Source organism: Rana temporaria, chromosome 1, assembly GCF_905171775.1.
Source record: "Rana temporaria chromosome 1, aRanTem1.1, whole genome shotgun sequence".
Taxonomy (NCBI): domain Eukaryota; kingdom Metazoa; phylum Chordata; class Amphibia; order Anura; family Ranidae; genus Rana; species Rana temporaria.
In genome coordinates, this window is record NC_053489.1 from 18,090,288 (window position 1) to 18,234,466 (window position 144,179).

The following is a 144,179-nucleotide window of genomic DNA, read 5'->3' on the forward strand; positions in this document are numbered from 1 at the left end:
CCATTAGGTAGTGAAATTTGGTGACATTTTATCATAGTGATGAATTATCACAAAATAAAGAGAAAAAAGCAAATCTTACAATTATAACATATCAATTTGAGCGTATAAGCTTAGATTAGGTGAAGGCTTCTAAGCTAATTAGGTCAGTGACAGAGCACAATAGCCACTGATCATAAGGTATTAACCTGATACAAACCTACAAGGAAAAGCAAAAAGTTCAATTTAATTAAAAAGTTGGGAAAGAGTATGAGGATTACACTGTCCCTGATCGTCAAAACGTCTTACCAGTGGATCGCTAAACGAAGTGACAGCGCCCCGAAAGACCCAGCAAATTAGTGCTGGCTAGGTCTGCTTTTATAGCCCTCCACCAGGCTGGCGTGTGACGTCACCATGCCAGGAGCGGACAAAGGACAGCGCAAATAGGCCGGTCCAATGCCTACAATGCCCATAAAGCCGAGCGCACAAACGACCGCGTCATCACTAAAATAGCGCAACGCGATCGGCGTGGCAAACAATGGCCACTCCCATATGGGAAAATGTCCCAATATGCAGGAGGGTGTTAGAGGAGACAGAGGAGGGGCCACAGGCGGTACAGCGGCGGACGAAAGGTGGGCCAAGTGAGGGAATTCACTTAACCCTTGGGTGTCCATACAGCCACAGGCTATGCCCAGGCTGTCATCAACCAAGAAGTCAAAGCCTCTCTCCCTAAAAACCAGCAGAGAAGGGGCAGGTGAAAGTGGTGAAGTGACAGCGGAGGATGTAAGGCCCAGGAGAAGTCACTCGACCGATATAGATCATGCCAAGCTCCTGAGGCAAGATCGATAAAATATGGGCAAATTCGTCCAAACAAGTACCCATGCCATTATATATAAAAACAAATAGTATATCAATACATGCATCTAACAATATATTATGAAAAAATCTAATATAGAGAAAATTTGAGAATAAAGAAAGTAATAATAATAACAAACAAAGAAGTCAATCAACGTATTAATAAATGTAATAATTAGTACAATGAATTAGTTGCTATGTCTTAATTATCCAATCAATATACAAGTTGAACCAGTTGCCTAGTGAAATTCTGTGTAACTCCAAAGATCTAGTGGATATTATGTGTACAATGAGGTCCTATGTACGAAAGATGGGGGGAAGGGGGGCAGGAGATGGAAACCCAATGGTCAAAAGATCTGATGCATGTGACCACAGTCCAACCAAGCAGAGACATATTCACAGGTCATTATATTAGAGTGGAGGTTCACCCAAAAAAATCTATTTTTAACATTAGATTGAGGCTAATTACGGGAAGCAGAATCGGGTGTTTTTTTTTTAAATCAATGCAGTACTTACCGTTTTAGAGATAGATGTTCTCCGTGGCTTCCCGGGTATGGGCTGCGGGACTGGGCATTCCTATTTGATTGACAGCCTTCCGACCGTCGCATACAGCGCGTCACGAGTTTCCGAAAGTAGCCAAACGTCGGTGCGCAGGTGCCGTATAGAGCCGCACCGACGTTCGGCAACTCGTGACGCGCTGTATGCGACCGTCGGAAGGCTGTCAATCAAATAGGAATGCCCAGTCCCGAAGACCATACCCGGAAGTGGCGGAGAACATCTATCTCTAAAACGGTAAGTACTGCATTGATTTAAAAAAAAAAAACACCCGATTCTGCTTCCCGTAATTAGCCTCAATCTAATGGTAAAAAAAAAAAATTGGGTGAACCGCCACTTTAAGTATCAAAAAGGAGAAAAAGTAATAAATACTTTACATTGGATTAGTTTTATAAAAAAGATTTGAAACTAATATATTCATTAAGACCTGGAAATTTAACAGCATCTAGAATATGTATCCACTTGGTTTCCAACTGTAGCAACATTTTGTTAATTCCACTGCCTTGAACATGTAAGCGTACATGCAGGGTTACTGTTAGAAATCACGGGGCCCCATACAGCCTACCTGACAGGGCCCCCTTAAATATATCAAAACAAAATTTTCACATTAAATATACTAAAATCATTCTTAGCGGAGACACAAAGATAACAGAGAAGCTGTGTGAATTGGCCCTTTTTTAACCACCTAAGCCCCGGACCAAAATGCAGCTAAAAGCCCAGGCCAGGTTTTGTGATTCGGCACTGCGTCGCTTTAACAGACAATTGCGCGGTCGTGCGAAGTGGCTCCCAAACAAAATTGACGTCCTTTTTTCCCCACAAATAGACCTTTCTTTTGGTGGTATTTTATCACCTCTGCGGTTTTTATTTTTTGCGCTATAAACAAAAATAGAGCGACAATTTTGAAAAAAATGCAATATTTTTTACTTTTTGCTATAATAAATATCCCCCAAAAAATATATAAAAAAAATAAAAATTTCCTCAGTTTAGGCCAAAACGTATTCTTCTACATATTTTTGGTAAAAAAAAATCGCAATAAGCGTTTATCGGTTGGTTTGTGCAAAATTTATAGTGTTTACAAAATAGGGGATAGTTTTATTGCATTTTTATTAAACATTTTTTTTTTACTACTAATGGCGGCGATCAGCGATTTTTTTCATGACTGCGACATTATGGCGGACACTTTGCACAATTTTGACACATTTTTGGGACCATTGTCATTTTCACAGCAAAAAATGCATTTAAAATGCATTGTTTATTGTGGAAATGACAGTTGCAGTTTGGGAGTTAACCACAGGGGGCGCTGAAAGGGTTATGTTTCACCTAGTGTGTGTAACTGTACGGGGGTGTGGCTGTAGGTCTGACGTCATCGATTGTGTCTCCCTATAAAAGGGATGACACATTCGATGCAGCCGCCACAGTGAAGCACGGGGAAGCCGTGTTTACATACGGCTCTCCCCGTCCTTCAGCTCCGGGGAGCGATCACGGGGGGGGGGGGGGCGGCTAGAAACGAATAGCCGCCCCCTCATCCCGGATCGTTCCCGGAGCTACCGACCTCCGCATGTAACGGGGGGGGTGTCCCGATCCGACCCCCGACCCGCGGAAAGGCAGGGACGTACGGGTACGCCCATCTGCCTGTACGTGCCATTCTGTGGACGTATATATACATGCGGCGGTCGTTAAGTGGTTAAATATTTTTTTACGTTTTTGAACAAAAACATTTTATAATTTTAAAAAGATGAAATGTTTTTTTAAATGATTTTATTTTACAATTTGTACAAATATTTTTGTTTTACAAGGGGTTAAAACAATACAGGGTTACAGTTTGTTATTTTTTTTTTACCAGGCCAGGGAAGCTCACAGGTGTTTCTGTGTCTCTCCCTGCAGCAGCTGGAAGTTGGCGGTGGGGAAGTGAAACCGTTTTTCAGCTGCTGCAGAGAGCCACACAGGGCATCCTGTAATTGCCTTTTCTTCTCTCTGGTGTTTGGGCCCCCCTGTGTGCCTGGGGCCCCCTACAGGAGGACTGGTGGTCCCCCCTACATGCTCTAAAGCTGAAAAACGTACAGAGTTGCAATCAAAGTCATGTCGGCATCCTATGTGTCTATTTAAAGCTGTAGTCATCAGTCGTTTGTATAAGGGGTTGATGTGATCCCTAATACGTTTAAAAAAAGGGGCGTTTCATTTTACCAACATAGAAACAACCACAAAGGCAACTCGTCAAGTAGACAATTCCCACGGTCTTACAAGTGACTCTATATTTCAATGTATGAGTTTGTCCATTGGGAAGGACAGTATTCTGACAATTGGACACAAATGGACAGATGTCACAACGTCCACATAAAAAAGGTTCCTGTAGATACAGAAAGGTTGACATTTTTACATGCATGATGGCTTGTGACCAAATGGTCCTTCAGAGAGGGGGCGCACCAAAATGTGATTTCGGGATAAGGTTTAATATATTTATTAATAGTGTTATCAGCCAAAAGTAGAGGCCAATATTTACTAATGTATTAAATGTATATTGGTGAAACAAAGACTGCAATATAATAATGAGGATATATAAATGAACAGAATATACAGTACATTTGCAAATATTCATAAAATATTACAGTGGAATTGAAGAATTGTATTTTCTTTTTGTTGTGTTATACAGAGAGAGAAAACATGATAAAAAAAAGAGACTTACTGCATACAATAGTCAGTTGGTTCAACAGAAAAATCAATACTTTCCCTTTGTAAAAATTGCCGATGTACGGTCTTAATGTGAGCAGAAACTAATCCTCCAATAATGACATCTCCTTCCTGATAATATTCATACTCAAATGCTGGCTTTATCATATTAAGTCTACAGCTGGGTGCTGAGCTCCGGGTCATTTCTACCCCATAGTATGTGATGGGAAAGACGAGTATCAGCAGGTAACAGACACAGAACACCGATGAACATTCCATTTTGTACAGCAGGTCCTCTCAGTCACCGGCAGATCTGCTCAGGAGGAGACACAATCACCGGAGCTTTATACACATCGACTGACACCGATTTACACTACAGAACAAAGAACACAATAGTGACTTCAGTCTGAAAATATTAAATCTTTAACAGGCAGTGTAACTGATCTAATAAAGTTGGTTTATTCTTCAATTTCATTTTCAGTAACTTTAAGTTTAAAAAAAAAAAAAAAAATATATAAAATAGGATCACAGGAGTGAAAATGAATGTTCAATAGAGGTGAAGGAGTCATTCAAAATTTACTCTGATTTGTTGGGTTTTTGGACCCCAAAACTCACTTTGCTGGGGAAATCCATAACAAAAAATGGTAAATCAGTAAAATGGGTTAGTGTATTTGTACAGAATTAGTGAATCCCAAAATACCTCAATGTACAGGATTGGTGGATTTCTTCTCCGGTCTTTTTTCTTATACTGTGAAACTTAATTCATTTACAATGCTTATTGGAGTAGGATGTGGTGTGAAATTCTCCGACAGGGAAAAAGCACTAAAACATGCCACCATTTTGGACCCTTTTATAGAATGGGCTGTCATTGCTGTCTGTGTCCCTGTAGGAGTGATTACCTTTTTCATATTTCAGTCAGCCTTATTAACAAGACAAGAACATGAAGGGAATTGTCCTCAACAGGGAATCAGACAGACCTAATGCCGCGTACACACGACCATTTTTAATGGTCTAGAAAAAACAACGATTTTTTCAACCCGATTCTTGTCAAGCCTACCTTGCATACATACGATCATAAAAAAAAAGCTCTAGCAAAGCATGGTGACGTACAACACCTACGACGGCACTATAAAGGGGAAGTTCCATTCGGATGGCGCCACCCTTGGGGCTGCTTTTGCTGATTTTGTGTTAGTAAAAGTTTGGTGAGAGAAGATTCACGCTTTTCAGTCCTCATGCTTTTCAGACTGTTACAGCGTGACGAATGTGCTATCTCCATTACGAATGCTAGTTTTACCAGAACGAGCGCTCCCGTCTCATAACTTGCTTCTGAGCATGCACATTTTTTTACGTCGTTAAAGCCTACACACGACGTGAAAAACGACAACGTGAAAAACAACGCAAAAAAATAGAGCCTGTTCTAAATTTTTAATGCCCATTTATCACGTCATGAAAAATGCCCTGGAGCACACACACAACCGTTTTTAATGACATTAAAAAAAAATGTCATGAAAAACGGTCGTGTGTACACGGCATAAGACCTGACCTGAAGTTCTACCCCTTTTCTGCTCAGCTTGAAACAGTGACATATTAGATTTAATATGTTCCCATATATCCAAAATCAGAGTAAACGTTTTGCTGTAAAATTGATATTTTCAGCTTTGGTGCAGCTTCTGAAAAATGTTGCTGCAAAAAAAAAAAACGTTTCCCATGTTTCTTTGCACTCCCTGTAATGCCGCGTACACACGATCGGGTTTCTCGGCGGTGAAAACACCGCCAAGAAACCCAATGGGAAAACCAAGGACCAGCTTGGTCGCTTTTCCCTGTGAACACATGGCTGGTTTTCCCAACAGGTTTTCTCTTGGTGTGTAGGCTCCCTAGAAGTGTTTCCCTATGGGAAAACTGCAGAGAAAAAAACGCTGCGATTCACGATGAGAAAATTTAGAACGCGTTCTAAATTTTCCCGTTGTGATTCTCAGCGGTTTTCTTGTTGGGAAAACTGCTGGAGAGCCTACACACGGCCATTTTTCTCTTCTAAGAGAAAACATGACAGTTTTCCCAAAAAGAAAACTGATCATGTGTACGTGGAATAAGACCCCCCCCCCCCACATCACCTTTTGTTGAAACCACTAAGTAAAAGTCTATCCCCTTCAATGATAAGCCAGTCTTCCTGTGTTTACTCCCTTTGTGGGTGTAACTTTTACCTGTTCCCAGATCCAATGCATTGTCTCCCCTCCAATACTCTATCACCAGCAGTTTTGGGTTTCCATCCGAGTGCCACAGCCTGTAAGGAGACAGGGGAGGTGAGAGATTGGAAAATCCAGAAACGTATTTTCCACCTTAACCCAGTCTTTGTTACCCGCATGAAGGTTCCAATCCACCAGTCTCGCTAGCTGGCATGCCTTATGCCTAGGGCCACATCCGGCAAGCCGAGCCCCCCCTTCAACTTTGGAAGGATAAGCCTGTCCCAACTCAACCTAGGGGAGCGCCCGGCCCACAGGAAGGTCCTGCAGCACCGCTTGAAATCAGTAAAAAAGGATTGTGGAAGTTTAATCGGGACGGCCTGAAAAAGGTACAAGATCCGGGGAAGGATGTTCATTTTAAGTATGGCCGCCCTACCAAACCAGGAGAAACGACCTCCATTCCATCTAAACAAATCCTCCTTAATGACCTGTAGGACAGGCAGGAAGTTAGCAGCATAGAGATTATTCAGTTTGGCAGGGATATTAATGCCCAGGTATGTAATTCCACCCGTATCCCACCGGAACGGGAAGTTTTGTTTGCATAGGGACACTAGTGTGTCAGGAAGGGTGACATTTAGCGCAGTTGACTTTCCGAAGTTTATCTGGAGATTAGAGATCACTTTGAACGATTGGAATTCCTGAAGGAGATTCGGAATCGTGGTGATGGGGCTCGAAAGGAACAACAGAATATCATCTGCGTATGCGGCTATCTTACATTGTTTACCGGGGATATCAATACCTTGGATGTTCGGGTTTTCCCTAAGCCTACGAAGAAATGGCTCCATCGTGAGATCGAAAACGATGGGGGATAAGGGGCATCCCTGCCTGGTACCATTTTTTATGGAGAAGGCGTTTGACAGCTGACCGTTTACTCTGATCCTGGCTGTGGGGACAAAGTACAAAGCCAAAATCATCTGTAGAAAGCGGGTCGGAAGTCCCAATTTGCCGAGAACCACAGCCATGTAGTCCCACGCCACTCTGTAAAACGCCTTCTCAGGGAGAGAAAGAACCCCCTATTGCGTGAAGACGTTAACCAATGGTGGATGTTAAGAGCCTTAGTGGTGTTGTCCCTGGCTTCCCTTCCAGAGACAAAACCTACCTGATCGGTCAAAACAATTTTGGGGAGGAGTGGCAATAAACGGTTCGCTAGGACCTTGGCGTACAGTTTCACGATGACGTTGAGTAACACGATCGGGCGGTAGTTCGAGACCACCGTGATGTCCTTACCCGTTTTCGGTATCAGGGAAATATGGGCCTCCAGCAGGTCTTTGTTGTGTGGGGAAGAATTCGGTAGGTCGTTGTATGCCGCCAAAAAATTCAAGATCAGCACATCTGCGAACGTTTTGTAGTAACTAGCTGGTAGTCTGTCCGGGCCCAGGCTTTTCCCAGCTTTTAGCTGTTTAAGGGCCGAAAGGGCTTCCTGCGTCGTGATGGGCGATGCCAAGTGGGTTAAATCCCCCAAGGGGTTTTGTGGGGAGCCATAGTCTGTTAAAAAGTCGTGCAAAAGTGTGTTCCTGTCAGGGATGGAAGGTGAGGCTCCTGGCGTGGGCAAATTGTAAAAGTTAGAGAAGTAACGCACAAATTGGTTTGCAATATCGTCGGACATGGTGACATCGGTTCCCGACGGGGAGGTGACAGTATGGATAGTGTGGGATGATTTCTTCTTCTGGAGGGCAGCAGCCAAAAGTTTCCCCGACTTATTCCAGAATTCGTAAAATAGCTTGTTAGTGAGGGAGTATTTGCGTCTCAGCGTCTTCTGAAGTTCCTCCAGAAGCTCTTCCCGCGCTTTCAAAAGATCAGTGTGAGTTTGATTCGCCAGTGTGAGTTTATGTACGCATTCTAGAGTCTTGACCTGGCTAGACAATTCCGCTATACGGGCCTTCCGGAGTTTAGTACGTTTGGCCATCAGGGATATAAATTCCCCCCCGACTACGCACTTATGCGCTGCCCAGACCAGAGTTGGGGAGGACTCGTCCGTAATATTTTCAGCGAAATAGTTCGATATGACTTCGGACACCGATTTAGAATACTCGGAATCCAGTAGGATGGAATCATCCAACCGCCATATCATTGACCTAGCACGGTGCGAGGGGATCGATAGTAACATGGTGATTGGGTGGTGGTCTGAGAAGAGCATAGGTTCGATAGTGGCATCCACTAGTGAAGTGAGGTCATTCTGTGTAAGGAAAAAATGGTCTATCCTGGAGTATTTCTTATGTAAAGGGGAGAAGTACATGAAATCTTTTACGTTCGGGTATAGCGTGTGCCACGTGTCGTGTAGGGTCAGAGTAGCCAGTTGAGATTTTATTGCACGTAGGGCCCTATAGGTTAGAGAGGAGGAGCCATTTGAGGTATCAAGAGAAGGCGTCAAGGGAACATTAAAATCGCCGCCTACCACCAGCGTGCCTGATTGGAAGGCAGTCAAGTGGTAGAATACTCGTCGGAAAAAGGGGACCTGCTGCGAATTCGGGGCGTAGACGTTCTCTATCGTGAACGGCAGGTCGTGTAATGTGCCTTTGATGAAGATGTATCTACCCTGCGGATCCCTCTGGACATCCAAGACCTGAAAGGGGCAATGCCTGGAGATCAAGATAGATACCCCTTTAGACTTAGCAGTTTCGTTTGGGGCATGAAACACAGTCGGGAAATTGCGGTCGTGGAGTTTAGGTACGCTGTCTAAAGTGTGTTTCCTGAATGAGCACAATGTGCGGTTTCTCCTTCCAGAGCAGGTAAAGGAGGCGGGAATGTTTTTCAGGGGAGTTAAGACCACGAACATTCAAGGAGTACAGTTTGGTCAAAGAGTGGGTGCCCCTCGCGTCTGGTGGGGATGTAACTTCAGTAGTTGCCATCTAGCAGGAAGGGTAAGGGGGCCAAGCTACCGGGGGGGAGGTGGATAAGGGCTGAGAGGGAAGGGGATTTGTGAACGTGAATACGGGAGCAAAGAGGAGGATGGCACCTACAGGTGTATGCACAAAGTCACCGATTAAGCGATAGGACAGCGTCCACTCACTTGGAGTATAGGAAAGGTAATCAGAGTAGTACAGCGCGCACCAGACTCCCCGGCTCCCAGGGGAAACCAGAAACCCCAGCACACCACTGTTTGGGGGTTGACCAAGGCCAGGACAGTAGACAAATCAATACTAGTATAACACACCAAAGCAGTATAATGAAAAAATAGTAAATTGTAGTAACAGTGAGCCAGTGAGCCACCCCAGAATGATCACCTTAAAAGTTAACAAGCCTAAGGGGGCAGACCCCTGAAATCAGTCTAACATGTTAACATGAGGGGAGGATGGCTAGCTAAGATAACAGGACTATAGATAAGGAAAGCATCAATCCCGGGGCTCTTAGTGCAGTCTAGGACGAGGCGGTGTGGAAGATGTGAAAGAGGGGAACATCCTACATGTTCCCTGCCCACTCTCTGGTGCCCCTGCGTAGCAGCATTCGAGGGCAACAAGGCGGCAAGCTCTCAGACTGAACTGAACCACGAAAACGAGGGACGTGAACGTCCCCAGCCTAAGCGACGGGTAGTACGGCAGGAGAGGATGGAGAGGGAAGGCCAAGAAGAGAAAGCTAAGCATCTAGGTTAAGTAAGGGGGAGACTGATAAGACCCGCAGGCATCAGATAAACAACAATGAAAAGCATACATCCCACATTATTAACCCCAGCCAGCCAAGCGGGCCTCCGACTAACAAAATAGTTAACAAGGCTAGAACCGGTGCCTAGCTGGCTAGATATACCTGTCATTGTAGCCTCACACACCACCCCAAGTGTTCTCAGCAACTTTCAAAGCCAGAAGGATACGGCCACAGTAGAAACGATGGAGCATGGAGCGATGAGAGAGTCCATTCTCGCGGGGTCCTCCAAAGCCACGCAGGCATGCCATCGGGCACATACACTGTCCTCTCACTCAGTCCGGTATGATGAGGCAGTTTGGGAGAATCAAGTGCTGGGAGTTGTCAAGCTGCAGCGGCCACAGTAAGGAAAGAGAATCCATCCGTGAGGCAGTCCATCCGAGTAGAGGAAGCCGGCGAGGGAGTCACGGTGGATCTTGACGGTGCAGAAGAAAAAAGGGGGTGGATAACAGCCCCACAGCCCGGCAGGGCCATAGGCAAGGAATGTTCGAAATGAGGGTGCAGTCAGGTAACACAGTTCTCCATAGAGGGGCGAAGCGGAGGCAACTTTCCAACCCCCGGCATGTTCAGCGCAACCTGGGCGGAGTGAGTCCATGACTGAAGCCACGCAGCCTATCCAGGCAGAGAGGAGTGTCCCCAGGATTAGTCAATCAGATAGAGGGGTGGAAAAGGGCGCGGTGGATTCCGCAGTGACTGGTGTGCGCAAAGCAACATGGGAGTTGTAGTAGCTTGAGAGAGTCCAGGCAGAGTAACAAAAAGAAGAGCATTGCGCCCAATTAGCCGCCCTCCATGTTGCAAGACGACAATAACAAATAAAACAGTAACTTTATTTTCAATAATTTTTATTAAATTTTTCATTAGAAAGTAGTACATGCATTACAAAACGAAGAAGTAGACATATACATAAGATTTAGATGAGTACAGCATCACAAATCATTGGAACAATAGGTATCAGTACACAATAACACATTCTGCGGTGGATCATGTTCGTATTCTTTGCAGTGTCATGTGGCCCAGAATTGGGTGGAGGCCTCGGGTGACTGTCCTAGGGTAAGTAGCCATAGCTAGCCCCTTGCGATCCCTCTCTATGGTCGCGGTGGCCAGCTCCATATATAGGAAGTATGGTCCGTACCCCCACTCTCACCACCCAAGTCTCCCCCGTTGTGACAGATTTTTGAGTGGTATGACTGTGACAGAAGATATGATTGTATTCATATATTCGAGGAGATCAAAAGAAGAGTAAGCATAGAACAAAAAAAAATAAAGAGAAGAGAAAAGTAAGGAATGAAATATCAGAGTAGTGTATCAAAAACAGGACAGAAAGGCTGTTGTCCATTAACATTGACACTACCAACAGTGTTATACGCCCTAGCTGACCATGACCCACCTTTGTTTCATATTATAGTGCATTCAAACTAACTGTTTGCTGCTGTGTCTAATGTGCCATGGAGCCCATAAGTTATTGATCTTTTCATACTTTCCCAAAGCCGAAGCATGGAGGATTTCGTAGGTGCTGTGAGTGTGCACCATGTTTATGATTTCTGCCATTGTGGGGGGATTTATATTCTTCCAATGTCTAAGAATTACTAGGCGGGTGGCTAATAGGATGTGTGAAACTACCATTGTCTGGGATTTAGGAATTGCATCAATGCCTATGGATAGTATAGCCATGGCAGGATGAAGTGGTGGGAAGGAGTCCGAGACCCCAGCCAGAACGCCCTCTACTTGTGACCATAGTGCCCTGATGTTCGGGCATTCCCACATTATGTGGAAAAGCGTACCCCTCTCTCCACACTGCCTCCAGCAATTTGCATTGGCGTTTGGAAACATCTTGGCCAAGCGATGGGGGGTGAGGTACCAACAAAGTAACAGTTTCTGGTGCATCTCAAGGAGATTGGTACTCCTGGTGGAGGCCGTCAGAATCTTTATGGATTTTGCCCAGGATTGAACTGAGTAACTTACCCCAAAGTCTCGCTGCCAAGCTATAATATTATGTTCTTTGACTAAAGTGTCTTTCTCCTGTAGGCCCTTGTATAAGATAGATATGCCCTTGGGCTTAGTGGACGGATGGAGAAAGAACTTTGTCATCTGGGCCGGAAGGTGGGTAAAAATCTGAGGAGATTTTTTGAGCATTTGGGAAATCTGTACCTGTATCTTTCACTAGCTGGAAGGCCGAACCTCTGTTGCAGAGCTTCAAAGGACAACATGTTAGAGCCCTCTATTTTATCTTCTAGGTGAGCTATACCCTTGTCCTTCCAAGGAGTGAGATTGATGTCCGGGATTAGGTTATGAATGGCCGTTATGGGGAATTTAAACGACTCTGTGGGACCAGTCCATCTGTGAGCTTTACGTAAATGGGCCCAAGCTCTCAGTGATGCTAAAATCGGGGGGGGGCATACCTTTTGTCTAAGGATTTAGTAAGATGAGCTGAAAGTAAAAACTCACTGAGGCTTCCCCTTGGAATCTGTCTCTGTTCTAGGTCTTTCCACTGTACTTCAGAGTCGGGATTGAACCAGTGAGCTAGTTGAGCCAGAATAGACGCAAAATAGTAGTCCTGTAGGTGGACATGACCTACTCCCCCCGCTGATCTACTCTTAATTATCCTACCAAAAGCGCACCTAGCTCTCTTGCCCTGCCACAAATAATTGTTTAAGATAGCTTGTATGGATTTAAAATAGATATTGGGCAGGGGGATAGGGAGGGTTCTAAATATATACAAAATTTGAGGTAAGACAACCATCTTGAAGGCTGCCAACCTTCCCAACCACGACAACTCAGATATAGCTAGTTTTTGAAGCTTTGATTTAAGGGAGTTCAAGTCCTCAGGGTTAGAGGTAAGTTTTATCCCCAGGTATATTATACCCTCATCACGCCACACATAAGGGAATTTACTTTGTAAGGCTTCTTTCAGCTCCTCGCCAACACCCATATTCATCACGTGGGATTTCGCCTCATTCACTTTGTAGTATGATATGGAAGAGAAGGACTGAAGTGTGTCTTGGACTGCTGTCAAGGATTCCTCTACTTTGGATAAAATTAAGATGATGTCGTCAGCAAATAAGCTTATGACATGCTTTTTTGGGCCCACTATTATACCAGAAATTCGAGGGTGCGTCCTTATTTGGGCGGGCAGGGGTTCCATCATTAAATTGAAAATAAGTGGAGATAGGGGACACCCCTGGCGTGTGCCGTTTGATATCTGAAATGGTGTTGAAAGCGTACCAGCTACATAAACCTGAGCCGATGGGCTTGTGTATAGCGCCATAATGGCCGAGAACATCCATCCCCTAAAGCCAAACTTTCGTAGGACCTCTGCCAGAAATCCCCAGTGGATCCTATCGAACGCCTTCTCTGCGTCCAAAGATAGGAGCAGAGAAGGCGTTCCCCTACGTCTAGCGATATGCATCAGGTTGACTAGGCGTCTGGTAGCATCCGCTGTCTGTCTGCCCCTAGTGAACCCTGTCTGTTCAATATCCACGATCCCCGGCAGTATAGTCATCAATCTAAGAGCTTGGCATATATCTTAACATCGTTATTTAAAAGTGAAATCGGCCTAAAGTTCTGTGGGACGTCTGGGGACTTCCCTGGCTTCGGGAGAGCTATAATTGTTGCCTTAAGCATCTCTTGGGGGAATGAGGAAGACACAGCAGCAGAACCGAACACCCCCACCAGGTGCGGACAAAGAATGTCCCTAAATGCCCTGTAATATTCCCCAGTGTACCCGTCCGGGCCTGGCGATTTATTGAGTGGAAGAGAGTTAATGATTCCTTTTACCTCTAATTCAGTGATGGGTGTGTTAAGATGTTCGAGTTGGACTTGTGTTAATTGAGGAAGGTCAATTTTTTCTAGGAAGGCCTTTATTGCGCCCTCCGTGGGTTGCGGGACTGTTTGATCTTCTTTAAGATTGTACAGCGAACTGTAGTACTGGCTGAAAGAATCAGCTATCGCTTGTGGGTGCGTTTGTTTAATTGAGGTATGGGGTTGAAGTATGTGGGATATTTGGGATTTAATTCTATGTCCCTTCAGTTTATAGGCCAAAAGTTTCCCAGCTTTGTTACCACTGGTGTAGTAGGAGAGTTTTAGCCTCCTTGAGGCCCTCTCAAAGTCCTCAAGGAACTTAATTCTGAGCTCAGTGCGTAGGTGGGAAATTTGGTTCGCTAGGGAATGAGATGGGTGTTCCATGTTTTGTCTGTCTAACGCGTCTATTTGGGAGATAAGTTGCTCGGTCTGCTGCCGCCTTTCCCTCTTCAGTCTCGCCCCCTGTTGTATCATAATACCTCTTATAAACGCCTTGTGGGCATTCCATAATACGAACAGATCCTCTACCATCCCCTGATTCAGATCAAAAAATTCCTCTAGCTTTTTTTCAATGCAGGACCTGGACCCCCCAGCTCCCTCAGCAGGCCAGGATTGGCTCTCCACAAATAGGTGGGACTATGAGAAGAAGAATCCTCTACAGTCAAACCTACCGAGGCATGGTCCGACCACGTGATGCTACCGATCTTGGCTTTTTTTACATTTGAAAAGTAGTGACCTGTCTACTAGAAACATATCAATTCTGCTATAAGATCTATGTGCAGTGGAATAAAAGGTAAAATCTCTCTCATTTGCATTCAGACATCGCCATACATCAAACATCTCATGAGTTTGTATAGAAGCCCTCAGAGAAGGCGGGATCCTCTTAGGAGAAGAGGTCATGTCCACCGAGGGGTCGGACGTTATATTGAAGTCCCCGCACACCACCAACAAACCCTTCTGTATCGCTCTCACTTTTTTCATAACTCTATGAAAAAATCTAGTTTGCCGAATATTTGGGGCATACACATTTGCCACTGTATACATGGTGGAGTTGATTTCACATACCAAAATAAGGTAGCGGCCCTGTGGATCAGAAATCATGTCATGGAGATGAAAAGCCACAGAGTCTCTCACCGCCACCATCACCCCTCTCTTTTTAACTGCAGCATTCGCCATGTACAAGTGAGGGAAGTTAGGGTGTGCGCATTTAGGGTGCGAGTGGAGGGCAAAGTGCGTCTCCTGGATACACAAAATATCACACCTGTTCTGCAGAGCGTCCTTCCAGAGAGATCTTCTCTTGGCTGGGTGGTTAAGACCCTTGGTGTTCAGGGTAAGAAAGTTCACCGCCATGGGGGTAGATACAAGGTGTGCTTAAAAGTGTAGATATGTAATAGAGCACTTACGTAGCAAGGAGTCTGAGTCCCCAGGGCGGTGTACCTGGATGAAGGATCTGGTTGTGGTGGAGGCGAAGGCAGATCGGTGCTTGATCTCTGGAATGCGATGGGCATCTTGGTGGATCTGGTCAGCAAGGCATAAAAAAAAAATCTAAACAAGGAAAACATAACAAAACAGTAAAGGCCAAAGGCCAAAGTGAAAAATGCAGAGGGTGTGACTCACGGTCACTCAGAAGGTAAGTAGGGGGTATAAAGTTGTTGGAGTCGGTAGAGACGGAAAAAGAAACAGTAACAAAAAAACACATCTCTCCAGCGGAACTATCTAATGGTCTGGCTTAATCCAGGCTAAGTATGAGAGCGAGCATTCCTGCGGTCTACTGTATGCCATTCTTGATCTTGGTCTCCTTTGCCGGTACGCTGACGTGGAGGCTGTTGCAAATCCGGAACTATGCCCCAGGCCTGGAGCATGGTCAATCCTTTCTCGAGGGAGTCCATCACGTATTCCCTGTCATCTTTGGTTACAATCAGTTTCGTCGGGAAGCCCCACTTATATGTCAGTTTATGATTTCTGAGGGCCTTTGTGACCGTAGCAAGGTTTCTGTGCTTTTGCAGTGTGTGCTGTGATAGGTCTGCATAGAATTAGAGGTTAGCATACTGTGTTGGTATCCCTTCTGCTTGGCGCGAGGCTGCCATAAGCTTCTCCTTGGTGTGGTAGAAGTGAAGACTGAGGATCACATCCCTCGGGATGTTATCCGACAGATAAGAAGGTTTAGGGAGTCTGTGAATCCTGTCTACTGTGAAGTCCAGTTCAGACATGTCAGGCAATGCATCTGTGAACAGTTGAGCTACATAGTGGTGCAGATCTTGTTGTCTCACAGACTCAGGGATCCCCCTTATTTTTAAATTGTTCCTCCTTGATCTGTCCTCCATTTCTGCTATTTTGGCCTTTAGTGACTCTATATTGTCCTCATTATTTTCATTAGCATCTACCAGGGCATTGATGGTGGAGGCATATTCTCCCATCTTGGTCTCCACATGAGTGACCCTGTCAGCCACATGTCTCAGGTCAGAGCTGAATTTATGTACACATGAGACCATATAAGAGTGGAGGGAGCTTCTGAGGGACACTAGCATTTCCTTCAGCACAGTATCTAATACTGGCTTGTTGTTAGTGGGGAATAAGTCTATGGAGTCAGGCAGCTCCCTAGTGTCATCCCCCGATTCCATGTTTGAGCTCACCTCATGGCTGGCATCCGCTGCATCCAGTCTGAATCTTGCCTTTTCTGGGCTTCCCGAGGACGGGGTGGCAGGTGGGTTGTTCAGATGTCTTGGAGGGCTGCTTCGTTTTGCAGATTTCCCCGATCTGGATGAGGCCTGTGAATCCCTGGGCAGCGGTGTGGAGGACGCATCGGCGCCATCTTGTTTAGGCCCCACTGAGAAGAATTCAGTGAGCTTAAGGGGACGGTTCCCCTCCGTCTTTCGTCGCACCATGGCTAGGGTGGCTTCCTCGGCTCCCTGGGAGGTAGAACGCCGCTATAGGGTGTTGAAAACCCCGCTGGATAAGCTGCTTTAGGCCGCTTTAGGTCCGCTGGATCCAGGGCTCTGTTACAGCGCGGCCATTTCGGTCTCCGGCTAGCTCCGCCCCCTTTAAAACAGTAACTTTAAAAAGTCAAAATAATATTAGCAATTTGGGGGTAACGTGAAAGTCAGTATAGCAGGGGAGAACGTCTGTACGAGTACCTGGTCAAACGTGTTCAATAGTCCCTCCTCGCTCGCCTGGCCCCAGGAGAGGACGCTGGGTCATGGTCGCCTCTGGAGTTTCGAGGGCCGGAGGGGTACCGCGCGCCGGAATGGGATCTCCTCCTGTGGAACCTAGTAGGTTGGGTCTCCATGGGTGTCTCCTGCGGTTTGCCCCATCTGTCGACCGAACGTCGGTAGGGCGCATACCAGTTGGGCACCAATACGATCGGCAGGCCTAAGGTCTCGCAAAAGTGGGGCAAGTCCTCCGGGACCCTGAGCACCGCATTGCGGCCTTGGTGAGAGGCGGCTAGACAGAAGGGAAACTTCCACTTGTAGCGAATTTCCCGCGTTCTGAGTGCTTCCAATAAAGGCTTGAGGTCGCGTCGGTGCTGCAGGGTGATACCTGAGAGATCCTGGTAGATTTGGATGGGAGAATCACCATGTGCAAGCCTCCGGCCCCTGGCCTGCTTCAGGATCTCTTCCTTCAGCGTGAAATCCACAAGACAACATACAATGTCCCTAGGGGGTCCGTGTCTCTGCCCTTGGGGCGGATGGCGTGGTGAATCCTGTCCATCGCAATACGAGACTGAGGGGGCTTACCGGGGATGTTATTAAAGATGGTCGTCACCTCCTGCTGAATAAGGTCCCCCTCCACGGACTCGGGTAGCCCCCTCACCCTCAGGTTATGGCGGCGCCCCTATTGTCTAAGTCCTCCAGGTGACGGTTCACGTCCCGTAGCTGGAGGGTATGGTCGTCAATCTTTCTAGTGGATCGTTGGAGGACAAGGCCATGGTCCTCAACCGCTTGTTCGGTGGTGGAAACCCTGTCAGAAAGGGCACGGATGTCGATCCTCAGCTCAGCAATGGCAGCCGACAAAGTGTCTTTGATATCCGTAGCGATGGCTCTGAGATCCAAGATGTTGAGCTGAGGCAGCGAAGAAGAGCTCGTTCCACCCTGGTTTGAGGCAGACGGAGGTGAGATCACAGCTGGCGGTGCCGACAAAACTATGTCGGAGGGTGTCGGGGGAGAGAGCAGGGCTGGGTCCTGAGAGGCTCCTTGGCGAGAGGGCGCCATATTCCCTCTGGACGAGCGGAACATCTCCGGGATATTTTGGCCCTGTGCCCCTGTATTTTCCCGCGGGAAACGGGAGCGAGAAGCCGAGGATTGTCTCGAGGCAGTTCCCATATTGTCTGGCAGAGAAAGGGGTCGAAAACCCGTGCTTATGGATGCAATCCGCTCTGAGGTGGCAGGAGCTCTTAGATCAAGCGTCCATCTTCCTGCACCGTCCGGCCACGCAACCGATCCTGTACCTTCATGGCACCGGTGTTTCCACGCAGCATCAGGTATGCTCCTGTATCTCATGGACTGTCTCTCTCTATCAATATCTCCTAAGATATGGACTCCTGTCCATGACAGTGGGTGAGCCTGATATTGCGAGCAGACAAGTGACTGGTCTAAAAATTGCACATTTAAGGTACTGTATAATGACAGTGCATGCTGCTTTCAAATGAATAGGATTATTAGGGAATCATGGGAATAATACAATGTGGCACTAGGCTTACTTATCTACATCAGGTTTAGGCAATGATAGAGTGAATAACATAGGTCACACTCTCACAGTTCTCATCAGATAAATACTAGAGTTGGAAGACCACCTCCACTGTGGAAGATCACACAGGAAAATCAGGGTAGAACCCTCTATCCTAGCACAATTGAGATCAGGATTCATGCCTCACCTTTGAGTACACATTGTATCACCTCTGATTCATGGATGTGAAACCTCTTTCAGAGAGTAAATGGTTTAAAGCCCCCCTTGGTTCCCAGGATGTGGAAGGTATCAGAGGGAATAGACAGCTAGCACAGAGGGGTTATGACAGGGCAGCAGAACTGGCATATAGGCATGGAATTTTAAGTACCTACTGGGAGTCCCATTATGGAGATGGAGGCAGCAGATGATGAGAATAAAGGTGGAAATGAGATACCATAGCCTTAAGATTTGAATAGCTTTAAAAAACTTAAAGGGGTTGTAAAGACAAAAATATTTTCCTCTTAAATTAAAGTCTGACAGTAGCTGATAAAGCAAAAAGTAATGTTTTGCATTATAACTAGTTTGATACCTGTTGAAATCGAGCTGTTTTATTCACCTCCGTCACTCCTGAATCATTATTCTCACTGACTTCCTGGTTTGCGGTGCGCATTCATTCTTGCTACATCACGGCCTAATGGGAACTACAGTTCCCATTAGGCTTAGCCTCCATGCCTGTCAGGGATAAGAGAGCATCTTCACGCAGGGCTGTAGTCATAGGGAGGGGGTGAGCACATTCTGCTTTCCACCATGCAAAACGGCCCAGATGCTGGTGGAAAGCAAGAAGAGGAGAGACAGGAAATGGCATTTTCAAACCTGGATTACTGTATTTTGGAGGTCAAAAGGAAAAATGAGGTAAAGGAAATGTAAATACTCTAGCTTACAGCAATCAATTGATCTAATAAAAAACGATCCTTTAGTGTTCCTTTAAGTAACTTTAAACAAAAAGAAAAAAAAAAACATTTGGTCTATGAACTAATCATTTGGTGATGTCCAGGCATTCAATATTGTTTTAGGAGAATGGTGTTGTGGCATCCTCATCAACATGGGGACAAGGTTCTTTGGGGTGGGGGCGCAGGGTCCCCATGCCCCAAAGCACCCACCGCCCATGTTTAGGACATGTGGCCTGGTATGGTCCAGAAGGGAGGGGGATGCTCACTCGTCCCCCCCATTTCCTGACCTACTGGGCTGCATGCTTGCTTAAGGGTCTGGTATGGATCTCGAGGGGGACCCCACGCCTTTTTCTATTTTTTTGGTGTGGGGTTTACCCTCAAAATCCATACCAGACTGAAGGGTTCCCTCTCAAGATCCTCAGAGCACAAGTCACATGCCACAAGTCGGATCAGTGAAGATGATGATCCGACTTGAATGCGACTTACATCCAAATCAATGGGCTGAAATTGTGCCCAAGTAGGACCAAAGTAGTGCAGGAACCTTTTTCAAAGTCAGACTAGCTAAGATGGCTCTTATAGGGAACCATTGATTTTGACATGTCATGCAACTTGTGCTCTGGATGTCAGACCAGTGTGAACCGGTCCTAAAGCATAATCCAATAAGTTCCAGCAGGAGAAAAAATTCCCTCACGATTCCCCAAGAGGCAATTGGATATTCCCTGGATCAACTTTACCTATACATATTAGTATCCAGTTATATTATGTGCATTTAGGAAATAATTCAGGCCTTTTTTAACAATCTACTGAGCCGAATTTTAACCTATAGACCAAACTGTGAAAATAGGACAAAATGTAGCACTCATGAGATCAGTACCTAAGTACCAATCACTAAATAACTGTAAACAAATCACTAATGATATTGTGCTTTTTTATAAGGTCATTTTTACCCGCATAGTAATTTATTTTTAATTTTTTTCTAATGAAGATATTTTTTAATACAAGTCAATCTATATGACATAGTCTATAATATGAAACTTATTCACGGAGACGTATGATCATACAAAATAGCTAATTTATTGGTTGACAAAAATATGAATATTTACATTAAATTAAAATACCAATTGCATTACATGAACGACTTGAAAATCAATCAACATACCCCCAAACTGGGCATTTAGTATACTTGACATTTGTGTCATAGTAAGTTCTCAATGTGGTTTCAATAATTTTGTGTAAATGACAATGAAACAAAGTGTCTATTTCACATGTCCAACCGTTACTATGCTGCAGGTAAGTAAGTGGTTAATAATGTGAAATATATTGGACGTTTGTTTTGTCAATAAAATTTGAACTATGTAAAAATAAAAATATAATGAAAAATGTACTCTTTTAGAAAAAAATCTACCAGTTATTGGTTACTGAGAACAAACCATAATTACAAGATATTCAATACTTTGTACTTTAGAGAACAACATCAATATCTTAACATTTTAGGGAACAACAATAGATTCGAGATAAAATCAAAAATGACATAATTACCCATTCCAAAATGCCTATTTCCTACTTGCAAGTGACCAAAGTTAAAATGGCTGCAGTGGCTTTCTATGGATCTTCACGGGATAAGAATATGTCCTCATGCATTGTGCTAGTGTGCCCCTCCCCATCGGAGTCAGTCCTGAGTCATCCCTATACGGGTCCTATTTTCTCCAGTCATCTTTCAGTCATTGATCCATTGCTCCATCCATGCTTGCTCCTTCCCTTGATCTAATTTTCTTTCCCTTTTTATATCCATCAGGACAATAAGATTATAAAGTTATACTCAGTTCTGCCCAGTCGATATGTGGCATTACCTTATAGGTGGGTTGCAGAAATGGGAGTTGCTGTCCCGAAGTGTCTGGTTTCCATTGGCTGACAACTTAAAGTGGGAGTTCACCCGAAAAACAATGTTTAACATTAGATCGAGGCTCATTTTGTTTTTTTAAAAATCGAAGCAGTACTTACCGTTTTAGAGATAGATCTTCTCCGCCGCTTCCGGGTATGGTCTTCGGGACTGGGCGCTCCTATTTGATTGACAGGCTTCCAACAGGCTTCCGACGGTCGCATACATTGCATCACGAGTAGCCGAAAGAAGCCGAACGTCGGTGCGGCTCTATACGGCGCCTGCGCACCGACGTTCAGGCTACTTTCGGAAATTCGTGACGCGATGTATGCGACCGTCGGAGTGTGTCCTCATATAGACAAAGGGGCAGATCCACAGAGTACGCCGGCGTATCTACTGATATGCCGGCGCACTTTCAAATTACCCACGTCGTATCTTTAGTTTGAATCCTCAAACCAAGATACGACGGCATTTGGGTTTGATCCAACAGGCGTACGGCTTCGTACGCCTTCGGATCGTAGATGCAATAGTTCGGCGTCTGCTGGGTGGAGTTTGCGTCGTTTTCCGCGTCGGGTATGCAAATTTGCTATTTCCGACGATCCACAAACGTACGCGCGGTTGTCACATTCTCTTACGTCGTCTCTAGTCGGCTTTTTACGGCGTATAGTTAAAGCTGCTTTTTTGCGGCGTATAGTTAGATTTGCCATGTTAAGTATGGTCGTCGTTCCCGCGTCGAAATTTTAATTTTTTCTTTTTTTTGCGTAAGTCGTCCGTGAATCGGGATGGACATAAGTCACGTCTAAGTTTAAAAAATTACGTCCTTGCAACATCATTTCGCACAATGCACGGCGGGAAACTTAGAAACGGAGCATGCGCAGTTCATTCGGCGCAGGGACGGGCTTCATTTAAATGAAACACGCCGATTTGAATTACGCGCCATTACGCCGCCAGAGATAGACTACGCCGCCGTAACTTTCGGCGCGCAGTCTTTCAGGATTCGAACCTGACCCGGGAAAGTTACGGCGGCGTAACGTATCTCTGATACGCTGCGCGGGTGCAGATCTCTGTGGATCTGCCCCAAAAATAACTAATCTTAAGTTTAAGTTTAAATTTACGGCTTTGGCCCGTAAGTGAGCACTGCGGATCTCTATTAGTGGTTGAGAGTATCGAGGCCATCATCATCCATCATTTGGGGATTCCCATGGGTAAGTTTTCTCTGGCCTTTAGGGGCACTCTTATACCTTATGCTAATTACCCATTGTAACTTATACACATTGCTTTGACAGACTTCATATTGTTGGGCAGTCATTCACAATGTTGGACTTTACCTATTTTGCCACCTTAGTCAGGGATACTTTGGGATGTCCCCATCTTCAATCTGCCTCACTGCCTTTGCATTATAGTGAACCACCAGTTGGTTTGGCAACCACACTACTCTTTAACTACCTGGTGAGCCAATTTTTGGTCACATTTTGTCTAGTTCATTCATTCATGGCCTTGGGCATCCTTTTCTGCTCTCCTCTTCCCCCTCCCTCCCCTTCTTTTCTCCCTCCCCCTGCTCTTCCTCTCCTTTCCCCCCTCCCTTCCTTTCCCCTCCTTCCCATCACTGTCCTTCCCCATACCTTGGGGGCCCTCCTCCTTCCCCCTCCTTTCCCTTTTCTAGCCCTCCCCTTCCCTCCTTCCCTTCCTCAGCCCTCCGTCCCCTTCTTTCCTTCGCCGTTTCCCTCCTTTCCTCTCTTTCCCCTCCCCTTTCCTCCCCTAACGGGTGTGCCACTTTTCCCTTGCGCTGTTCACTATTTGATTTCTTACCCATTTTTGCCTCCATTCAGAGATTTCCGCACTATCCCCCTTGTCCGCTGCAGGGGGGGTAATTTTACCTGGGCGGCAGGATGCCACACATGACCACCCAATTTATTGGGTAAGCTATTTTCTTTTGTTATTACCCTTTCTTATGTTGTCATATGGCTATTGTTGAACCACTATGTTTGCTTAAAGGGTCACTAAAGGAAAAAAAAAATTGCCTAAAATTAATGTCTGCAAGGTAGACAGACAGAATAGTGTAATGATTCTGTTAAAAAAACTACTAAATACCTATTAAACTCCTTCATCTATATCACCTCCGGCATTCTAGTTTCTGTTCTCTCATTCACTTCCTGGTTTGCATTGCTCGTTCATGTAAGAACTACATTTCCCAGTATGAATTGCGGCACGCCCAGTAATTCACACCTCCTTGAAGTCTCTAAGGCCCCATACACACGATAGAATCCATCCGCTGAAAAATCCCAGCGAATGGGTTTCAGCGGATAGATCCTATGGTGTGTACACTCCAGCGGATCTCTTTCCGCGGATATTTATCCCCTGGGATGGATTTCCAGCAGATAAATATTTGATGACATGCTATCAAATCTATCCGCTGGAATCCATCCCAACGGATGGATCCGCTGGTCTGTATAGACTCACCGGATCCATCCGTCCAAAGGAATCCCCCGCATGCGTCGTAATGATTCGACGCATGCGTGGAATTCCTTATATGACAGCGTCGCGCATGTCGCCGCGTCATAATCGCGGCGACGGCGCGACACATCATCGCCAGAGGATTTTGGCGCGGATTTCAATGCGATGGTGAGTACACTCCATCGCATGGAAATCCGCACAAATCCTCGAGAGGATTTATCCGCGGAAACGGTCCGCTGGACCGTATTCGCGGATAAATCCTCTTGTGTGTATGGGGCCTAACACGTAGAGAGCGTCCTGCCACACAGATGTAGTTCCCAGGAGGGGGTGAGCAAGTCACTGACCACCGCAGTTAAGCCCTGTACACACGATAGAACATGTCCGATGAAAACGGTCCGCGGACTGTTTTCATCGGACATGTCCGCTGGGAGATTTTGGTGTGATGGCTGTACACACCATCAAACCGAAATCCCCACGGACAGACAGCGCGGTGACGTGGCGGTGACGTTGACGCTGCCACATCAACAAACCAGGAAGTAAAATACTTCCACGCATGCGTCGAATACATTCGACGCATGTGGGAGATTTCTGTCCGCTGGTTAGGTGTACTAACCAGCGGACATGTCGGATGGACGGGTTTCCAGCAGACAAGTTTTAAAGCATGCTTTAAAACTTTTGTCTGCTAGAAACCTGTCTGCTAGGCTGTACACACGGTCGGATCTGTCAGCTGAAATTGGTCTTGCGGACCAGTTTCAGCAGACATGTTCGGTCGTGTGTAGAAGGCCTAAAGCCTCCCATCACGGTGGTCAGTAAAAATTAAAAATTAGACTAGCAGGAAGTGAACAGAACAGAGAAGAAATAGAGTAACTTCTGAGCAAAAACGAACAATGAGAAAGTGAAAAGAGGAATGTCTGCAGGTAAAGGATGCTTATTATGAAAAAAAATAATTCCTTTACAACCCCTTTAATATTAATTGTACTGTTTGCTTTATAGATTGGTCCTCTTGAGGAAGCGGTTTTACCGCAAAACTATTGGAGGCACAGACCAGTCTATACGTTTGTAACAACAGATATTGCTTGGGGACACCCTAAGTTTCTGTTTTTTTTTTTTTTTTAATCATGTATTTTATGTTTAATAAATTGTATGTAATAAAAATGATTTTTTTACAATAACATATATGTTACCAAGTACAGAGATAGTCCACCAATCCTAGGGGGAGAGAATGCTATAGGGTCAGCATTAACCACTGTCCCTTGTCCCTTTGCCCCCATACTTTGTGTCTCAATGTGGAACTCTTAATATCCAAATGGACAGAAGAGAACCCTAGAATTTTTTTTTGGATGTTTTTGTTTTTTGTTTTTATGAACAAGAAACATGTCGCCTGAGCTGTCTGCAAGAGATCTATAAGCAGATTTTAGTGGTGCTTTTATTTCACCGGACCAACCAGATAAAGATTCAAGAGTAAATGTATTATTTCATAAATGATTACAGCCATTAATGAAAGCTCATAATATGACATTAGGGGGGAGCAACCAATCAGCTTCTATCTTCAACTTGTTTAGTTAAACTTTTAAGATGAAAGATAGAAGCTGATTGGTTGCAATGTGCAACTGACCCAGATTCTGGCTACACCAGTTTTGATAGTTCTTGCTCCTGTAATCCCACCTAGGGGTCTCCTGATCATCAGTTTTCTGGACAGACACTCCCACTGCAAGACTGATTTTGGCTTTAGCTGGAGGTGGACAACCGAGTATAAACACAATTACCAGCTCAGCTCCTGAACCTGTATATATTTTATGGACCAGATACATTTTTACATTTCCACTATGGTTCTATTCATCCATACCCCTAATTTATTGAGATAACAAAGTAATACACTGCATATACTGTGTGTGTGTGTATATATATATATATATATATATATATATATATATATATATATATATATATATACATGCTAGAACTATGCAGTACTTCTACATTTACAGTATATCCATCCCACCAGCATGTGAACAGTAATCTCCCTGACTGCTCTGTGGAACATGAATTAATGCAATAATTTAATAACTAAACAAATTTGTGTTAAAAGTCCTCTTTCAATTCTAAGATCCACCAATAGATAGTCCTTCTCCCCATAACCCTGGCCCGGTGGTTGTGGGGGTCTGCAGGTGGGAGGCTTATTGGAAACTGGCAGCCCTTTTTAAAAACAATGAGGCTTCCAGAAACTGGCCACCCCTATGTGAATGAGTTAGGCCCCTTTCACACTGGGGCAGGAGGTGCGGTGGCGGTAAAGCAGCGGTTTACTGTCGAAATTGCAGCGGTATTCGGATGCTAACGGTGCAGTTTTACCCCCCACTAGTGTCCGAAAAAGGGTTAATACCACCCGCAATGTGCCTCTGCATTGCTTTCAATGGGAAGAAACGGTGAAGGAGCGGTAAACACACCGCTCCTTCAACGCTCCAGGACTTTTGGAGCGGTCCTGCTAGCGCACCGCTCTAGTGTGAAAGCCCTAAGAGGGCTTTCACACTGGAGAAACAGCAGCCACTGTTTCAGGTCAGTTTGCAGGCGTTATTTTTAGTGCAATAGTACCTGCAAACCGCCTTGTGTGAAAGGGGCTTAAGAGGGACAGAGTACTCCTACTCAATCACAAAAAAGTAACCTATAGATAAAGACACCCAAATGTTTGACAAGCCCTTTATTATAAAAAAAAAACAAACAAAAAAAAACAAGAAAAGCACCTCCTTGTTAATTCATAATTATTTATGATGTCTGCCTCCTGCCCACCTGTAAGGAAAGGACGGAGTGTCAGGGAAATGTCCGTAGAAGAAGTACTGGCAATCTTGCCAGTAGAAGAAATGGCCATAGAAGAAGTACTGGCAATCTTGCCAGTAGAAGAAATGGCCATATAAGAAGTACTGGCAATCTTGCCAGTAGAAGAAATGGGAGCCATAGGCTCATCATGTGAAAGGAAGATCCTTCCTGATGCCTATTCAAAGAGAGCTCTGACCATCAGGCGGTGCTGACTGGTCTTCAGCAGTTCCCTGATTTCCTGACGCCTGTATTATCTACCAGATTCCTGTTACCGACCCGGCTTGCTTGACTCTCCCTCTGGACCCTGATTCCTCCTGAATACCTGGCTTCTGATCCCGGCTATCCATTTGACCTTGCTCCTGCTGATCCTTGTGTACCTCGCTGCCTGCCTGTTATCAAACCCGGCTATCCTCTGACCACTGCATTCCGGAAGTTCCCGCTACTTGTTCAACGTGACTCTGAAAGTGGGTTGGAGTTCCTCTTAACAGCTGTTCTCTTCACACCACCTTGCCCGGTGCCTGCTGCTCTACCAGTGTCTTCTGTCTTCACCTCCATCTGACAGCACTCCAAGCAACACTCACAGGCACTCGTGTTCCTCCTAACCTGAACTGCCATCTGTCTCATCCTCAGAGGGGTTTTGGGCTGGAGATACAAGGGAGGCCGACCTCATCACATCAGACTCCTACCAGGTACGTGACACTACCCGTCTACAATATAAACTCAACAGACCCGACGCACATGACAGGGAAGGAACATAATTACACAATTGACCAAATATGGCCATGGCCCGGGATTAACAGTCATGTAAGCCAATTATATTGGTAACTTTAGTGGCTCAAAGCTTCCTGAAATATCACTTCTATAAATGATCATCAGGGGGCTGAATGGGCAAAAGTTCAGCCATTTGTCCAAATGTCATAACTGCCAAAGATTGGGCTGAATATTGGCCCATCCCTACACAGCACTGCCTTATCTTTCTAGAACAATCTTATACTTTACCTGTCATTGTCACAAGGATTATTTGTACCCTTTTGTCCCACCTCACCATAAGACGACTCGTTGTCCTAACGTTACATAATATAGGAAATTCCTATTTTCTTACCTGGGTGTAACCATATAAATTCAGCAGCTGGGCCATTTGGAGAGTGGTGTCAGAATGGAGATCTCCAATGAAACCAGCCAGGGCACCCCGCTCCATACAGGAATAATTGGTCTAGATTCAGAAAGATCTGCCTATCTTTAGGCGGGCGTAGCGTATCTCAGATACACTACGCCGCCGTAACTTAGAGCGGCAGGTCCTGTATTCAGAAAGAACTTGCGCTCTAAGTTACGTTGGTGTAGTGTAAATGGGCCGTCGTAAGCCCGCCTAATTCAAATTGTCCAGGCAGTGGGCGTGTTGTATTAAAATGAGCCTTGACCCCACGTAATTGACGTTCCTAACGAACGGCGCTTTCGCCGTCTGTGAACGCATCCCAGTGCGCATGCTCAAAATCACGTCGCAAATAGTCAATGCTTTCGACGTGAACGTAACTTACGCACAGCCCTATTCGCGTACGACTAACACAAACGACGAAAACTACGGAAAATTCAACGCTGTCCCGACGTCCATACTTAACATTGGCTACGCCTCATATAGCAGGGGTAATTTTACGCCAGAAAAAGCCTTACGTAAACTACGTAAAAAAATCCGCCGGGCGCACGTACGTTTCTGAATCAGCGTATCTAGCTCATTTGCATATTCTACGCGGAAATCAATGGAAGCGCCACCTAACGGCCAGCGTAAATATGCACATTAAGATACGACGGCGTAGGAGACTTACGCCGGTTGTATCTTAGCAACATTTAAGCGTATCTCAATTTAAGCATGTGCTTAAAGATATGACGGCACGGATTCGGACTTACGATGGCATATCTACTGATACGCCCGTCGTAAGTCTTTGTGAATCTAGCCCAATATCTGTAGAATGTCTTTTATAGCTTTATTCACATGTCCACAAGAATCATACACATGGTATCCCCGAGTTATGTTGGGAATAATATCTGGACTGCGGTTTATCTCATCAATAGCAAATATAAAAGCCAGGAGATGTCTGTATTCTCTCCGGTAAACCCTGCAGAAAATGGATAGTTTCTCATCGGTCTACAGGACAAGGATTCAAGCAGAACTTATTTATGGCAAAATGTATAACACATTTCAATTGCATATCTATGGTGGGATTGGTGGCCGTGTGCATTGCTCTGTAAAACATATAATGAAATTCATCCATTCCGGCACCTATATGAGTTATAGCAATGGTTGGCAATTTAGGAGGCGACCATCTAGATGACATAGACAAGAATCACAACACAAATGTAGCCAAACACTGTAACGTTATACATTGCAAGGATACATCTAGCTTGTCTCTCATTACTATGATTGAGACGTCTATGGACCCCGAGCCTCATATTTATCTCTCCTCCTCTAAATAAACTATACATATATCATCCACCCCTTCCTCCTGACCATTATCTCAAGTCCTTTTGTTCTATTCAGATTTTTTTTCCATCAATACAATTTTTATCGGGCCATCTATCTATGTTAGGATCCACACGATCACCAGATGATAGGAGACAGACTCTAAGGCCGTGTACACACGGGCAAACATGTACGATGAAACCGGTCCGCCGGACCGTTTTCACCGTACATGTCTGCCCGGGGATTTCTGTACGATGGCTGTACTAACCATCGTACAGAAATCCGCGCGTAAACAATACGCGGGGCGTGTCCGCGATGATGATGCGGCGACGTGGGCGGGCCTGCCAGTTAAATGCTTCCACGCATGCGTCAAAGTCATTCGATGCATGCGAGGGATGGCGGGTGCTCGGACATGTACGGTAGGTCTGTACAGACGACCGAACATGTCCGAGCGGGCAGGATTCCAGCGGACTGTTTTAAAACAAGTCCAGGAATATTTGTCCGCTGGGAAAAGGCCCGGCGGGCAAATGTTTTCTGGAATTCTGTCTGCTCGAGGACCAGTTTCAGCAGACATGTTTGGTCGTGTGTACGGGGCCTAATTTTGACTTATACTGATGTGTGTTAGTCTCTCTACTGTTAGTCTCTTCATTAGAGGTACCCTTTTTCCGCTTTTGAGTTTTTTTAGATATGTCCAATAACGTATTTACTGTATTTAGCAAGACTAGTATCTAGTTTATCTTACAGGTGACTAGGACATTTATCTATACAGAGGTTCTGTTAAACGGAATCCACCTATTAAGGTTCGTACACACAGTCGGACATCCAACAAAATTTCCCTTGGATTTTTGACTTAAAGCGGTGGTTCCCCTAAAAATAAAATGTTGACATCGCATTTAGCAAATAAATTACAGTTAGAATCGGGTTGTTTTATTTAAAAAATACCTCCGTACGTATCGTTTCCATTATTCGGTCCCACCGCCACTTCCGGGTACGATGCAGGCGGTGGGCGTTCCTAATTGATTGACAGGCATCCGAACGACGCATCCATCGCGTCACGAGATGCCGAAAAAAGCCGAACGTCGGTGCGGCTCTATACGGCGCATGCGCACCGACGTTCGGCTTTTTCCGGCATCTCGTGACGCGATGGATGCGTCGTTCGGATGCCTGTCAATCAATTAGGAACGCCCACCGCCTGCATCGTACCCGGAAGTGGCGGTGGGACCGAATAATGGAAACGATACGTACGGAGGTATTTTTTAAATAAAACAACCCGATTCTAACTGTAATTTATTTGCTAAATGTGATGTCAACATTTTATTTTTAGGGGAACCACCGCTTTAATTGATTTGTCCGATCACACCCATAGCATACACACACTCTGACTTTTTCGGCAACCAACACGAACATAGTGATGTTTTAACGTACTGCCACGCGATTCAAAGAGGAAGTTCAATTTTCGTACGTCACGCGTTGCGTTCCATTCCATCAGCTACTATATAGTTAGTTGACGTTTCGTGTGCGTGCTTTCCCGATTTCCATTTTCGTGCCTTTTTGGTCGTTACTTTGCATGCGTTCGCTCGATAACGATATGTTGCGGAATCCAGCGAGAGAACGGGCTGTTTATGGGCTTGGAGTTCTGGCTATTGCTCAAGCCCGGACCAGGACCAGGAAGAGGAGGACTGTTTGGACCAAAAATTGGTTGCTTCAGCGGGACCAATTTTCCCATATGTCATTGCTGAGGGAGCTGCAAGAAAACAATCCGAATGATTTTCAGAACTATCTTCGGATGTCAGATGCCTGCTTCCAGCGTCTTCTAAACTTGCTGTCCCCATATATTAGCAAGAAGGACACCTGTATGAGGCCTGCTATTCCTGTAGAGCAACGGCTCATAGCCACTTTGCATTATTTGGCCACAGGAAGAAGTCTCCAGGACATCAAGTTCACCACTGGGATCTCTCCCCAGGCTCTGGGACACATAATTCCGGACACTTGCTGTGCCATTATTCAAGTCCTGCAGAAGGACTATATTCGGGTAAGTTGTTTTCTTTGTTTTCACATTTGATACACTTCATGATTTCTCCAAAATATTTTATTTGTACTTTGTCTTATTTGTATATATTATTGTCTACCCTCTGGTGTGACAATCACAAAAACCCAAGTCGGTTGCAACCTGATCCTTCATTGGTTCACCATATTGGTCCCATGGAAAAGGAGAGAGTTCTTAACACTTGCCAAGCTTTAAGCATTCAACATTATCTACCCAAAATGTATTTAATCTGCCACCAGAGGGAGTCAGGAAGCATATTATTAGCTCTGCTTGTTAATTTGTATTCAACAAATGTTTGGATATATTTTAGTGTTCTCTTGCCCCTATAATGTATGTTTTAAAAATGCTGATACTATTTTGTGCTCAAGTATTAACTAATTTTTCTTTGCTTGACTCCACAGTTTCCTTCAAACCCTGAGGAATGGCAATATGTTGCGGCCCAGTTTGCCAATCAGTGGAATTTTCCCAACTGTGGGGGTGCTATTGATGGGAAACATGTCCGAATTGTTCCTCCACCGGCCTCAGGCTCTTATTTTTATAATTATAAGGGCTTTAACAGCATAGTTCTGCTTGCTATTGTTTCTGCAAATTATGAGTTTTTATATGTTGATGTCGGTTTGAATGGTCGTCATTCTGATGGAGGTGTCATGGCTCATACCGAATTCTATCAGCGTCTTACGTCTGGCACCTTACATTTGCCACCTGTGCAGGACAACGTGGAGGGCCTCAACTTTATTTTTGTGGCAGATGAGGCGTTTGCTCTTGGGGAACATCTTTTGAAGCCCTTTCCAATGAGGAACCTCACCCCTGAGCAACGGATATATAACTATAGACTATCTCAGGCCAGAAGGGTGGTTGAAAACGCCTTTGGCATTTTGTCCTGTCGTTTTCGGCTTTTTCTGACTGCCATTCACTTGGCAGAATACAAAATTAATCATGTGGTGTTGTGCTGCTGCATCCTCCATAATTTTCTACGGAGGAATGCTGCTAACTACATTGGTTCCGGCCATACTGATGACCCCTCAGGTGGACAGCCAGCTGAAGACGCAGTGATGCCAGCCCTGCAACTAACTAGACCTGCTGTCTCCTCCCAGAATGCCCGTCTGGTGCGGGAGCAATATATGGACTATTTTGTGGGTAGAGGGGCAGTGCCTTGGCAGCAAGATCTCCTGTAGTTTTTTGAGAAGCTTTCTGATGTTCCTTTTGAAAACCCAAATTTCAGTTTCAAGATGCTGTTATCTGTGTTTATTAATATTATTTTACTGATTAATGAAATGTTTTTGGGGGCGTGGCTTGCAGCCGATGGAGTAGGACGCTCTGAGCTCTAGCTCCGCCGGGTATCCTGAAATTGATCCTGAACCACCTATCCTACACTGCCGCAGACCCTGCTACTCGATTTCCTGGCTCTCAGACAGGCTCACTATCCTACAGGGAACCGGTGACAGCGTGAAATCCGTCTGCGGCGGACCATGCCGCGCAAGATGGCGCCCGCTCCACGCGCTCAGCAAAGGAGGCAGCCATATGGCTTTTCACCAAACCAGGTGCCAAAGATATCCCTCCCCGATCGGACCTCCAGCTTGCGGACCGCTCGGAGCATGAGGGGATGGAAGCCTCTGGACTAGTCTGGTCCGACGATGCCGCGGACACTACAGCCTGGGACGCAGTGAGTACACAGGCCCCCCTTCCCACAACTGTGGAGGAGCCGGGTCCCTCGGGGCCTACGGCGGAACCCACTCTATGGGACGTACTAACGGCAGTCACATCCTGCAAAGTCGCCATCACTGCCCTGACCACCGAGATTAAGGGGGTGAAAATTGAGGTTAAACTCCTCAGGCATGATATGCAAAAGCTCCGCGACCGCACCGCTGACCTAGAGGGGAGGATGAGCAATGTGGAGGATGATGTGGCGCCATTACTGAGGGAGGTTCATCATTTACAGTCTCACTCCTCTGGTCACACTGCCCGTTTAGAGGACATGGAGAACAGACTGAGGAGGAATAATATAAGGGCAGTGGGGATCCCCGAAAAAGCGGAAGGGAAGAACCCAGTAGCCTTCATAGAAGGCTGGCTGACTGATACATTTGGGGACCAGGCCTTCTCAAAAATGTTCGCAGTGGAAAGGGCTCATAGAGTCCCAGCTAGGCCTCCTAGGCCTGGGGCACCCCCGCGCCCATTTCTCTTTAAACTCCTGAATTTTAAAGATCGAGATGCTATTTTACAGTGTGCCAGAACCAAGGGCGACCTCATGAAAATTGATAATACCAGGATATCCTTTTATCCGGATTTTTCTGCGGAGGTGCAGCGTCGCCGGGCCCAGTTCACTGATGTCAAGAGGCGCCTCAGAAAGTACGAGGTGATATACGCTATGCTCTACCCTGCTAAACTGCGTGTTGTTGCTAACAACGAAACCCACTTCTTTGAAAATCCCGCCGCTGCGTCTGCCTGGCTAGACAGAATGGAACATTCGCTGAAAGGGGCGCCCCCTCCTGTTCGTTGAAGCTTCTTCTACATCAGCACGACTGTCAAGAGTTTTTCCCTGTTTGAGGTTGAGATTTGAGGAGGAGTTTTGAATCTGCATACAGCTTTTTGTTATATGTTCCTGCAAAGGCGGATAGATGGAACTCTGGAAGACACCATTTTGTTGCATCCTGATGTGAAGAGCAAGGATGCAAGTTCCTTCGATCGTTGGGTTATATCGAGATGTTGGGGCCCCCCAGGTTTCCCACTTGTCCTGCGAGGACCAGCCCGTGCAGCAAGGCTGTGTTCCGCTTTTGCTGCTTTATTTTGCTCTCCCTGTTTTTTTTTTTTGTTTTCTTGCCCCCTTTTTCTTTTTGATTTTTTTTTTTTTTTTCAGCCTGTTGCCGGTACTCTCCTGCGGACTCAAGACATGGTGTGTCTAATACCTGTCATCTACATAGACTTCTACAAGTGTTAACGGGGGGTGGTATGCACTTAATTACTTGTGCTGGTATATCTGATACGTACTGGTCTGTATATAAGATTAATGAAATGTTGCTGTGATTAGCATTAAATATTTTGAACCAAGCAAATGTTGAATTAGCCTTTCTAAATTTACAAACAGCTATGTGTATTATTATTATGCCTTTTGGTTCTGCTACACCCCTTTTCCATATGCAAATATACTGGTAGTAGTGATCAGATAAATAATAAGCCACAAAATCTTTGAAAAAATATAATTGTTCAATCCTGCACAATCCAATGTCACTTTTTGGCAGTTTACAAAATACAAAAACATTGGTAGTTCAGGAATAACACAATTGTGTATTTTTTTTTAAACGCTAAACATGCATCTTTTAAAACACAGCCCTAGACATTGCCAAGTGTTTTGAGAAGAAATGTAACCATTTTCAGCTTTCTTCACGCACCAAAATCAAATTTACTAATGTAAATGTCTGTCCAGATGCACTTTTGTTCATTCTGTGTTCCATTTTTGGGTGTGGCAAAAATGCATGCACAGTGGTCTCCATGCGCTCCGTGGGTTGTGGTTGGCTGTAGCTCACAACATGTAGTCATCCTTATCACCGGAAACGGACTACCATGTTGTGAGCTAGAGCCGACCGGAACCATAATGGAGTGCATGTCAAACACTGTGCCTGCATCTTTGTTGCATACAAAAATGCACACCAAAATGAATGGAACTGCTTCTGATGTGAACTGACCTTTAGCACAGTATTTCTCAACTCTCCTTCTCCTGGTGCAATCCCAGGGTCAGAATGACAAGTTGTTCCACTTTTGTCCTCGATACAGTGGGCATTTGTGTATGTGCATTTTTGTCTGATTTTAAGGTCTAGCCCTTAAAAAAATACAAAATGACATTTGTAGGCACCAGGAGAAGAAGAGTGGATAAACACTCAGCTGAGACCCTGAAATCACACATAAAGATTGTCATTTTGTGGTAATGACCAACCAATTAAAGTATTGTATTGGCAAAAAAAGTCACATGGTCAAAAATGTGCGTAGTGCAAATAGAATTAGTGCAAATTCTTTGAATTCTCACAAACTGAGCATGTGCAAACAAGGCTAATTACAAATATTTCCATGATAAAACCTTGAACACGAGGGAACATTTGTAATTAGAAATGTACGATAGAAAAAAAAAAAAATTTTGCTAACAGGTCGTAATAATCCCGGATTCGTCTCTGAACACCAGTGGCAGCCTCCTTGAGATTTTCCAGCGCTGTCATTGCCTGCAGCATATCAGCACTGATCCGACCAATAGTGCATCCTGGTCGTTGGTGGCCTTGGAAAAAGACAACAATTTTGAATGGGATTGATGGTCAAGTGACTGAGGCAATCCAAAAAAATAAAATCTAAACAATCTGGTCTATTTTCAGGAAATACTTACCTAAACCTAGACACTCAATTAGTCCTAACAAGCTTTTTCAGCTTCATAAGACACCTACACTACTAGTGAATGTACACACTACAGATAATACTCTGTAAATCTTGGGCCAGGTGCATATCCATGTGTCTTCACATGCATCTACCTAAACACCACTGCCACCTCTCCCTTCTACATGCTCAAATGTTGAATATACTAAATCATTTGCTATTGTGGTGTAGGCGTGTGTGGTGTGGACCTAGAAACAACAGGTGTTGATTTTGCAAGGCACATGTTCCAAAAACTTACTGGGGCAAACAACAACCTCCGAAGGCTCATCTTGCATTTCTTGCACTCCTTCACCCTCAGCATATCTGGTGTCTGGAGATGTGCTGTCGACTGGTGGCTCTTTGCTGGGTCCGGCGCTATCCTCCAAATCCTGCAAAGGTTGGTGCTGAGCACACTCACAATCCTCTAAAATGAAAGAATAAATCATCTATGAATCCTCACCAAAATTACATTATATTATCATAATCACATGTGCTGCTTTTAAAGTACACCAACCTTGCCCTGGTGAACCAGTTTGCTCCACACTAGTGCACTACACTATGCATTATTAAAATAAACGCAATGCTAGGGAACAGGAGTATGATGTCATTAAAAATGTGTGAATACATGTCTATATATAGGCCACATTAAACAACTCAGGCAGATGACACCCATCACTCTTGTTTGCTATGGCAATATGGTTTATATGATGTGAAATCTAGCAGGCGTGACTCTGTGTGACTCTGATCCCCAGGGCCTCTCCTCTACCCATCTCTACCCTGTAAATGCGTCATTAATGGTCAGTGATGAGCCACGCATCTAACATAAAGTGTAATGTACCCCTTAAGTTCTGTCCTGAGCCCATGGCCTTTGTCCTACCTATAAACACCCCTATCACTGGCAAAAGCACATAAGCATTTTATTAACTTACGTTTTGGGGCAGATTCTCCCCTGTTGGAGCCCGGCCAAGGGAAGCCTCCCTTTGTCCCCTGTGGTGTCTTTCTCTGTGCCTTTGTCCTGTTGAAAAAATTAGAATACAGTATATTAAGGATTTGACAAAAGTAGCCAAGACATAAGAAAAACTTTACAATTATAATGAACTGCTTGTAAACTTCCATTAACTTCTTCTGTAGGCCCCACCAGAAAAAAAAACTCATTCAATTTCATCCATCTATAATGTACAGACAAATAATTCTCTAATTACATGTACTTACTTCTTTTGATAATGGTGCTGTGAATGGCTTCAAAATTTTCTTGCTCTCTGTGCTTCAAATCTGACCATCGTTTGCGGATTTGGTCTTTCGTTCGTTGGACACCATAATCTCCTTCCAATACCGCAAGGACCTTCTCCAGAACCCAGTCTTTATGGCTGTTGGGCCTATCATAATTTTCGAGTTTACAATCGTAATCGTACTTCTCAAAGATGCGAACCATCTCCACCATCTCCCCCTTGCTCATGGGGGTGGCCTTGTGTTTTCTATAAACGCCTCCACTGCGGGGCCTATTCGTTTTCGTGGGTTCCGCCATCACATTCTCCCTCACACATCCCAGAATGTCGCATGAAGAAAAAGGAATGTGGTCCCGCCCCAGCGTCATGACGCACGTAGAGCGAAGCTTCACGCATGCGCAGGCTATATAAATCAAGAACGAGTGCTCGATGTCACGGACGCATGCATGAAACGGAACGACTCTACGTGCAGCCGAAGGTATGCGCGGAACGAAGGTAGGTGAATACATTGGGACACTAGTGGTTACTGCATGATTTAGCTCAGAGCAAACATAGATTGTATAAGCAGGTTAGGAAGTTAAAGCAAGCACTTATTGGTTGTATTGTATCCTTTATTGCAGATATCTCCTAAAAAACATGCCGAAAGCAAAGGGTGGAAAGCTGAATTCAAAAGCCTTCATCACAGCTTTTATTGGTCTCTATAGATCTCACACATGTCTGTGGCAGGTCACCAATAAAGACTACTCAAATAAAAATAAAAGGCAGGCAGCAATTGATGAACTGGTGGCAGAAGCAAAGACTGTGTACCCCAGGGCCAACAAGACCCAAATAAAAGCCAAAATTGGGAGCCTGAGGAGCACTTTTCTGAGGGAGCTCAAGAAGATTGAGGGTTCAAAAAGATCGGGAGCTGCAGCAGATGATGTTTATGTGCCCAAGCTATGGTACTTCAGCAGCCTGATGTTTTTAAAGGACCATACTGAGCCACGAAAACATCTTTCCACACTTGCATCCGCATCAACAGAGGCCACAGATACTGAGGCTGAACCAACTCAGGATGAGGAGGAGGAGGAGGAGGAGGAGGAGCTCAGCTTGACACAGGTATAGTATTCCTGAAAATATGTGCATTCAGATATACTATGATGTTAATGTGTTGTTATGATGGCAAGAAAAAATAAATGATGCTCCTTTTTCAGACACAGGACGTTGGCAGCCAAGAAGAGGCTGGGCCCAGCAGACAGTCCACACAATGTAGAATCCCTACACTGAACCCTCCTAGGAAAAGGACCAAGAAGAGGCAACACCTAGATGATGCAACAGCCGAATTCTTGAGTAGGGCCACATCGGTCATCACCACAGCACCCGATAGTGCAGAAGGGTTTGGCTGTTTTATAGCAAACAAACTACGCGAAATTGATGCCGATCAAAGGGAGCTATGTGAGGGGATCATGGTCCAGCTCCTTAGCAAGGCCAGGAAACGGGAGCTAACCCCTATTTCACATGTATGTGATTTCGAACACGCACCCCCAGCCAATGTACAACAGGCCTACCAACCACAGACAGCCTACCAACCCCAGACAAGCTTCCAAGCACACCCAGCCTACCCACCCCAGCCAACCTACCCACCCCAGCAAGCCCAACCACCCCAGCAAGCCCACCCACCCCAGCAAGCCAACCCACCACAGCAAGCCAACCCACCCCAGCAGCATGGGGGTCAGTGGCCAACTCAGAGCCCAGATTTTAGGGGATACTAATTTGTATAGAAATATTATGATTTGGAACATATTTTTTCTATTATTTGAAGTTGAGTATGTAATTTTAGGTTTGGCTTACCAAAAAATGCTCGAATAATGGCATAAAATCTTTTTTAATCTATTATTGTTTTTTGTATTGTGGTGGGAGTGCTAAAAAATATAAGGCCTCAGCTGATGAGGTGTGAAGTGTGGAGAGTGTTGGTCGTGGTTCAGTTTGGTATGCAGAAATATCAGCCTGTTGAAGTACCACAGCCTGGGCACATATATGTCTGCTGCTGCTCCCTATCTTTTGGAGACCACAATCTTCTTGGGCTCCTTATATTTAAGTTCATGCTCAGGTCCCCAAGTTTGGAGATTCTAACATAATTTATGTATGCCCTGGGGTACAAAGGCTTTGCCAAGTCAACCAGTTCTTCAATTGCTGCCTTCCTGTTGTTTTGTATTTGGATCTGTCATTCTTTTTCCCATTTTTTTAAAATAAAAGGATGATGCTAAAAACTTGTGGATTATGTGTGGAAAGTCAAATGTCAGTTTGTGAGTAGGCAGGCCCTTTGCTAAAATTGAAGGGACACAAATAGAGTAGTTATTACTTTGCCCAGCATAAAGAATTGGGGATATTTTTTAGTTTTGAATTTAAAAGAAATATAAAAAAAAGGCTGGATTCATATCAAGAAAATACACTAATCCAAAGTAAATACATTTGTTTTTAATCCGTCCGTATCACCAGTTGAGCAGATGTACATATTAGGACATTATAAAGAAAAAGAGAATATGCGCTGCTTTTTGAGATTTTGAATCTTGCCGCGTGACGAATGAGCATTTTCGAATACGAACGCTAGTTTTACTAGACAGATGGCTTCGGGGTGCTCTTTATTTCGGGGCATGCGCATTTAGACTTTTTTGTAAAGTCCGATTGTGCAAAGTGCGACCGTGTGTACAGTAAACAATCGGACTTTTCGGAACATAAAGTTGGTCCGTTCACAGACCCAACTTTTTGTCCGATGTAAGCCAAAAAAGTTGGTCCGATGGAACGTACACACGGTCGGACAAATTTGAAAAGTGCCGGATTTTGAAGTTGGTTGGTCGAAAATCCGACCGTGGCTTTAGTCACATATTTTATGTTTTCTTTCCCTTTCCCCCTTTTTTTTTTTCGAAACCTTTTTTTAGTTCTTTTTATCGATATACTTGAATTGGGAAAGAATATTCTTGTTTGGTTGTTTATATATGGGACATACTTGTGTATGTCTTTCTCTCTTTTTTTATGGTATTTATTCTTTTAGGATATTATTTACTACTTGATAGATGGATATAGGTCTTCCACAGACGTATATACACATACACATCTCTTTCAAGCAGAGATAAGCATATGAGCTTCACACTAGCATGCATTCGTATTTATTTACCAATCAATATATACACATATACACACATGGAGGATATGTTTATTTATTTATAATAATGTTTTCCAGTGTCTACTTATATACAATTACATCTACATATATATTGTGATTCTGCACAATTTAGTTTTTTATTTTATACACATTCACTCATGTTTATCTAAGGTTATTACACTTTTGGTACGTTGGATCTCACCCGACACATAATCGTTAGCTATATGATGAATGTAACTTTGTGCTTACATTTTATGTGGTTATCTATATATACACATAAATACCTAAGTAATAATAATGTTCTCACTATTAGTATATAAGGTCCATCGGACTATACTTACACTTTTTCCTCAAATTTTGTTTATACACATATGGACACATAGAAAAGAGAAACAAGTGCGGGACTTTAAATGAAGCATGTGCGGGAAACTGTTTGCAATAAATGGTGGGAATGAATCAAAGATAATAAATCTGGAATAGGTTTAAATATTTTATTACTTTCACATAATGCACCGTCCATGACTATATTGCACTATTGAATAAATAGATAAACATATATGTTTCACAGATTAGTTGGGGGACAAGGTACGTGGGCAGTGACCCAAATATATAAATGCAATGAGTACAGCAAGCTGTACTATATTATTGAGACATAAAATAGATATCACATATTAAATGAAAATTACATTGCATGGCACTGCAGTGATAATACATTAATGCATGAGATATAGAGCTCTACGCGTTTCGCGACTGTTGGTCGCTCATCAGGAGAAGGCATGCATTACATTGGTTATCTGGAACGACATAAGCACATAGCTGGTTAAACGGGGCATCCAACATTTGTGGGGGCTGAAGACTCATCAAAAAGCCCCAGATGGTACTCACCAGGTTGCCGATTGCCGCTGGCACTAGAGTGAAGCTCCGGATGGACCCCAGAATTGGGGTGGTCACTGCCGGGGACTAGGGCTGGAGAATGAGGGGTGCAGGGCCCATCAGGAGAGCGCACCCAGGTGGCACAGGCATGGTGTATTGAATGCACTGTGGTCGGTAAGGAATGATGGCTGTATTGGAGATAAATGAAGAATGTATTATGTTTGAATGGAGATATGATGAAAAGGAAAAGGGGGGAGGGGGGAGGAGAACAAGCAAAGGAGAAGGAAAAAAGAAAGAAGAAAAGGAAAGAGAGAAAACAAGGAGAAAAAAAGGGGGGATGGGGAAGAAAGACAAAGAGAAATGGGAATATAAAGATAGTAAAGTGAGGTGAAGGTACTGGGTGTGGTGAGGTATAGGAGAGGAAGAGGATCACCTGTAAGTTCCGAGTGTGCTGCATGGAGTGATGACATGTGAAGAGCCAAATGCCTGTACCTGCCATAGGTGACACCCTCTTATAGGGACCACCCCCCCAATGTTGCCCACCCAGAGACACGCACGGACGGATGGGCGGGCAGTGCGTGTCGATGTCACGCCTCCATCACCTGACACGGAACTAGGTCTCCTTGCGGGGTATTGGTATACCATCCACGAGGGGTTACAGGAGTCAAACGGCGCCGTATCATTGGGCGGTTACCCCGCACCAATGCAGGCGCCTCCCTTCTCCTCCCCCTCGTATGCGTGTCAACATTGGGGGGTGGTCCCTATAAAAGGGTGTCACCTATGGCAGGTACAGGCATTTGGCTCTTCACATGTCATCACTCCATGCAGCACACTCGGAACTCACAGGTGATCCTCTTCCTCTCTCCTATTATTTGGGCGCCACGTCGCATGACCACGCAATTTGTCAGTTAAAGTAACGCAGTCACGAATCGCAAAAAGTGCTCTGGTCTTTGGGCAGCAATATGGTCCGGGTGTTAAGTGGTTAAGCAGTTCTTACCTGCAGATGGTTAGTGTCAGTCACGTGTCTTTGGTAGGAATCACATATATTTGAAGTGTTTTTTATTTGCATGTTAGCCATGACTAAGCACTGATCTATAGTGTGAAACGCGTAGGCTACTTTTCCCATTTTCTGCTGGTTTTTGTAGTGCATTTTTTCCATTTCTTTTTATATTAAAGACAACCTAAAGGTTTTTTGGAGTGCGGTTGTCCATCTCTTATCCTCTACAATTTTCCCTGTGCATTGCCGGAACCCTTGATCTCCTGAATAGTCACTGATTGTTCATCATACCCACCTGGAGCGGTAATCTCCTTCCTCTCACTACTGGTGTAATGTCCACTACTGTTATTCTAATTAAGCACACCCACAGATCTTTTCCCACCAATGTTATATAGATTTTTAAATCTAATATATGTATTTTCTCATATGATATGTCTTTATCATTTTGTATCTTCTACCACTGTTAAAATCTTGTACTATGACCTTATCCATAATAAAAAACGTTTTTAAACAAAAAAAGTTAAGCCTCGTGTGACGGATCTCAGATACCCCAGGTGGGCACATCCGCCAGACCTGTGTCTCCTGTCCCCCAAACGCACCCGCAGCCTGCAGATTCGCCATGACCAGCCCTTAACCCCTCAATCACAAGATAATCCACACAGGTGTTGAGGGTTAAACATGCAGATCACAAAATGTTTATTAAATTCAAAGCATACCGTTTTACACACAGTTAGGGACACTCCCCTTAGCCTTGTCAAAGAGGGGATGGGGACAAGGAACAACCAATGGGATCTGAACATTTGTACATTGAAAGGCTACAGATAAACATAATGAGATTATGGTAAGCAGGCAGCCTCTCAATACACATCCCCTGCGGAGAGACATCTCCAGTCCAGACCATTGTCTATATGCCATGAACCAAGACAATTAAACACAGCAACAAGGGGGGAGGGTGGGGGAGAAGGGTTGTAGCATTACATTACATTATCTCAATGCCAGCTCGTCTTCAGGTCTCCAGTATCTCCTGGGGCATAATCTGAGCGTAACAGGCCCGCCCACAGTCCCTTCCAAAACACACAGTGACAGTGGGTTCTGTCACACCTTGTACACACGATCAGTCCATCCAATGAAAATGGACTGATGGACCGTTTTCATCGGTTAACCGATGAAGCTGACTGATGGTCCGTCACGCCTACACACCATCGGTTAAAAAAACAATTGGGTCAGAACGCGGTGACGTAAAACACAATGACGTGCTGAAAAAAACGAAGTTCAATGCTTCCAAGCATGCGTCGACTTTATTCTGAGCATGCGTGGATTTTTAAGCGATGGTCGTGCCTACTAACGATCGGTTTTGTCCTATCGGTTAGGAATCCATCGGTTAAATTTAAAGCAAGTTGGCTTTTTTTAACCGATGGTTAAATAACCTATGGGGCCCACACACGATCGGGTTTGACCGATGAAAACAGTCCATCAGACCGGTGTCCTCTGGTTAACCTATCGTGTGTATGAGGCCTAAGTTCACAGCACCAACTTCCTGATACCTGCACCCTTCCGCTGCCCTAGCACTACTTGTCTCTACCACAAGGGCTGCTTGGATTGGAATTATGCAAGAGGCCACCCTCAACATCATGAGTTCCCCTAACAGGAATGTGACAGATGGAGATATAGGTATTGGGGTGTACACATGTGCAGGAGCTCAGGCCATAGAGCTAATGTGTTTTCTCTTGCTGAAACATCAGATAACATTTGTAGGACAGTAACTGGTTAAGCTCTCAGTCTGAAGAAAATAGAGGATTGATATTATTATTTAGTTAAATACATATTTTATTTTTGATGTTGAGAATCACGTCACTGTAAGTTTTCCTCAGACATTTCTCTTCCATCCTATATTAATCTCAGATCTTGTATATAAAGTGCTGGAGATGATGCCTCCAGTGTGGAGGACGCACGCAGCTGTCAGTGATGTCCTCTGTCATGGACGGATTTCCGATCCTCATTGTCCTCTTTGGGATTGTGTTTATCTTACAAGGACAATATCTCTCCCGATCTCCAGATCAGAATTTAGACTTGTGTTGCCTTGCCCCTATGCAGCCTGTGTTTGAATATGAGTATTACAAGACAGGAGATGTGATCATCGGAGGAATCTTCTCTGTACACAAAACCATTAAAATGATGACCCGTGACAGCCGTGAATGTAATCTCTGTACACAGTAAGTACATCACTTTATCTGTTTGTTTGTTTTTAATTTAATTTAATTATATTGTTTTTTTTACATTTTTCATAGGAAGTTGCAGCAACAATTTTGGGGAGCTTAATGCTATTGTTATTAGAACTGATACATTGCAGCAATGCGGTCCTTCTCCGCCAGGATTCTGTCTGCATGGGGTGTGTATCTTCTTTCTCTGTTTGCGAATGTTTCAACCACAGCACGGTCCTGTGTCTTGTTTGTAAACGTAGACACACAGACCTTGCTGGTTCTTCTCTTCCAAGACCACTGTGTGTAAAATCAGCACATTTGCACTTGCATACACTTGTTAGGCGCATTCACCCTTAGATTGACCTCCAGTTAACCCTTTGATTGCCCTGTCACCCAGCGAGTGCCACTAGTACAGTGTTAAGCCTCGTACACAAGCACGGTTTTCTTGGCAAGAAAACTGCTGGAAGAGCTTTCTTGCTGAGTAAACCGTGCTTGTGTACGAGGCTTTGAGGTTTCTCATCACAAAATCTGCCCAGAATCTCAACGAGAAAAATAGAGAACCTGCTCTCTATTTTCTCGTTGTGAGATTCCCTGCCGAGAAACCCAAGCGTCTGTATTCTTACCTCTGCGTGGAAACCTGTGCATGCTCAAAATGACTTTGACGCATGTGCAGTAGCTTCCAAGGAATAGGTAGGGTGAAGCAAGATCACTGTAATGGCATTGAATGTGACTTGATGATGTCACCGCGTTCATGCCATTCAAAAGAACGGTTGTTCTTTTGAATGGCCCGTGTGTACAGTACACTCAGCCAGCAAGAGAATCTTGCCAAGATTCTGGGCAGGAAAAACAACGGCGAGATTCTGGGCTGTGTGTACAGGGCTTATGTGTACAGTATTTATCACTAATCACTGTATTAGCATCAATAGTGATGTCAGATAGCGTCAGAGCCAGTTAGCATCCCTCCCAGCCAGTGCCAGTTAGCACCAATCCCTAATTGCCCACCACACTATCACAGCCACACTATAAGTCACCGATCACCACCATCGCTATCATAGTGACTTTATGGATCAATATCTTGATCACAAACAGAACTATAATAGTGTCCCCAATATTAATGTAGTTATGAACAAATGCACTTTATTGAATACAAATGTTATTAAAGATTATTCTGAGGGGACACTATAGGGACTCATTTGTGAGAGATATTATTTTTTAAGCGCTGGTTTTATTATTGATAAAATAGAATGTGTGTGCCCAGAATTAGGGGAGTGAGGTGGTCAGTGTGTGGTAGCTTCTATGCTTCCCGATAGACCTTCTCGGCCAAAACTTTTTTTTCTGGCAGCGATTTCTTCATTTCTTCATTCACATCATCCACAATGTGAATAGAGGCATTTGTTCGTTTTTTTTTTTTCAGTCCACATGCTTAATGAAAAAAATAATAATAAATGTATGCCCCACATTAAAAGAGTGGGTGAATGTGTGAGGGAAGCTTCTAATGGTGGGCATAACATACACTTTTTCTGACAGGGATTTCTTCATTCACATCGATTAATGTATTTTTTTTTTTCATTCAACCCAAAACAAATTTTTCTACTTCTTTCGTCTCACACATGAGTGTGACTTTTTAGCAGCATAGACATGTATAGGGACCCAAAATCCAATGACCACCTTCAGGCTTTTAAGGGGTATTAATTATGCATTTTATTTCCTGCTTACCTATCACAATTTCAAAGGCCCTAAAATGCCAGGACAGTATAAACACCCTCAAAATTACCCCTTGTTGGAAAGTAGACAGCCCAAAGCCCCAAAGTATTTTCTTGTTTCCTTTTTGAGGATCTTTTTTCTGTCACAAGTTTAAAAAAACATGAAAACAAAACTAATTGTTTTACACAAGGTTGTCACTTTACTGAGATATTTCTCACACATGTCATGGTTATATGTGGCATTACACCACACAACACATTCTGCTACTTCGCCATAGTATGGGGACAACAATTTTATTTTTAATTTTTCAAAACCTTGTGATTTAAAATTATATCTGGAAAATACTCACCATGCCTCTCATGTCTATTTTCCAAAAAAGGGGCCATCTGTGGGGGTGCTTATACTGTCCCGGCATTTTAGGACCTCTACAAAATGTGATAGGTAGTAAGGAAATAAAATGCGGAAGTTACACCCTTTGAAAGCCTGAAGGTGGTCATTGAATTTTGGGCCCCTGTACATGGCTAGGCTCCCAAAAAGTCTCTCATATGTGTTTGGTATCCCCACACTCGAGAAAAATATCAGAATGTGCTTTTAGGTGTAATTACACACATGTGTGCCATTGCATGTGTGAGAAATATTTATTCAAAGTGATAATTTTGTATATATAAAAAAAAAGCTTATTGCAAAACATAAAACCTTCCATGTCATTTGGTGGGGTGCCTGCACTGTCCTGGCATGTTAACACCTCAAAAAAAAAAAAAATGTGATAGGCAATTAGAAAGTCAGAGATGTATAAATGCCATAGTTTGTAGACTCTATGGGCCGGATTCAGAAAGAGATACTACAGTGTATCTCCTGATACGCCGTCGTATCTCTGAGTTCCGCCGGTCGTATCTATGCGACTGATTCAGAGAATCAGTTACGCATAGATATGCCTAAGATCCGACTGGTGTAGGTGTCTTACACCGTTGGATCTCAGGCTGCACTTCCAGGCTGGCCGCTAGGTGGCGCTTTCGTATTTTTACGCAAGTTATATGCAAATGAGGATTTACGCCAATTCAGAAACGAACGACCGCCCGGCGCATTTTTTTACGTCGTTTGCGTTCGGCTTTTTCCGGCGTATAGTTACCCCTGCTATATGAGGGGTAGCTAATGTTAAGTATGGCCGTCGTTCCCGCGCCAAGTTTTGAAATTTTACGTTGTTTGCATAAGTCGTTCGCGAATACGGCTGGACGCAATTTATGTACGAAAGCAATGACGTCCTTGCGACGTCATTTAGAGCAATGCACACTGGGATATTTTAGGACGGCGCATGCGCCGTTCAAATAATACGTCAAAAACGCGGGGTCAAGTTAGATTTAAATAATACACGCCCCCAACATCCCCATTTGAATTATGCGGCCTTACGCCGCAACAGATACGTTACGCCGCTGTAACTAAGGGCGCAAGTTCTTTCTGAATAAAGAACTTGCGCCCAAAGTTAGAGTGGCGTAACGTATCTCAGATACGTTAGGCCAGGCGGACATATACACCAATGTATCTGAATCCAGCCCTATAACTTTGACACAAACCAATAAATATACACAGGTATTTTTTTAGCCAAAGATATGTAGCAGAATGCATTTTATCTTAAATTTATGCAGAAATTTGATTCTATTGGATATTTTTTATAACAGAAAGTAGAAAGTTGTGCTAAATAAATATTACATTACACCAGGGCTTGACACATTTTCTCTGAAACTAGGCGCCAGCTAAAAAAGTTAGGAGCCAGTTTTTTCTTTGGTATGACTCCGCAATGCAAATTTATGTACAGGACTGTACGCCACGCTGTCATACATGGGGCTAACATTGCGTTAAAAGAGAGGAAAACCTGCACTACTGAACTACACTGGGTATCAACAGCCCAGTGAAAGAATTCCAAACATTTAAATAAAATTTTAAAAAGAAGGTTGATAAGGAAACAGCTGCTATCCTGTTTATGATAACATAAAAAAATTGTTATAATGAAAAAAGGTGGGGGAGCGTTAATCCTATCTAATAGTGGTTTGCAGGACTTGATATTTTTTGGCATGAAATAGTTGGACGTTTTCTTTATATATGCACTTTGGTTTATATTTGCACAAGGCACTCTATTGAATGATATGTTGTTTTTTTATTTGCAATTGAATTAAAGCGGGAGTTCACCCAATTCGTTTTTTTTTTCTATTTTCCCCTTAGCTTCATGCTTGTTTTGTCTAGTGGAATCGGCTATTTGTTTTAAAATATGATCCGTACTTACCCGTTTTCGAGATGCATCTTCTCCGTCGCTTCCTGGTATGGGTCTTCGGGAGCGGGCGTTCCTTCTTGATTGACAGTCTTCCGAGAGGCTTCCGACGGTCGCATCCATCGCGTCACTAGTAGCCGAAAGAAGCCGAACATCGGTGCGGCTCTATACTGCGCCTGCGCACCGACGTTCGGCTTCTTTCGGAAAATCGTGACGCGATGGATGCGACCGTCGGAAGCCTCTCGGAAGACTGTCAATCAAGAAGGAACGCCCAGTCCCACAGCCCATACCCGGAAGCGGCGGAGAAGATGCATCTCGTAAACGGTAAGTACAGGTCATATTTTAAAACAACTAGCCGATTCCCGTAGACAAAACGAGCATGAAGCTAAGGGGAAAATGTGTTCGTTATGGGTGAACCTCCGTTTTAAGCAATATCGTGTTGTCTTTTTTGCACATGAATTAAGAAATATTTGATACATTGCACAGGGTATAGGTGATATATACATATACTGTACATTTCCATGCTGCAAAAGGATTTTTTTTAGAAATGAACTATGTAATAAAAAGAAAATATAGAATGTGATAAAGCAGGAAAAAAAAACAGTTTGCTGTGTGCAGTGTGTGGCCACGATTGACACGCTGGCAGGCATGTGATTACCTCCTAATGGCTCCAGCTAGAAGATCAGCACGCTCTGGTGCTGGGAGACCACGATTTCGAATCCCCCATGTTCCCGAACCGGGCCGCTGCCTCCCGCAGAAACCAAGGGGAGGGCAGCAGCAGTGGGGATGACAGGCTGAATTTCACACTGTTGGCTGCTCGCTCCTCCCGCTGTGTCAGCGGCTGCTGCGCCTATCTTACTGCTCCATCCCTGCTAATCATGTGCTACATGCTTCACGTGCTACCACCGCTAATTATGTGCTACATGCTTCACGTGCTACCACCGCTAATCAACCAGACAGTGCTTTACGAGGCCCCGGGTCCCCTCCACTTTCCCGGTGAAGACCCCGCAACCTGCCCTATAGCAGAGGCACTCTGTCACTGACAAAAGCCTAGGAGCCAGGGCACAATTTCTAATCGCAACGGCGACCTGGCGCCCGGGATTTGTCAAGCCCTGCATTACACATATAATACATACAATAAGTGGCATCCAAAAAAGGTAAAAAAATAAATAAAGTCCAAGTCAGCAGAGCGGCGAGACTTGCTGACTTCATCATGTTTTTTGATTCCCTTAAGTGTGGGCTGCTTATGTATTGCTGGCTGATGAGGGCGTTATTAAGGCTTTTTTAACATTGCCTTGATGTAAATGCGACCTTACTTTATTTTAATAATTTTTTCATAAGATTTATCATTATGTGGAACTTTTTTTTTTGTATTTTTATGGAAGCATCATCTGGATGGTCTTCACCTATGGCTCCGAGGAGATCTTTAAAACGGCATTGAAATGCCATGTCAAGGTGTGTAGCCACAAGCGTTGCTGACCTTCTGTGATAGGAGGTCTCTTTGAGCTGGTAAGTGGGCATTTTGTCTGGATACAGGTGGTGGTGCTCCAGACAAGATCTTACTCTTGGTGACGGGTGATGGCTATATTGAAGATGTATTAACAAATATTGCATGTCTATACAGTGGAACCTTGAATTACGAGCACAATCCGTTCCAGGAGAATGCTTGTAATCCAGAGCACTTACATATCAAAGCAAGTTTCCCCATAGAAGTCAATGGAAATTAAGATAATTTGTTCCGCATTGACATCTCTGGAATGTTATACCGCATGTGGCCAGAGTTTGGGTTGGCGGAAAGCCTCAGAATTTGAAGACAGCTCGAGGACAGCTCGGAAAAACCTCGGAAAGGTTTGGAAACACTTAGGAACAGAGTGTTTCCGAGAATTTCCAAGTGATTACAGTATTTCCAACCAGCTCTGAAACATTCCGAGTGTCACCGGTGCCCCCACACCTCTGGCCAAATGCGGTACTGCACACCAAATTAGCTTGAATTCTGCTAGTTTTGCAAGACAACACTCGCAAAGTCAGGATTTAAAAAAAAAAGAAAAAGTTACTCGTTATTCAAAACGCTTGTTAACCGCGTTACTCTTAAACCAAAATTCCACTGTGTTCTCACTCTTTTGGACTTTGATTCATTTGGATGGCACCTTTTTTTGGACGTTGATTCATTGGGATGGCACCTATTGTTTGTATTATATGGGTGTCATTTATTATTTATTAATCACAACTCTTTTGATTTTTATGGCACTATGTTTAGATCTCACAGGAGAGTTGCTGCTTAATTAATTGGTTTGTTTTGGCTTAATTTTTATTCAATTATTCAATTATTTTATATAATAATAAAGTAAAAGAAAAAACAGTGGTGATCAATTACCACCTTATGTAAATTTTATTTGTATGGGAAAAAACATGATGTAAATTGAATTTGTGTACAGTGTTGCATGACCGCACATTTGCCAGGCAGCGCTGAATAGCAAAAAAAATGGTCTGGTCATGAAGGTAAAAAAACCTTCCCAGGCATCAAGTGGTTAATTTGTGCACAGATAACCATAATTAATACTACATGTTATACTTTCCAAATTCTTCACAGGTTGGATGTAAAGGAATATGAATACTTGATGCCATTTTTCTTTGCAATTGATGAGATTAACAATGATCCTAATCTCCTTCCCAACATTACTCTGGGCTATCACTTGTTCGATTCATGTGCGTATCCTATCAAAGCAATACATTTCATCCTTAGGATACTTTCTGGTTATAGAAGAGATGCTCCAAACTACTCTTGTATAGAAAGCTCAGAGGTTGTTGGTTTTGTGGGTGATTCCACTTTCCTAACAACACTTGCCATGGCTGAGATCTTGAATGTTTACCAGTACACACAGGTAGATTAATACACTTCTGAATATGTTATGACACATTATTTTTCTATACAGTTATGGATAGGTGATATATGCAAGCTGGAGATGCCTTGGAATGGGTAAGGTAGTGGCTGTAAAGGAAAATAAAATTTTGGGATGTACAGTATCAGAAATTTGAGCCAGTAGTATAGTAGTACATTGTAGGTGGGTGCCTGTTAAATCTCTACCTCAATTGGTCATGTTCTTTGTGTTTTTGCTCATATTTGTGTTGTAAACTGCATGTGTGCTGTGTGCTGGGACAAAACCCAACCACTAATAGTGTACCTCAAGGTCTTCTAATCTGTCACCAGTAATTAAACACTGTACAAACGGAGCTACCGTTATAAATCTAATCTAAGAATCAAAGTGTTTGTAATGCCTTGTACACACGGTCGGACTTTTGACCATGCAAAAGTCCACCGTGAGTCCGTCGGAAGTCCGGCGCAAAGATATAGAACAGGTTCTCTCTCTAAGGTTCATCGGACTTTCGACAAAAAAAAGTCAGATTGAGGCTACACACGGCCAAACTTTCCAAGAAAAAAAGCCTGTCTGACTTTTTTCTCGGGAAGTCCGACCATGTGTACAAGGCATTAAACATAAACACCATTTCTGAGCATGCAAATATACAGGCATCTCCACCTTCAGGGACCAAGTTATGTCCTTCATTCATGGCATCACTTTGTTTCACCTCCCAAATGATCCCCTCCTTCTAATCTTTGGGTATTGGGACAAACAACTCCTGACATGGTTCCCTCCCATTGCCTATTTACTACACAAGGACTGGATCCTAATCTGCCTCTTAGAGACCCGGAGATCTATTCTAAAAAACTGGACCTCTTCCTCCAGCCCAAAAAGGTCTCAGGTTAAACAGGAGTTACTGCTGTTACTTCATAAGGAAAAAATCAACACGACTTCAACCGTACTGCTTATAAAAAATGCTACTACTAAAGATAGCAGACCTTCATGATCACAACTTTGTCTCAGGAGGAGCTTTGAAGAACACTTTTCATACCACAAGGGGCTCCAAATGCTCTAAGACCAAGAGGACACCCTTAACAGTCTAACCTTTCCATGAAGTTTCCAGAGGACTAATGAAAACATTAAGCTGCATTTCTATTGAGTTCTCCACTGCAGCGGGATAGCAAAAATTTAATTTAGATTAATTAATAGATTAATAGATTAAAGAATCAAAATGTTTATAATGCCTTGTACACACAGTCGGACTTTTGACCATGCAAGTAAGTCCTATTTAAGGTTTGTTGGACTTCCGAGAAAAAAAGTCAGATGGAGGCTACACACGGACGGACTTCTAATCTAAGGTCTGTTGAACTTCCAAGAAAAAAAGTCAGATGGAGGCTACACACGGACGGACTTTCCTAGAAAAAAAGCCTGTCTGACTTTTTTTCTTGGAAAGTCCTGCCGTGTGTACAAGGCAAAAAAGCCTCCTCTGCTATATACTCAAAAAATGAATACATAGATGGGACTTCCAGTAGCATTTTAAGTGCATGAAACCTAAATATAAACAAATATATATTTTTTTTAAATAATACAATATAGCAAAAATCAAGCACACTGTAAATAAACCTGTAGGGCACCCCCTAAGGAGCTGCAGGTAGAATGAGACCCCCCCACCCTTTGCAGCCAAGCACACCAAATTTTGTGTTTCCCAGGATCTGAAAACAGTTCAGTACTTTGTTTTGTTATTTTATTGAGGGATTAGAACTTGGTATTATGGTATGCCCACTTGATGTTAACCACTTCAATACCAGACACTTTCACCCCCTTCCTGCCCAGACCACCCCAGACCAGCTTTCATTAGACATGTGCATTAGTTTTCGTCCGATTGCATTTTCGTCCAAATTTTGGGGATTTTCACGTTCGTTTTAACAAACGATAACAAACGCGCAGAATCCGAAATCTGAAAGATCCAACATAAAAAATGCTTTATTTTGTTTCATTGTGACAACAGTTTGATGTAGATAGAAGATTTGACATGACTTAACAATAGCGATCTGTGTCTATCGAACCTGTGGTTGAATGTGCCTAACCTTAACTCTATTAGTCCGGGAGCTGCGGTGGCTCAACGCGATTGGCACTGCGCTGACAAGCCATTCACCTCTGCAGCTAGGGGTTCGGATCCCGGTCTCAGCTACATGTGAATTGAGTTTGGTGGTCTCAGCCGGCTCCCGGTGGGTGTGCTATGCGAGGTAAGCCTGTGCTTAGTATGCCAACCCCCCTCCCACAAAAACCACCACACTTACATGCACTCTAAATTGGGTTAATATGCACGCACTTTGACCACGCGGTCTCTAAAAAGAGAGGCACAGGACTGGTTGAGCGGGCTAGATCCTCTCACTCCCTTATAGGGAGTCCCTCTGCCCCGTTGGGCTTCAAAGTAGGGCAGGCTGTGTGGGAGGACACCCACCATTGCCACCCGGGGCATGGGGAAAGGTGGCAGATTGCCTCTAGGGAGGCCTCCCAACTCCTGCAGTCCGGCTCCTCCCTCGAGTACACGCACAAAATACACTTTAAAAAAAAAAACTCTATTAGTCCAAGATTATTCTACATAGAGAGGAAAGATTTGACATGAAGATTTGACGAAGCCGCTAAAAACATATGATTGGCGTGAGCGTACATTTATGGTCAAATGCTCGAATTACGAACGTTTTGGGCCTTTGGCGCCAAATTCGAGTTACGTTTCACAGCCTATAATTCACTGCGGCAGCACAGTGCATTGCTAACTGATGATTGGCCAAGCATGCACTATGACCTGCATGCTTGGTCAATCGCAGCTTGCAAAAAAAACGGAGAGCCATAATTGGCCAAAGCCAGGGTGGCTTTGGCCAATTATGGCTCAGGGGGTTTAGTACACGCCCCCCACACTATAAAAGGCTGCCTGCAGGTCGGCCTTGTGTAGTGTGTTGCGGTGGTTAAGAGAGAACAGAGAGCGACAGCATTTTTTGCAGGTAGATAGAGCAGGCAGGCAGGCAGGCTAGTCAGTTAATGTTACAGTGTGTAGAGGATATATATGCATCCCAGGTGTTGTATATATATGATTTTGCTAGCTGCAGTATTCTCACGTGGTGTATTGCCTGTGTCCTCTGCAGTTTGCACCTAAAGCTACTTGGTTTGTACTGCCCGTGTCCTCTGCAGATTGCACCTAAAGCTACATAGTGTGTACTGCCTGTATCCTCTGCAGTGTGCACCTAAAGCTATGTGGTGTGTGTACTGTCTGTGTCTGTGCTATTTTTCTCAATAATTTTCATCCATATTGCAGGGACCAGACATTACATTAAAGCCGCATGCAGTTTTATTTACTTTTTTCTTATAGTAATGTCATTTTGTGCAGGGACAGTTCTAAACATGTGCCACTTCACATGCATACTATAGACACCCAGCAGGTACAATATTTAAAGGAATTTTTCATTTTTTTTTCTATTTAAGCATCATTAAAATCACTGCTCCAGAAAAAACGTCTGTTTTTAAAACTTTTTTTCTATTGACCAATCGACCCAGAACCAATGACGTCTGTCCCTTAAATACTCTCCCCCAGCATGCACAGCAAGGCGATCAACCCCCACGGATTGGCTGTCGAAGAAAAACACCCAACATGCCCTTGGCCTGGGGTGGTACAGGCACCACAGACAGCAATAGTGGTCACCCACAGTACAGCCATGGCTGAAACAGAGGCCCAAATTTGGCAGAAATAACATGTTCAGAGGCAACTAAATCACTGACCACCCTCTAAATTTAAAGCAGCACCAGCTATGAAAGTAGCAGGGCGCTACACATGTATCACTTAATGGTGGTTCTCCTGTTCTGAGCACTGCACCTGCCATTCATTCCTTGTGGCAACGCTGTATCCTGGCCTAGGCCAACAAGGCCCAGGCCCAGGGCAGCACTTTGCAGGGGGGGCAGCACAGAAAGAGTCCCCGCCAGCTTGCACTACACTATTATTGTAGTGCCAGTCTTATGGGGCGGACTGGGCAGAGAGGCAAATTAGTCTAGAGCCCCCACTGCTTCCAGTGGCTGGTATTCTGCACCTGTGGGGGGGCCGTGCTTCTAATTTTCACTGTCCAATCATCCTGGACCACAAACCTTCCTTTCTGTGCTATATGTTTTCTGCTGCACCATTGGCATGGTTATATCTTCTTAGTCCACTCCATAAAATTATCAGAAATTTGTACAAAAAGTAGATCTATAGGCAACACTTTTTTTTTTCATTTTGGATTGAGCAAGGGAGGGTTATAGCCCCTGTCAGTTTATTTTTTACCATCCCTGTCCCTTTGCAGAGATTTCCCTTCACTTCCTGCCCCATAGCCAAACAGGAAATTAGAGGAAATCTATGCAAATTAAGGGACTCCATTGCCCCCCCCCCCCCAGGCCCTCAGAACTAGTGTCCCACTCAAAATTTTCAGGACGGGTCTTAAACAGCAAGGGGTGTGGCCTTCACAGGAAGGGGTGGGTCATATTTAAATTAGGGGTGCACAAGTTTAGTCAGGCCTAGGGCAGCACAAATCTTAAATACACTACTAGATTGTGGATTTGCTGCTAAGTTTGGATCTCCCCCCTGCACACACACACATTTTTCAGAAATAGATTTACTCATTCTAAGATGTCTGTGAACATTCTTATCTATCCAAGTCATGGTATAGCTAGTAGTTGTTAGTCACACTCATCTGAACTTGCTTGCTTTGTGTTTTTGAAGAGGCGGATTCATAGCTCATCCAAGTTATTATTATTATTATTATTATTATTATTATTATTAATAATATTATACAGGATTTATATAGCGCCAACAGTTTGTGCAGCACTTTACATCAGGGAAGACAGTACAGTCACATTACAATTCAATACAGGAGGTATCAGAGGGCCCTGCTCGTTAGAGCTTACAGTTTAGAAGGGAGTGTCAAGTGGACCAAAGGGTAGTAGCTGTGGGGGGATGATCAGATTTTCCTCCATCTGTGCACTAGCCCACTAGCAGCGAGAGAGCAGAGTCCTGTAGACAGTCAGTAGGCGCCCGGTCTAGCAGACGGATGGTGCCTATGAGCTCCTCTCACCTGACCTCCAGTGACTCCTTCCTCCTCGGTAGGCAGGCAGGCAGGTGTTTCTCTCCCGCAGGTTCCAGTACAGCTGCCCTAGCCTCCTCCTTGGGCCCCCCTCCTTCCTCCAGCAACACCTTCGAAGGTAAGGGGTTCCCCTTCCAGCTACCGGATCTGTCCCCTTGGACTGAATGCGGCCGTCCCTTTCAGGATAAGCCGCAGTTTCGGTCCCGGGAATCGGACGACCGGGACCCCCCTGCATCCCCCAAACACTATATCGCCTCCCCCCGCCAGCTCCTATCCCCACCTGCGGGGATTACCGCTGCCGGAAAGCGGACGCAATATCGGGGCCGCTTCCCAGGAAAGTCTGCGGCTTCAGCCGTGGCCTAGCGGGACATCCCGCACATCTAAGGTGATATCCCCCTATTTTATTACACACCGCTCAGGCCCCCACTACACTCTCCTGACAGCGCCCTTATTGGTCCCCTTCTCCCCCCACCTCGCTGCCCCATTACTACAGCCCCCGGCTCGGGCCTAGTCCCGGTTGGTGGCCATCTTGGTACTCCCTGCTATGTCCATAGCATTAACACTGCCCTCACTCACCCTCACCTTCCTCCTATACAGGCCGTTTTTAGCCTTAAACTTGACCCCTGTACTCAATTCAAGGGTACGCATCTCCCACGCCCCTATTTACAAAGTACTTGATCCAGGGTTTTACCGATCGCCAGCAGGGATCAGGAAGGAATTTTTTCCCTAGGCGCTGCATATTGACATTATCATGTCTGGGTTTTTTCGCCTTCCTCTGGACCAATTCCAGGGAGGGAAGACGTAAAAAGTGACAGTTTCACTTAGATACTCTTCCTCCCAGCGCCAACATTACCCCCTCCCCACAAGCACTGCCACTTTCCTGCGTTTTCTTCTGCAACTATGGGTTACCTGAAATACTCCGCAGAAAACATTTGGGAATTAAAGCCATTCGCCGCAATACTTCCAATTGTCACCAAAAATTGTCGCTAAAAAGCGAGCAACTGTTAAGAATCAATCGACAATTAACAGTAAAAAAACGCACCCAGACACGCCAGCCAAGACGCATATCCTGCACTTTGGTCAACACAAGATCGGCAGTAATACACCGGCAAGAAATCTATGATTTCATCCTTCAACACGATCTAGATTGTCTCTTTATCACAGAAAGCTGGCTTACAGCCGATTGCAACACCATTCTGGAAGAATTGGTACCAGCAAATTATCGCATCCAAATGCAGAACAGAGTGGGGAAAAGAGGGGGTGGTCTGGCAGTGATCCACAAGACTCACCTCTCGATCACCAAACCAGTCCTTCAAAACTCGCTTCCATTCATGGAAACCCTCACTCTGCAGCTGCAAATAAACCCCCAAGATATGGTCCATATGCTACTTTGCTATAGACCACCAGGCCCAAAAACGCACCTTCTCACCTCATTAACAGAATTCATCTCCTCTTACACTCTAAGCATCAAACATCTTTTGGTGCTTGGAGATTTCAACCTCTGGGCCAACTCATCATTGGACCCCGTCGCTGACGCCTGCATCAACCAGCTGGATGGACTGGGTCTGCAGCAATTAATACAAGGCCCCACTCATGCCTCAGGCCATACCCTCGATCTCATTTTCAAACAAGATTTGGAAATTTAAATCGGGGAAAAAGGGGCAACACTTCCATGGACCGATCACCATGCCATTAAATTTATAATCGCCAACCATCTTAAACCAAATAAAACAAGAAAACCAGTGACAACTCACTGGACTAGATCTCAGAAGAAGCTCCATTCGGAACTCTTCAAAACGACCCTAGGAAATAAAATAAACACAGTACAACAGCAACAAACAGCCGTAGAAACACTCCACGCCATCGTCAAGACGCTACCTCAGTCCTCCGACTGGGTGGCACCAAAACGCAAAGCTTGCATCCGGAAAAACAACGCTGGCTGGTTTAACGACCAGTTGACGTTGCTAAAGCAAGAGCGTAGAAGAGCAGAAGCTGCGTGAAAAAGGAGCTCTTCAGATAAAAACCATACCATTTATAAGACAATAACAAAGAAATATCATAAAGAAATCTTTATGGCAAAAAAAAATCATTTCTCGAACATCATCGCCGAGGCCCTAAACCGCCCCCGCAAACTCTTCAAGCTGGTTTCACAGTCAATGAATCCAGCCTGCCTGGAGCCCCCCAATGCAGATTCACAAGAATTTTGCAACGAACTATCGGATTATTTCATTAATAAAATTTAAAAAATCCGTACAAGCATTGAGCAAAATGGAATCCGCATGAGTCCCGCCCCTAACCCCAACCCAAATACCATTATATACCCGGATCAAGCACCTAAATTCACCTTAAAACCCATCTCCATCATAGCCACAAAAAATATCATTCAGTCTCTGCGCAACAGCACAGCACCCAATGACATCATTCCCACTAAACTGCTGAAAGAAAGTGCCGATATAGTGGCACCAGCTATCGCACAGCTTTTAAATCAATCATTCAAGGTGGGCATGGTGCCATCCTTGTTGAAACAAGGCACAATAAGACCAATCTTAAAAAAAAAACACCCTCGACCCTAAAGACCCAAACAATAGGAGGCCCATAACGGGTCTAAATGTTTTCTCCAAGATAATGGAGAAAGAAGTTGTACAACAGTTACAACTGCATTTAGAAACCCAAAAATTACTTGATACGTTTCAATCAGGCTTCCGGCCAGGGCACGGAACTGAAACTGCTCTGGTAAAAATATGGGATGACGTCCTAGAGGCCGCAGATGAAGGATAATCCTCTCTCCTGATCCTGTTGGACCTTAGTGCAGCCTTTGACACGGTAGACCATGGACTACTACTCACTAGGCTAGCTGAAGTAGCCAAAGTCACAGAAGCCGATTTACCATGGTTCTCCTCCTTCTTGGAAAACCGATCACAAACAGTGAAATTGGGATCCTTCACATCAGGAAAGCATACGGTATCATGCGGAGTCCCTCAGGGATCTCCCTCATCACCGGTACTGTTCAATATTTATCTTCGTCCCCTCTTTGAAATCATCAGGAACCAGAAGCTACTTTATCATTCCTATGCAGACGCCACTCAACTATATCTCCGCATCAGCAACAAAAAGGATCATTCTCCTGGATTAGAGAGATCCCTCACTCTAATAGTTAACTGGATGACATCCAGTTATCTTAAACTTAATGGTTCAAAAACAGAGCTTCTCCTGTTTCACGCAAACCAGAAAAGTCACTCCACCCCAACTTGGACCCCACCGCCCATTTTGGGAAAAAATATCTCCCCTAGCACCAAAGTCAATAGTCTCGGAGTCATCTTCGACTCCTACATGACAATGGATGCACAAATAGGGTCAGTAGTCAGCGGATCCCACCATCTGATGCGCCTACTACGCCGACTCACCCCCTTTATCCCTAAAGAGGACATTGCAGTCTTGGTGGGAACAATCATCAATTCCAGACTGGACTACGCTAATGCCCTTTATTTAGGACTTCCCAAATACCAAATTACTCGTCTGCAAGTCGTTCAAAATACGGCCACTCGATTAGTGACTGAAAAAAAACCATGGGAGTCGATCTCCTTTTCGCTTAGATCTCTTCACTGGCTACCAGTGAAAGACAGAATCACTTTTAAGGCACTCTGCCTAACACACAAGTGAATTCAAGGAAACGCTCCCCAATATCTATACGAAAATAATAAAAACCTATAACCCAAATTGCATTCTGCGATCAACAAATCAAAACCTACTGGAAATACCCAAGGCAAGATACAAATCCAAAGGAGATCGGAGATTTGCTGTCCAAGACCTCGACTGTGGAATGCATTACCAACCACCATCCGACTGGAGTCGGACCACTTGGCCTTCAGGAGAATGATTAAAACTCATCTCTTCTGAGGTAAAGGGTTTCCTTACAGAAGGAATGGAAATAGCGCCCAGAGGCGATTCAGTTCGCTCTATAAGTTTTTCACTCACTCACTCACTCAGATGGACTCAAATGAAAATACAGTTGTTAGGTGTGGGAAGGGTAGGCTTCTCTGAAGAGGAGTGTTTTCAGAGATCCTCTAAAAGCTACTAGAGAAGGAGATAGATGGACAGATTGGGGTAAGGAGTTCCATAGGCTTGGAGAGGCTCTGGAAAAGTCCTGGAGACGAGCATGGGAGCAGGTAATGAGAGAGCTAGAGAGTAGGGATGAGCTTCGCGTTCGATATGAACATATGTTCGACTCGAATATCGGTCGTTCGATCGTTCGACGAAACTCGAACAAAACGGGTCGTTCGCGCCATATTCGAGTGACGCAAAACGTCCCACAATTCACTGCGGCGTTGAGCGCTGATGATTGGCCAAGCATGCTGTATGTCCCGCATGCTTGGCCAATCACAGCGCGCAAAAAACGAAGAGCCATAATTGGCCAAAGCCAGGGTAGCTTTGGCCAATTATGGCTCAGGGGGATTAGTACACGCCCCACACTATAAAAGGCAGCCTGCACGGCGGCCTAGTGTAGTGTGTTCCGGCTTTTGTTAGAGAAGTCAGTCAGACAGTTAGAGAGAGAGATAGAGACACAGTGTCTTTTCTACTAGATCGATAGATAGATAGATAGATAGATAGATAGATAGATAGATAGATAGATAGATAGATAGATAGATAGATAGATAGATAGATAGATAGATAGATAGATAGATAGATAGATAGAGCAGAAAGCTAGTCAGTATAGTTAAATCTACAGTTTGTAGAGAATATATTCACATCCCTAGGAGTTGTAAATATATTTATAAACTGTATAGCTCAGCTAGATCTGCTATTAGTATCTGTCAGGAAGGAGATTGTTCTACATGCAGTGCTCTAACGTGTTGTATTGCCTGCATTAGGGTTTAGCTTAAACTTAGTACTCTGTGTTAGTCAACGTGTGCTAGTTAATTGCACATACACGCATTACCTGTTACTGCACGTGTGCAATTTATTTGCACAGAAACGCAGTCGCTGTTAATGCAAGTGGGCTATTGAATTGCACAGAAATGCAGTCGCTCTTACTGCGTGTGTGCTGTTTAATAGCAACTAAACGCAGTTGGTGTCACTGCGTGTGTGCTGTTACATAGCACCTGAACACAGTCGCTCTTACTGCGCAGGTGCTGTTTAATACCACCTAAACGCAGTTGGTGTCACTGCGTGTGTGCTGTTACATAGCACTTGAACGCAGTCGCTCTTACTGCGCGGGTGCTGTTTAATACCACCTGAACGCAGCTGGTGTGACTGCGACTATTTTGTTACATAGCACCTGAACGCAGTCGCTCTTACTGCGCTTGTGCAGTTTAATACCACCTGAACGCAGTTGGTGTGACTGCGTCTGTTTTGTTACACAGCACCTGAACGCAGTCGCTCTTACTGCGCGTGTGCAGTTTACTAACACCTGAACGCAGTTGGTGTGACTGCGCCTGTTTTGTTACATAGCACCTGAGTGCAGTCGCTCTTACTGCGTGTGTGCAGTTACTAACACCTGAACGCAGTTGGTGTCACTGCGACTATTTTGTTACATAGCACCTGAACGCAGTCGCTCTTACTGCGTGTGTGCAGTTTACTAACACCTGAACGCAGTCGGTGTGACTGCGACTATTTTGTTACATAGCACCTGAACGCAGTCGCTCTTACTGCGTGTGTGCAGTTTACTAACACCTGAACGCAGTCGGTGTGACTGCGACTATTTTGTTACATAGCACCTGAACGCAGTCGCTCCTACTACATGTGTGTGCAGTTTACTAACACCTGAACGCAGTCGGTGTGACTGCGACTATTTTGTTACATAGCACCTGAACGCAGTCGCTCTTACTGCGTGTGTGCAGTTTACTAACACCTGAACGCAGTCGGTGTGACTGCGACTATTTTGTTACATAGCACCTGAACGCAGTTGCTCTTACTGCGTGTGTGCAGTTTACTAACACCTGAACGCAGTCGGTGTGACTGCGACTATTTTGTTACATAGCACCTGAACGCAGTCGCTCTTACTGCGTGTGTGCAGTTTACTAACACCTGAACGCAGTCGGTGTGACTGCGCCTGTTTTGTTACATAGCACCTGAACGCAGTCGCTCTTACTGCGTGTGTGCAGTTTACTAACACCTGAACGCAGTCGGTGTGACTGCGACTATTTTGTTACATAGCACATGAACGCAGTCGCTCTTACTGCGTGTGTGCAGTTTACTAACACCTGAACGCAGTTGGTGTGACTGCGCCTGTTTTGTTACATAGCACCTGAACGCAGTCGCTCTTACTGCGTGTGTGCAGTTTACTAACACCTGAACGCAGTCGGTGTGACTGCGACTATTTTGTTACATAGCACCTGAACGCAGTCGCTCTTACTGCGTGTGTGCAGTTTACTAACACCTGAACGCAGTCGGTGTGACTGTGACTATTTTGTTACATATCACCTGAACGCAGTCGCTCTTACTGCGTGTGTGCAGTTTACTAACACCTGAACGCAGTCGGTGTGACTGCGACTATTTTGTTACATAGCACCTGAACGCAGTCGCTCTTACTGCATGTGTGCAGTTTACTAACACCTGAACGCAGTCGGTGTGACTGCGCCTGTTTTGTTACATAGCACCTGAACGCAGTCACTCTTACTGCGTGTGTGCAGTTTACTAACACCTGAACGCAGTCGGTGTGACTGCGACTATTTTGTTACATAGCACCTGAACGCAGTCGCTCTTACTGCGTGTGTGCAGTTTACTAACACCTGAACGCAGTTGGTGTGACTGCGCCTGTTTTGTTACATAGCACCTGAGTGCAGTCGCTCTTACTGCGTGTGTGCAGTTACTAACACCTGAACGCAGTTGGTGTCACTGCGACTATTTTGTTACATAGCACCTGAACGCAGTCGCTCTTACTGCGTGTGTGCAGTTTACTAACACCTGAACGCAGTCGGTGTGACTGCGACTATTTTGTTACATAGCACCTGAACGCAGTCGCTCTTACTGCGTGTGTGCAGTTTACTAACACCTGAACGCAGTCGGTGTGACTGCGACTATTTTGTTACATAGCACCTGAACGCAGTCGCTCCTACTACATGTGTGTGCAATTTACTAACACCTGAACGCAGTCGGTGTGACTGCGACTATTTTGTTACATAGCACCTGAACGCAGTTGCTCTTACTGCGTGTGTGCAGTTTACTAACACCTGAACGCAGTCGGTGTGACTGCGACTATTTTGTTACATAGCACCTGAACGCAGTCGCTCTTACTGCGTGTGTGCAGTTTACTAACACCTGAACGCAGTCGGTGTGACTGCGCCTGTTTTGTTACATAGCACCTGAACGCAGTCGCTCTTACTGCGTGTGTGCAGTTTACTAACACCTGAACACAGTCGGTGTGACTGCGACTATTTTGTTACATAGCACCTGAACGCAGTCGCTCTTACTGCGTGTGTGCAGTTTACTAACACCTGAATGCAGTCGGTGTGACTGCGCCTGTTTTGTTACATAGCACCTGAACGCAGTCGCTCTTACTGCGTGTGTGCAGTTTACTAACACCTGAACGCAGTCGGTGTGACTGCGACTATTTTGTTACATAACACCTGAACGCAGTCGCTCTTACTGCATGTGTGCAGTTTACTAACACCTGAACGCAGTCGGTGTGACTGCAACTATTTTGTTACATAGCACCTGAACGCAGTCGCTCTTACTGCGTGTGTGCAGTTTACTAACACCTGAACGCAGTCGGTGTGACTGCGACTATTTTGTTACATAACACCTGAACGCAGTCGCTCTTACTGCATGTGTGCAGTTTACTAACACCTGAACGCAGTCGGTGTGACTGCAACTATTTTGTTACATAGCACCTGAACGCAGTCGCTCTTACTGCGTGTGTGCAGTTTACTAACACCTGAACGCAGTTGGTGTGACTGCGTCTGTTTTGTTACATAGCACCTGAACGCAGTCGCTCTTACTGCTTGTGTGCAGTTTACTAACACCTGAACGCAGTTGGTGTGACTGCGTCTGTTTTGTTACATAGCACCTGAACGCATAAATATGGCTGGAAGGACAAAGAGAGGCAGAGAGTCATGAGGGCAAGCAGGCTCTGCATCTAGAGGTAACGCTGGTGGTGGATGTGGTGCATCCTCTTCAGCACGTGGCCGTGGCCGCTTGTCCTTCTTTTCGGGAGCTGGCCGTTTTGAGCCTCAACATGCAGAGAAATTAGTGGAGTGGATGACCAAGCCGTCCTCATCCTCCTCATCCTCTCTCACACAGACTGATCATAGTTTGTCTGGCAAAGCAGCTGCCAAGGCCTCCTCTTCCCTCTGCACAATGGCATCACACAATCCTTTCCTAGTCCCACCGTCTCCTCCTGAGGAGTCCCCCGAACTGTTTCAATACAGTGTTGGGTACATGCTACATAAAGATGTGCAGCGTTTTGAAGACTCCGATGACGGAAAACACAGATAGAGGAAGGCATTGATGTGAGCCCAGGGAGAGGGGGTGGCCGAGAGGGACAACAATCTGGGAGTGATGTTCCCCCAACTGGAGCATACTGCCAGGTTTTCGACAGTGATGATGAAGAGGGAGGGGATGATGAGGTCATTTACTCTACCTGGGTGCCTGATAGGAGAGAGCAGGAGGAAGAGGAAGAGGAGGAGGAGGACGAGGCACAGGCACATCTCCAAAGAGGCAGGATGCCCTCCAGGGGTCAGCTTAAGGGCAGCACACCAACTGCATTACATGGCACTGCTGTGTCTCAACGGTACAGCAAAAGTTCTTTGGTGTGGGCCTTTTTTGAAACATGTCCATCAGATCGTACCTTTGCTGTTTGCAACATACGTCTCAAGCATATCTCGCGTGGCCAAAACATCACCCGCTTGGGCACCACATGTTTGTCCAGACATATGTCGAGCTCGTTGGCAAGCATACCAGAAAGACCCACACCAAAGACCGAAGCGGACCTCCCCTTGCCCTTCTGTGACCTCCAACCCCACTAGACCCCCAGTCCTCTCTGAAGCCTGCACCGAAGGTGTAGAAATAGGTGTGTCACAACTTAGTAGTGGTAGTACATGCGGGCAATCTACTGATAGTACCAGACACATTTCCCTGCCCCAGCTGCTGCAGCGCCTAAAGAAGTACACTCCCAGCCATCCACATGCCCAGCGGTTGAATGCTAGCTTAGCAAAATTGCTAGCACTTCAACTGCTACCTTTTCAGTTGGTAGATTCTGCCCCCTTCCGTGAGTTTGTGGAATGTGGAGTACCTCAGTGGCAAGTACCCAAACACCACTTTTTCTCACAGAAGGCGATTCCGGCTCTCTACCGGCATGTGGAAGGCAATGACCATGCCTCGCTGGACAGGGCGGTCAGTGGTAAGGTGCATCTTACCCCAGACTCATGGTCCAGCAGGCATGGACAGGGACGTTACCTGTCTTTTACGGCCCATTGGGTGACTCTGCTGGCAGCTGGGAAGGACGCAGGGCAAGGTACAGTAGTTTTGGAGGTTGTTTCGCCACCACACCTCCAAAACACTACTACTGCTTGTGACACACCTCTCTCCTCCACCCCCTCCTCTTCTTCTTCCTCTGTGGCCTCTTCCTGTGCTGATGTTTGCTCAGAACCAGCCGTGCTCCGTAGGCGTACGAGGGGCTACGCAGGAATGCAGGCCAAGAGATGCCATGCGGTGCTAGAGCTGGTGTGCTTGGGAGACAGGAGTCACACTGGGGAAGAGGTTCTTTCAGCTCTGCAGGGGCAGGCTCAGAGGTGGTTGACGCCACGCCAGCTGAAGCCTGGAATGGTGGTCAGCGATAATGGCACCAACCTCCTCTCTGCCCTGCGACAGGGAAAACTCACCCATGTGCCCTGTTTTGCGCATGTTCTCAATTTGGTGGTGCAGCGGTTCTTGGGAAGGTACCCGGGCTTACAGGATGTCCTGAAGCAGGCCAGGAAAGTCTGTGTGCATTTCGGGAGGTCATATAATGCCACTGCTCGGCTGACAGACCTCCAGAGGGAATACAACCTGCCCAAGAACCGCCTAATCTGTGACATGCCCACCAGATGGAACTCTACGTTGGCCATGCTGCAGCAGCTGCACACGCAGCAGAGGGCCATCAATGAGTACCTGTGCCAATATGGCAGCAGAACTGGCTCAGGGGAGCTTGGGTTTTTTTCACCACGCAAGTGGGCCTTGATCAGGGATGCATGCACTGTACTGTCACCATTTGAGGAGGCCACGAGGATGGTGAGCAGTGACAGTGCATGCATCAGTGAGACTGTCCCGCTTATTCACATGTTGGAGCACACCCTACGTGGAATAATGGACAGGGCCCTTGAGGCAGAACAGAGGGAGGAAGAGGAGGAATTCCTTACCTCTCAAGGCCCCCTTTATCCAGACACTGTTCCTGCTTGCCCATCTAGAACACAGGAAGAAGAGGAGTAGGAGGATGAGGAGGAGGAGGAGGATGATTGTATCAGCAGCATGGAGGTGGAGCCTAGCACTCAGCATCAACAGCATCAGTCTTCAAGAGATCATTTACAGTCCCAAGGAACACGTGGACTTTTACGTGGCTGGGATGAGGTGGCTGCCGATCCTGTCATCCTCAGTGACCCAGAGGACTGTGCCCCGAATGACTCTGCAAACCTACGCTGCATGGCCTCCCTGATCCTGCAAAGCCTGCATAAGGATCCTCGTGTACGTGCTATCAAGGAGAGGGATCATCACTGGCTGGCAACTCTCCTTGATCCACGTTACAAGAGTAAGGTAGCGGACCTTATGTTGCCATCGCAGAGGGAGCAGAAGATGAAACTTCTGTGGGAGGCCTTGCAGAAGGGTCTGTGCAATGCGTTCCCAGAAGTGGGGGAGAAGGTGGCCGTCTGACCGATGCGTTCAAACAATTTTTTAGTCCGCAGCCCCAGATCTGACCGGTTTCAGCAACCATCGCCAGCGTCTGGTTTACATGGTCCGGGAATACCTAGCGGGAAGATCCGACTTGGACACCTTCCCCACCGAAAATCCTCTAGCTTACTGGGTCTTGAGGATGGATCACTGGCCAGAGCTTGCACAGTACGCAATTGAGCTACTGGCTTGCCCTGCATCCAGTGTTCTTTCAGAACGCACATTCAGTGCTGCTGGAGGCTTTGTGACCGATCACAGGGTGCACCTCTCCACCGACTCTGTTGATCGACTGACCTTCATCAAAATGAATCAGGCTTGGATCAACACCAGCTACCAAGCACCTGATGCTGATGTTACTGAATAATAATTTTTTGTTGAAATGTCAGATCCCTTTGAGACTGCGTATGCTGATGCTGAGTGACTGTCCTGTTATGATGCTGATGGAATATCCTTCTCCTCCTCACTTTTCTTTCTGATAGCTAGTAAGAAATGTTGTTTTTCTGGGCTCTGTCACCAGTGCCTAAGGCCTAATTTTTATGCCCCTGTTTAACAGGGGCGCCTAATAAAAAATTTTGATGCACTACTTTGCACGTGGCTCCTTGTTGCGCTCCAATTACAGATATTGGGAGGGGTTGCAGTGTTGTGTTGTGCCTACGGACCAATTTTTGTGCCCCTGTGTAACAGGGGCATCTAATAACAATTTTTAATGCAATACTTTGCATGTGGCTCTTTTCGGCGCTCCAATTACAGTATCTGTGAGGGGTTGCAGTGTTGTGACACCGCCACCAGTGCCTAAGGCCCAAATTTTATGCCCCTGTTCCAGTAATTTTCTTGGTTTGATTCTTTTCTAATTTGAGTTCATTCTAGCTTTCTTCTACGTTATCATAGTGTCGTGTTTATTTTCCTTTACTAAATACTCATCGTTGTCAATGTAAACACCACAAATCTAGATTTGTTCTTTTAGGCAGCATATATATAATAAGAAGCCAGACATTGTTCAGTATCCAAAAATATTTATTGTATCACACTTAAAATGTGTCATTTTTTTAATATCTCTAAGCCGCGACCAACAGCTCGTACACCTGAAATTTGTGAAAAAACATGTATTAAAATTATGCAGGCCTACGTGTATTACCTGAAGCTGTGCGGTATGACACTGACCTGATGTGGTGGCATTTTGCACTACCTGTACATCCGGCGAGGGTGGGGCTTGCCACTGTGTGGGGTTTGGTCGGCTCCATTTCTGCAGCTTGATTGTGGCCTATGAGATTGTAAAAAAAGGGTTACATGAATCAAAAAGATTAGAGGCCTGAAAGAGGAATATCAATCATTCTTTTTAAAAAGTGTAGTACAATTGTCTGCTTTTACAATCCTTCTAAGCTTAACACTGGATTTTATCCATTATCGAAGCTGCTGCATTTCTCTATCTTTGGACACGTTTCCTACATGGAAAAACAACAAGTATACACTGGATCACCTCTGTGTGACACGCTAACTAGGTTGTTCTTGTGACCAACACTCAGTGCCGATCATGACCTCCCTGGGGCTCGAAGCAAAATGACATGGCACATTAAAAATGAGAAGCGGGGGGCGCCGACAACAGTGACATGTCACATTAAAGAAAGTTGAGAAGTGGGGGGAGGGGGTGTTGTGCTGTCGGAAATGACATCTTACATTAAATTGAGAAGCAAGGGGTGCTGACTTCTTGCCTCTTCTCCCATGCAGTCAGCGAGTTGAGAAGCAGGGTGAGGGGGCGAAAATGACTTCTTACTAGACGGGGCCTCTAGTTATTTGGGGGGCCCTTCACAGCTTTGCGGGGCCCTAAGCAGCTTGCATAGCAAGCCTATAGGGCGGATCGGCCATGCCAACCATTGTGCTACTGAGTCCATATGTGTAATCAACTTCTGCGCTGAGCATACTCTTCTTTTACTGTATAATGACTTAAGTCGGATTATTTAAATCTAGTTAATAACACATCTACATTCAATAAAAAATTGGTCTCACATAAAAAGATCTTAAATACAATGAACAACCAAGTATTGGGGAGCTGCGGTGGCTCAACGCGATTGGCACTGCGCTAAAAAGCCATTCACCTCTGCAGCTAGAGGTTCGGATCCCGGTCTCAGCTACATGTGAATTGAGTTTGGTGGTCTCAGCCCGGCTCCCGGTGGGTGTGCTATGCGAGGTAAGCTTGCGCTTAGTACGCCCACCCCCCTCCGGCAAAAACCACCACACTTACACGCACTCGAAATTGGGTTAACATGCACGCACTTTGACCACGCGGTCTCTAAAAAGAGAGGCGAAGGACTAACGGGGCTGGTTGAGCGGGCTAGATCCTCTCACTCCCTTATAGGGAGTCCCTCTGCCCCGTTGGGCTTCAAAGCGGAGCAGGTAGGGCGGGCTGTGTGGGAGGACACCTCACACACCCATCATTGCCACCCGGGGCATGGAGAAAGGTGGCAGATTGCCTCTGGGGGAGGCCTGCCTACTCCCAACTCCTGCAGTCCAGCTCCTCTCTCGAGTACACGCACAAAATACACTTTAAAAGAAAAAAAAAAACAACCAAGTATTATGCCCACACACAGGAACCTTGAAACATCTATTCTTGGACTGTCTATATACACAACCTGAAAGAAAACCAAATGACGCAAAATAATTAAAACAAATATTCAGAGTACACATGAAATTTACTTACGTCTTCTGAGAACTCTTCTAATTCTCCCCATCTGGTCTGGCTCTCTGATTTTCAAATCAGACCATCGCTTCCGCAGCTGCTCCCTGGACCTCTGCACCCCGAATTTTGCATGGAGAGTCCTCCGCACATTCTCCATTATCTGTGCCTTCAGTTTATTGGGGTTCTTGTAAGGCCCTTTTTTGCCGTCATAGTCCTCCTTTTTAAGAACAGCCACCATCTCTACCCTCTCTTCAAAGCTCATGTTGGTGGCTTTGTAACTCCTGCTCCTCCTGGTGTGTGCCTGGCCTCTCTCCTGCCTGGTTGCAGCTTGCTGTCTTCCCTCCATCATTTCTTCTGACTCTTGCATTGAACGACTGAAAAGGGGCGTGTCAATCACTAGAACGATCGTCATGGGCGTGGCAACGTGCGGAGCTTCGCACATGCGAAAAATGGATATTGCGTGAATGAGAACGTCATTCACAGTCGGTAGAAAACGACGGAAAAACTATCGTGCAATACGACAATACGAAACTTGATTTTTGGACTTTATGATCAGTGGATGAGTTTGTGGGTTAGATATGGGGAGAAAGCTAAGGCTTGACTGACATTAGTTTTTTTTTTTCTAAATTTTGACTTGCAGAAATAATGGAGGCCTTCAGAGAACAGGAGTTCTTCACAGAATTTGTTCAAAGGGGGCCCCGGATGGCAACCCCCCTTTATTCTAGAATTTTACTTTCCCAAAAAAATAATTTATTGAGCCAAGATCTGGCATTGTAATGCCCCCCCCCACCCTAAAATAATTGATATATTGTTGCCACACAGCACGTGCACTTTGGGGGGCCAAGCCTGTATGGACAGTCTCACGGGCCACCACCACTGGAACATCAGTGGCCTCATCAGGCACAAGTGTCATGTAGTTTGTTGAGGGTCTCTTTAGGAAATTGTGCAATATGCAGGAGCAAAGTATGACATGGTTCTGATTCTACTTAAGAAACCTACAGTCCTTATCTTGTTTGAAATGCCTGTATACTGCTGTTCAAAGTATATAGGGCCAAAAGGTCTTGTCAGGGCCGATCCTCGCTATAGGCTCACTATGCAAGCCGCTTAGGGCCCCCCGCAAAGCTGCAAAGGGCCCCCCAAATTACTAGAGGGCCCGCCTGGTGAGAAGTCATTTTCGCCCCCTCACCCCGCTTCTAAACTCGCTGGCTGAGTCATTTCCGACAGCAGAACACACCCTCCCCCCGCTTCTCAACTTTCTTTAATGTGACATGTCACTGTCGTCAGCGCCCCCCGATTCTCATTTTTAATGTGCCATGTAATTTTGCTTAGGGCCCCAGGGAGGTCAGGATCGGCACTGGGTCTTGTAATGACCTGGGGGGAGTGGTGGCGGGGAAACTCATGCTATTTTTTTCAATGATTTTTATCCATATTGCAGGGACCAAACATTAAATTAAAGCCGCAAGCAGTATTAAATTACTTTTTTTATTAGAGTAATCTCATGTTGTGCAGGGACATTTCTAAACACGTGCCACTACTATAGACACCCAGCAGGTACCATATTTAAAAGGATTTTTTTTTTTCACTTTAAGCATCATTAAAATCGCTGCTCAAGAAAAAACTACAGTTTTTAAAACTTTTTTTTCCATTGATACATGTTCCCTGGGGCAAGACCCGGGTTCTCAAAGACGTTTTCCAACAATAACTTGAATATTGGACTTTAAAATGAACACTTTTGAATTTGAACGTTCGAGTCCCATAGACTTCAATGGGGTTCTAAATGTTCGTGCGAACGGACGGTCTGTTCGAACGTTCTGGTGCGAACCGAACCCGGGTATGTTCGGCTCATCCCTACAAGAGAGTAGAAGGTCTTGAGAAGAACGAAGAGAACGATTTGGTTGGTATTTAGAGACTAGGTCAGTGATGTAGCTGGGGGCACAGTTGTGGATGGCTTTGTAGGCAATTGTTAGTAGTTTGAATTTAATTTATTGGGTGAGCAGAAGCCAGAGGAGGGATTGACAGAGAGGAGTAGGAGAGACAGAGCGGTTGGTAAGGTGGATGAGTCTGGCAGCAGCATTCATGATGGACTGAAGGGGGGTTAGAGTATGCAGAGGTAAGCCAATGAGGAGGGAGTTTCAGTAATCAAGGCAAGAGATGACCAGGGAGTGAATTAAGAGTGATTGAACGTGAGGCTTAAAGGACAGTTCAGAGTCCAGGACTACTCCTAGGACCTTGGCATGTGGGGGATGGGCTGATAGTTGTGCCATCAATTTTGACAGAGAGATCAGGGGAAGAGGCACGTGGGGGGGGGATTATAAGTTCCGTTTTGGATAGATTGAGTTTGAGTTCCTTCTTCAGAAGTTGGATAGGCTATGAAACATCTCATACATTAGGAGACAAGTCCAGCTGAATGTAAGAACTACTACTATCTTTCCTACATTGTATTTCTTCAGATCAGCCATCGAGCTAGTGATCCTCTCCTGAGCAACAGGGAAAAGTTCCCAAATTTTTACCGCACCGCTCCTAGCAGCCGGGTTTGGTATGAGGTGGTTATTAAGGTCCTAAAAGTTTTTGAATGGAATTGGGTTGGAATTATTACATCGGATGATGGCACCGGAGAAACAGAACTTCAGGAGCTGAGAAAAGAGTTGACCAGACATGGGATCTGTATAGAATTTGTCATCTACTTGACCAACAATGTGGAAGTTAACAGACAGAAAATGATGGCTTTTGAGAAGGCAACTACTAATGTTGTTGTAGTGTGCGGCCATTTTTTACTTGAATATACTGTCTTTTGCAAGGAATCAAACGCTCTCAGAGAGAATATCACATTAATTCTTAATCAGTCATGGAATACTCGTTCATATCCAGAGGTCAGTCTAAGGGACGCATGTAACTGTAGCTTATTACCTATCTATCCTTACATCTACATACCTGGATTGGATGGTTATATAGAGAATGTGCATCCATCCACACGCCCTGCTGATCCATTGCTGGAAGATATTTGGCTCTCATTGTTTAACTGTCTTTCTCCTAATGAAAGAAAAAATGAAATATTCCGATCATTGGGTTTTCTTCCTAATGTCACCTGCACTGGGACAGAATGCATTGCATATAAATTCACTGAAAGGCATGAAACAGAATTGTATTTCATCTACACCGCGGTATATGTACTGGCTCATGCTTTGAACAATATGAAACTAAGTAGAAATACTTTTGGAAAGTATGGACTAAGACAAAAAGTAAGTTTATTTCCTGATATATTTACCCAATCTGCTAGATGTTGTTTCTGTAAATGAATCTTATTGGAAGCACAGACTGGGATACAAGTGATGTATTCAGTGGCGTCACTAGGGTTGGTGTCACCTGGTGCGGTAAAATTTGGTGTCACCCCCCCTCCCAGGTCACTGTTCAAACTGGGGCACCGAGCAGGCTAGCACATAGGCACAGCTCTCCCCCTGTGTAATTTCCCTAAAGGAACCCCCGTGTAATTCCCCCCAATGTAACCCCCCCTGAAAACCCCCTAATGTAACACCCCCAGTGCAATCTCCCTAATATAACCCCCCCCCTGCAATCCCCCTAATATAACCCCCTGTGCAATCCCCCTAATGTAACCCCCCTGCAATCCCCCTAATGTAACCCCCCCTCTTTGCAATCCCTAATGTAACCCCCCTCTTTGCAATCCCTAATGTAACCCCCCTATTTGCAATCCCTAATGCAACACCCCCCTGCAATCCCCCTAATGTAACGCCCCTGTGCAATCCCCCTAATGTAACACCCCTCTGTGCAATCACCCTAATGGAATCTCCCTATGTGCAATCCCATCTGTGTAATCCCCCAAATATAACTCCCCCTCTGTGCAATCAATAATGTAACCCCTCTCTGTGCAACCCCTTAATGTAACCCCCCTCGGTGCAATCCCTAATGTAACCCCCCTCTGTGCAATCTCTAATGTAACCCCCCTCGGTGCAATCCCTAATGTAACCCCCTCTGAGCAATCTCTATTGTAACCCCCCTCTGTGCAATCCCTAATGTAACCCCCACAGACCTCAGCTCAGCGCGCTTTGTCCACATGGATGTTCCTCCTCCTCCTGTTGTGGATGTACTGTCAGTGTGGAGGAGGAGCCTAGGCTCCGTCGGTCTGGGGAGTGTAATTGTTGTGGTAGGCAGCATGGCATTGAAGCTTCCCAGAGGACATGCGGGTGCCGTGTATTATTGCACTCTGGAGCTGTCTGCCAGTGCCTCACAACACAATTCTTACTCCTCCTCCCTGCCCGAACATCGCGGTGAGTGAAGGAGATACTGCAGTATGCAGGGCAGGGGAAGGAGGAAGAGGAGAGAGCCTCTCTCGACCAGCGCCGTGAAAGGTGTTACCCCTCTGGCGGGTGTCACCCGGGTGCGGGACGCACCCCTCGCTCCCCCCTTGCAACACCTATGGATGCATTTTCATTTGGTCATCTTTATCACTATGCAGTTACACTCTACATTAATAGGCATGGTTTGGTATAACTCCTGTTATTCGTTCAAATTAATACTTTGTCTGAAGGGAAACATACAGTACCTTGAAAAAGTATTCATACCCCTTGAAATTTCCACATATTGTCATGTTACAACCAAAAATGTAAATGTACTTTATTGGGATTTTATGTGATAGGCCAACACAAAGGGGCACATAATTGTGAAGTGGAAGGAAAATGATAAATGGTTTTCAAAATGTTTTACAAATAAATATGTGAAAAGTGTGGGGGCATTTGTATTCAGTCCATGTTACTCTGATATGCCTAACTAAAATCTAGTGAAACCAAATGCCTTTAGAAGTCAACTAATAAGTAAATTGAGTTCACATATGTGTAATTTATTATAAGTATAAATACAGCTGTTCTGTGAGGCCCTCAGAGGTCTGTTAGAGAGCATTAGTAAACAAACAGCATTATGAAGGCCAAGGAACACACCAGACAGGTCAGGGATACAGTTGTGGGGAAGTTTAAAGCAGGGTTAGGTTTTAAAAAAAATACCAAGCTTTGAACATCTCATGGAGCTCTGTTTAATCCATCATCCAAAATTGGAAAGAGTATGGCACAACTGCAAACCTACCAAGACATGGCCGTCCACCTAAACTGACAGGCAGGGCACGTAGAGCATTAATTGGAGAAGCAGCCATGGTAACTCTGGAGGAGCTGCAGAGATCCATAGCTCAGGTGGGAGAATCTGTCTACAGGACAACTATTAGTTGTGCTCTCCACAAATCTGCCCTTTATGGAAGAGTGACAAGAAGAAAGACATTATTGAAAGAAAGGTTTAACCACTTCCGGACCGGCGCATACCGATATACGTTGGCTGTTTGAAGATGGATATCTTTGTTATGGCAGCAACTAGCTGCCATAACCGAGGTATCCTCTTCAGCCAGCGGCACGGTTTCTGATAATAGTGGTCTCTGTAGCGGATACGCCGCAAGATCAATTTTCAAGATCTGCTTACCAGAGCCGCTGGCTCTGCGTGCAGTAGTGAACTCATACAGTGTTCAAACTACACATGTGAGGTGTCACCACGATCATTCTAGCCCTAGATCTCCTCTGTAACTCAAAGCATGCAACCTGTAGAATTTTTAAATGTTGCCTATGGACATTTTTAAGGGTAAAAGTTTGTCGCCATTCCACGAGCGGCTGCAATTTAGAAAAATGTTATTCTTTCCACAAAAAGTGCGCTTGAAAGATTTTTGCGCAAATAGGGTGTGACATAAAGTATTGCAACAACCGTCATTTAAAAAAAATTATAATGTTTGGGGGTTCTAAGTAATTTTTTAGGAAAAAAAATGTTTTTAACTTATAAACACCGAATCTCAGAAAGAGACTCGGCCCTTAAGTGGTCAAGAAGTCCTGCTTGCTGTTTGCAAGAAGCCATGTGGGGGACACAGCAAACATGTGGAAGAAGGTGCTCTGGTCAAATGAGACCAACATGTGTGGCTGAAAACTAACACTGCACATCACCCTGAACGCACCATCCCCACTGTGAAACATGGTGGTGGCAGTATCATGTTGTGGGGATGATTTTCTTCAGGGACAGGGAAACTGGTCAGAATTGATGGGAAGATGGATGGAGCCAAATACAGGGCAATCTTAGAAGAAAACCTGTTAGAGTCTGCAAAATATTCGAGACTGAGGCGGAGGTTTACCTTCCAGCAGGACAACGACCCTAAACATACAGCCAGAGCTGCAATGGAATGGTTTAGATTAAAGCATATTCATGTGTTAGAATGGCCCAGTCACAATCCAGACCTAAATCACATTGAGAATCTGTGGCAAGACTTGAAAATTGCTGTTCACAGACGCTCTTCATGAAATCTGACAGAACTTGAGATATTTGGCCTAGATGAATGGGCAGACATGTACCTCTCTAGATGTGCAAAGCTGGTAGATACATCCCCAAAAAAACTTGTGTGAAGGGAGTCACTTTGGGTTTGTACAACTCAGATTGTCTTGGAGAGCTCTGGAAACTCAGGGCCAGATTCACAGAAGAAGTACGCCGGCGTATCTACTGATACACCGGCGTACTTTCAAATTTGCTGCGTCGTATCTTTAGTTTGAATCCTCAAACCAAGATACAACGGCTTCTGGCTTCGATCCGACAGAAGTATGGCTTCGTACGCCTTCGGATCGTAGGTGCAATACTTCGGCGCCCGCTGGGTGGAGTTTGCGTAGTTTTCCGCGTCGGGTATGCTAATTTGCTTTTTCCGTCGATCCACGAAGGTACAAGCGGCCGTCGCATTCTCTTACGTCGTCACTAGTCGGCTTTTTGTACTGTGTACATAACGCTTTATCAGGCCTAAAGTTATTCCAACAAATAGTTGGAATAGTAATGTTAAAGTATGGCCGCCGTTCCCGCTTTGAAATTCGAAAATTTTACGTTGTTTGCGTAAGTCGTCCGTGAATAGGGATTTACATCATTTACGTCCACGTCAAAATCAATAGGCCCGTGTGGCGTACGTTGCCGCAATGCACACTGGGAAATGTAGGCGGACGGTGCATGCGCCGTTCCAAAAAAAACATCAATCACGTCAGGTCAAGCCCCATTAACATAAAACACGCCTCCTTAGCCAAATTTAAATTAGGCGCGCTTGCGCCCGCCGCATTTACGCTACGCCGCCGTAACTTAGCAGGCAAGTACTTTGTGAATCATGTACTTGCCTCGCTAACTTATGGCGGCGTAGTGTAAACAAGCTAAGCTACGCCGCCGCAAAGTTAGGACACCCTACGTGAATCTAGCTACCTGTGTCCATTAAGGGCACAGCATGACTGAGAACCCCACTATGATCTTTGCTAGTCAGACTCACTGTACAGCCACACTGGAATGTTGTATATACTTTGCGCTGGATTCAGATACTTTGGAGTAACTTTAGGTACGGCGTAACGTATCTCAGATATGTTACGCCACCGTAAATTAGGGCGCAAGTTCTGTATTCAGAAAGAACTTGTTACGGCGGCGTAACGTATTTTGTCCGGCGTAAGCCGCCTAATTCAAATGGGGATGATGTGGGCGTGTTTTATTTAAATTAATGGTGGCCCCGCGTTTTTGACGTATGCGCCGTTCGTGAAAAAATCACAGTGCGCATGCTCGAAATTACGCCGCAAATCATCATTGCTTTAGACGTGAACGTCACTTACGTACAGCTCTATTCGCGAACGACTTATGCAAATTACGTACAATTTTCAAAACTTGACGCGGGAACGACGTCCATACTTAAGATTGGCTACGCCTCATATAGCAGGGGTAACTTTGCGCCGGAAAAAGCCTAACGTAAACGACGTAAAAAAATGCGCCGGCCGGACCTACGTTTCTGAATCGGCGTATCTACCTAATTAGCATATTCATTGCGTAACTATACAGAAGCGCCACCTAGCGGCCAGCGTAAATATGCAGCCTAAGATACGACGGTGTAAGACACTTACGTCGGTCGGATCTTAGGGAAATCTATGCATAACTGATTCTCTGAATCAGTCACATAGTTACGACCCCGCACACTCAGAAATACGACGGCGTATCCGGAGATACGCCGTCGTATCTCCTTTCTGAATCTGGCCCTGTATGTATATATTGTGTGTTGTCTCATGTTGTTGGGATCGTTTGGGGTGTGGTTGTATTTCATTGTTTTATTGTGTCTGTCTGCCTTGGAAGAAAAGTATATTATGGGATGTGTATCTCTGAAGGGGAGGGGGGGCAGCTCTCCCTGCTAATAAGGCTGTTTACTGATGAGAAGTTTGAATACACCTGACCTGTGTGCCTATTGTTATTGGACAGTTTACCCCACCCTGAATACAAGGGTGGGGGGAGTGTCTCTGAGTTGTATATCTGTGGTAACGTGCTTGAATAAAGAGACTTTGCTGTTTTTCACCCTACAGTGTGTTACAACTAGTGACTGAGTGGGCTAAAGGGTCTCGGATAGTGCTGCTTCTGGACAAAGGAAACATTTACAGTGGATATAGTCCCGTTGAGGACAAAGTTTAGTCACAACTTATATCTGTAATTGCAGCAAAAGGTGTTTCTACAAAGTATTGACTCGGGGGGGGGGGGCACAATACAAATGCCCCCCCACACACTTTTCACAAATTTATTTGTAAAATAAAAAAAATGTAAAACCATTTATTATATATCTTCCATTTTCCAATTATGTGCCAATTTGTGTTGGTCTATCACATAAAATCCCCAATAAAAAACTTTTACGTTTTGGTTGTAACTCGGAATCTGCGCCGTCCTAAGTTTAAGTGTATTCTCAAACTGAGATACACTTAAACCTATCTAAGATACGACAGCCTGTGCCGTTGTATCTTAGGGTGCAATATTTAGGCTGGCCGCTAGGTGGCGCTTACGTTGAGTTTGGCGTAGAATATGTAAATGAAATGACTAGATACGCCTATTCACGAACGTACGCTTGCCTGTGGCATTAAGATATGCCGTTTACGTAAGGCATTTTCAGGCGTAAAGTTATTCCATCAAATAGCTGGCCTAGTCAATGTTAAGTATGGCCGTCGTTCCTGCATCGAAATTTGAACGTTTTACGTTGTTTGCATAAGTCGTCCGTGAATAGGGCTGGACGTAATTTATGTTCACGTCTAAACCAATATGTCCTTGCGGCGTACTTTGGCGCAATGCACACTAGGATATGTACACGGACGGCGCATGCGCCGTTCGTAAAAAACGTCAATCACGTCAGGTCACCCTCCATTAGCATAAAACACGCCCCCTCATCCTCATTTGAATTAGGCGTGCTTACGCCGGCCCTATTTACGCTACGCCGCCGTAAGTTAGGAGGCAAGTACTTTGTGAATACAGTACTTGCCTCTCTGACTTAAGGCGGTGTATTGTAAATATGGTACGCTACGCCGCCTTAAAGATGCGCGCCCCTACCTGAATCTAGCTATAAGTCTATGTTCTAACAGGACACCCGCATCCTTCTCTATTAAGGAGTCACTCAGATTGACTCCTTCTAGATCAGTGATGACGAACCTTTTTGAGCCCGAGTGCCTAAACCGTGATGCAAAACCAACTTATTTCTTTCAAAGTGCCAACACAGAATTAAACCTGCCAGCATCTCTGTACAGAGAATGGGACTGATCATCCCTCTGAATGAGCCCTAAGGGACCAAAAAGAATGCAGAATGCACTCTGCAACATTCACTGACCTACCTGACCATTACACTCACCTACCTGACCATTGCACTCACTTACCTGACCATTGCACTCGCCTACCTGACCATTGCACTCACCTATCTGACACATGCACTCACCTACCTGACCATTACACTCACCTACCTGACCCATGACACATGCAGTCACCTACATGACACATGCACTGACCTAGCTGACCATTACACTCACCTATCTGACACATGCACTCACCTACAGTTTTGTTCAAAATTATTCAACCCCCCAATGTTGTAAAGGGTTTTAGGGAATTTAGTGTACATTTGTAATTGTATTCAGAATGAAATCCTACAAGGACTTCTTAAAGAACCATATGCAACTAAAATGACATCAATTGGTTTTGTAATACAGTAGTAAATGTTTATTTTGTGAATTCTTCATTTACACAATTATTCCACCCCTTAAAGACTACCACTCTGAAGAACAGAGGTTCATTGAAGTGTTTTCAAATAGGTATTGAAAACACCTGTGGATGTCAGGGAGCAACAATAAAGCCTAATAAGCACCAATCAGGCAGCTTTAAAATGACTGTGATACTCAGCTCCTTCTAGACATTTACTGGTGTGGTTACAAACATGGTGAAGTCAAGAGAATGGTCCGGGAAGACAAGAGAAGAGGTGATTACTCTTAACAGGAAGGGCAATGGCTATAAGAAGATTGCAAAGATGTTAAACATACCAAGAGACACCATAGGAAGCATCATTTGCAAATTCAAGGCAAAGGGCACTGTTGAAACGCTACCTGGTCGTGGCAGAAAGAAGATGCTGACTTTGACTGCTGTGCGCTACCTGAAGCGTAGAGTGGAGAAAAGTCCCTGTGTGACTGCTGAGGAACTGAGAAAAGATTTGTCAGATGTGGGTACTGAAGTTTCTGCTCAGACAATACGGCGCACACTGCGTAATGAAGGCCTCCATGCCAGAACTCCCAGGCGCACCCCCTTGCTGTCTCCAAAGAATAAGAAGAGTCGACTGCAGTATGCCAAAAGTCATGTGGACAAACCACAGAAGTTTTGGTATTGTGTTCTGTGGACTGATGAAACAAAATTAGAACTGTTTGGGCCCATGGATCAACGCTATGTTTGGAGGAGGAAGAACAAGGCCTATGATGAAAAGAACACCTTGCCTACTGTGAAGCATGGCGGGGGGTCAATCATGCTTTGGGGCTGTTTTGCTTCTGCAGGTACAGGGAAGCTTCAGCGTGTGCAAGATACCATGAATTCTCTTCAGTACCAGGAGATATTGGATGACAATGTGATGCAGTCCGTCACAAACCTGAGGCTTGAGAGACGTTGGACCTTTCAACAGGACATCGATCCCAAGCATACCTCCAAGTCCACTAGAGCATGGTTGCAGATTAAAGGCTGGAACATTTTGGAGTGACCATCGCAGTCACCAGACTTAAATCCGATTGAGAACCTCTGGTGGGACTTAAAGAAAGCAGTTGCAGTGCGCAAGCCTAAGAATGTGACTGAGCTGGAGGCTTTTGCCCATGACGAATGGGCGAAGATACCCGTAGATCGCTGCACTTGTGTCAAGCTATGCTTCACGTTTAAAAGCTGTTATAACTGTAAAAGGATGTTGTACTAAGTACTAAGATTGAATGTCACTTGGGGGTTGAATAAAACTGATAATGATGAGAACACAGAAAAGACATTTGTGGTTATTTCATTATAAATGTTATATTTGTCTGACCTACACGTGCCTCTTTGATTTAATTGTAAGCATGATGACAGGATGATCAAAATCAATGTCAAACTGGCCAAAACAATCAATTTCAGTGGGGGTTGAATAATTTTGAATACAACTGTACATGACACATGCACTCACCTACCTGACACATGCACTCACCTACCTGACACATGCTTCCAGGACTACTAACATCCCCTCACACAGTACAATGTAGATCGGAGGATCCATCCTCCTCCTTACCTTTCCATGGCCCCGTCGTCCAGCTCTCCCCAGGCAGTGTTGAAGGAATCCCCACCATCCAGCCGCTCATCGATATCCCCGCTGCCTAGATGTCAGCTAGCAGCCATTGCCCCTCTCCCCATGGAATATCAGCTCCGAGCACCGCCCCTCCCCCTCCACTTTTTCACAGGCTGCACTAGGACAGACTGAACCAAAGTCGTTCTGGAGCAGAGGATGCTGGAATAGGGTATCTGCAGAAAGGAATCCCCGAATGCCTTACCAGAAGTGTAGGGGCCAGGGGGAGGCAATAAGCTGCCGAACAGAGACATCCGGTGGAGAAAAAAGAATTTTGCACCCCTCCTAAATGGCGCACATGGAACAAGATGACTGCCTGCCCACCCCCCTGCTGACGTCACTGCCACTGATGTAAGGAAGGGAGCAGGCTCCTCCCTGACTGCACCATCACTGCAAGTGACTGCCTGCCTGGGGGATTCCCCTGGCGTGCCGACAGAGAGCGATTAACGTGCCAGCCGTGGCACACGTGTCATAGGTTCACCATCACTGTTCTAGATTGTTTAGCAAACCCTCAAATATCTTCACTACAATAGGTGGTAAACATACAGGCATGTAGCTATTGGTAGGGAATCAAGCCTTAAGTAAGCTCCAGACTTAGAGGGCACATGGGTGTAAACCATCTGGTCCAGGTGCTTTATTCACATTTATTCATCTATTTGGAGCCATTGAGGTGCATTCAAAATAATGTTAAAGTGGAGAAAATAGCCCCCAAAAAATAAAATACAAAATTTGAAAGACATGCAAAGTCACTTCTGCCACACAATGTCTTCCTCTTCTCGTCTGCAATGTTTTATTTTCTGTCCACTGCCTGAGGTGTATGTACACCTCTGGACTATTCTCATCCATATGGGGCACAGGGGCTCCCCTTCCCCTTATCCATGTGCCAGGCCCCTAATCTACATGCAGGTTGCCGGACACATTGATTTCTCTATTTGTTTTCTAAGCACATGAAGTTCTAATTGGCTTCAAAAAAGGTGAGCTTGGGACAGAGAGCACGGCCCCCTGAGCCCACCTGTTGTGTGGCAATAGCAAATTAATATTCGCTATTGTCTTCCTAATTCTCCTCTAGGCCAATCAGGAAGGGGGTCCTGAGACCCGACTGGCCAGGGAGTCTTAAGACTCCCAGGCCAACCCGGTCTCAGTACCCATTTCCTGTTCAGCCGTGAGGAGGAGCAGCAGCCCCAAAGTGAGAAGTAGCAGCCCTACCTCAGATTGATCCTTGTCATCTGCCTCCTAGGGTAAGAAGGCCTCCGATCCTCCATCTCCCCCGGAGTAGTTTTGCCACATTCCCATGCGTCTCCCACAGGGAGGATCGCTGCTTTCCTGTCCATCTCCCGTGGGGGGTGGCATTGGTTTGGGCCCCCAAAATATTGAGCATCAGCAGCCACTGAATAGTTACATAGTTAGTCTTGTTGAAAAAAGATAAAAGTCCATCTAGTCCAACCAATGAAATGGAAAAAATAAAAATTACAATCCTATATACATAATCCCATACCCACTGTTAATCCAGAGGAAGGAAGGAAGGAAGGAAACTCCAGCAAAGCATGATCCAATTTGTTTCAGCAGATAAAAATACATTTCTTCCTGATCCCCTGAGAGACTCAGTCCTAACTAACAACTGGAAATTTAGATGTTTGACCAACATCAATGAAGGCCCAGAGTAAATCTGTTTCGCAAATGTTTCAAATTTTCCACCAAAGTTGCAAAATAATTAGAGCAGTCATTTATTAATTGACTCTGATGCCTCATACACACGTACAGGTTTCCCGGCAGACTTTTTACTGCCGGGAAACCCAAGGAGAAAGCCGAGAACTTGCTTGCCAGCTTTTTTCCCCTACACATGGCCAGTTTTCCTGGCAGGAAAACTGCCATCAGAGCTTTGGCCGGGAAACCCGACCATGTGTATGCTCCACCACAGTGTTTCCCATAGGAAAACTGCCGGGAAAAAGACCTCCGGGAATCCTGGCAGGAAAAAAGAGAACATGTTCTTATTTTCCATCCGGGATTCCCGGCGGTTTTCCTGTCAGGAAAACTGCCATGGAGCATACACACGGCCAGTTTTCCTGGCCAAAAGCTGTCATGGCAGTTTTTCAGACGGGAAAACTTGTGTGTACGAGGCATCATCGGACGAATTTGGAAGACATGTGTTGAAGTAAATATATATTTTTCCTTTGGAAGCTGCACAGGTATGTCCGAATGGTTTACTACATAAGCAGAGCCAAGCAGGAGGTCTTATTTAATGAGCGAGGAGAACTACCCTCTATGATTTATTTAAAAAAGATGATCTATTATGATCCTTCAGTGGAAGGATGTAAAGTCAAGACAGAGTACATCACAAACAGTCTGGCTATAGAAAAACCTAAGAGAGAAGATTTTATAGTAGGGGACCAATGGAAACGGGGCAAAGTAAGTGTTCCTATGTTTCTGTATGATGTATTTTGGTTCCTCCTTCCCGATATTGATGGTCTGATAAGAGAGAAGATTGGGTTGTACACCACACAGCAAATAAAAGCAAAACATTCCAAAAGGCTAAAAAAAACTCAAGCATGCAAGAGATTTGAAGACCTTCAAACACTGTAAAAATCTATCTATGACAGGGGTGTCCAAACTTTTTTCAAAGAGGGCCAGAAGTGAACATGCGTGAGGGCCGACCATTTTTTCCTGATTTGTTTTTAACCATTCGTCCGAGCACTACTACACTGCCCATCAATAATTATGTTGCCTTTGTGGCTGTGTGTGGTGAAGAGATGATCTTGGGGGTGCTATTTGGATATACCGTATTTATCGGCGTATAACGTGCACCTTCACTTTAAAGCCTCATACAGTACACACGCTCGGTTTTCTCGGCAAGAACCAGCAAAAAAACTGTTGGCCGAGTAAATCGTGTGTGTGTACGAGGCTTTAAGGTTTCTGAAGAAAACTGCCCAGAATCTAGACGAAAAAAATAGAGAACCTGCTCTCTATTTTCTCGTCGTGATTCTCGGCAGTGTTTTCCTGCCGAGAAACTCGAGCGCGTGTATACTTAGCTGTTGCTGTCGTATTAGATTTAATTTACCATTTTGTGTCATCGCGTATTTAGACCAGCGTATCTTTAATACGAAGTCCCGCCTCCTATTATAGACAGAACAATTGTCCAATGGCAGCCCAGGAGACGGGACTTCCTATTACAGATGCTGCCGAGTAAACAGGAAATTCTCCTGTATGTAGTCTAAAGGCGCTCATCCCGCCCCCTCCCTGTCCCCTCAAAGGCAGCGCTGATAAATACAGTATATATCTTTTGTAGCACTGGAGAACTCCAGGTTGTGTTACATCTATAACAGATAATTGATGTGTTCTGTTCACCTATATACAATATATATATTGTACATAAATATTAACCCAGTCTGAGAAATCATGCAATTCATCATTTCCTGGCTACTGAATTGACTAATTCTCTGCAAATCATAGTCAAATGATAAATGTTAAATTGTCTAAATCAGACAATGTCCTAATATCTGTGACTCCAAAATGAAAATAAAAGTTAGGCACATAAACTGGTGTCAGTTAGTAGATCTACAACTACAGTATATTTATAATATATACCGTATTTATCGGCGTATACCGCACACTTTTTTGCCCTGAAAATCATGGCAAAATCGTGGGTGCGCAATATACGCCGATACCCGCTTTCCCGCGCCGAGTTTGAATACTGCGCCGACATATACCGAGCGCAGTACACTCGTGTATGTTCGGGCAGTCTTGGCTCCTCTCGCGCTGACGTCCTGGACGTACAGGACGTCAGCGCGAGAGTATCCGAGCCTGCCCGACCATACACGAGTGTACTGCGCTCTGTAAATGTCGGCGCAGTATTCAAACTCCGTGCGGGAAACGAGCGGGGAAGACGCGAGGACGCCGCAGAAGGACGCCGGACCCGACGAAGAGGACGCGCGAAGCCGCAGACGGACGCCAGACCCCACGAGGCCGCAGATGGACGCCGGACCCGATGAGGCCGCCGATGGATGCCGCGCAAGACACCAAAACTGTAAGTACAAAAAATATTTTTTCCACAGGAATTTCAGGCAACTTTAGGGGTGCGCGCTATACGCGGGAGCGCGCTATACCCCAATAAATACAGTATATTCAAGGACTCTGACTTCATCACGCACGCCCGACGCGTGCTCACGGCCGGAGGCCACGGTCAGATAGGATATAATACAGGCAATACCCTAGTGTGGGGAAGACACTAGAATCATGTGAGTGGATCTGATTTGATTTTAATAAAATGCAATATTTTAAACTGGTTCACACTATGGGATTTTTCCTCCCTTCATACTCCCATGCCCTGTCGTATATTCTTCAGCGGACTTACTGGTGAGGAACGGTATCGTATATCTGGATGGTGGAGATTGAGGGTGGTGCAGAGCGCATTTGCTGATCTATAATCTGATCAGCCATTTCATCTGGTGACTCAGTTTGGTGTGGCTGGTGAAGGATTCACACTTTGTGACATTCAGAATTAGACATTGTGTGGTTCACTTTTTTTCGAATTGATGTATATGAATTTTAAAAATAACAATAGTATGAAATTCAAATCCGAATACTTTTCAAATACCTTTCAAATTTGAATAGCTTTCAACTTTGAATTCAAAAAGTTTTGTAATTTGAAGAGTTTTTAAATTTAAATTCAAAAAGCTTTCCAATTTCCAAAAATAATAAAATAGGATAGAAATTAAAGGAATATAATAGAAAAAAATAATAGACTAGAAAATAATATAACTGAAAATAAAAATATAATATAATAGAGGAAAACAGAACAAAATAGAGTAAAAAATAAAAGAACCGAATAGAGTGGAATATAATAGCAACAAATAGAATAGAACAACATATAAAAAAGAATATAACCATCTTCTGAAATAAAAAAATTCAAATAGAATACATTTGAATATGAATAAACAAGAAAATAATAGAATATAAAACAATTGCAAAGAAAATAATAGAATATAAAAAAAATGAATTAAAACAAAAAACAATAAAATAGAATAGAAAGAATATAGTCATTTCCCAAGATTCAAATAAAATCAATTCCAGTTTGAATAGTATGGAAAATAATAGATTAGAATAGTATAGAAAACAACAGAATAATATACAGTGGGGCAAAAAAGTATTTAGTCAGCCACCAATTGTGCAAGTTCTCCCACTTAAAAGGATGAGAGAGGCCTGTAATTGTCATCATAGGTATACCTCAACTATGAGAGACAAAATATGGAAACAATTTCAGACAATCACATTGTCTGATTTGGAAAGAATGTATTTGCAAATTATGGTGGAAAATAAGTATTTGATCATTATCAAAAGTTCATCTCAATACTTTGTTATATATCCTTTGTTGGCAATGACAGAGGTCAAACGCTTTCTGTAAGTCTTCACAAGGTTGCTGGTATGTTGTCCCACTCCTCCATCCAGATCTCCTCTAGAGCAGTGATGTTTTGGGGCTGTCGTTGGGCAACACGGACCTTCAACTCCCTCCAAAGATTTTCTATGGATTTGAGTTCTGGACACTGGCTAGGCCACTCCAGGACCTTGAAATGCTTCTTACGAAGACACTCCTTCGTTGCCCGGGTGGTGTGTTTGGGATCATTGTCATGCTGAAAGACCCAGCCACGTTTCATCTTCAATGCCCTTGCTGATGGGAGGAGGTTTACACTCAAAATCTCACGTTACATGGCACCATTCATCCTTTCATGTCCACGGATCAGTCGTCCTGTTCCCTTTGCAGAGAAACAGCCTCTAAGCATGATGTTGCCACCCCCATGCTTCACAGTAGGTATAGTGTTCTTTGGTTGCAACTAAGCATTCTCTCTCCCTCAAACACGACGAGTTGTGTTTCTACCAAACAGCTGTACTTTGGTTTCATCTGACCTTATGACATTCTCCCAATCCTCTTCTGGATCATCCAAATGCTCTCTAGCAAACCTTAGACGGGGCAGGACATGTACTGGCTTAAGCAGGGGGACACATCTGGCACTGCAGGATCTCAGTCCCTGGCGGCATAGTGTGTTACTGATGGTAGCCTTTGTTAGGTTGGTCCCAGCTCTCTGCAGGTCATTCACTAGGTCCCCCCCACGTGGTTCTGGGATTTTTTCTCACCGTTCTTGTGATCATTTTGACCCCACGGGGTGAGATCTTGCGTGGAGCCCCAGATCGAGGGAGATTATCAGTGGTCTTGTATGTCTTCCATTTTCTAATTATTACTCCCACAGTTGATTTCTTCACACCTATTGCAGATTCAGTCTTCCCAGCCTGGTGCAGGTCTACAATTTTGTTTCTGGTGTCCTTCGACAGCTCTTTGGAGCCATTGTCTCCCGCTGCTGCAAATCAAATTAATGGCGCTGTGGGGCCGAGTGATACACATGGCAGCTATGGCCGCCACTGTATCACATGGGAGCACGCCCGCAAGCTAACCCCCTTGGGAGGGCACCGCCGAGGGACCCCAGAATAGGAGGATCGGGGCCACTCTGTGCAAAACAAACTGCACAGTGGAGGCAAGTATGAAATGTTTGTTATTTAAAAAAAAAAAAAAAATAACCTTTACAACACCTTTAAGAAAACACTTAAACACAGAGGGCCAGATTCTCCAATAATCTGCGGCGGCCTCGCGCAAGCTATTTACACTACGCCGCAGCAACTTACTGGAGCAAGTGCCATATTCCTCAAGCACTTGCTCCGTAGATTGCGGAGGCGTAGTGTAAAAGGCCCGGCGTATCCCCGCGTATTTCAAAGGGGGTGGCTTATATTTAAATTAAGCACGCCCCCGTTCCGATCGAACTGCGCATGCGCCGGGCTAAAAATAGCCCAGTGTGCATGCTCCAGTTCTCGGCGGAAAACGTCAATGACGCTGACGTGTGTGTCATTGACGTAAAGTCGTATTCAAGAACGACTTAGGAAAACGACGTACCCGACGGGAAAAGACGACGCGGACCCGACGCCATACTTAACATGGCATACGTGGGAATGGCGTAAGGTTACCCCTCATATAGCAGGGGTAACCTTACGCTTACGCAAACGACATAAGCGATGGTTACGCGACGCAATTTCGTTTGTGAATCGGTGTATCAGGCTCATTTGCATAAACAAATGAGACCTGAACGTAAACGCCACCTAGCGGCCGGCCGCGAATTACATTTAAGATCTGACAGTGTAAGTGACTTACACCTGTCGGATCTACAGCGTATCTATGCGAAAATGATTCTAGGAATCACTCGCATAGATAAGCGGGTCAAAAAAGAGAGATACGACTGAGTTTCCTGAGATACTCCGCCGTAACTCTTCTGAGAATATGGCCCAGAGTTCTCCAGGGAATGGTTCCCCTGCAGCCCAAAGTCTGTGACAGTTATGGACACCACCAAGCTTCTAATTCACTCCCCAGTCATCTCTCACCTGAACTACTGCAACTCCCTCCTCATTGGCTTACCTTTACATAGACCAGGGATCCTCAAACTATGGCCCTCCAACTGTTGCGGAGCTAAAAATCCCATGAGGCATTGTAAAACTCTGACATTCACAGACATGACTAGGCATGATGGGAATTGTAGTTCTTGAACAACTGGAGGGCCATAGTTTGAAGACCTATGACATAGACTATCCCCCCTTCAATTCATCAGTAATGCTGCTGCAAGACTCATCCACCTTACCAACTAAAAACATAAATAAGAAGGCCAGTATGGTGGCCTGAGTTTATGGGAGGAGCCAGGAGGGTATTTAAGCAGCCCACTCACACATTCTCTTTGTCGGTTCAGTGTGCGGTACTACACATCACTGGGCCGACTCTTCCCAGCTCACCTCATGTCCGTGAGTCTGCGCATTCAATCTCATTTGACATTGCAAGCACATTGCGGCTTCTCTGTTCATGGTCTTCATTGGCGGTTCACGCTTACTGTCGCAGGTAGTATTCAAACCTTTTCCTATCATGTGCAATCTTGCAATTCGTTATGCTTCCTATCCTGCATCCCTTTTGTAAAAAAACCTGCCTCTGAGTTATTGTTGCTCATGTTCCAACATCATTCGGCTCAGACTTGGTACATTTGTAACTTCTTCCTGCCAAACATATGATTCATTTGTAAATCCAAGCCTCTGAGCCACTGTTGGTCATTGTCTGATATCACTCGCCACAGGCTTCACTGGTTTTAAAATTCACTGTCCATGGTTGCTGTCTCATCCATTTGGAGATTAGCATGTATTGTTCGTATGGGTTCTTTGGCAGATTGAGGTGGTAATTGGACCCACCTGGTGCCTTGTTTGCACTTGATTCGCCTGGGGGGATGGGTGGTTGGTAGGTGTTTGGTTTCAAAGCAAGGGGTAGCATACACTCTACAACCAATTCGTATCAGATTTGTTCAATACTCCTTACTACCGATTCGTATCGGATTCATTACATGCATTTTACAACCGTTTTGTATCAGTCATTTCTCTTTATAACCGATTTGTATCAGATACATTGCATACTTCCTACCGTTGCCATTCGTTGTTTACCCCATGCCGTGTGTTTTAGTTCCCGCAGCGGAACTTACAAATTGTTTGTACACGGTTCTTCTCTCTCATTTATTTACCAAAGTTATTGCGTGTGCGTCATGCATGGCGCCACACCACACTCTTCGGATCCACTCCAGTCCAAAGCAAACCCAGTCGCACGTTCACTGTCCCAGGTAGGATTTGTTACCTTGTTTGTCATGTCAAATGTTCGGTTCCCGCAGTGGAGCTTACAAGTTATTTGTACGCACTTCTCGCGTTCTATTTTCTACACCAAACCTCTTTGTTTTGCCCCATGCACAGCATCATGCTACACCTTCCAGATATGTTTCACTCCAGCCACAGTCTGCCTGAAACTCACTCACATGGCCCACTGTCGCAAGCAAGATTTGTTATTACATTCTTTATGTCCTATCAATTTGCTACCATTTGTTGTCTCCCATATTGTTCGTTAGTGGCCCCTACGGAACCTACGAATCAAACGGACGTTGTCCTTCTACATTATACTGCTCGCTTAAAACAAACAAACAAACCAGATGTTTCTATCCTTTCTCAGTAACCCAATTCTTATTGATTGAGACCTTGCAACCATGCAAATCATCTCAGCAACCTGACACCCGTTCAGACCCTTGCAGTCATACAAAGTCGTCTCAGTGGCCTGACACTCATTTGAGACTATTGCAAAAAGCAACATCGTCTCAGCAACCCCTCACTTGTTGAGACCCTTGCAACCACACAATGCCATCTCAAAACAAACCTCATAATCATCGAAACCTTTGCAACCACACAATATCGTCTCAGAAAACCAGACTGAGACCCTTGCACCCATGCAATACCGTCTCAGCAAACCAGACTGAGAACCTTGCAACCACGCAATACCGTCTCAGAAAACCAGACTGAGGCCCTTGCAACCACACAATGCCATCTCAAAACAGACATTCATACTCATCGAGGCCCCTGCAACCAAAAAATATCGTCCCAGCAAACTGACACTCGGTGACACCCTTGCAACCACACAATATTGTCTGCAGTAGTATAAAACACTTTGCGGCACGCACCTATGTGCAAACCCGAATACAAACTAAACTTGCAAACACATCTCGGTGACAAACAATCAGCCACACAAACACACAGTGGCACCCAGTTGGCCATTCATCTTCAGTGGCACGTGGGCCACTCATCTTTTCTCTGTCTTTTTCCCTGAGGTTAGTTCAGGTTTCCATCCAGCACCAGCGAGTGCACGTTGGTCTGCAGGTGCACGTTGCTCTGCAAGCGCACGTTGGTCTGCGAGCGCACGTTGGTCTGCGAGCGCACGTTGGTCAGCAAGCGCACGTTGGTCTGCGAGCGCTCGTTGGTCAGCGAGTGCATGTATATCATCTAGTTGAGCACCTGTGTATTGTCTTTATTTTCTCACACCAATGCAAGATGCAGTCCAAGCTATGTGGGACAACTTCCCCACCTGATAGAACAGCATTTCAATCTTCATCCCGGCAGTGTCAGCCAAACCACCACAGGCTTTTGCGGACATTTTTCAGCCACCACTGGTACTCCAAAACTTGGCCCCCAGATATTCTCTTACAATTTTGCTTCACCCAGTCTTCAATACACCTTGTGCTGTACCCCATTGTGGCAGCTGCCGAGGTCTGGGGCCAGACTTGAACAGGACAGACAGTGTTCTTCACCACAGACAACCAGGCCACAGCCGACATCAACAATTAAGGTAGATCTAAGTCACTCCCCATCACATCCTTCCTGCGCAGGCTCGTGAGGCTGTCATTCCAGGCAAATGCAAAATCGCAGCTGATGCGCTTTCCCATTTTAACCTTACTTTGTTTTTCCAGCAAGAGCCTGGAGCCGACCCAACAACTTTCCCTGTTTCACCCTGGTCATTGCTGACGATGGACTGAAGTCGCATCTCACCAACGCAACCCAGCTTATTAACCACTCCTTGCAGGCATCCTTGGGGATGCCTGCATCAGAGGATCAGAGTACCAAATAAACTATATCAGAAAAGTCTACTACCACATCTGTTAACAACTGCTAAAAGCCTGATAGCCAGTCATTGGCAAGACAGGGAAAGTCCCTCCATTAGTGAATGGTTCAACAAAATAAACCTCATTCAAAATTTAGAATTTTTAAGGTTTTTGGATACAGATGGCCTAGAGGAATATGAAGAGACCTGGTCCAAATGGATAAAGTTTAAACATTCAGTGACGTTTGCGGATTTGATGGGTGCATAGGACCTTATAAGACTTTGTCTCATGCCCTTAAGGACTGTTACAATACAAAAAAAAAAAAATATATATAATAAGATAGTAAATAAAATTGACCAGATAAGACAGAAAGGTAACTGGAGTCCCGGGGGGGAGGGGTAGGAGGGGTGCAGGAAGGAGACGGGGGAAGGGATACAATAATTAAGGAAGAAAAGTTTAAAGCTCTGTATAAGGAAACAAAATACATACTGTTTCCCTGTTATATATGGAGCTTTATAAAGTATAAATTATATATTAAAAAAAAAAAAAAGTACCCATAAATGATGCGAAGCCTAGATAGAGACATAACAAGCAATTTGATTGTGAGCAAGTCTCGTGGTCGGTGGAGTCTGAAATGGGAAAAAAAAAAAATAATTAACCACTCCTTGGCACGCAACACACTGAAGGCCTATCGCACTGCTTGGAACACTAAGCGCAACATTTTTGGCCCCTTGCCCTGGAGCAGTAATAGGCAACGTTAGACTCGTCCTAGCCTTCATATCATATTGCCACACACAGCTGACCCTTTCTCACAATACTATCACGCCATATCTAGATGGCTTACAGCATTTCCTGTTCCTGCAGGACACCAGTAAACCGTCAGTATTCTCGAGCCCATGCAGTCAAGTCCTATCTACAGGGCATACAAGCACCAACCTGTAGTCAGTGGCAAGCACCTACCTTTCAAGAGTGCCCTCTTTAGGGGCATGTCTGAAATCCTTAGGCCCAGTACACATGACCGAGGAACGCGACGTGCCAAACACATTGAGTTCCTCGTCGAGTTCAGTGTTGAAGCCGCCGAGGATCTCGGCAGGCCGACTTTTCCCATTGACTAACGAGAAAATAGAGAACATGTTCTCTCTTTGGCCCGACGAGTTCCTCGTCGGCTTCCTCGCTGAAAAGTGTACACACGACTGAGTTTCTCGGCAGAATACGGCTCGGACCAAGTTTCTGGCTGAATTCTGCCGAGAAACTCGGTCGTGTGTATGGGGACTTACATGTTCCCTGTTTAGGGCTTTGCCCAGCCTAGTCACCCAAACAGCCATCTACCAGGGTTTCTACAGTTCCCTACGACCTAGTGAATTTACGGTCAGCAGCTCCAGGAGTCAGACACTGCTCCGACGCCACCCGACTCGCTTTCGAACCACTACACTCTCACAGTCTGCAAACGCAACAAACCAGCCCTGGGGGTTGATATCAACCTGTTTCAGACAAACAACGCCTGACGCCCAGTGACGGTGCTTGACCGACTACTGCTCCATCTACCCAGCCAATCTGATGGTAGCTTGTTGCTACCCTTTCTAAACCAGCTCCCTAAGTGGCAGCCAGTGTGTCAAGCATGTCAGAATCCTCCTAAGTAACTTGGGCTTCAAACCCCAGTCAGTTCTCTGGACATTCTTTCTGAATTAGAGCAGCCTCAGCTGCCTCCCAACAGGGAGTACCAGACCATGTAATCAAAATACCAGGCTGATGGAAGTCTCCTTGTTTTGCCACATACATCCCAAATCCTCAGGAAGAAATGGAACAAGCCTTTACCAAGCTGGCTCAATAAACACAAGAAATCAATAAAAGCTATTTCCCTATCTGAGTATTTTGCCCCCTTTTCTTGGCATACTGACCAGCCCACCAAGGCACACTTCAGGTCTATTTATGTTGTAAGTCTTGTCGCGTGTTTATGTGATCCACATCTCTCTCGGTCAGAGGGTAACTACAATAAATGTATTTTATTGGGATTTTATGTGATAGACCAACACAAAGTGGCACATAACTGTGAAGTGGAAGGAAAATTATAAATGGTTTTATTTATTTTTTACAAATAAACATGTGAAAAGTGTGGGGGGACATTTGTATAGCGCCCCTCTGAGTTAATACTTTGTAGAACCACCTTTCACTGCAATTACAGCTGCAAGTCTTTTTGGGGATGTCTCTACCAGCTTTGTACATCTAGAGAGGGACATGTTGTCCAATCTTATTTTCAAAATAGCTCAAGCTCTGTCAGACTGGATGGAGAGCGTCTGTGAACAGCAATTTTCAAGTCTTGCCACAGATTCTCAATGTGATTTAGGTCTGGACAGTGAATGGGCCATTCTAACACATGAATATACTTTGATCTAAACCATTCCATTGTAGCTTTGGCTGTATGTTTAGGGTCGTTGTCCTGCTTGAAGGTGAACCTCTGCCTCATTCTCCAGTGTTTTGCAGACTCTCATGCCTCGTACACACAGTCGTACGTTTGACCGTGCAAAAGTCTGCGTGACCCCGTTGGAAGTCTGGCAGTGCGTACACGAGGCATAACAGGTTTTCTTCTAAGATTGCCCTGTATTTGGCTCTGCAATATTATCCCTGACCTGTCTGGTGTGTTCCTTGGCTTTGTTCAAAGAACAGCTGTATTTATACTGAGATTAAATGACACACAGGTGAACTCTATTTACCATTTGGGTTGACTTCTGAAGGCAATTATTTCCACTAGATTTTAGTTAGGGGTATCAGAGTAAAGGGGGTCAAATACAAATGCACACCACACTTTTCACATATTTATTTCTGAAAAAAAAACATAAAAAATATTTATCATTTTCCTTCCACTTCACAATTATATGTCACTTTGTGTTGGTCTATCACAGTGATGGCGAACCTTGGCATCCAAGATTTTTTGGAACTACATTTCCCATGATGCTGAACTACACTGCAGAGTGCATGAGCATCATGGGAAATCGAGTTCCAAAACATCTGGAGTGCCAATGTTTGCCATCACTGGTCTTTCACATAAAATCCCAAATAATACATTTACGTTTTTGGTTGTAACATGACAAAAATTGCAAGGGGTGTGAATACTTTTTCAAGGCACTGTACTGTGTTGTTTTAGTGCATAGAAAATACTCTTATTTCTGCACATTTGCTGAAGGACTTGCCGGTTCCTGCCTAAAAAAACATTTTTCTTTCAGTTTCCCCAGGCTCGTTGCAATGATCCATGTCTTCCAGGATACAGGAAAAGTCCAACTGGAGGAATCCATGCTTGTTGCTATCACTGTGTGGCATGTTCTGATGGGGAATTCTCCAATAAAACAGGTAACCCACACAGCCGCATCATTCATTCACAGTTTCCTGTGAATGACTTGAACTACAAGTTACCTCTGCAGCTGATAGCTGGTAGTTCTGAATGGACTGCAAGGTCCCTGATGAGCCTGATGCCTCGTACACATGACGTTTTTCCCGACGTGATTCCTCTCCAGCCTGACTTGCATACACACGTTCATGCAAAAAAAGTCAGACCAAAGCGCGGTGATGTACAACACGTACGACGGGACTATAAAGGGGAAGTTCCTTTCAAATGGTGCCACGCTTTGGGCTGCTTTTGGGCTGCATTCTTAATTCTGAGCATGCACGTTTTTTCCCCTTTGGAAAAGCATACACACAACTGTTTTTTGCAATGAGAAAAAAAACTGACGGGGGAAAAAAAGCGAGAAAAAAGAGAGCTGGTTTCAATATTTTTGCGGGCTTTGTCGAGAAAACTGCTAGGGAGCATACACACGACCGGTTTTCATGACCAATATAAAAAATGTCAGTTTTCTTGTCGTAAAAAAAACATCATGTGTACAAGGCATCATAGTTTATTCACAAGCTCTACAGGTTGTAGACAGCCAGCCCTGATATCTCACCAAAGCCACCCCTCCAATATTTAAAAGCTGAATTGTAAAAAAAAAAAACACTGACACTATTCACTGCCCTCACCTTCCCAAAAAGGAAAGCATTGTAAACAATATAAAAAATACAGTATATGAATTCCAAAAAATAATAAAATAACTGTAAAAAATAAAACAAAAATAAAAAAACGACTGACACAGTCCACGCCTCGTCAGTGCCCATCAGTGCCACCTATTAGTTCCCATTAGTGCTGCATATTAGTGTCACTGTCACATGACATAAAAAAAGTATCTGTAATCGGTATTAGCGAGTACTTCAAAAAAGTATCGGTACTTGTACTTGGTCTTAAAAAAGTGGCATCAGTGGAACCCTACCTGTCATTGATCTAAATCAGTGTTTCTCAACTCCAGTCCTCAAGGCGGCCCTAACAGGTCAGATTTTCAGGCTTTCCATTATTTTGCACAGGTGATTTGATCGGTTTCCCTGCCTGTTTTACCACAGCCATTTCATCTGAGGGAAATCCTGAAAACATGACATGTTGGGGTACCTTGAGGACTGGATTTGAGAAACACTGATCTAAATCATATGGCCAACCTGTGTATATCATATTATGATCTTTTAATCAGTTAATAATTGTGTAATTTCTAAAAAAAAAATCTTCCACAGACAGTGAGACGTGCTACAAATGTCCTGATGACCAGTGGCCAGATGGGAGAAACTGTATTCCCAAAGGATATGACTATCTCTCCTACGAGACAAATATCATGGCTCTAGCTTATTATGTTATATCTATATTATGTTCCGCTGTAACTGTCTATATATTGACTTTATTTATTCTACTCCGGGACACTCCAATTGTGAAAGCCAATAACCGGACGGTGAGCTTCATCCTCCTGACCGCCATCTTGCTGAGCTTCCTCTGTGTCTTCTTCTTCCTCGGACGTCCTGTGGATATAACCTGCATGCTGAGACAAATATCATTTGGGATCTTCTTCTCCATCGCTGTCTCTTCAATTCTGGCCAAGACTATCATAGTCTGCATTGCTTTCAGAGCCTCTAAACCCGGAAGCTACTGGAAGAAGTGGGTGGGAGAGAAGACTTCTAATTATGTTGTCATAATTGGCTCCTCTGTCCAAGTTGTGATCTGTGTTATTTGGCTGTCAGTGTCTCCTCCCTACCAAGAGTATGACATGCACTCCTATCCTGGGAAGATCATCATTCAGTGTAATGAAGGGTCAGTTATCGGCTTCTACTCTATGTTGGGTTATACGGGGCTTCTGGCAGCTGTGAGTTTCATTATTGCATTTTTAGCCAGGACATTACCGGACAGTTTTAATGAGGCCAAGTACATCACCTTCAGCATGCTGGTGTTCTGCAGTGTCTGGATTGCCATGATCCCGGCTTATCTAAGCACCAGAGGGAAATACATGGTGGCTGTGGAGATATTTGCCATACTGGCCTCCAGTGCTGGATTGTTAGGCTGTATATTTTTTCCTAAATGTTACATTATTATCATTAAACCAGAGAGAAATTACAGAAAATATATTTTTGACAAAGTCAAAACATAACTTTATTTTTATTAATTATTGTTACGGAAAGGCCTGTGGGACCCAGAAGCTCTTAGAAAGTATGAGATACTCCTGTTTCAGCTTCCCCGATGCCTCTTTTTGTGTAGATCACCCTGTGTCTCTAATAGGGGCACAGGGTGAATGAGAACCCCACTATGGTCTGTGCTAGTCACATTTAATGCGGTATACATTGTATATATTGTATATATATTGTGTGTTGGCTGTAGTGTACTATAAAGCTTGCTGTGATGAGGCGGGGTGTGATTGCATTCTATTGTCTATTGTGGTAATTAAGTCTGCTACTGTGATAATGTGTATTGCAAGTTAACAGACTGCCTAAAGGTCAGGCGTCTGAGTCATCAGCTGTAGTTGATTAGCTCATGTAAATTAGGTCAGGGCCCGGAGTCAGGATGTCTGCTAAAAGATGTATTAAGGATGATGTGTATGGGGGGGCTCGTTAGGAACCATTGTGTGATGTTGTGGGTGAAGTTTGGTCATTGTCCATTTGGTTACTGCATTATTCCTTTTGTGTATATAAGAGCCTGCTTTCTCAATAAATATTGTCAGACCTGCTGGAAACCTAACAACTGTGTCTCGTTATTAGGAAGAATTATTATTTGGGGTCTTGTTTGCCGGATTGTGGAGTGTCGGTAGCTGCCTTGTGTTTGGGAATGGAATATCCTACACGGCTTTAACCCCTGTCCCATTTGGGGTGCCGTTACAATTATGTACATCAAGTTGCTTTTAGAATACATGGACAATAATCTGACCTACTGTAGGAATTTCCAAATCAGCCCTAAAGTGCCTGCAAACATTTGTGTTTGATTCCTAGGTCTTTGTAAAAACAGGCCTAAATTATATAGTAATTTACAAAAGTTTTAGGCAGGTGTGAAAAAATGCTGTGTGACCACCCTTTCCCCCCAAAACAGCTTCAGTCCTTCAAGGTAGGCTTGCACACAGTTTTTGAAGGAACTTGGCAGGTACATTGTTCCAAACATCTTGGAGAACTAATCACAGATCTCATGTGGATGTAGGCTGCCTAAAATCCTTCTGTCTCTTCATGTAATCTCAGACAGACTTCATGATCTTAATATCAGGGCTCTGTGGGGATCATCACTCCCAGGAATACTTGTTCTTCTTTACTCTGAAGATAGTCCTTAATGACATTGGTTGTGTATTTAATGGTCATTATCCTTCTGCAGAATACATTTGGGGCCAATCACATGCCTCCCTGATGGTATTGCATGATTGATAAGTATCTGCCTGTATTTCTCAGCATTGAAGACACCATTGATACTGACCAAATCTCCAAATCAACTTTCAATCACTAACAGACAGCCCCAAAATGGGTACTAAGGTGCCTAATATGCTGAATAGGACCGTAGTAGATATGGGCCCCAATATCCTGTGGGGACTTCACTTCCGGGTCAGCGTCAGGTGGTTTTGGCTGGAATGCACGCCACCACCGAGGAAACACACGCTTGTCACTGATCCGAGCCAGGCAGTGTTGTTACACGCCGGCTAGTAGCAGATATCAGTGTTTCGCTTTTTGCACATTTTTTAGACCATCTTCTGTACGCTACCATTTTATTTTTATTTTTATTTTTATTTGTAGCCTTTTTATTTAATATATTTTATTTGCATATTCTGCCTGCGCACTCTACTCGTGGAGTTCAGTGTGGACATTGTCACTATTTTTAATCTCCTGCATGTAGCGGCTTGTCCTACTGCAGGATAGGACACATATGTGTTTTTGAATAAACAAACTTGTGTTAAGTTTTACGGTGTCATACTATATCACACTATCAGAGCCCCCCGGGTTTGTTTCTTTATTGAGGAATCAAGGAAGCCGGACGTTTTGGACAGTTTGCAGTATAAAATCCATCTGGAGAAAAGAGCAAGCAGCAGAGCGGAGCAGCGGCTACAGGAGCCTTTGATATATGCATACCACCCCAAGAGTGGACCTATATCTGGTGAGTGGGGAACCCTGAGGGGAGCACCGGGACCACGTCGCATTGATTAGTAGGAGCACCCCTTTCACACCTAACTTGCCTGCTGGACTCCAACTGCTTCTCCAAGAATTTTTATATGTTTCTGACAGTTTGAATTATGGTCTAGTGGCCATGGTTGAACTATAGTTGCAAGCATTTTTCTCCTTAAATCCAAGGACTACGGACATTATTGATAGTTTATATCTACTGGATCATATATTGTACTAGTAGTGCTGGTTTTCTCCCACAGGGGGCAGCAGCCCATAGATTGCTACTGCATCTGGAATCCATCCATTAATGCACGGACTCATGATTTATCTCTTATTATAGAGATTTGCAATTTAATTTGATTTGTTTTTGCAGGTGCCGGATTTAGACACTTGGTTTGCATATCTGTCTTTTTCTCCACAGAGGGCTACTGCCTAGGCACCAGCTTTACTTTCATTTTTTGCATTTATTTCATAATTGCCTTTGACATAGGTGTTGTATAGAGGCAGATGCCTTTCTTGTGACATTCAGGTTTATATTGCCATCACAGGGTACTATACACACTCAAGTGACTAACATTTTACTGCTCTATAGAGTGTAAATTTTTGCATATTTGCCCACATATGGTACACACTATTGGAGTACTGTAAGTGTAGCTGTTAGTCCTTATTGTTCGTGCACATAAGTCCCCACAGGATATTGGGGCCCATATCTACTACGGTCCTATTCAGCATATTAGGCACCTTAGTACCCATTTTGGGGCTGTCTGTTACCTGTCCCTGCCCTAGGAACAGGCACACTACCCTAGGGTATTTACGAGACAGGTGTACACCTGTGTAATATTTAGAGCACTAAACAGTGAATGTGACACATTACACAGCATGCAAATAATTAAATGGGCCGAATGTGATCGCATGGGATATTTCACTAAAAGCACAGATGCATGTCGCACACCGTGTTAAGTCATATTTCTATTGCACACACAGGCACATAGATTTTTCAAGATATACTATCCATATATATGGCAATTTAAATTATATCCATCTCCATCCCCTGCCCCTCCATTCATACATATTGGGAAAGGCTGAAGCATGTACTGTCCATACACGGACATCTGTCCTACCAAAGTTCATCCATTTCTCTCTAATTCTGCGGAACCTCCCATAAGCAGACCAGCTCAGTGACACATCCATCGGTTTGCAATGACCGGGCATAGCCAGGGCAGCCAAACCGTGCCTACGTGAACCAGACAATATTGAGTTATATTGAGGGTGACCTACAGGTGGGTACATTCTTCAGGTTGTCCTCATATACATCCAAAATATTATGTGATTACTACTCACTGTTAAGATCAAATAATTTTATTTTATGACCACTTTAAAAGCAATAGCTGAGTGACCCATAGATACATGGATAGATTCACTCTATAGCACAAGGGGGGAGTGGCTTCTATAGTAGACTAATCAATCTAGTGGAAATCAATCTAGTGGAAAGCAATCTCCATGTCTCACACAAAGCACTGTAGAGATGTGTCACTGTTTAACCCCTTAGGGGTCATGGAATCTAATAGAAATATCCACTTCGCTTTCTTCTGCTGTAGGATTTTATCCCAATCTCCCCTTCTATTGGATAATTCCAATTAATGGATCACCATACATTGCATTCCAGTGGCCATTGCTTCATGGTGGTCCAGGAAGTGCATAGCCACCGGTGATGTATCATCCCTGGTGGTTATACTTGATACACGCTCCCCCATTCTTTTCCTGAATTCCCTAATAGTTTTACCCATGTAGATCTTGCCACATGGGCAGATAATTTGGTAGATAACAAAGGTGGTAGAACAATTCACAAAAGGTTTAATTCTGTAAGTGTGTTTCCCAGAGGAATCTTTGAATGAATTTGTTTTCATGACATACTTACATATTGAACAATGTCCACATGGGTACATCCCTTCAGTATGCTTAGCAAAAGATAATGTTGTTTGGCTCTTTGTATTTCCTCGAGTATATTCACTGTGAACTAGCGCGTCACCTATGGTAGGTGCGCGCTTGGCTATCATATTGGGACGAAAGCCCAATATTTGTTTCAATCTATTGTCAATCATGAGCAAGTGCCAGTGTTTGCCCAAGGCTTGTTTTAGGTAGTCCCAGTGTACACCATAGGTAGTCACCAGACCTACGCTATCTGTGTTCATTTTGTCTTTTCTTTCCTTATCTAGTTCTAGGCCCAGGGTCTTTTCCCGTGATTTTGTCCATGTTTTTAATTTTGCTTGTTTTATCGTGGAGTTGGGGGTAACCCCTTTTCCTAAATCTTTGGCCTAGCTCCCTACTTTCCTTATGAAAATCATGTAAAAAAAATGTAATAAAGAAAACATTTAAAAATGTTAAAAATCTATTACTATTATTATTATTTTTACATACTGTGACTAGGGATGAGCTTCGTGTTCGAGTCGAACCCATGTTCGACTCGAACATCGTATGTTCGACCGTTCGTCGAAATACGAACTTTACGGGCCGTTCACGCCAAATTCGAGTGACGCTTCACGCCCCATAATTCACTGCGGCATTGCTGGCTGATGATTGGCCAAGCATGCACTATGACCCGCATGCTTGGCCAATCAAAGCGCGCAAAAAACGGAGAGCCATAATTTGCCAAAGCCAGGGTGGCTTTGGCCAATTATCGCTCAGGGGGTTTAGTACACACCCCACACTATTAAAGGCCGCCTGCAGGTTGGCCTTGTGTAGTGTGTTGTGGCGGTGGTTAGAGATCTGTCTGAGAGAGAGAGTGTCTTTTTTTCTAGGTAGATAGAGCAGGCAGGCTAGTCAGTTAAAGTTAGTGTGTAGAGGATATATATATATACCCCATCCGCTACAAATCGAAGGGAGAACGTAGATTTTCGGTCCAAGGACCACGGCTCTGGAATGCTCTACCCACTACCATCCGCTTGGAGGAAAACCATCAGGCCTTTAGGAAAAAACTAAAGACCCACCTCTTTTGAAGGACAGGTACGACTCTGGATGGAAAGCGCCTTGAGGCGATTAAGTTCGCATTTGTTGTGTTATACAAGTTACTCACTCACTCAGGTGTTGTACATATATTTATACACTGTATAGTTTAGCTAGATCAGTTCTTCCTAATTTACTGGCAGACAGTTGATTGTGCTAGCTGCAGTATTCTCACATGGTGTATTGCCTGTGTCCTCTATAGTTTGCACCTAAAGTTACTTGGTGTGTACTGCACGTGTGCTCTGTAGTTTGCACCTAAAGCTACTTGGTGTGTACTGTCTGTGTCCTCTGTAGTTTGCACCTAAAGCTACTTGGTGTGTACTGGCCGTGTCCTCTGAAGTTTGCACCTAAAGCTACTTGGTGTGTACTGGCCGTGTCCTCTGTAGTTTGCACCTAAAGCTACTTGGTGTGTACTGCACGTGTCCTCTGTAGTTTGCACCTAAAGCTACTTGGTGTGTACTGCACGTGTCCTCTGTAGTTTTCACCTAAAGCTACTTGGTGTGTACTGCCCGTGTCCTCTGTAGTTTGCACCTAAAGCTACTTGGTGTGTACTGGCCGTGTCCTCTGTAGTTTGCACCTAAAGCTACTTGGTGTGTACTGCACGTGTCCTCTGTAGTTTGCACCTAAAGCTACTTGGTGTGTACTGCACGTGTCCTCTGTAGTTTTCACCTAAAGCTACTTGGTGTGTACTGCCCGTGTCCTCTGTAGTTTGCACCTAAAGCTACTTGGTGTGTACTGGCCTTGTTCTCTGCAGTTTGCACCTAAAGCTACTTGGTGTGTACTGCACGTGTCTATGTCGTGTGCACCTAAAGCTACTTGGTGTGTACTGCACGTGTCCTCTGTAGTTTTCACCTAAAGCTACTTGGTGTGTACTGCCCGTGTCCTCTGTAGTTTGCACCTAAAGCTACTTGGTGTGTACTGGCCTTGTTCTCTGCAGTTTGCACCTAAAGCTACTTGGTGTGTACTGCACGTGTCTATGTCGTGTGCACCTAAAGCTACTTGGTGTGTACTGCACATGCCCTATGTGGTTTGCACCTAAAGCTACTTGGTGTGTACTGGCCGTGTCCTCTGCAGTTTGCACCTAAAGCTACTTGGTGTGTACTGCACGTGTCCTTTGTAGTTTTCACCTAAAGCTGATTGGTGTTTACTGCACATGTCCTTTGTAGTTTGCACCTAAAGCTACTTAATGTGTGTACTGGCCGTGTGCTCTGTAGTTTGCACCTAAAGCTACTTGGTGTGTACTGGCTGTGTCCTCTGTAGTTTTCACCTAAAGCTACTTGGTGTGTTCTGGCCGTGTCCTCTGTAGTTTGCACCTAAAGCTACTTGGTGTGTACTGTCTGTGTCCTCTGTAGTTTGCACCTAAAGCTACTTTGTGTGTACTGCATGTGTCCTCTGCAGTTTGTACCTAAAGCTACGAGGTGTGTGTACTGCCTTTGTCCTCTGCAGGCCATTAGAATGTCTGGAAGGACAACAAGGAGAGGCAGAGAGTTACAAGGCCAAGAAGGCTCTGCGTCTAGAGGCAACAGTGCTGGTCATGGACACGTTGCATCCTCATCAGTACGTGGCCATTGGACACGCTCATCCTTGTTTTCGGCAGCTGGCTGTGTTGAGCCGCAACATGCTGAAGACTTGGTAGAGTGGATGACAAAGCCGTCCTCATCCTCCTCATCCTCTCTCACCCAGGCTCAGGGTATTTTGTCTGGCAAAGAAACTGCCAAGGCGTCCTCTTCCCTCTGCTCAATGGCATCACTCACTCCTTCCCTAGCCCCACCATGTCCTCCTGAGAAGTCCCCCAAACTGTTTGACCACAGTGTTGGGTACATGCTGCATGAGGATGCACAGCGTTTTGAAGGCTCCGATGATGGAACACAGATAGAGGAAGGCAGTAATGTGAGCACAGAGAGAGGGGGTGCCCAAGAAGGACAGCAATCTGGCAGTAATGTTTCCCCAGCTGCAGCATACTGCCAGGTTTTCTACAGTGATGAGGAGGGAGGGGATGATTAGGTCACTGACTCTACGTGGGTGCCTGATAGGAGAGAGGAGGAGGAGGAGGCACAGGCACATCTCCAATGAGGCAGGATGCCATCCAGGGGCCAGCTTAAGGGCAGCACACCGACTGCATCACAACGCAGAGCTACGCATGTGCAGGGCGCTGCTGTGTCTCAGCGGTATTCCAAAAGTTCTTTGGTGTGGGCCTTTTTTGAGATGAGTGCATCAGATCGCACCGCTGCTATTTGCAACATATGTCTCAAGCGTATCTCGCGTGGCCAAAACATCACCCGCTTGGGCACCACATGCTTGACAAGACATTTATCGACCTGCCATGCAGTTCGTTGGCAAGCGTACCTCAAAGACCCACACCATAGAACAAAGCGGACCTCCCCTTGCCCTTCGTCAGCTGTGATCTCCAACCCCACTATACCCTCAGTCCTCTCTGAAGCCTGCACTGATAGGACTGAAGGTGTAGAATTAGGTGTGTCAAAACCTAGTAGTACATGCGGGCAATCTACTATCGGTACACCAATGGCAGATTTTACTAGGCAAATTTCCCTGCCCCAGCTGCTGCAGTGCCGAAAAAAGTTCTCTCCCAACCATCCACATGCCCAGTGGTTGAATGCCAGCTTAGCTAAATTGCTAGCACTTCAACTGCTGCCTTTTCAGTTGGTAGATTCTGCCCCCTTCCGTGAGTTTGTGGAATGTGCGGTACCTCGGTGGCAAGTTCCCAAACGCCACCTTTTCTCACGGAAGGCGATTCCGGCTCTCTACTGCCATGTGGAAGGCAATGTCCATGCCTCGCTGGACAGGGCAGTCAGTGGTAAGGTGCATATTACCACTGACTCACGGTCCAGCAGGCATGGACAGGGACATTACCTATCTTTCACGGTTCATTGGGTGACTCTGCTGGCAGCTGGGAAGGACGCAGGACAAGGTACAGTAGTGTTGGGGGTTGTTCTGCCACCACGCCTCCAAAATTCTACTACTGGTTGTGACACACCTCTCTCCTCCACCCCTCCTCTTCTTCTTCCTCTGTGGCCTCTTCCTGTGCTGATGTGTCCTCGGAACCAGCAGTGCCGGCGCAGAGGGAGCAGAAGATGAAACATCTTCGGGAGGCCTTGCAGAAAGGTCTGTGCAATGCGTTCCCAGAGACTGGGGGGTTACCAAATCTTGGTCCTGGACAACGTGTTGCTGAGGCTTCGGTCAGTCACAGGAGGAGCGTTGGAGAAGGTGGCCGTCTGACCGATGCGTTCATACAATTTTTTAGTACGCAGCCCCAAGTTATGACCGGTTGCAGCAACCATCACCAGCATCTGTTTAAAATGTTCGTCTCGTTCAGCTAACGATGGGACTTCTTCAAGTTTTTTTTTACTATTTATACTTTTTAAAATATTAAGCTTTTAGACACTTTTTTTTAACATTGAAGTCAATGAGAACATCCTTTTTCCTGCTTCAAAACACACGTTCTGCCAAAAGTTTCAGCTCCTTCATACTTTCACTTACAGACACCAAACAAACTTTAAAGCGGTCACAAAATATTCAGCTATCCAAACATGACTTTTTAGATTGATATCTTTTACGGTTTTTGTGAAAACGCAATTTACGTTTAGTGATCTTTTCAGAAAATTTTATCGGTTATAATGTAATCCTATGGAACAGTTTTAGAGTGTGTCATGTGACCTTTAGAATGCAGATCATTGAAAAAAAAATGATCTTTTAAAAAACGGGAAACAAATTGCTCTCACGACCACAAGATCTACTTGTCATACACAATTTATATATCAAAACGTAGGTATTTTTGTCTGGTTTCAGGCAATGTGATCAGTTTTGCGATAGGCATTTGACTTTTAGTTCCAGGAGCTTATAAAGGACAAGCGCCTCAAAATCCCTCCCATTGACCGTCATGTTAAAAAGTCTAAAAAATGTTTCTGCAAAACACACAAAGACGCTCTTTTCTAAATCGCTGACATGGCCACATTTAAGTTTATCAACATAAATTTCATATTGATGCGTTCACAAGGGCCGTGTCTTTCAAACAGTGAAGTCGCTGTATCGATCGCATGTACGGTTGTGGATTTATTAAGTTTTGTTTAAAGGCGTAATTCATGTATTTGGTCTGTGAATTAAAAGCGTTTGTAATGGAATTTCTTTCCATAAATAGCTTTCTACCTCAGTGCAATATTCCTCCTTACTGACCTGGGGGGGGAGAAACCTCTTGAGGGGGGAGGGGCAACCAGGAAGTCAGGATACTCTCTACTTTGTAGATAGAGAAAGGAGCTGTGTGTCCTAAAGATACTGTAGTGGTTATGGTGAATGGCTTTGGTGCAGGCTCAGCAATTCAGCTATTCAGCATTCCCCGCGCATTTTCCTCAGGAAATGCATTGTCTAGTTCTTATTATTCCGTAAGTTTTTTGGCTCTGCGTAACTTCTGCATACTTTCAGCTATTGAGACCATTCAACTTTTAAAATGTTCATCTCATTCAGCTAACGATGGGACTTCTTCAAGTTTTTTTGTACTATTTATACTTTTTAAAATATTAAGCTTTTAGACACTTTTTTTAACATTGAAGTCAATGAGAACATGCTTTTTAACGCTTCAAATCACACATGCTGCGAAAAGTTTCAGCTCCTTCATACTTTCACTTACAGACACCAAACAAACTTTAAAGCGGTCACAAAATATTCAGCTATCCGGCTATGACTTTTCAGATTGATATCTTTTATAGTTTTTGTGAAAAAGCAATTTATGTTTAGTGATTTTTTCAGAAAATTTTATCGGTTATAATGTAATCCTATGGAAGGGATTTAGAGTGTGTCATGTGACCTTTAGAGTGGAGATGATTGAAAAAAAAGTTATCTTTAAAAAAAGGGGAAACAAATTGCTCTCACGCCCACAAGATCTACTTGTCATACACAATTTATATATCAAAACGTAGGTATGGTTGTCTGGTTTCAGGCAATGTTATCAGTTTTGTGATACGTATTTTATTTTTAGTTCCAGGAGCTTCTAAAGGACAAGAGGGACAAATAAACTCTCATTGACACTCATGTTAAAAAGACTTTAAAATGTTTCTGCAAAACACACAAAGACGCTCTTTTCTAAATCGCTGACATGCCCACATTTTTAAGTTTATCAACATAAATTTTATACCGATTTGTTCACAAAAGCCTTGTGTTTCAAACGGTGAAGTCGCTGTATTGATCGCATGTACGGTTGTGGATTTATTACGTTTTGTTTGAAGGCTTCAATAACTGATTTTGCGTGTGGATTCAAGCGTTTCTAATGGTATTTTGATTCCCTAAATAGCTTTCTTTACCTCAGTGCAGTCCTCCTCCCCCACCTCATGTGGAAAATTGATATTCATTTTTATTATTAGTGGGAATGCTTTAATAAGCATTCTCAGTATTGATATTCGTTTTTTATTATTCTTCTTCTTAATTAGTGGGAGTGCTTAATAAGCATTCCCAGTATTGATATTCGTTTTTTATTATTAGTGGGAATGCTTTAATAAGCATTCCCAGTATTGATATTCGTTTTTTATTATTAGTGGGAATGCTTTAATAAGCATTCCCAGTATTGATATTCGTTTTTTATTATTCTTCTTCTTAATTAGTGGGAGTGCTTAATAAGCATTCCCAGTATTGATATTCGTTTTTTATTATTATTTTTATTCCGTACGTTTTTTGGCTCTGCGTAACTTCTGCATACTTTCAGCTATTGAGACCATTTAACTATTAAAATGTTCTTCTCGTTCAGCTAACGATGGGACTTCTTCAAATTTTTTTGTACTATTTTATACTTTTTAAAATATTAAGCTTTTAGACACTTTTTTTTAACATTGAAGTCAATGAGAACATCCTTTTTACCGCTTCAAATCTCACGTGCTGCCAAAAGTTTCAGCTCCTTCATACTTTCACTTACAGACACCAAACAAACTTTAAAACGGTCACAAAATATTCAGCTATCCGGCTAGGACTTTTCGGATTGATATCTTTTATAGTTTTTGTAAAAAAGCAATTTACGTTTAGTGATTTTTTCAGAAAATGTTATCGATTATAATGTGATCCTATGGGGATGGTTTAGAGTGGACGATGACATCACTAGAGTGGAGATCATTGAAAAAAAAATTATCTCTAAAAAAAGGGGGAACAAATTGCTCTCTCGCCCACAAGATCTACTTGTCATACCCAATTTATATATCAAAACGTAGGTATTTGTGTCTGGTTTCAGGCAATGTGATCAGTTTTGTGATACGCATTTGACTTTTAGTTCTAGGAGCTTCTAAAGGACAAGAGCCCCAAAATTTCTCTCATTGACCGTAATGTTAAAAAGTCTAAAAAATTTCCCAGCAAAACGCACAAAGACACTCTTTTTTAAATCGCTGACATGCCCACATTTTTAAGATAATTAACATAAATTTTATACCGATTCGTTCACAAAGGCCTTGTGTTTCAAACGGTGAAGTCGCTGTATCGATCGCATGTATGGTTGTGGATTTATTAAGGTTTGTTTGAAGGCTTAGTTCACGTATTTGGGGTGTGGATTAAAAGTGTTTGTAATGGTATTTCTTTCCATAAATAGCTTTCCTTACCTCAGTGCAATATTCCTCCTCACTGACCTGGGGCGGGACCTCTTGAGGGGGGAGGGGCAACCAGGAAGTCGGGATACTCTCTACTTTGCAGATAGAGAAAGGAGCTGTGTGTCCTAAAGATAGTGTAGTGATTATGGTGAATGGCTTTGGCGCGGGCTCAGCAATTCAGCTATTCAGCTATTCAGCATTCCCACACATTTTCCTCAGGAAATGCATTTTCTAGTTAACCACTTAAGACCCGGACCAAAATGCATCTAAAGGACCAGGCCCCTTTTTGCAAATCAGGACTGTGTCGCTTTAACTGACAATTGCGCGGTCGTGAGACGTGGCTCCAAAACAAAATTGGCGTCCTTTTTTCCCCACAAATAGAGCTTTCTTTTGGTTGTATTTGATCACCTGTTTTTATTTTTTTGCGCTATATACAAAAATAGAGCGACAATTTTTAAAAAAATTCAATATTTTTTACTTTTTGCTATAATAAATATCCCCCAAAAATATATATATATAAAAAAAAAAAATTTCCTCAGTTTAGGCCGATACGTATTCTTCTACATATTTTTGGTAAAAAAAAATATATATAGCGTTTACAAAATAGGGGATAGTTTTATTGCATTTTTATCATTTTTTTTACTACTAATGGCGGCGATCAGCGATTTTTTTCATGACTGCAACATTATGGCGGACACTTCGGACAATTTTGACACATTTTTGCGACCATTGACATTTTCACGGCAAAAAATGCATTTAAAATGCATTGTTTATTGTGAAAATGTTAATTACAGTTTGGGAGTTAACCACAGGGGGCGCTGATGGGGTTATGTGTGACCTGAAGTGTGTTTACAACTGTAGGGGGGTATGGCTGTAGGTGTGATGTCATCGATTGTGTCCCCCTATGAAAGGGATGACACGATCGATGCTGCCGCCACAGTGAAGGACGGGGAAGCCGTGTTTACACACGGCTCTCCCCGTTCTTCAGCTCCGGGGACCAATCGCGGGACTCCAGCGGCGATCGGGTCCCCGAGTCCCGCGGTCCCGGAGCTTCGGACCGGGTCGCGGGAGCGCGTCGCGGGAGCGTGCAGTGGGCGCGTGCCCGCGACCCACAGCTGGGTACTAGTACAGGACGTACCTGTACGTGGATGTGCCCAGCCGTGCCATTCTGCCGATGTATATGTGCAGGAGGCGGTCCTTAAGTGGTTAAGTTCACCCACAGATCTTTTCCCACCAATGTTATATTGATTTCTAAATCTAATATATGTATTGTCTCATATGATATGTCTTTACTTGGATATAATGTATAATGTAAATGACTCTCTCACTTGTTCATCTTCTACCACTGCTAAAATCTTGTACCTTATCCATAATAAAAACTGTTTGTAAACAAAAAGAGTAAGTTCACGGCACCAACTTCCTGATACCTGCACCCTTCCGCTGCCCTAGCAGTACTTGTCTCTACCACAAGGGCTGCTTGGATTGGAATTATGCAAGAGGCCACCCTCATCATCATGAGTTCCCCTCACATGAATGTGACAGATGGAGATATAGGTATTGGGGTGTACACATGTGCAGGAGCTCAGGCCATAGAGCTAATGTGTTTTCTCTTGCTGAAACATCAGATAACATTTGTAGGACAGTAACTGGTTAAGCTCTCAGTCTGAAGAAAATAGAGGATTGATATTATTATTTAGTTAAATACATATTTTATTTTTGATGTTGAGAATCACGTCACTGTAAGTTTTCCTCAGACATTTCTCTTCCATCCTATATTAATCTCAGATCTTGTATATAAAGTGCTGGAGATGATGCCTCCAGTGCGGAGGAAGCACACAGCTGTCAGTGATGTCCTCTGTCATGGACGGATTTCCGATCCTCATTGTCCTCTTTGGGATTGTGTTTATCTTACAAGGACAATCTCTCTCCCGATCTCCAGATCAGAATTTAGACTCGTGTTGCCTTGCCCCTATGCAGTCTTTGTTTGAATATGAGTATTACAAGACAGGAGATGTGATCATCGGAGGAATCTTCTCTGTACACACAAACATTGAAATGATGACCCGTGGCATGCGTGAATTTAATCTCTGTACACAGTAAGTACATCACTTTATCTGTTTGTTTTTTTAATTTAATTTAATTAAATTGTTTTTTTTTTTTTACATTTTTCATAGGAAGTTGCAGCAACAATTTTGGGGAGCTTAATGCTATTGTTATTAGAACTGATACATTGCAGCAATGCGGTCCTTCTCCGCCAGGATTCTGTCTGCATGGGGTGTGTATCTTCTTTCTCTGTTTGCGAATGTTTCAACCACAGCACGGTCCTGTGTCTTGTTTGTAAACGTAGACACACAGACCTTGCTGGTTCTTCTCTTCCAAGACCACTCTGTGTAAAATCAGCACATTTGCACTTGCATACACTTGTTAGGCACATTCACCCTTAGATTGACCTCCAGTTAACCCTTTGATTGCCCTGTCACCCAGCAAGTGCCACTAGTACAGTGTCAAGCCTCGTACACAAGCACGGTTTTCTTGGCCAGAAAACTGCTGGAAGAGCTTTCTTGCTGAGTAAACCATGCGTGTGTACGAGGCTTTGAGGTTTCTCATCACAAAATCTGCCCAGAATCTCAATGAGAAAAATAGAGAACCTGCTCTCTATTTTCTCATCGTGAGATTCTCGGCAGTGTTTCCTGCCGAGAAACCCGAGCGTGTGTATACTTACCTCTGTGTGGAAACCTGTGCATGCTCAAAATGACTTTGACGCATGCGCAGTAGCTTCCAAGGAATAGGTAGGGTGAAGCAAGATGGCAGCAACAGCATTGAATGCAACTCAATGACGTCACCGCGTTCATGCCATTCAAAAGAACGGCGGTTCTTTTGAATGGCCCGTGTGTACAGTACACTCAGCCAGCAAGAGATTCTTGCCAAGATTCTGGGCAGGAAAAACAAAGTTTTTTTCCTGGCGAGATTCTGGGCTGTGTGTACAGGGCTTATGTGTACAGTATTTATCACTAATCACTGTATTAGCATCACTAGTGATGTCAGATAGCGTCAGAGCCAGTGAGCATCCCTCTCAGCCAGTGCCAGTTAGCGCCAATCCCTAATTGCCCACCACACTATCACAGCCACACTATAAGTCACCGATCACCACCATCGCTATCATAGTGACTTTATGGATCAATATCTTGATCACAAACAGAACTATAATAGTGTCCCCAATATTAATCTAGTTATGAATAATGCACTTTATTGAATACATAGGGCCAGATTCACGTACGATCGTGTATCTTTGTGAGGGCGTAAAGTATCTGATTTATGGAAATCTCCCAGTGTGCATTGCTCCTAATACGCCGCAAGGACGTATTGGTTTTGACGTGAACGTAAATTCCGTCCAGCCCCATTCACGGACGAGTTACGCAAACGACGTAAAATTTTCACATTTCGTCGTGGTAACGACGGCCATATTTAACATTGCTACGCTGCACTTACGCCACCATAAAGCAGGGGTAACTATACACCGGGAAAAGCCTAACGTAAACAACGTAAATGTACTGCGGCGGCCGGGCGTACGTTCATGAAATTCGCGTATCTAGCTAATTTGCAGTCTCAACGCGGAATTCGATGGAACCGCCACCTAGCGGCCAGCGTAAACATGCATTTACGATACGACGGTGTAACACAGTTATGTCAGTCAGATCTACGGGAAATCTATGCGTAACTGATTCTAAGAATCAGGCGCATAGATACGACCGCGCAACTCAGAGATACGACGGCGTATCTGGAGATATGCCGTCATATCTTGTTTAAGCATCTGGCCCAAAGGTTATCAAAGATTATTCTGAGGGGACACTATAGGGACTCATTTGTGAGAGATATTGGGCCAGATTAACGTAGAATCGTGGCGGCGTAACGTATCGTAGATTCGTTACACCGCCGCAATTTTTCATCGCAAGTGCCTGATTCACCAAGCACTTGCAATGAAAACCTACGCCGGCGGCCTCCGGCGTAAGGCGGGCCAATTTAAATGGGCGTGTGCCATTTAAATTAGGTGCGCTTCCGTGCCGGACCTACCGCGCATGCTCCGTTTCCGAACTCCCGCCGTGCTTTGCGCTCCGTGACGTCATTTTTTTGAACGGCGACGTGCGTAGCGTACTTCCGTATTCCTGGACGGCTTACGCAAACGACGGCCATACTTTAGACAGCAATACACTTGCTGACTAAAGTTAAGGCACCAAAAAAAAGTGTAACTTTGCGACGGGAAACTAGACTAGCGGCAACGTAGCGAACGCGAAAAACCATTGTGGATCCGCCGTAACTCCTAATTTGCATACCCGACGCTAGTTTACGACGCAAACTCCCCCCAGCGGCGGCCGCGGTACTGCATCCTAAGATCCGACAGTGTAAAACAATTACACCTGTCGGATCTTCTGGCTATCTATGCGTAACTGATTCTTTGAATCAGTCGCATAGATAGAAACAGAGATAAGACGGTGTATCAGGAGAAACGCCGTCGTATCTCATTTGTGTATCTGGCCCTAAATTTTTTAAGCGCTGGTTTTGTTATTGATAAAATAGAATGTGTGTGAACAGAATTAGGGGAGTGAGGTGGTCAGTGTGGTAGCTTCTATGCTTCCCGATAGACCTTTTTAACTTTTTTTTTCTGGCAGAGATTTCTTCATCCACATCGATCAATGTGAACAGAGTGGAATTGGAGGGTAAGGCGGCGCTAGTTGTGCTATATCATAAATTAAAAATAAATAAGTGAAATTCATCAATAACATTAAGGGGTAGATCCACAAAGAAAGTACGCAATCAATAGATACGCCGGCGTAATTTCAAAATTCCCACGTCGTATCTTTGTTTTGAATCCTCAAAACAAAATACAACGGCATCTGGGTTAGATCCGACAGGCGTACGTCTTCGTACGCCTTTGGATCTTAGATGCAATTTTTCGACGTCCGCTAGGTGGCGTTCCCGTCGTAATCCGCGTTGAGTATGCAAATTAGCTTATTTCCGACGATCCACGAACGTATGAGCGGCCGTCGCATTCTTTTACGTCGTTTCCGTTCTGCTTTTTTCCGGCATATAGTTAAAGCTGCTATCTGGTGGCGTACTCAATGATAAGTATGGCCATCGTTCCTGCGTATAATTTTGAAAATGTTACATTGTTTGCGTAAGTCGTCCGTGAATGGGGCTGGACGCCATTTACGTTCACGTCGAAAACAATGACATCCTTGCGACATCATTTGGAGCAATGCACCCTGGGAGTTTTGACGGACGGGGCATGCGCAGTTTGTTCGGCGCGGGGACGCGCTTCATTTAAATAAAACACGCCCCCTACTCGCCGCATTTGAATTCCGTGCTCTTACGCTGCGAGAGATAGCCTACGCCGCTGTAACTTATGGCGCAAATTCTTTCAGGATTCAAAGAATAGCAAAGTAAGTTACAGCGGCGTAGCGTATCTCACATACGCTGCGCCCACGCAGATGTATGTGGATCTGCCCCAAAGTGTTCATCAATAAAAAGTCCATGCATAAATCCAACAATTTGTGAAAAACTGCAAAATGTGCAAAAAAATGTTGTCGTGATTCGATCACAAAAAATCCTCAGTGTTGAGTGATAAATAATTATATGAAGTTGCGTGATGAGAGTAGGTCATCAAAGTAAAGAATCCACCTTCACCATAAGAACTAGCATTTCACCCGACCTGATCAAGTAAAGGATGGCTCCTTACCAATAGTAGTTGACCCTTTGTGTAAACAAGCTTTATTGACTTCTTTTTAATTAAAGGGTCAACTACTATTGGTAAGGAGCCATCCTTTACTTGATCAGGTCGGGTGAAATGCTAGTTCTTATGGTGAAGGTGGATTCTTTACTTTGATGACCTACTCTCATCACGCAACTTCATATAATTATTTATCACTCAACACTGAGGATTTTTTGTGATCGAATCACGACAACATTTTTTTGCACATTTTGCAGTTTTTCACAAATTGTTGGATTTATGCATGGACTTTTTATTGATGAACACTTTGGGGCAGATCCACATACATCTGCGTGGGCGCAGCGTATGTGAGATACGCTACGCCGCTGTAATGCTCTTTCCAGGACCAGGGATTGCCAATCAAGCGATCATGTTCCAACAGTGAAACCACGGGATATATGATAAAAGAAAGGACCGTAATAGTGTAATACTGTTTATTTAAAAACAATTAAAAACAAAAGCTGCCAAGTGGCTCCTTACTATATACGGTGCCCAAGTCCCGGCATTGAGGCTGCTGAGCGTTTTCAGTAAGAGAGATGGCCTCCGTCGCTGTGAAGTCTGGCATGCGTTCCACCACCAACGACCAGCTGACCCGGAAGAAACGTGACTGTGCGTGACCAGTTTGCGCCTCAACGTACGTTTCGTATATTACGTCATTTTTCTGACAGGGATTTCTTCATTCACATCGATCAATGTAAATAGAGGAATATTCTTTTTTTCATTCAACCCCAAAACACATTTTGCTACTTCTTCCGTCTTGAGTATGGGGATATCACATGAGTGTGACTTTTTAGCAGCATAGACATGTATAGGGACCCAAAATCCAATGACCACCTTCAGGCTTTAAGGGGTTTTAATTATGCATTTTATTTCCTGCTTACCTATCACAATTTCAGAGGCCCTAAAATGCCAGGACAGTATAAACACCCTCAAAATGACCCCTTGTTGGAAAGAAGACAGCCCAAAGCCCCAAAGTATTTGCTGAGAGGGAAGTTGAGTCTTTTTGAGGATCTTATTTTTGTCCCAAGTTTAAAAAAACATGAAAACAAAACAAATTGTTTTACATAAGGTTGTCACTTTACTGAGATATTTCTCACACATGTCATGGTTATATGTGGCATTACACCACACAACACATTCTGCTACTTCGCCAGAGTATGGGGACAAAAATAAAAAAAATATTTTCATTTTTCAAAACCTTGTGATTTAAAATTAGATCTGGAAAATACTCACCATGCTTCTTATCAAATTCTTTAGAGTGTCTATTTTCCAAAAAGGGGCCATCTGTGGGGGTGCTTATACTGTCCCGGCATTTTAGGACCTCCAAAAAATGTGATAGGTAGTAAGGAAATAAAATGCGAAAGTTACACCCTTTGAAAGCCTGAAGGTGGTCATTGAATTTTGGGCCCCCAAAAAGTTTCTCATATGTGTGTGGTATCCCTACACTCGAGAGAAGTAGCAGAATGTGCTTTAAGGTGTAATTACACACGTGTGCCATTGCATGTGTGAGAAATATTTATTCAAAGGTATAATTTTGCAAAACAAAACCTTCCATGTCATTTGGTGGGCCGCTTGCACTGTCCTGGCATGTTAACACCTCAAAAATGTGATAGGCAATTAGAAAGTCAGAGATGTATAAATGCCATAGTTTGTAGACTCTATGGGCCAGATCCACATACAATTGCACTTGCACCGCGTATCAGAGATACGCTACGCCGCCGTACCTTACCTGGCGGAATTTCGAATCCTCAACGATTTTGCGCCGTAAGTTGCGGTGGCATAGTGTATTTCTGGCGGCGGAATTCAAATCGGCGATTAGGGGGCATCATCCCAAAATTTCCCGCCATGCATTGCGCTAAATGACGTCGCTAGGACGTAATTTTTTTAACTTAGACGTGAGTTACGTCCATCCCTATTCACAGACGACTTATGCAAAAAAAAAAAAAAATTCAAATTTCGACGTGGAAACGACGGCCATACTTAACATGGCAAGTCTATCTATACGCCGCAAAATACCAGCTTTAACTATACGCCGGAAAAAGCCGACTACAGACGACGTTAGAAAATGCGACGGCCGCGCGTACGTTCGTGGATCGTCGTAAATCGCTAATTTGCATACCCGATGCCGAAAACGTCGCAAACTCCACCCAGCGGGCGCCAAAGTATTGCACCTACGATCCGAAGGCATACGAAGCCGTACGCCTATCGGATCGAACCCAGAAGCTGTTGTATCTTGGTTTGAGGATTCAAACTAAAGATATGACGCGGGAAATTTGAAAGCACGCCGGCGTATCAGTAGATACGCCGGCGTACTTGCTCTGTGGATCTGCCCCTATAACTTTGACACAAACCAATAAATATACACAGGTATTTTTTTTTAGCCAAAGATATGTAGGAGAATGCATTTTATCCTAAATGTATGCAGAAATTTGATTCTATTGGATATTTTTTATAACAGAAAGTAGAAAGTTGTGCTAAATAAATATTACATTACACCCATATAATCAGGGGCGGACTGACAACTCATGGGGCCCCCGGGCAATAGAATAATATGGGGCCCCTGGGCTTACAGATGGCCACCACGCTAGGAGGCAGTGCAGAGGCAGGGCAGCTAAAATCTCAGGATTTTCACATCAAAAGCATGTTGGTTTCGGACATATCAGGGACAGATGTAAAAAAAAACATAGATTTTTAAATACTGTCCCTGATTTTACTGAGCCTGGCAACCCTGATGGGGCCCCCTAGTGGCATGGAGCCCTCGGGCAGTGCCCGAGTGACTCAATGATCAGTCCGCCCCTGCATATAATACATACAATATGTGGCATCCAAAAAAGTTAAAAAATAAATAAAGTCCAAGTCAGCAGAGCGGCGAGACTTGCTGACTTCATTGTGTCTTTTGATTCCCTTAAGTGTGGGCTGCTTATGTATTGCTGGCTGATGAGGGTGTTATTAAGTCTTTTTTAACATTGCCTTGATGTAAGTGCGACCTTACTTTATTTTAATACATTTTTCATAAGATTTATCATTATGTGGAACTTTTTTTTGTATTATTATGGAAGCATCATCTGGATGGTCTTTACCTATGGCTCCGAGGAGATCTTTAAAACGGCATTGAAATGCCCTGTCTAGGTGTGTAGCCACAAGCGTTGCTGACCTTCTGTGATAGGAGGTCCCTTTGAGCTGGTAAGCGGGCATTTTGTCTGGATACAGGTGGTGGTGCTCCAGACAAGATCTTACTCTTGGTGACAGGTGATGGCTATATTGAAGATGTATTGACAAAGATTCCATGTCTATACAGTGGAACCTTGAATTACGAGCATAATCCGTTCCAGGGGAATGCTTGTAATCCAAAGAACTTACATATCAAAGCGAGTTTCCCCATAGAAGTCAATGGAAATGAAGATAATTTGTTCCGCATTGACTTCTCTGGCATGTAATACCGCATGTGGCCAGAGTTGGGGGGTCGCCGGAAAGCCTCGGAACTCGAGGACAGCTCGAAGACAGCTCAGCTGATCTCGGAAAACCTTGGAAAGGTTTGGAAACACTTGGGAACGGAGTGTTTCCGAGAATTTACAAGTGATTCCGAGTATTTCCAAACAGCTCTGAAACATTCCGAGTGTCACCGGTGCCCCCACACATCTGGCCAAATGCGGCACTGCACACAAAATTAGCTTTAATTCTGCTAGTTTTGCAAGACAACACGCGCAAAGTTAGGATTTAAAAAAAAAGTTGCTTGTTATTCCCAAACGCTCGTTACGGTGTTACTCTTAAACCATGTACACAAAAACAGGGATGGATCAAGCGCTCTCCGGATAAATTAGCAAATAACTGGTTAAAAAGAGGAAAGGGGTGAAGGGGATGAAGGGAAAGGGAAGGACACCGATCTTTAAACCAAGAAAGATCTCAAAACTTTGTGTTTTAGTCCAATAAAGCAAGTTCATATAAGCAGTAGTTTTGTACTTTCGCGAGGAGGGCTGCAAGCTTACAGGTAGAAGCAAATCTGAAATAGCAAAAAAGTAAAAAAGCAGCGCCCTCTAAGCATAGTTCCATACTAAATACTATAGCCAATCAGCTTTATCTTAGCTGGTCATATTCTCCCTGGTTAAAGATGGCCCCCATAGAGCCTGACGAAGAAGCACGCATGCTTCGAACGCAGGCACCTCCCCGTGACCTGTACCCGGAAGTGACGCTGCACCGCTGTTCTCCATGGAACGCTGTCCCCTTCTCCCTAGCACCAGAGGTTTACCATCCCGCCACCGCGGTTAATGGTAGTGTGTTATACACAGAGACACATGTCCAAGACCATCCGGACTAGCGGAGCAGCTGTATTCCAGATGCCTGAGCAGACGACAACATGTACAGATAAGCCCATGTATTTTATCTTTTTTGTGAGTGACACCTTTATACGAATTATCAGTTTTTATCATTAAAAACGAGATTACTACGCTTAGAGGGCCCTGCTTTTTTTCCTTTTTTACTCTTAAACCAAAATTCCACTGTGTTCTCACTCTTTTGGACTTTGATTCATTTGGATGGCACCTTTTTTGGACTTTGATTCATTGGGATGGCTCTTATTGTTTGTATTATATGGGTGTCATTTATTATTTATTAATCACAACTCTGTTGATTTTTTGATTTTTATGGCACTGAGGGCCAGATTCACAAAAGATACGACGGCGTATCTCCTGATACGCTGTCGTATCTCTGAGATGCAATTGTCATATCTATGCGCCTGATTCATAGAATCAGGTTACGCATAGATAGCCCTAAGATCCGACAGGTGTAACTGTGTTACACCGTCGGATCTTAGGCTGCAATTCTAAGCTGGCTGCTAGGTGGCGTTTCCATTGCGATCGGCGTAGAATATGCAAATGACTAGTTACACCGATTCAAGAACGTCCGCTTTGCCCGTCAATCTAAATTTACGTTGTTTCCGTAGAGATGCGTCTCGTAAAACTAAGCATGCCCTCTAGGTGGTCTAAGCAATGTTAAGTATGGCCGTCGTTCCCGCGTCAAAATTTTAAATGTCACGTCGTTTGCATAAGTCGTCCGTGAATGGCGCTGGACGCCATTTACGTTAACGTCGAAACCAATGACGTCCTTGCGACATCATTTAGCGCAATGCACGTCGGGTAATTGTACGGACGGAGCATGCACAGTACGTTCGGCGCGGGAACGCCTAATTTAAATGGTGGCCGCCCCATTTGAATTAGGCGGGCTTGCGCCGAGCGGATTTAGGGTACGCCGCCGCAAGTTTACAGGTAAGTGCTTTGTGAATCAGGCACTTACGCTGTAAACTTGCGGCGGTGTAACGTAAATGGGATACGTTACACCGCCGCAGCGTAACGTATTTGTATGTGAATCTGGCCCTATGTTTAGATCTCACAGGAGAGTTGCTGCTTAATTAATTGATTTATTTTGGCTTAATTTTTATTCAATTATTTTATATAATAATAAAGTAAAAAAACACAGTGGTGATCAATTACCACCTAATGTAAACTTTATTTGTATGGGGAAAAAACATGATGTAAATTGAATTTGTGTACAGTGTTGCATGACCGCACATTTGCCAGGCAGCGCAGAATAGCAAAAAAAAATGGTCTGGTCATGAAGGTAATAAAACCTTTCCAGGCATCAAGTGGTTAATTTGTGCACGGATAACCATATTTAATACTACATTTTATACTTTGCAAATTCTTCACAGGTTGGATGGAAAGGAATATGAATACTTGATGGCATTTTTCTTTGCAATTGATGAGATTAACAATGATCCTAATCTCCTTCCCAACATTACTCTGGGCTATCACTTGTTTGATTCATGTGCGTATCCTATCAAAGCAATACAATTCATCCTTTGCATACTTTCTGGTTATAGAAGAGATGCTCCAAACTACTCTTGTATAGAAGGCTCAGAGGTTGTTGGTTTTGTGGGTGATTCCACTTTCCTAACAACACTTGCCATGGCTGAGATCTTGAATGTTTACCAGTACACACAGGTAGATTAATACACTTCTGAATATGTTATGACACATTATTTATCTATACGGTTATGTATAGGTGATATATGCAAGCTGGAGATGCCATGGAATGGGGAAGTTATTTGTCATCACTTGGTGCCAAGTAGTGGCTGTAAAGGAAAATAACATTTTGGGATGTACAGTATCAGAAATTTGAGCCAGTAAGTATAGTAGTACATTGTAGGTGGGTGCCTGTTAAATCTCTACCTCAATTTGTCATGGTCTTTGTATTTTTGCTCATATTTGTGTTGTATACTGCATGTGTGCTGTGTGCTGGGACAAAACCCAACCACTAATAGTGTACCTCAAGGTCTTCTAATCTGTCACCAGTAATTAAACACTGTACAAAAGGAGCTGCCATTATAAATCTAATCTAAGAATCAAAATGTTTGTAATGCCTTGTACACACGGTCTGACTTTTGACCATGCAAAAGTCCACCGACGGAAAGATATAGAACAGGTTCTCTCTCTAAGGTTCATCAGACTTTCGACAAAAAAAAGTCAGATTGAGGCTACACAAAGCCGAACTTTCCAAGAAAAAAAGCCTGTCTGACTTTTTTCTCGGGAAGTCCGACCATGTGTACGAGGCATTAAACATAAACACCATTTCTGAGCATGCAAATATACAGGCATCTCCACCTTCAGGGACCAAGTTATGTCCTTCACTCATGGCATCACTTTGCTTCACCTCCCAAATGATCCCCTCCTTCTAATCTTTGGGTATTTGGACAAACAACTCCTGACATGGTTCCCTCCCATTGCCTATTTACTACACAAGGACTGGATCCTAATCTGCCTCTAAGGCCTCGTACAGACGACCGAATATGTCCGCTGAAACTGGTCCGCGGACCAGTTTCAGCAGACATGTTCGGTCGTGTGTACGGCCTGTGTCCTCTGCAGTGTGCACCTAAAGCTACTTGGTGTGTACTGCCCGTGTCCTCTGCAGATTGCACCTAAAGCTACGTAGTGTGTACTGCCTGTATCCTCTGCAGTGTGCACCTAAAGCTAGGTGGTGTGTGTACTGTCTGTGTCTGTGCTATTTTTCTCAATGATTTTCATCCATATTGCAGGGACCAGACATTACATTAAAGCCGCATGTAGTTTTTAATTACTTTTTTCTTATAGTAATGTCATTTTGTGCAGGGACAGTTCTAAACATGTGCCACTTCACAGGCATACTATAGACACTCAGCAGGTACAATATTTAAAGGAATTTTAATGTTTTTATTTTTATTTAAGCATCATTAAAATAACTGCTCCAGAAAAAACGTCAGTTTTCAAAACTTTTTTTCCATTGACCAGTCGACCCAGAACCAATGACGTCTGTCCCTTAAATACTCTCCCCCAGCATGCACAGCGAGGCGATCAACCCCCACGGATTGGCTGTCGAGGAAAAACACCCAACATGCCCTGACTCGACTGCTGCCACCCTTGGCCTGGGGTGGTACAGGCACCCCAGACAACAATAGTGGTCACCCACAGTACAGCCATGGCTGAAACAGAGGCCCAAATTTGGCAAAAATAACATGTTCAGAGGCAACTAAATCACTGCCCACCCTCTAAATTTAAAGCAGCACCAGCTATGAAAGTAGCAGGGTGCTACACATGTATCACTTAATGGTGGTTCTCCTGTTCTGAGCGCTGCACCTGCCATTCATTCCTTGTGGCAACGCTGTATCCTGGCCTAGGCCAACAAGGCCCAGGCTCAGGGCAGCACTTTGCAGGGGGGCAGCACAGAAAGAGTCCCCGCCAGCTTGTACTACGCTATTATTGTAGTGCCAGTCTTATGGGGCAGACTGGGCAGAGAGGAAAATTAGTCTAGAGCCCCCATAAAGCGGCCGCACTGCTCCTGGTGGCCAGAATTCTGCAACTGTGGGGGGGGGGGGCGTGCTTCTAATTTTCACTGTCCAATCATCCTGGACCACAAACCTTCCTCTCTGTGCTATATGTTTTCTGCTGCACCATTGGCAAGATTATATCTTCTTAGTCCTCTCCATAAAATTATCAGAAATGTGTGCTAAAAGTAGAACTATAGGCAACCCTTTTTTTTCCATTTTGGATTGAGTAAGGGAGGGTTATAGCCCCTGTCAGTTTATTTTTTACCATCCCTGTCCCATTGCAGAAATTTCCCTTCACTACCTGTCCCATAGCCAAACAGGAAATTAGAGGAAATCTATGCAAGTTAAGGGACACCATTGCCCCCCCCCCCCCAGGCCCTCAGAACTAGTGTCCCACTCAAAACTTTCAGGACGGGTCTTAAACAGCAAGGGGTGTGGCCTTGACAGAAAGGGGTGGGTCATATTTATATTATGGGTGCACAAGTTTAGTCAGGCCTAGGGCAGCACAAATCTTAAATACACTACTAGATTGTGGATTTGCTGCTAAGTTTGGATCCTCCCCCTGCACGCACACACACACACGCATTTTTCAGAAGTAGATTTACTCATTCTAAGATGTCTGTGAACATTCTTATCTATCCAAGTCATGGTATAGCTAGTAGTTGTTAGTCACGCTCATCTGAACTTGCTTGCTTTGTGTTGTTGAAGAGGCTGATTCATAGCTCATCCAAGTTATTATTATTATTATTATTATTATTATTATTATTATTAATAATATTATACAGGATTTATATAGCGCCAACAGTTTGTGCAGCGCTTTACATCAGGGAAGACAGTACAGGCACATTACAATTCAATACAGTAGGGATCAGAGGGCCCTGCTCGTTAGAGCTTACAGTCTAGAAGGGAGGGTCAAGTGGAACAAAGGGTAGTAGCGGTGGGGGATTATTAGATGGACTAAAATGAAAATACAGTTGTTAGGTGTGGGAAGGATAGGCTTCTCTGAAGAGGAGGGTTTTCAGAGATCCTCTAAGGCCCCGTACACACGACCAGATCTATCCGCTGAAACTGGTCCGACGGACCAGTTCCAGCGGACAGATCCGGTCGTGTGTAGGCCCAAGTGGACAATTGTCTGGCGGACCGGACAGTTTCCAGCGGACAAAAATTTCTTAGCTTGCTAAGAAATCTGTCCGCTGGATACCTGTCCGTCGGACGTGTTCGGTCGTCTGTACAGACTCACCGGACATGTCCGACCGACCGCCATCCCTCGCATGCGTCATACTGATTCGACGCATGCGTGGAAGCATTGAACTTCCAGGGCTGCGCACGTCGCCGCGTTATCGTCGCGGCGATGGCGCGGCCACGTCATGACACGTCACCGCTTGGTTTTCCGCTGGGATTTTGGTCTGATGGTGTGTACAGCAGAGAGTAGGAGGTCTTGAGAAGAACGAAGAGAACGATTAGGTTGGTATTTAGAGACTAGGTCAGTGATATAGCTGGGGCAGAGTTGTGGATGGCTTTGTAGGCAATTGTTAGAGAGGAGTAGGAGAGACAGAGCGGTTGGTAAGGTGGATGAGTCTGGCAGCAGCATTCATGATGGACTGAAGGGGGGTTAGAGGATGCAGAGGTAAGCCAATGAGGAGGGAGTTTCAGTAATCAAGACGAGAGATGACCAGGGGGTGAATTAAGAGTTGTGTTGTGTCATTGGTTAGAAAGGGGCGTATTTTGGAGATGTTGCGAAGGTTGAGGCGGCAAGATTTGGACAGTGATTGAATGTGAGGCTTAAAGGACAGTTCAGATTCCAGAACTATTCATAGGACCTTGGCATGTGGGGATGGGCTGATAGTTGTGCCATCAATTTTGACAGATCAGGGGAAGAGGCACGTGGAGGCACATGGAGGAGGGAAAATGATGAGTTCTGTTTTGGATAGATTGAGTGTGGGTTCCGTCTTCAGAAGTTGGATTATCTATGAAACATCTTAACTACTTGCCGACCAGGTCGGCTCCCTTGCGCGAGAGCCTGTAGCTATACTTCGGCTCTCACGCAGGCCGCCAGAGGCGCGCGCCCCCTGCTTGCCCCGACTCCCGTGCGTGTGCTTGGCGGGCACGATCGCTGCGGGCACATGCGATCGCTCCTTACAAAGTGGGGACCGGGAGCTGTGTGTGTAAACACACAGCTCCCGGTCCTGTCAGGGAGAGAAATGCTGATCTTCTGTTCATACAATGTATGAACAGAAGATCGGTCATTTCCCCTAGTGAGTCCACCCCCCCTACAGTTAGAACACACCCAGGGAACATACTTAACCCCTTTCCCTAGTGGTAACCCCTTCACTGCCAGTGGCATTTTTATAGTAATCCAATGCAGTTTTATAACACTGATCACTATAAAAATGCCAATGGTCCCAAAAATGTGTCAAAAGTGTCCGAAGTGTCCGCCATAATGTCACAGTACCGAAAAAAATCGCTGATCGCCGCCATTACTAGTAAAAAAAAATATTAATAAAAATGCCATAAAAACACCACCTATTTTGTAAACGCTATAACTTTTGCGCAAACCAATCAATAAACACTTATTGCGATTTGTTTTAATGAAAAATATGTATAAGAATACGTATCGGCCTAAACTGAGGAATTTTTTTTTTATATATATATATTTTGGGGGATATTTATTATATCAAAAAGTAAAAAAAAAATTCATTTTTTTCAAAATTGTCGCTCTATTTTTGTTTATAGCGCAACAACTAAAAACCGCAGAGGTGATCAAATACCACCAAAAGAAAGCTCTATTTGTGGGGAAAAAAGGATGCCAATTTTGTTTGGGAGCCACGTCGCACGACCGCGCAATTGTCAATTAAAACAAAGCAGTGCCGTTTTGCAAAAAGTGCTCTAGTCTTTGACCAGCAATATGGTCCGGGGGATAAGTGGTTAAACATTAGGGGACAAGTCCAGCTGAATGTAAGAACTACTACTATCTTTCCTACATTGTATTTCTTCAGATCAGCCATCGAGCTAGTGATCCTCTCCTGAGCAACAGGGAAAAGTTCCCAAATTTTTACCGCATGGCTCCTAGCAGCCGGATTTGGTATGAGATGGTTATTAAGGTCCTAACATTTTTTGAATGGAATTGGGTTGGAATTATTACATCGGATGATGGCACCGGAGAAACAGAACTTCAGGAGCTGAGAAAAGAGTTGACCAGACATGGGATCTGTATAGAATTCGTCATCTACTTGACCAACAATGTGGAAGTTAACAGACAGAAAATGATGGCTTTTGAGAAGGCAACTACTAATGTTGTTGTAGTGTGCGGCCATTTTTTACTTGAATATACTGTCTTTTGCATGGAATCAAACGCTCTCAGAGAGAATATCACATTAATTCTTAATCAGTCATGGAATATTCGTTCATTTCCAGAGGTCGGTCTAAGGGACGCATGTAACTGTAGCTTATTACCTATCTATCCTTACATCTACATACCTGGATTGGATGGTTATATAGAGAATTTGCATCCATCCACACGCCCTGCTGATCCATTGCTGGAAGATATTTGGCTCTCATTGTTTAACTGTCTTTCTCCTAATAAAAAAAAAAATGAAATATTCCGATTACTTGGTTCTCTTCCTAATGTCACCTGCACTGGGACAGAATGGATTGCATATAAATTCACTGAAAGGCATGAAACAGAATTTTATTTCATCTACACCGCGGTATATGTACTGGCTCATGCTTTGAACAATATGAAACTAAGTAGAAATATTTTTGGAAAGTATGGACTAAGACAAAAAGTAAGTTTATTTCCTGATATATTTACCCAATCTGCTAGATGTTGTTTCTGTAAATGAATCTTATTGGAAGCACAGACTGGGATACAAGTGATGTATTCAGTGGCGTCACTAGGGTTGGTGTCACCTGGTGCGGTAAAATTTGGTGTCACCCCCCTCCCAGGTCACTGTTCAATCCGGGGCACCGAGCAGGCTAGCGCATATGCACAGCTCTCCCCCTGTGTAATTTCTCTAAAGGAACCCCCGTGTAATTCCCTCCAATGTAACCCCCCTGAAATCCCCTTAATGTAACACCCCCAGTGCAATCTCCCTAATATAACCCCCCCTGCAATCCCCCTAATGTAACCCCCTGTGCAATCCCCCTAATGTAAATCCCCCCCTGCAAACCCCCTAATGTAACCCCCCTCTTTGCAATCCCTAATGTAACCCCCCTCTTTGCAATCCCTAATGTAACCCCCCTCTTTGCAATCCCTAATGTAACACCCCCCTGCAATCACCCTAATGTAACACCCCTCTATGGAATCACCCTAATGGAATCTCCCTATGTGCAATCCCCCAAATGTAACCCCCTCTGTGTAATCCCCCAAATGTAACTCCCCCTCTGTGCAATCCCTAATGTAACCCCTCTCTGTGCAACCCCTTAATGTAACCCCCCTCGGTGCAATCCCTAATGTAACCCCCCTCTGTGCAACCCCCTAATGTATCTCCCCTCTGTGCAATCCCTAATGTAACCCCCCTCTGTGAAATCCCTAATGTAACCCCCCTCTGTGCAACCCCCTAATGTATCTCCCCTCTGTGCAATCCCTAATGAAACCCCCCTCTGTGCAACCCCCTAATGTATCTCCCCTCTGTGCAATCCCAAATGTAACCCCCCTCTGTGCAATCCCTAATGTAACCCCCCTCTGTGCAATCCCTAATGTAACCCCCACAGACCTCAGCTCAGCGCGCTCTGTCCACATGGATGTTCCTCCTCCTCCTGTTGTGGATGTACTGTCAGTGTGGAGGAGGAGCCTAGGCTCCATCAGTCTGGGGAGTGTAATTGTTGTGGTAGGCAGCACGGCACCGGAGGTTGCAGTGCCGCTTCCTGGAGGACATGCAGGCGCCATGCATTGTTGCACTCCGAAGCTGTCTGCCAGTGCCTCACAACACAATTCTTAATCCTCCTCCCTACCCGAACATCACGGTGAGTGAAAGAGATACCGCAGTACGCAGGGCAGGGCAAGGAGGAAGAGGAGAGAGCCTCTTTCGATCCAGCGCCGTGAAAGGTGTCACCCCTCTGGCGGGTGTCACCCGGGTGCGGGACGCACCCCTCGCTCCCCCCTTGCAACGCCTCTGGATGTATTTTCATTTGGCCATCTTTATCACTATGCAGTTACACTCTACATTAATAGGCATGGTTTGGTATAACTCCTGTTATTCGTTCAAATTAATACTTTGTCTAAAGGGAAACGTACAGTGCCTTGAAAAAGTATTCACACCCCTTGAAATTTCCACATTTTGTCATGTTACAACCAAAAACGTAAATGTACTTTATTGGGATTTTATGTGATAGACCAACACAAAGTGGCACATAATTGTGAAGTGGAAGGAAAATGATAAATGGTTTTCAAAATGTTTTACAAATAAATATGTGAAAAGTGTGGGGGCATTTGTATTCTGTCCACGTTACTCTGATATGCCTAACTAAAATCTAGTGAAACCAAATGCCTTTAGAATTCAACTAATAAGTAAATTGATTTCACATGTGTGTAATTTAATATAAGTATAAATACAACTGTTCTGTGAGGCCCTAAGAGGTCTGTTAGAGAGCATTAGTAAACAAACAGCATTCTGAAGGCCAAGGAACACACCAGACAGGTCAGGGATACAGTTGTGGGGAAGTTTAAAGCAGGGTTAGGTTATTAAAAAATATCAAGCTTTGAACATCTCATGGAGCTCTGTTTAATCCATCATCCAAAAATGGAAAGAGTATGGCACAACTGCAAACCTACCAAGACATGGCCGTCCACCTAAACTGACAGGCAGGGCACGCAGAGCATTCATTGGAGAAGCAGCCATGGTAACTCTGGAGGAGCTGCAGAGATCCACAGCTCAGATGGGAGAATCTGTCTACAGGACAACTATTAGTTGTGCTCTCCACAAATCTGCCCTTTATGGAAGAGTGACAAGAAGAAAGACATTATTGAAAGAAAGGTTTAACCACTACCGATATACGTTGGCTGTTTGAAGATGGATATCTTTGTTATGGCAGCAACTAGCTGCCATAACCAAGGTATCCTCTTCAGAAAGCGGTACGGTTTCTGATAATAGTGGTCTCTGTAGCGGATACGCCGCAAGATCAATTTTCACGATTTTCAAGATCTGCTTACCAGAGCCGTCTGGCCGAGCTTGCGTGCAGAAGTGAACTCATACAGTGTTCAAACTACACATGTGAGGTGTCACCACGATCATTCTAGCCCTAGATCTCCTCTCAAAGCATGCAACCTGTAGAATTTTTAAATGTTGCCTATGGACGTTTTTAAGGGTAAAAGTTTGTCGCCATTCCACGAGCGGCCGCAGTTTTGAAGCGTGACATGTTGGGTATCAATTTACTTGGCTTAACATTATCTTTCACAATATAAAAAAATACTTTTGTCTTATTTTTTAACTAAAAAAAGTTATTTTTTGCACAACAAATGTGCTTGAAAGACTTCTGCGCAAATACAGTGTGACATAAAGTATTGCAACAACCGTCATTTTATTCTCTGGATGTCAGAAAACAAATGTATATTGTTTGGGGTAATTTTTTAGCAAAACAAAATGTTTTTAACTTATAAACAACGAATCTCAGAAAGAGACTCGGCTCTTAAGTGATCAAGAAGTCCTGCTTGCTGTTTGCAAGAAGCCATGTGGGGGACACAGCAAACATGTGGAAGAAGGTGAAAGGGGAAGAGATGTTGCGCTAATAATTAATTAAATCTAAACAATAATTGATAAGATAAAAAGTTGAAACCAGTAGACCCAAATTAATGGGAAGCTGTAAAGGAGGTTAAAAAATAGTCCCAATGTGTCCACAAAAAATAGAGTTCATATGAAGGTGAACAAATAATAAAGGGCAAATGAGACAGCCACCACCACGATGCAATAAGATTGGAGGCTTACCACAAGGCAAGCAGTAAATGCTTGCGGCTGCAAACCCCAGCCAGGGCCTTTAAACGATCCTCACGGGGGGGGGGGGGGAGAAAGAGGTTGGAACCCCCAATCGAATCCACGATTTGTTGTACCGTGTTGCAAAAGAAACACTCAATGGTGAAGTATATCGTGAATCGAATGCACATAAAAGATATAAATAGTGACTTGAGAACCACCACCACCGACACCCTATGAATCGGAGGCTTACCAGAGCTTATGAAATAACCAGCATGTGGCTAAAACCCTAGCCTGGGCCTTTATGGGTCCTGAGATATACTGACAATCCTTGGTAATCCTCCGTGTTCAGCAAGTTCAGCAAGTATGTAAAAAGAGTAATGGAGCCCACATAGTGAAGTATATTAAGGCTAGACGTTTTAATAGATAAAATTAAACTTACAGAATCATAAGCAAATAAAAACAGAGAGATAAGCCGGCCGGCTCGGAACAACGCCCGTCCACTCTGAACACCACGTCCTGCGTCAGCACGCTACCTTCCCGACGCGCGTTTCGTCATAAATTGACGTCATCTGGGGTACGGGCGACGTGCTGACACATCGCATAAAATACACTCCAGCTGAAACCAAGCCTCGATCTGAATCCGCGGGCTAATTGACCGCCCATGGTGGCCACGCTGGGACAATTTAAAAAATCAAATGAAAATTAAAATTAAAAAAGGCCCTCTTGTGGTCAAATTGTAATAAAGCAACCAGGGCCAAATGAACATAGAGTATGTTAATAGTGTAGCAACATAGCAGAACGTCATTTTATACGGAAATCTGTTAGAATCTACAGAGGAAAAACTTGTTGTTTATATAAATAATCCACTCTGTATGACTAACAGAATAAAACAAATTAAAAATATGGAGCACATAATTTTTAAATTACAGTGCGATAGTGAATAAGTTAGTGACAAAAAGTAAGTGTCTTAAAAAAAGGTTTATATATTTTATATTTAAATATATATAAAAAATATATAAAAAATATATAAAAAAGACCTAGATCAAAGCAAAATATTTAAACAGCAAAATTGATCTAGGATGGGTGAATGTCAATTCAATATATAAAAATAAATTAATGTGATTATAGTGTGTTGAATCAAAATTGTAATGAAATACATAAAAATATTAATAATATTCCGTGAATATGTGAATGTGATAATATAGATAATTGATAAATAATTTAATGAAAAATAGATAAAATTTGAAAAATAAATAAGACTCCAAGAAAAAATGCTAGATTATAAAAAATATATTTAAACAAGGCCCATTAGTGACCATCATCAAAAAAGTAAAAAATAAAATAAAAATAATAAATAAAAAAAATATAAAAAGTGAATGTAAATGTCTAGAATTTATAGGCCCAATTATGGGCCAACATAAGGGTCCACCTGTCATTCAGATCGAGTTCACAAATACAAAGTGGACCATAAAACATACAAACACCAAACTTTTAAAAAATCAAGAGTTGTCAATGAAAGCATTAACGTCAACCTCGATGTTGAGTCCATATGGGGTATAACTTTTAATTTTGTGGACCCATAGCATTTCTGATCTAGAAATGCTCCTCACTAGTGGGCTACCTCGCCAATGAGGGCTATATCTATCAATCCCCAGAAAGATGGTCTTTGAGGGGTCCTTATTGTGTGCCAAGAGGTAATGCTTTGATACTGAATGATTTAAAAAGCCAGCTAAAATGTTTGTTATGTGCTCATTCAGTCTGACTGAGAGAGCTCTCTTGGTTCTACCCACATATTGGAGCCCGCAAGGGCATTGAAGTAAGTAAACCACACCCTCCGTCCCACATGTGATGAAGGGTTTGATTGTGTGTTGTTCACCTGTAACCGTAGAAGTAAAATTATGAGTTCTTCTATGGGTACAGCCACTAAGGGAACACACCCGACATTTCCTACACTGGTAAAAACCAGTGAAGGAATTGAGGAAGGTGGTTTTAATAACAGGTGGTTCCAAAACGTTAGGGGCCAATTTATGTCTCAAGGCCGAACCACCCTTAAATATCACTTGAGGATTATCAGGTAAGATGGGGCCCAATATTGGATCATTCTTAAGGATGTGCCAATGTTTTTTTAGTAGTTTCTTAACACTAAAATGCTGGGTAGAAAAAGTGGTGATAAAAGGAACAACCGGCAACCTACTAATATCGCGTGGTTTACTCTTGAGTAGCTCTACTCTATCAACAGACTTAACTTCCTCAAGTGTGGAAGTAAGGGAACCCAGATCATATCCCTTTTCCAAAAATCTATTTATTAAAACAGCTGATTGGTCTAAGAAATCGGTCTCATTAGAGCAATTGCGTTTAATACGCAAAAATTGACTCTTTGGCACCGACTTCAGCCAGGAATCATGATGACAGCTGTCAGTCGGGATATAGGAATTTCTGTCTGTGCCCTTAAAATAGGTACTCATACAAAAAATCCCTGCTTGGACCGAGATTGTGAGATCTAGGAAGTTAATATTACGTTGACTTGCCTCAAAATTGAGGTGAATACCCCTAGTGTTGTTGTTGAGGGATGTCATAAAGGACTGGAGCTCGAAAAGAGGACCGTCCCACAGGAGGAGGATGTTGTCGATGTACCTGGCCCACAACTTGAGTTGGGGTTGTTGGCAAACATAGACGACATCCTCCTCCCACATGGCCATAAACAAATTGGCCAGGCTGGGGGCATATTTAGCCCCCATCGCCACACCTCTATCTTGACGGTAGAACTGGTTTTAAAACCAGAAATAGTTTCTAGTTGCGGCAAAATGTAGTAGCTCAAGTATGAAGAAAATTTGTTCATCAAAAAGGCCAGAGTCCCGTCTAAGATAATATTCAACTGCTGACAGACCCAAATCATGGGGGATCACCGTATACAGCGATGTTACATCAGCTGTGACTAGCCACATATCTTTAGTAGGTTTGAGGCTGGATAATAAATTAATAACGTGCTGGAAATCCTTTAAGTGGGAAGGCATCTTAGAGACTAACGGTTGAAGAAAAAAATCAATATACCTGCCCACCCGGGATGTGAGGGAATCTATCCCACTCACAATGGGACGTCCCGGGGGGCAGGTAAGATGTTTGTGGATTTTTGGTAAATAATATATAACAGGTGTTCTTGGAGCCTTTGGTACAAGGTAGAGTTTCTCTTTTTTATTAAGAATACCCTCCTTGTATCCCTTAGAAATAAGTTTGTCAAGTTGTTTGAGATATAAATGTTTAGGGTCACATGCTAGGGGAGTATAGGTATCCCTATGCCCCAGTATTCTGTTCATCTCAGCTAAATAGTCTGATCTGTTAAGGACAACTATGCCCCCCCCCCCCCTTATCCGCAGGCCTGATTACAATCTGCTTGTTATCACACAGAGAGTCAAGGCCTGTTTTTAGGATAAGGTTAGACTGCGTCTGTTTGAATGGGAGTCGGTCTAGGTCCTTAAGGACAATGTCCCTAAAGACGTTTATGGATGGGGCCATAGTGCCTGGGGGATTATACAAAGAGGCATTAGAAAGGCCTGTATGCGTAAAGCTAGTAGCAAACGAATGGTCTTGGGCGATAGGGTTAGAAAGCATGTATCTTTTGATATTTAATCTACAAATAAACTTATGTGTGTCCATATAAGTCTCAAACTTGTTAAGTTTGCGTGGCAATACAAATTTCAACCCCTTGTCCAGGATAGATTGCTCAGCTTTATTGAGGGTCACAGCACTGAGGTTAAAAATGCCGGAGGGGGTTAGACTCTTTGTCTTTTTTGATCGTAACCTTCTTCCCCCTCTGACTCCTCTAGAAGGTCTCCGGCTCGTTTGATGCCCTGGCTGGGTCTGTGAAAACCCCACTGTTGGGGGTCCTGACCAAAAGAACCTGGGCCACCATATGGATATTGACCATTAGGAGGCGGAACCTGAGGTGATAAATTGGCTCCCCTCATGTTACCATGATATGGCGCAATCTCTTTAACATAGGGGTCTATAGGACCCTCTTTGTCACGAAGAGGGTAGAATCTATTTTGAATATCTAACTGATATTCAGTATCCCTAGAAGCCACAGAAGGTGGTTCAAAATGGGTGGTGCCTAAACCGTAACCATATGGCGGGGGATACGGGAATGGTACACCACGATAAGGTGGTATAAAAGGTGGTGGACCTCCCGTGTTGGTAGGATAACCCTGTGTTCTCGATTGGGAGGCCCTAACTGTGTTAGAGTTGTTGCGACCCCTTCCATTATTGGAGTTTGGATTGGGTTTAGTAGTCCTCTGAGGGAGAGGGTACTGTAGTTGGGACGATGTGTTACCCTTATTACCTCGAGGAGCTCTAAAAGGTGAACCATCCCTAGATCGTGTGTGAGAGGCCTGAGTGCCCCTTAATTGGGAATGGGAGTATGTAGTTTCCTTAACCAATAAAGGAACATCAGGCTGATTTGTTTCCATGGTTTCAGCCATATTCTCAGCTAAGATTTTTCTTTGCCAAGCAAAAACAACCTGATCATGATAATCAATTAGATCTCTGTTATATTTTTTCTTTTTTCTTGATCTTTTGATCTCTCTCCTCTTTCTCTAGGTAATTAAACAAAGATTGGGATTTCTCCTTGTATTCATTGGTTTCACGGAGGGGTTTAAGTTTCTCTTCAATAAGTTTGATTTCATCATCCAGTTTAGTTAATTTTTGGAGTTTCCTTTCAATTAAAAACTGGAGAAACTTGACCCCCGCATCATTGAAGTACTTGAACCATTCAATGAGTTCCATATCACCCTTTTGAGGGGGGACCTCCCACCTTAAACTCCTGGGGACCATGCCTTGTTTAACATAAGTCTCCAGATAAGCTATATCCCACTGCATGTGTGTTTCAGACACAGTGAGATTTTTGAGTCTAGTGAAGATGCCGTTAAGGTCACCCTCATCTTCCTTATAGGACTCAAACACCCCAGAAGTATCTACTTTCCTAGAGGCTCTATAAGAAAAAATATCCATGATGAATTAAATAGGATAGCCCTACTAAAACCCAATAAGCTGCAGTAAATGTTGTATATACACAAATATGGAAATAAAAAAGGAGTTACCGCGCTAGAGAACAGTCAAAAATTGCTAACAGAGCTGCAACAACACAGTGTCATACATACACAATATAAATGGAGAAAGGGGAAGAGATGTTGCGCTGATAATTAATTAAATCTAAACAATAATTGATAAGATAAAAAGTTGAAACCAGTAGACCCAAATTAATGGGAAGCTGTAAAGGAGGTTAAAAAATAGTCCCAATGTGTCCACAATAAATAGAGTTCATATGAAGGTGAACAAATAATAAAGGGCAAATGAGACAGCCACCACCACGATGCAATAAGATTGGAGGCTTACCACAAGGCAAGCAGTAAATGCTTGCGGCTGCAAACCCCAGCCAGGGCCTTTAAACGATCCTCACGGGGGGGGGGGAGAAGAAAGAGGTTGGAACCCCCAATCGAATCCACGATTGGTTTTACCGTGTTGCAAAATAAACACTCAATGGTGAAGTATATCGTGAATCGAATGCACATAAAAGATATAAATAGTGACTTGAGAACCACCACCACCGACACCCTATGAATCGGAGGCTTACCAGAGCTTATGAAATAACCAGCATGTGGCTAAAACCCTAGCCTGGGCCTTTATGGGTCCTGGGATATACTGACAATCCTTGGTAATCCTCCGTGTTCAGCAAGTTCAGCAAGTATGTAAAAAGAGTAATGGAGCCCACATAGTGAAGTATATTAAGGCTAGACGTTTTAATAGATAAAATTAAACTTACAGAATCATAAGCAAATAAAAACAGAGAGATAAGCCGGCCGGCTCGGAACAACGCCCGCCACATGCTGGTTATTTCATAAGCTCTGGTAAGCCTCCGATTCATAGGGTGTCGGTGGTGGTGGTTCTCAAGTCACTATTTATATCTTTTATGTGCATTTGATTCACGATATACTTCACCATTGAGTGTTTCTTTTGCAACACGGTACAACAAATCGTGGATTCGATTGGGGGTTCCAACCTCTTTCTTCTCCGCCCCCCCCCCCCCCCCCCCGTGAGGATCGTTTAAAGGCCCTGGCTGGGGTTTGCAGCCGCAAGCATTTACTGCTTGCCTTGTGGTAAGCCTCCAATCTTATTGCATCGTGGTGGTGGCTGTCTCATTTGCCCTTTATTATTTGTTCACCTTCATATGAACTCTATTTATTGTGGACACATTGGGACTATTTTTTAACCTCCTTTACAGCTTCCCATTAATTTGGGTCTACTGGTTTCAACTTTTTATCTTATCAATTATTGTTTAGATTTAATTAATTATTAGCGCAACATCTCTTCCCCTTTATCCATTTATATTGTGTATGTATGACACTGTGTTGTTGCAGCTCTGTTAGCAATTTTTGACTGTTCTCTAGCGCCGTAACTCCTTTTTTATGTGGAAGAAGGTGCTCTGGTCAAATGAGACCAACATTTAAAATGTTGGTCTAAATACAAAACGCTATGTGTGGCGGAAAACTAATACTGCACATCTCCCTGAATGCACCATCCCCACTGTGAAACATGGTGGTGGCAGTATCATGTTGTGGGGATGATTTTCTTCAGCAGACACACGGTCGGACAAAACCAATGAGAATGGACCGAGGTTCAGTTTCATCGGTCCAAACCGACCATGTGTATAGCCCATCGGTCTGTTGTCCTTCGGTCCAAAATTTTAAAACATGCTTTAAAATCGAACCGATGGACTGCTGCCCGGTCGGTCCAAACCGATGGTTAGTACAGAAAGCATCGGTTCAAAACCCGCGCATGCTCAGAATCAAGTCGACGCATGCTTGGAAGCATTGAACTTTGTTTTATTAAGCACGTCGTATGTTTGACATCACCGCGTTCTGACCCGATCGGTTTTTGGAACGATGGTGTGTACGCACATCAGACCATCAGGCCACTTCAGCGGTGAACCGATGGAAATGGCCCGTTGGACCATTCTCATCGTTTTGGAACGACCATGTACAAGCGGCCTTAGAATCTGCAAAATATTTGAGACTGAGGCGGAGGTTCACCTTCCACCTTCCAGCAGGACAACGACCCTAAACATACAGCCAGAGCTGCAATGGAATGGTTTAGATTAAAGCATATTCATGTGTTAGAATGGCCCAGTCACAGTCCAGACTTAAATCACATTGAGAATCTGTGGCAAGACTTGAAAATTGCTGTTCACAGACGCTCTTCATCAAATCTGACAGAGCTTGAGATATTTGGCAAAGATGAATGGACAGAAATGTCCCTCTCTAGATGTGCAAAGCTGCTAGAGACATCCCCAAAAAGACTTGTGTGAAGGGAGTCACTTTGGGTTTGTACAACTCAGATTGTCTTGGAGAGCTCTGGAAACTCAGTGTCCAGCTTCCCCGGCCCCTCTTATGTGTAAATCACCATGTGTCCATTAAGGGCACAGGGTGACTGAGAACCACACTATGATCTGTGCTAGTCAGACTCACTGTACAGCCACACTGGAATGTTGTATATACTGTATGTATATATTGTGTGTTGTCTCATGTTGTTGGGATCGTTTGGGGTGTGGTTGTATTCCATTGTTTCATTGTGTCTGTCTGCCTTGGAAGAAAAGTATATTATGGGATATGTATCTCTGTGAAGGGGAGGAGGGATTCCTTCAACAGCTCTCCCTGCTAATAAGGCTGTTTACTGATGAGAAGTTTGAATACACTTGACCTGTGTGTCTATTGTTATTGGACAGTTTACCCTGCCCTGAATCCAAGGGTGGGGGGAGTGTCTCTGGCCCCATACACACGTCCGAGTTTCTCGGCAGAATTCAGCCAGAAACTCGATCGGAGCCGTATTCTGCCGAGAAACCCGGTCGTGTGTACACTTTCGGCCGAGGAAACCGACGAGGAACTCGTTGAGCCAAATAGAGAACATGTTCTCTATTTCCTCGTTAATCAATGGGGAAACTTGGCTCACCGAGAACCTCGGCGGCTTCACAAGGAACTCGACGAGCAAAATGATGTGTTTTGCTCGTCGAGTTTCTCGGACGTGTGTACGGGGCCTCAGAGTTGTATATCTGTGGTAACGTGCTTGAATAAAGAGAGTCTGCTGTTTTTCACCCTACAGTGTGTTACAACTAGTGACTGAGTGGGCTAAAGGGTCTCGGATAGTGCTGCTTCTGGACAAAGGAAACATTTACAGTGGATATAGTCCCGTTGAGGACAAAGGTTTGTCACAACTTGTATCTGTAATTGCAGCAAAAGGTGTTTCTACAAAAACACTTTTCACAAATTTATTTGTAAAATAAAAAACATGTAAAACCATTTATCATTTTCCTTCCATTTTCCAATTATGTCCCATTTTGTGTTGGTCTATCACATAAAATCCCAATAAAATACTTTTACAACATGACAAAATGTGTATTTAAAGGGGTATGAATACTTTTTCAAGGCAATGTATCTGTTATCAGTAAGGCCTCGTACACACGACCGAACATGTCTGCTGAAACTGGTCCGTCGGACCAGTTTTCGCGGACATGTTCGGTCGTCTGTACGGCCGACCAGACAATTTTCCGGCCGATCGGACAGGTTTCCAGCGGACAAATGTTTCTTAGCATGTCGGACATGTTCGGTCGTCTGTACGACTCACCGGACATGTCCGCTCGACTGAAATCCCTCGCATGCGTGGAAGCATTGACCTTCCAGGGTCGCGCACGTCGCCGCGTCATCGTCGCGGCCACGTCACCGCGTATCCTGTCCACAGGGATTTCGGTTTGATGGTGTGTACAACCATCAGACCGAAATCTCCGAGCAGACATGTCCGATGAAAACGGTCCATGGACCGTTTTCATCGGACATGTCCCCTCGTGTGTACGAGGCCTGATGCCGCGTACACACCATCACTTTCTGCGATGAAAAAAAACAACGTTTTGAAAAACGTCAATTTAATTGATCGTGTGTGGGCAAAAACGTCATTTTATGTCTTCTGAAAAACGACCAAAAAAAATTGAAGCATGCTTCAATTTTATGTGTTGTTTTTGGCCGACGTCGCTTTCTGTGTTCTAAACATTGACCGTGTGTACGTAAAAACGTCGTTTTAAGCACGCGCATGCTCAGAAGCAAGTTAGGAGACGGCAGCGCTCATTCAGGTAAAACGACTGTTCAGAATGGAATAAGCACATTCGTTAAGGTCTTTTTCAGCTTATAGACAAGAAAAGAAAGCGCTTCTTTAACCCCTGCTTTTAACTGCTACCCAAAAATGGACGTTTGTTGCGGCTGATCTTGTTACATAGTTATGACAAGCTTTTAAGTAGTTTCTTTCTTGTTTGATAATGTTTATGTTTGTGTTCTGTTATTTAGTTGTATCTTCCATCTTCAAAATTTGAAATATATATATTGGGCAACCTTTTTTTTTTTGGATTTTTATTTTGTCACCAATTTTAGTGGAAATCTCTATTTTTTGTTGATTTGGGAGTGTGTGAAGTGGCTGCAACAACATAATTTTTTGTGGAACTCACCCACAAGCATGTTTTTTGACCTTGTTAATGTTTCCAAAAACTTTTCGGGAATGGGTCTGCCCACTCACTAATGATCTCTCAAATCTACAAAAAAGAAACATGGTCAAATTTGGCTGATAACTCAAAAGTGCATTTATTCTGCACAAAAATTAACAATTAAAATGGTGACAACCCAAAAACACAACTTAATAAAAACAAAGATGCCAATGAAGGCAGCACTTTAGAGCGTGCTTGAACTTTGCTGAAAACAAGGGTCCCCGAAGCCACCAATTCAGCCTGTGAGTCAACATAAAATTCCATCAGGGGCACCGTTTTATTTTTTGGGCTTTTTCTTCCCAGCAGCCTTCCCTGCAGTCTTCTCTGCAGTCTTCCCTGCAGCCTTCCCTGTAGCCCAAGTCCTTGGGGGCTGGGTTCCTGGAGGCGATGTAGTGCCAGGAGCCAGAGCAGCCTCATGAAGAGGAGGAGCAGGAGCAGGAGGAGCAGCAAGGACAGGAGGAGCAATCCGCACAATGTCGGTGTCGTCATCGAGCTGCCCCAGGGATGCCATGCTTATGGCTTTGAAGATGAGGAGTTCGCAGCGCACACGTTGGCTCTGCTCCAGATTGTGGAGCTTGGCTGCAATGAGCGCTGCGAACCCCTCTTCTTCACTGGGTGGCTCTCGGATGGCCGCAGTAGCTTGGCGAAGCAGGGCCTGGGTCTCCTCCTCCATTTGGCGCAGACTCCTGACCCGTTTAGCGGGATTGCGGAATGGAGGGATCCGGGAGATGGTATCCCGCCGGCGTGCCTCCTGGGTCCCACTGGGGCCTGCCACCTCCTGGCTCCCAGTGGGTTCTGCCACCTCCTGCCTTGCAGTTGGCCCTGGCTCCTCCTGGCTCCCTGTGGGCCCTGGCTCTTCCTGGCTTTGGTCTGCCTGTGTATCAAAAAAAGGAACATAGTTTATTTGTGTTTGTCATTAATCACACACATTTTTCAAATCATGAGAGATGCAAATTGAATGTCAATATATATTACACACAGGGTCGCCATCCCTAATTATGTGGCCCCTTACACACCTTCAGACATGGTCCCCCTGGAATTATGGGGGTTGTTGCAGGCCTAATTTTGGAAATAAGTGTCCTTTTCCCCCAAAAATTAAGTAGTCAATTTCGTGTCAACTAGATTTTACACAAAAAGGGTGTTTCCCATCTGGGACCCCTTGCAGGTGTATTGCGTTACCCCCCCCTACTGGCCTCTCCGAAAATGCCACCCACTCCTTCTGAAACATTATTAATTGGCCCCATCCTGTTTTGCCACTACTGACTATTGATCTTATCCCAAAACTTTGGAGATTCACTTAGAATTTCGAACAATAGTAACAGAAATTTAACATTATTACTAGACTTGTCATATACTAACTAAATTCATACAAAAAACACATACCATGCTCCATGGGTCACAATTGGGGTCCTCCAGGAACTTGTGCTCTTCCTCCGAGCTTGCCTGCTCTTGTCTGCAGAGAAGACTGGAGAATTGGCTGCTGGGAAGCTGGGAGCTACCTCTTGGGGGAAGGGTAGACAGGGATGCCCTGGTCTCAATGTGGTCGTCCAGGAACTGCAGCTGACTGTAGTACCACAGGGTTGGTTTGTAGATGGAGTCAGCTGCAGCCCCAGACCTCATTGAGGCCAGGACTTGGACCCGTTGGGCCCTGTAGGTGCCTCTGATGGAATTAATTTTGCTCTTCACTGTGGCTTTTGTGGCGTTGGGGACCCTTGTTTTCAGAAATTCAAGCATGCTCTCTTTTGCTATTTTCCCTGGCATCTTTGTTTTTATTGATGGTATTTTTGGTTTGCCACAGAACAGGATGTTCCTTCCATTTTTGTATAAATTCAGTCAGGAACTCCGCATCCTTGAAGGGATCCATTCTTTCTGCACATGAAACATAGAAGCCAAAACATAATGTAATTAAAGCCACTAGCTTACTTCCCCTAACTAGCCCACGAACTCATTCCCTCTTCACTATAATAAAGTAGCAAAAAATAACTTACGTATCGTCGTTAGCAAAGATCGTGACTTCCGCCTTCTTCAACAGACTATGCACGCCGTTTACAAACACGTCCGATCCCTTTTTACACTACGCACGCGTGACGCTCCGCACGACACCCCGCCCCTGACATTCGGTATCGTCCTTTCCACGCCCCTTCTCTGTTGTTTGGTGAGGGAGAAAAGATGGACAACATGGAGGTCTATTCCAGCTCAAGCCAGGAGGCAGGCCAGGCCCAACCACGCCGCAGATTCAGATGCAGAGCCTCCAACATGTCATTCAATGAAATGGTGGAGATGGTCACCATATTGAGGAGGGAGGACTATGATGCCAAGCATGGCCCCTACATGCATCCAAATAAAGTGAAGGCCACAATAATGGAGAAGGTTATCCGTAGGCTCCAGCGGAAGTTTGGAAGACGCAGGAGCAGAGAGCACCTGCTCTTTTTACACTACGCACGCGTGACGCTCCGCACGACACCCCGCCCCTGACATTCGGTATCGTCCTTTCCACGCCCCTTCTCTGTCGTTTGGTGAGGGAGAAAAGATGGACAACATGGAGGTCTATTCCAGCTCAAGCCAGGAGGCAGGCCAGGCCCAACCACGCCGCAGATTCAGATGCAGAGCCTCCAACATGTCATTCAATGAAATGGTGGAGATGGTCACCATATTGAGGAGGGAGGACTATGATGCCAAGCATGGCCCCTACATGCATCCAAATAAAGTGAAGGCCACAATAATGGAGAAGGTTATCCGTAGGCTCCAGCGGAAGTTTGGAAGACGCAGGAGCAGAGAGCACCTGCGCAAAAGGTGGTCAGATTTGAAGAAGAGGGAACCCCACCAACTTGCAAAAATAAATAGGGTGATTCGAAGAAGAAGTAAGTTTATTAATTATTTGGGTGTGTTCTTTGTGCCATGTGGTGTTTTTTTGCAGGTTGACCAGAATTAATATTATGAATGTGGACGCATGATTCAGTCGTCGTAGTCGTCGTTCATTCGCTGACTTTCAATAATAAAATACCATATTAGTGAGAAATGGCATCATGCCTAGTTTGCATGTGCAAAGGGGAGTTGAATCACTGTATCATAAATAAAAACGTAATTGTAGGAATTGGGGGCGAATGAACGACGACTCCTAGGACCAATTATTCGACACAAACATGAAAGTTGTGACATTTTTTGGGGTTAAAGGTGTCTTCAATTCTGGTATTGATGTAAATGTGTTTCAGCTTATTTTTGCCCAAAATTAAATACCTTGAGATACCGAAAAAGGAGCGTTTGCTCAGCATTTTTTTATTGAACATGTGTACTCATTAGCACAATTTTTTGTCACAATCACAACCTATGTTGGGTGACACACAGGGGTGAGCAGATCCAGGGGATACTTGGTTAGCTTACATATAGAAAAATACACCAATTGTACCCAGATTTTAAATTACTTTGTGAATGGATTAAATACTGGTCTATCTTCTTTGAACGCTTTTTTAAAAACAACAATATTGCCATCATTTCTTTTCTGTAAAATATTTTTGGGTCCTTTCAGGCCGCTCTAATGTTTTAACCTCCTGTTTTCCCTTTCTTCAATCTCGTAGGGCACAATGAAGCAGCAAGGCAGGAGGCACAAGCCAACCAAGCCACACCCCCGAGGGATGTAGATGAAGAGGAACCTGCCACAACATCCGGTAAAGTAACATATACCACATTTTCAGGGAATATAGATATAGGCATACAATATTTTAACACATGTTTTGGTTCCACATTTCAGGAGGAAATCGGGCTGGTCAGGGACTGGACACGTATAGTGCCCACCTCCTCATCGCCGAGGTTTTGACATGCAGGGTCCAAGTCGAGGACATACGTCTGGCCTGCCGGGAAATTCGCCACAAAGCGAAGACGCTGGAACGTCAGCTCAAAAATGTAATTAATGTTTTGGGGATGGTTTAATTGTTTGTGGTCCTTTTATTTTGTTTGTGAAAAAAAGGCTTTTAGATGTTAAAAATAATAAAAAGATTATATTTTGTACTAATTAAAAAAAAGACAAAAAAATAATAAAAAGATTATAGTTTGTACTAATTAAAAAAAAGACAAAAAAATAATAAAAAGATTATATTTTGTAATAATAAAAAAAAAAAAAAATATTTGTACTACAAAAAATGTGTGGGTAGTTATTGGTATCAATGCTGACTCATTAAATTACTCAGGCATATTTGTAGAGTTATTAAGATTTACACTCATGGGAATTTAGGACATCCCAAACACATGGCTGGATGAGAACCTAGGAAAAAGAAACAATACACAAAATAACAAATAAAAATGATACAAAATAAATTTACACTGTTTAATCAAGAAAAAAGAATATTTTATTTTTTAATGAAGATCGGGCATTGCAATGGCCCCCATCCCCATAAAATAGTCCACATAGGATTGACGCACTGCACGTGCGGTTTGGGGGGCCAAGCCTCTATGGCTAGCCTCACGTCCCGGCTCCGGAGCCACAACATCTGCCTCATCAGGCAATACCGTGAGGTATTTGTGGGAATGTCTTTTTAAAAAATTGTGGAGAATGCAACAACATAAAATTACGTGATTCCACTTGTATTCCGCAAGGTTGATTGCTGTTAAAAACAATCGGAATCGGCTGGCCATGATTCCAAAGGCATTCTCTACCACACGTCTTGCTCTGGCCAGCCGATAATTATAAACCCTCCTCTCATGGGTGAGGGTGCGTTGGGGAAATGGCCTCATGAGGTGGGGACCCAAAGCAAAAGCCTCATCTGCAACAAACACAAAGGGCAGACCCTCTTCGTTCTCCTCCGCAGGTGTCAAGGCAAGGTCCTCCGACTGAAGCCGTTGGGCGAACTCCGTCTCCGCAAAGACACCGCCGTCCGACATCCGGGCATTTTTCCCAACATCCACGTACATGAACTCATAGTTGGCAGACACCACCGCCATCAAAACAACGCTGTGGAACCCCTTGTAGTTGTAGAAATGGGATCCACTATGGGGTGGGGGCACAATGCGGATGTGCTTGCCATCAATGGCTCCTCCGCAGTTCGGAAAGTTCCAATGCTGGGAGAAGTCCGCTGCCACAGTCTGCCATTCCTGTGGCGTGTTGGGTAACTGGATAGAAAGATAAGAAAAAATACATTCAAACAAACATTGTTAACAGAATATATCTACAATTTCAAGGGATCCCCCCAAAAAATGAAAAAAAGGTTAAGATTAAAAAATAACATGTGAACACTAAGCATATTAATCACCCCCTCTGATGTTCAAAAACTATAATTAGGGGGAGGGGGGGCCCAAGATGAGTTTGTCACCTGAGAAACCACCCCCCAAAAAAATAACAAAAACAAATCAAAACTAAAAATTAGTACGTAGTCAAACAATCTGGGGGGGGGGGGTTTGGACAATGGAGGCCACAAATAAAGGGGGATATAGGGACACACAAAATGCAGCACTACAATGGAGGCCACAAATAAAGGGGGATATAGGGACACACAAAATGCAGCACTACAATGGAGGCCACAAATAAAGGGGGATATAGGGACTATGCTAGGTGGGTTTGGCCACAAAATAGAATGATGGACAGGTTGGCTAAATACA

The 144,179-nt window shown here is 44.2% G+C and overlaps 1 protein-coding gene across 1 annotated transcript; it reads left to right on the plus strand.

Annotated features, from left to right (window-relative positions):
- Nucleotides 1–43,580: 43,580 nt before the first annotated feature.
- LOC120926011 (vomeronasal type-2 receptor 26-like) lies at nt 43,581–96,927 on the plus strand. The gene is made up of 5 exons (XM_040336068.1): nt 43,581–43,828; nt 50,374–50,665; nt 71,734–72,522; nt 94,669–94,783; nt 96,026–96,927. Exons 1-5 carry the CDS (start codon nt 43,581–43,583, stop codon nt 96,925–96,927), a joined length of 2,346 nt encoding a protein of 781 aa, XP_040192002.1.
- Nucleotides 96,928–144,179: the final 47,252 nt, after the last annotated feature.

Bases quoted from the DNA above. Each gene is read 5' to 3' on its own strand.
- LOC120926011 (XM_040336068.1), top strand. From the start codon at position 43,581: ATGTCCTCTGTCATGGACGGATTTCCGATCCTCATTGTCCTCTTTGGG. The intron at 72,523-94,668 runs GTAAGTTTATTT...CAGTTTCCCCAG, and splicing joins AGTATGGACTAAGACAAAAA to GCTCGTTGCAATGATCCATG. The intron at 94,784-96,025 runs GTAACCCACACA...AATCTTCCACAG, and splicing joins GGAATTCTCCAATAAAACAG to ACAGTGAGACGTGCTACAAA.